The sequence below is a fragment of the Malus domestica genome, chromosome 12, assembly GCF_042453785.1.
Source record: "Malus domestica chromosome 12, GDT2T_hap1".
Taxonomy (NCBI): Eukaryota; Viridiplantae; Streptophyta; class Magnoliopsida; order Rosales; family Rosaceae; genus Malus; species Malus domestica.
Genome location: NC_091672.1, coordinates 26,190,321 through 26,327,949, shown reverse-complemented (window position 1 = coordinate 26,327,949; position 137,629 = coordinate 26,190,321). Strand labels below are relative to the sequence as shown.

General features: G+C 38.4%; 18 protein-coding genes and 2 long non-coding RNA genes across 55 annotated transcripts; 9 read left to right on the top strand and 11 right to left on the bottom strand.

The window, feature by feature from the left end:
- Positions 1–7,756: 7,756 nt before the first annotated feature.
- Positions 7,757–10,758, top strand: LOC103450781 (general transcription and DNA repair factor IIH subunit TFB5). 15 transcript variants are annotated; one of them, XM_029089745.2, is made up of 7 exons: positions 7,757–7,892; positions 8,244–8,309; positions 8,403–8,471; positions 9,064–9,151; positions 9,353–9,393; positions 9,781–9,843; positions 10,361–10,758. In XM_029089745.2, exons 6-7 carry the CDS (start codon positions 9,809–9,811, stop codon positions 10,536–10,538), a joined length of 213 nt encoding a protein of 70 aa, XP_028945578.1. In that variant the 5' UTR covers positions 7,757–7,892; positions 8,244–8,309; positions 8,403–8,471; positions 9,064–9,151; positions 9,353–9,393; positions 9,781–9,808; the 3' UTR covers positions 10,539–10,758. The 15 variants fall into 15 exon arrangements, with proteins under 15 accessions (XP_028945578.1, XP_028945579.1, XP_070665083.1 ...); XM_029089743.2 differs by having other exon boundaries at positions 7,767–8,144; positions 8,264–8,309; XM_008390162.4 differs by having other exon boundaries at positions 7,767–8,144.
- Positions 10,759–12,992: 2,234 nt separating this feature from the next.
- Positions 12,993–15,625, bottom strand: LOC103450782 (probable acetyltransferase TAP2). 2 transcript variants are annotated; one of them, XM_008390166.4, is made up of 8 exons: positions 15,467–15,625; positions 15,102–15,187; positions 14,945–15,005; positions 14,344–14,533; positions 13,977–14,076; positions 13,742–13,842; positions 13,560–13,653; positions 12,993–13,283 (listed from the first exon to the last, which is right to left on the bottom strand). In XM_008390166.4, exons 1-8 carry the CDS (start codon positions 15,499–15,501, stop codon positions 13,204–13,206), a joined length of 747 nt encoding a protein of 248 aa, XP_008388388.2. In that variant the 5' UTR covers positions 15,502–15,625; the 3' UTR covers positions 12,993–13,203. The 2 variants fall into 2 exon arrangements, with proteins under 2 accessions (XP_008388388.2, XP_028945572.1); XM_029089739.2 differs by having other exon boundaries at positions 15,102–15,268; positions 15,467–15,568.
- Positions 15,626–20,176: 4,551 nt separating this feature from the next.
- Positions 20,177–23,481, top strand: LOC103423529 (BTB/POZ domain-containing protein At3g08570-like). The gene is made up of 4 exons (XM_008361615.4): positions 20,177–20,578; positions 21,253–21,319; positions 21,435–22,592; positions 22,701–23,481. The coding sequence occupies exons 1-4, from the start codon at positions 20,499–20,501 to the stop codon at positions 23,223–23,225; spliced, it is 1,830 nt and encodes a 609-aa protein (XP_008359837.1). The 5' UTR covers positions 20,177–20,498; the 3' UTR covers positions 23,226–23,481.
- On the bottom strand, positions 23,415–25,592 carry LOC103423530 (V-type proton ATPase subunit E2). Its single transcript, XM_008361616.4, has 6 exons — positions 25,341–25,592; positions 24,640–24,740; positions 24,353–24,509; positions 24,029–24,225; positions 23,817–23,916; positions 23,415–23,697 (listed from the first exon to the last, which is right to left on the bottom strand). Exons 1-6 carry the CDS (start codon positions 25,440–25,442, stop codon positions 23,674–23,676), a joined length of 681 nt encoding a protein of 226 aa, XP_008359838.2. The 5' UTR covers positions 25,443–25,592; the 3' UTR covers positions 23,415–23,673.
- Positions 25,593–32,641: 7,049 nt separating this feature from the next.
- On the bottom strand, positions 32,642–33,338 carry LOC139189907 (uncharacterized). The gene is made up of 2 exons (XM_070809174.1): positions 33,119–33,338; positions 32,642–33,000 (listed from the first exon to the last, which is right to left on the bottom strand). Exons 1-2 carry the CDS (start codon positions 33,336–33,338, stop codon positions 32,642–32,644), a joined length of 579 nt encoding a protein of 192 aa, XP_070665275.1.
- A 2,669-nt stretch (positions 33,339–36,007) lies between these two features.
- LOC103450780 (acid phosphatase 1) lies at positions 36,008–40,141 on the bottom strand. 3 transcript variants are annotated; one of them, XM_008390157.4, is made up of 4 exons: positions 39,902–40,141; positions 38,497–38,895; positions 37,972–38,184; positions 36,008–36,220 (listed from the first exon to the last, which is right to left on the bottom strand). In XM_008390157.4, the coding sequence occupies exons 2-4, from the start codon at positions 38,877–38,879 to the stop codon at positions 36,043–36,045; spliced, it is 774 nt and encodes a 257-aa protein (XP_008388379.1). In that variant the 5' UTR covers positions 38,880–38,895; positions 39,902–40,141; the 3' UTR covers positions 36,008–36,042. The 3 variants fall into 3 exon arrangements, with proteins under 3 accessions (XP_008388379.1, XP_008388381.1, XP_017191846.1); XM_008390159.4 differs by lacking the exon at positions 39,902–40,141 and adding an exon at positions 39,019–39,477; XM_017336357.3 differs by lacking the exon at positions 39,902–40,141 and adding an exon at positions 39,011–39,215.
- Positions 40,142–59,808: 19,667 nt separating this feature from the next.
- LOC103413923 (flocculation protein FLO11-like) lies at positions 59,809–63,475 on the top strand. Its single transcript, XM_008352355.4, has 5 exons — positions 59,809–60,401; positions 60,730–60,835; positions 61,602–61,722; positions 61,864–62,796; positions 62,905–63,475. Exons 1-5 carry the CDS (start codon positions 60,221–60,223, stop codon positions 63,313–63,315), a joined length of 1,752 nt encoding a protein of 583 aa, XP_008350577.1. The 5' UTR covers positions 59,809–60,220; the 3' UTR covers positions 63,316–63,475.
- Positions 63,476–65,488: 2,013 nt separating this feature from the next.
- On the top strand, positions 65,489–69,591 carry LOC103419413 (probable inactive receptor kinase At5g58300). 3 transcript variants are annotated; one of them, XM_029089734.2, is made up of 3 exons: positions 65,489–65,901; positions 67,156–68,482; positions 68,649–69,591. In XM_029089734.2, the coding sequence occupies exons 2-3, from the start codon at positions 67,228–67,230 to the stop codon at positions 69,302–69,304; spliced, it is 1,911 nt and encodes a 636-aa protein (XP_028945567.1). In that variant the 5' UTR covers positions 65,489–65,901; positions 67,156–67,227; the 3' UTR covers positions 69,305–69,591. The 3 variants fall into 3 exon arrangements, with proteins under 3 accessions (XP_028945567.1, XP_028945568.1, XP_070665975.1); XM_029089735.2 differs by lacking the exon at positions 65,489–65,901 and adding an exon at positions 66,933–67,059; XM_070809874.1 differs by lacking the exon at positions 65,489–65,901 and adding an exon at positions 66,934–67,013.
- A 5,936-nt stretch (positions 69,592–75,527) lies between these two features.
- Positions 75,528–80,040, bottom strand: LOC103423528 (uncharacterized). Of its 10 annotated transcripts, XM_070809873.1 has the most exons (16): positions 79,405–80,005; positions 79,187–79,297; positions 79,009–79,079; positions 78,876–78,920; positions 78,752–78,790; positions 78,500–78,657; positions 78,322–78,401; positions 77,590–77,666; positions 77,387–77,494; positions 77,116–77,205; positions 76,863–76,910; positions 76,724–76,751; positions 76,544–76,636; positions 76,391–76,435; positions 76,240–76,278; positions 75,528–76,121 (listed from the first exon to the last, which is right to left on the bottom strand). In XM_070809873.1, the coding sequence occupies exons 8-14, from the start codon at positions 77,650–77,652 to the stop codon at positions 76,392–76,394; spliced, it is 474 nt and encodes a 157-aa protein (XP_070665974.1). In that variant the 5' UTR covers positions 77,653–77,666; positions 78,322–78,401; positions 78,500–78,657; positions 78,752–78,790; positions 78,876–78,920; positions 79,009–79,079; positions 79,187–79,297; positions 79,405–80,005; the 3' UTR covers positions 75,528–76,121; positions 76,240–76,278; position 76,391. The 10 variants fall into 10 exon arrangements, 7 of the variants coding, with proteins under 7 accessions (XP_070665974.1, XP_070665971.1, XP_070665972.1 ...); XM_070809870.1 differs by having other exon boundaries at positions 75,528–76,278; positions 79,009–79,297; positions 79,405–80,020; XM_070809871.1 differs by lacking the exon at positions 78,752–78,790 and having other exon boundaries at positions 75,528–76,278; positions 78,500–78,575; positions 79,009–79,297; positions 79,405–80,020.
- A 1,312-nt stretch (positions 80,041–81,352) lies between these two features.
- On the bottom strand, positions 81,353–82,186 carry LOC139190107 (uncharacterized). 2 transcript variants are annotated; one of them, XR_011574099.1, is made up of 3 exons: positions 81,956–82,186; positions 81,694–81,778; positions 81,353–81,527 (listed from the first exon to the last, which is right to left on the bottom strand). It is a non-coding gene; the product is annotated as an uncharacterized lncRNA (long non-coding RNA). The 2 variants fall into 2 exon arrangements; XR_011574098.1 differs by having other exon boundaries at positions 81,371–81,560.
- A 1,534-nt stretch (positions 82,187–83,720) lies between these two features.
- Positions 83,721–84,331, bottom strand: LOC108173393 (uncharacterized). Its single transcript, XR_001790015.3, has 2 exons — positions 83,983–84,331; positions 83,721–83,870 (listed from the first exon to the last, which is right to left on the bottom strand). It is a non-coding gene; the product is annotated as an uncharacterized lncRNA (long non-coding RNA).
- A 554-nt stretch (positions 84,332–84,885) lies between these two features.
- On the bottom strand, positions 84,886–88,767 carry LOC139187489 (COP1-interactive protein 1-like). 7 transcript variants are annotated; one of them, XM_070809862.1, is made up of 12 exons: positions 88,146–88,767; positions 87,927–87,968; positions 87,769–87,831; positions 87,593–87,655; positions 87,419–87,481; positions 87,198–87,260; positions 86,958–87,020; positions 86,785–86,847; positions 86,475–86,534; positions 86,072–86,209; positions 85,695–85,790; positions 84,886–85,561 (listed from the first exon to the last, which is right to left on the bottom strand). In XM_070809862.1, the coding sequence occupies exons 1-12, from the start codon at positions 88,458–88,460 to the stop codon at positions 85,112–85,114; spliced, it is 1,479 nt and encodes a 492-aa protein (XP_070665963.1). In that variant the 5' UTR covers positions 88,461–88,767; the 3' UTR covers positions 84,886–85,111. The 7 variants fall into 7 exon arrangements, with proteins under 7 accessions (XP_070665963.1, XP_070665964.1, XP_070665960.1 ...); XM_070809863.1 differs by having other exon boundaries at positions 85,695–85,787; XM_070809859.1 differs by having other exon boundaries at positions 87,769–87,840; positions 88,146–88,660.
- A 5,015-nt stretch (positions 88,768–93,782) lies between these two features.
- LOC103430459 (ubiquitin-conjugating enzyme E2 28) lies at positions 93,783–96,241 on the top strand. Its single transcript, XM_008368594.4, has 5 exons — positions 93,783–94,246; positions 94,391–94,519; positions 94,869–94,996; positions 95,097–95,201; positions 95,781–96,241. Exons 2-5 carry the CDS (start codon positions 94,450–94,452, stop codon positions 95,922–95,924), a joined length of 447 nt encoding a protein of 148 aa, XP_008366816.3. The 5' UTR covers positions 93,783–94,246; positions 94,391–94,449; the 3' UTR covers positions 95,925–96,241.
- A 1,328-nt stretch (positions 96,242–97,569) lies between these two features.
- On the top strand, positions 97,570–100,891 carry LOC103413922 (thioredoxin H9-like). Its single transcript, XM_008352354.4, has 5 exons — positions 97,570–97,868; positions 98,444–98,509; positions 98,925–99,047; positions 100,200–100,322; positions 100,545–100,891. The coding sequence occupies exons 2-5, from the start codon at positions 98,489–98,491 to the stop codon at positions 100,695–100,697; spliced, it is 420 nt and encodes a 139-aa protein (XP_008350576.2). The 5' UTR covers positions 97,570–97,868; positions 98,444–98,488; the 3' UTR covers positions 100,698–100,891.
- Positions 100,892–103,339: 2,448 nt separating this feature from the next.
- Positions 103,340–106,920, bottom strand: LOC114819961 (receptor-like protein kinase FERONIA). The gene has a single exon (XM_029089727.2). It carries the CDS (start codon positions 106,199–106,201, stop codon positions 103,523–103,525), a length of 2,679 nt encoding a protein of 892 aa, XP_028945560.1. The 5' UTR covers positions 106,202–106,920; the 3' UTR covers positions 103,340–103,522.
- Positions 106,921–114,822: 7,902 nt separating this feature from the next.
- On the top strand, positions 114,823–117,033 carry LOC103423521 (mannan endo-1,4-beta-mannosidase 6-like). The gene is made up of 6 exons (XM_008361606.4): positions 114,823–115,228; positions 115,312–115,594; positions 115,677–115,871; positions 115,990–116,112; positions 116,198–116,409; positions 116,499–117,033. The coding sequence occupies exons 1-6, from the start codon at positions 115,056–115,058 to the stop codon at positions 116,932–116,934; spliced, it is 1,422 nt and encodes a 473-aa protein (XP_008359828.2). The 5' UTR covers positions 114,823–115,055; the 3' UTR covers positions 116,935–117,033.
- A 185-nt stretch (positions 117,034–117,218) lies between these two features.
- LOC103423522 (serine/threonine-protein kinase STN8, chloroplastic-like) lies at positions 117,219–119,718 on the bottom strand. The gene is made up of 5 exons (XM_008361607.4): positions 119,086–119,718; positions 118,690–118,863; positions 118,137–118,541; positions 117,621–117,983; positions 117,219–117,507 (listed from the first exon to the last, which is right to left on the bottom strand). The coding sequence occupies exons 1-4, from the start codon at positions 119,662–119,664 to the stop codon at positions 117,636–117,638; spliced, it is 1,506 nt and encodes a 501-aa protein (XP_008359829.3). The 5' UTR covers positions 119,665–119,718; the 3' UTR covers positions 117,219–117,507; positions 117,621–117,635.
- Positions 119,719–119,953: 235 nt separating this feature from the next.
- On the bottom strand, positions 119,954–124,340 carry LOC103423523 (serine/threonine-protein kinase AtPK2/AtPK19-like). Its single transcript, XM_029089726.2, has 7 exons — positions 123,978–124,340; positions 122,138–123,081; positions 121,845–121,927; positions 121,636–121,756; positions 121,376–121,549; positions 120,828–120,932; positions 119,954–120,491 (listed from the first exon to the last, which is right to left on the bottom strand). Exons 2-7 carry the CDS (start codon positions 122,807–122,809, stop codon positions 120,204–120,206), a joined length of 1,443 nt encoding a protein of 480 aa, XP_028945559.1. The 5' UTR covers positions 122,810–123,081; positions 123,978–124,340; the 3' UTR covers positions 119,954–120,203.
- Positions 124,341–128,622: 4,282 nt separating this feature from the next.
- LOC103430457 (uncharacterized) lies at positions 128,623–131,121 on the top strand. The gene is made up of 7 exons (XM_008368593.4): positions 128,623–129,313; positions 129,425–129,505; positions 129,601–129,678; positions 129,958–130,002; positions 130,086–130,175; positions 130,320–130,421; positions 130,847–131,121. The coding sequence occupies exons 1-7, from the start codon at positions 128,681–128,683 to the stop codon at positions 131,030–131,032; spliced, it is 1,215 nt and encodes a 404-aa protein (XP_008366815.2). The 5' UTR covers positions 128,623–128,680; the 3' UTR covers positions 131,033–131,121.
- Positions 131,122–132,540: 1,419 nt separating this feature from the next.
- Positions 132,541–133,603, top strand: LOC103423520 (high mobility group B protein 13-like). Its single transcript, XM_008361605.4, has 3 exons — positions 132,541–133,140; positions 133,213–133,281; positions 133,375–133,603. The coding sequence occupies exons 1-3, from the start codon at positions 132,712–132,714 to the stop codon at positions 133,492–133,494; spliced, it is 618 nt and encodes a 205-aa protein (XP_008359827.2). The 5' UTR covers positions 132,541–132,711; the 3' UTR covers positions 133,495–133,603.
- The last annotated feature ends 4,026 nt before the right edge of the window (positions 133,604–137,629 follow it).

Sequence of the window (137,629 nt, the reverse complement as noted above, 5' to 3'; positions counted from 1 at the left end):
TACCCTACTTGGTCATAGCACGGTAGTGGGAGCTACCAGCTTCACGTGTTTTAACTCTGTCAGAGCACTTTGAAAAAGTGGTCTGTGGTATTTGGAAATCTGATATTATGTGTGAAGATTACAAACAAGCTTTATCCAAGGAGATCTCGCTCTCGAAGTTGAGAAAGCGATGTGAGGATTACAGACAAGCTTTATCTAAGGGGCTCTCGAAGTTGAGAAAGCGGTGCCTCTTCGGTTTTCGAACAAGCAATCCTGTCGGGGATCTGTCTTTCGAGATTCGGAGAACGGTGCCTCTTCGATTTTTGAGAAAGCAATCCTGCTAGGAGTTTGGCTCTCGAGATTTGGAGAGCGGTGTCTCGTCGCTTTTTGAGAAAGTAATCATGTTGGGAGTCTGGCTCTCGAGATTCGGAGGGCAGTGCCTCTTCGATCTTGAAGCAAGTAATCTTGTTGGGAGTGTTTTCTCGAATATGAGTAAGGTTAGGCCTGTTTGCTAGTCTACCTTGCCACGGAGCATAGAGGTTGACACACATGGACTTTCCAATTATCCAGCAGTGGTCCTATTCATTTACCATTGTGGATAATAATATGGTAGCTAGACCTTCAAAATTTATGCGTCTAAACTTTGTTAGTGTTGTTTCTTTGCTATTCTTTTACCCTTCTTAGTCATAGCGATGTAATGGGAGTTGCAAGCTTCATGTGTCTAAACTTTGTCAGAGATTTTTGGCAAAGTTATCTATGGTACCCGTGAGCTGATGTTGCGTGTGGAAAGTGGATGATTGAACAATAACATTCACGTGCTTTCTACTTCACCAGAAATCTTCGACAGAATGCCCGTAATTTCCGCAAAGTTGAGTGTGCATGTGACAGGTGCTGACAAGGCTGAAAAAACAGGTGCCTCTTCGATTTCTGAGATTGGCCCTTGTGGTTTCTGAGCAGCCCAGCTTTTGAGAAAATAAGTGCCTCTTCGATTTCTGCGATCGACCTTCGTGGTCTTTGAGCAGCCCAGCTTTTGAGAAAGCAAACGCCTCTTCGATTCATGAGATCGGCCCTCGTGGTCTCTGAGCAGCCTAGCTTTGGGGAAAGCAAATGCCTTTTTGATTTCTGAGCAGGCGCCTCTTCGATTTCTGAAGCTCCATCGAGTGTAGATTTTTATAGAGGCTGGTATTAAGTTCCAAAGCACACTTGAATTTCCACCAGTAGAAGCTCCCTTCTTGCATTTCTAAGATCTTGATTTGTCCGACCTCTTCTCTTTTCAACACATTTGAAAATGTCTGGCCCCTCCAACCGTCGTTTTGACTTGAACCTTGTTGAAGAGGCAGCCACGCCTTCTTCAAACAACATATGGCGCCCATCCTTCTTATCCCCTACTGGTCCTCTTATATTTGGAGATTCCGTGATGAAGAATGATATGACCGCTGCAGTGGTGGCCAGGAACCTTCTCACTCCCAAAGATAACAGGCTATTTTCCAAACGGTCTGATGAGTTGGCTGTTAAGGATTCTCTGGCTCTCAGTGTTCAGTGTGCAGGTTTTGTGTCTACTATGGCCCAACGCCTATTTGCTCGAACTCGCCAAGTTGAATCATTGGCGGCTGAAGTGATGAGTCTCAAACAAGAGATTAGAGAGCTCAAGCATGAGAATAAACAGTTGCATATGCTCGCACATGACTATGCTACAAACATGAAGAGGAAGCTTGACCAGATGAAGGAATCTGATGGTCAGATTTTACATGATCATCAGAGGTTTGTGGGTTTGTTCCAAAGGCATTTATTGCCTTCGTCTTCTGGGGCTGTACCGCGTAATGAAGCTCCAAATGATCAACCTTGGATGCCTCCTCCTTCTAGGGTGTTGTCCAGTACTGAGGCTCCGAATAATCCCCCTCCGGTGCCTTCTCTTTCTGGGGCTCTACTGACTGCTGGGACTTCTCCTAAGCAACCTTTGTCAAGGCTCCCTCTTGTTTGTTTATTTTAACTCATGTATATGTACATATTTGTAACTTATGGGAGATATCAATAAATAAGCTTTGTTTCATTTCAACGTATTGTGTTAAATACACCAAAGCCTTATTCACTAAGTTCTTTGAATTTTTCTTTTGTTGAAGCTTGTATATTGAAGCTTTGTGAGTAGAGCATGTAGGTTGAGGTAGTGTTCCCTTAATTTCCCGAGTGGGGAAAACTCCTCGATTGGAGACTTGAAAAATCCAAGTCACTGAGTGGGGTCGGCTATATGAATCTTAGAACGCCATTGTGCTCGATCTTGTGTCATGTCCTCCGTTAAATCCAAGTACTCTAAGACTTTTCTTAGAGTCTCTTCCAAAGTTTTCCTAGGTCTTCCTCTACCCCTTCGGCCCTGAACCTCTGTCCCGTAGTCGCATTTTCTAACCGAAGCATCAGTAGGCCTTCTTTGCACATGTCCAAACCACCATAACCGATTTTCTCTCGGCTTTCCTTCAATTTCGGCTACTCCTACTTTACCTCGTATATCCTCATTCCTAATCTTATCCTTTCTCGTGTGCCCACACATCCAACGAAGCATCCTCATCTCCACTACACCCATTTTGTGTACGTGTTGATGCTTCACCGCCCAACATTCTGTGCCATACAGCATCGCCGGCCTTATTGCCGTCTTATAAAATTTTCCCTTAAGCTTCAGTGGCATACGACGATCACACAACACGCCGGATGCACTCTTCCACTTCATCCATCCAGCTTGTATTCTATGGTTGAGGTTTCCATCTAATTCTTCGTTTTTTTTGCAAGATAGATCCTAGGTAGCGAAAACGGTCGCTCTTTGGTATTTCCTGATCTCCGATCCTCACCCCTAACTCATTTTGGCCTCCATTTGCACTGAACTTGCATTCCATATATTCTATCTTTGATCGGCTTAGGCGAAGACCTTTAGATTCCAACACTTCTCTCCAAAGGTTAAGCTTCGCATTTACCCCTTCCTGAGTTTCATCTATCAACACTATATCGTCTGCGAAAAGCATACACCAAGGAATATCATCTTGAATATGTCATGTTAACTCATCCATTACCAACGTAAAAAGGTAAGGACTTAAGGATGAGCCTTGATGTAATCCTACAGTTATGGGGAAGCTTTCGGTTTGTCCTTCATGAGTTCTTACGACAGTCTTTGCTCCTTCATACATATCCTTTATAGCTTGGATATATGCTACTCGTACTCCTATATTCTCTAAAATTCTCCAAAGAATGTCTCTTGGGACCATATCATACGCTTTTTCCAAATATATAAAGACCATGTGTAAATCCTTTTTTCCATCTCTATATCTTTCCATCAATCTTCGTAAGAGATAGATTGCCTTCATGGTTGAGCGCCCTGGCATGAACCCGAATTGGTTGTCTGAAACCCGTGTCTCTTGCCTCAATCTATGCTCAATGACTCTCTCCCAGAGCTTCATTGTATGACTCATTAGCTTAATACCCCTATAGTTAATGCAATTTTGTACGTCGCCCTTATTCTTGTAAATAGGCACCAAAGTGCTCTTTCGCCACTCGTTTGGCATCTTCTTCGTTTTCAAAATCCTATTGAAAAGGTCAGTGAACCATACTATACCTGTCTCTCCCAAGGCTTTCCACACTTCAATCGGAATATCGTCTGGGCCCATTGCTTTTCTATGCTTCATCTTCTTCAAAGCTACAACCACTTCTTCCTTCCTGATTCGACGATAAAATGAGTAGTTTCTACACTCTTCTGAGTTACTCAACTCCCCTAAAGAAGTACTCCTTTCATATCCTTCATTGAAAAGATTATGAAAATAACCTATCCATCTGTCTTTGATTGCGTTCTCTGTAGCAAGAACCTTTCCATCCTCATCCTTGATGCACCTTACTTGGTTTAGGTCTCTTGTCTTCTTTTCCCTTGCTCTAGCTAGTTTATAGATATCCAACTCTCATTCTTTGGTATTTAGTCGCTTATACATATCGTCATAAGCCGCTAACTTAGCTTCTCTCACAGCTTTCTTCGCCTCTTGCTTCGCTCTTCTATACCTTTCACCATTTTCATCGGTCCTATCCTTGTACAAGGCTTTACAACATTCCTTCTTAGCCTTCACCTTTGTTTGTACCTCTTCATTCCACCACCAAGATTCCTTTTGGTGCGGAGCAAAGCCCTTGGACTCTCCTAATACCTCTTTTGCTACTTTTCGGATACAGCTAGCCATGGAATCCCACCTTTGGCTAGCTTCCCCCTCTCTATCCCACACACACTGAGTGATTACTTTCTCTTTGAAAATGACTTGTTTTTCTCCTTTTAGATTCCACCATCTAGTCATTGGACATTTCCAAGTCTTGTTCTTTTTTCTCACTCTTTTGATATGTACATCCATCACCAACAAGCGATGTTGATTAGCCAAGCTCTCCCCCGGTATAACTTTGCAATCCTTACAAGTTATACGATCCCATTTCCTCATTAGAAGAAAATCTATTTGTGTTTTTGACGACCTACTCTTGTAGGTGATCACATGTTCTTCTCTCTTCTTAAAGAAGGTGTTGGCTAAGAAGAGATCATATGCCATTGCAAAATCCAAGATAGCTTCCCCATCCTCGTTTCTCTCCCCAAAACCATGGCCACCATGAAAACCTCCATAGTTGCCTGTCTCCCTGCCCACGTGTCCATTTAAATCTCCTCCTATAAATAACTTCTCCGTCTGAGCAATTCCTTGCACCAAGTCTCCAAGGTCTTCCCAAAATTTCTCCTTCGAACTCGTATCTAACCCTACTTGAGGTGCGTACGCACTAATCACATTGATGAGTTCTTGTCCTATTACAATTTTGATTGCCATGATTCTATCTCATACTCTCTTGACATCTACAACATCTTGTGTCAAGGTCTTGTCCACAATGACGCCAACACCGTTTCTCGTTCTATTTGTGCCCGAATACCAAAGCTTAAACCCTGAGTTTTCTAGATCATTTGCCTTAAGACCAACCCACTTAGTTTCTTGTAGGCACATAATATTTATCCTTCTTCTCACCATAACTTCCACTACTTCCATAGATTTTCCCGTTAAGGTTCCTATATTCCACGTTTCTAAACGCATTCAACTCTCTTGAACTCTACCCTTCTGTCCTAGCTTCTTCACCATCCCCCATCTAATAGGATCAAAGTACTTCTTTTGTGTGTCCTGTGTAAAGTTGATAGGAGCATATGCTCCCAAACAACTTTGAGTGGAGTCGTTCAAAAAGAAGTTTCTATGGCCCCCTTGCTCATTTAACACTGCATCCGGGTGCCGATGAAGATACAGCGACCCTTGCTCACTTATCACTGTGCTCGGGCCACACAGCGCGCCGCTTACGGGTGACGTCCTAGCTTTAGCGCGATTTAGTTCTGGATTCATTGTCATAAGGATTCGACGTAACTGTGGAGTGCCGGCTGTCGACTACCTGACGCCCTCCCCCTCTTCCTTTATCCGAGCTTGGGACAGACAATGTAAGATAAACTTACACAGGCGGAGTTTTCAGACACGTATATACCAAAGAAATTTGTTACAATACATTCACATTCACAAAGCAAATAATCATTTGACTAAACATAACTAACAAATCTGTACCCATGATCTCTATCCAACCACACGGTTCACCTCATCACTTGTTCTCTACTGCCCTGTAACTAACAAAAACTATTTTACCTAACTAATAGAGGATAACTATACACGCATTTAACCAACCAATGATCATTGATTAAAGGGGCACGACGACAGCAAAGTTGCAACAAATTGAGGAAAAATGTTCAATCAAACCATTGGATAACATTTTCTCAGGAACCCAAAAAAACTCACAAACTCAAAACCACAAAAATCCAATCTAAAACATCGAATCACATACTCATATGCAAAAAAGATAAACTAATATATCCAAAACGAAATAAAAAGATTAAGAATAAGCAAGAAAATAAAAAAACTCATCGGAAAAGGTAGGAAGCACCAACGAAAAAATTCCCAACAAAGGCGATACAGAACACTCCATCTTTGATGAGTAAAAAAACCCTCTGTTTTCGCGATAACCCTATCGCACAACAACGATTTCAACCTTTTTTTTCAGCAAAAGTTAAAAACCGCGACCCAAAAATGAAATTTATAGGAATCCAATCCTTTCCAACTATAAAAAAAAACACACTGGCTATTCACTTGGGCAAAAAAAAAGATGGAAAAATCAGAAACGGCAAAAGAGCAAGCTTTGAGACAAAGAAAAGCAAGCCAAAAGTAGGGAAGATAAGCGAGACAACCAAAGAAAACCCTAAAGAAGAACCAACGAAATCAAAGCAGGAGACAATAAACAATAAATTTTAAACAGTGCATTACCAGTTGAATCAGAGGAAAAAACTGAAAACCCATACCGTCCCATACATCCCTCTGTCATTCTCTCCTCACTGACCCGGTGTACTAACCCATTAATTAATCCCAAACCCGAATCCTCCGCCGCCATTGCTCGACAACAAATCATAAATCTCCTCATGGTAAATCTCCAAAACAGTGACCTGCACAAACGACCCAACCGCCGTGCCACCATCGTCTTCTCCGTCCCCAAGAATATCTTTCAGCGACCTGTTACAAAAATGAAGGGAAGGTTTGTGTGGTTTTGGGAAGCAAGAGGCGATGTTATTGTAGAAGTGGGCTCAGTTTTGGGGTTCTGGTTGCTAGGGTTTGAGAAAGGGGAAAATGAAGGTCAAATGGGTGTGTTTCTGTCTCTCTCCCCCATCCCTCTCAATCTCTCAATCAGCGACACCAACCCTTGATTTGAGGAGAAAAAATCAACCCTAACCCCACTTTTTGGCAGCCTCACTCCCTTCTCTCCCTTCTCTTCCCTGCCATCCCACGCCTCTCTCCCTGAAATCCTTCCACAAATCCGTGAGTTCTGTCTGAAGCACAGCCACGCACAATGGTAGAAATGTAAATAATGCAAAATCCATAGCCTATTTTAGAATAGACTGGCAAAATCGTAAATATATCAAAATCTGTTCAGAGTCAAAATTACCCTCCCAGCTTTTGATAATTACCCTCCCAACCAGCGCCATTTGGCTGGTATTGTTGTAAATAGCCTGAAATCGAGTGGCAACCAATTGACTGTAGCTAAGCTACAGTCAATTCATTCCTCAATTTTAGAATAGATAATAGGAAAAAAATGGAATTTAAAAAAAATATGAAATAAATTTTCTGAAATAGAAGTTATAGGAAAAAAATGGAATTTAAAAAATATATATTGAAGGAGATATTGAAGAAGGAAATATTGCAAATGAAGTGAATAATTGAAAGAACTTCACCATATTTATAGAAGAAAAGAAATGTTTAAATAAAAAACAATAAAAAAACCCAACGGCTAGCTGCAATAGCTAGCCGTTATATTCAAAAAAATTTCAAACTATTAGTGTCAGTTATAACCGACACTTATAGTAAATAAAAAACAAATTTGCCTATGAATACCTATTACTGTCGGTTATAACCGACATCAATATGAAACTATAAAAAAAAAACGAGCCCTTTGAAATTCTGTAGGGCCCTCCCAAATTCCCGAGCCCTCTGCCCTGGCCTTCGGTTGGAGATGGTTTTAGGGCTATTTTCGGCCCTCTGGACCTTTCGGTTGGAGATGACCTTACTTCTTTGGTATATATATTATACATATACTAAAACCCAACAGAAAAAATCACTGTTCATTAACAGTGTTTTCCCATTTCCATCCCTGCTTCGTTTTTGTTATTTCAACTTTGCCCTTCCTTCCTATATCTCGACCCAGCTTTTCTCTAGATGCTTCCCACCGTTTCAGACTCTAAACCCACCTTTTCGATTCCTGCTCTCACCGCCTCCCTCCTCGCCTCACTCTTCTCTACACCAAGCCGCTCGATTTAGGAAGGGCTTCACCATTTCTCTTCAATCGAGGTCTCTATTTCTGGATTTTCTTTTGCTTTCGCCTATTCTCTCTCGCATATCTCCATTTGCTTTGTTTCTGGCCGTCCTTTTTTCTCCGCTTTAGCTTCTGTTTTCTTCATCGTGTTGCTTCGTTGTTCAAAACGCGGACCATTTTTCGTAGTTGTTCTTCGATTAGAGGTTACAGTTGTTAATTTCTCTGCCTTTTTGGTTCGATTCCAATAATTTTTTGGGTTTTTGGTTCTTTGAATCCGGGTTTTCCAAGTAAGTTTTACATGTATATTACCGCACGGGGTTTCGATTTCCATGTTTTTTTGGATTTTTTTTTTGTTAATATCTCATGGCTTTGCTTTTTGATTTCAGAAATTTTGTGCCTATCTTAGGTTCGCTTCGAACTTGGTTGCGACCGATCTAATCCGGCGTTTCCAGGTGAGTTTTGCATGTTTATCAGCTTATATGGTTTCGATCTTTTGTTTTTCGTTGGATAGTTGTTGTGTGTGTCTGATGCGTTTTGTTTTCCAGATTCGGGAAACAGTCCCTTTCAGATTTTTGGATTTTCGATTCTGATTCTTGGAACTCTCTATGCTAAAGGTATATAAATGTATTATTTGTTTTTTCCTTTGTTTTCTTTGCGGCTGAATTTTTTTTTTGTTTTTTTGGTTTTGTTTTGGTGATTTGGGACTTTTTTTGTGCGTCTTTGGGTTGTTAATTGGTGATGCATATTTTCTTGCTGATTTTTGTGCTAGCAATTTTATTTAAATCCATAGCTTCTTCTATTTATTTGATTTGCTGTGATGGTTATGCTTGATTCATAAGATTTGAGGTTGTGGTGATAACATTGGAAGAGTGATATCTACGTTATTTTGGATTTGTAAAAGTTTTTTGTTAAAGTGATGGATAAAATTTCATATGTAGTGTAGGGTCAAGTTTAATAATCATTAATGCGACTTGGTATATGTTTGGTAGAAACGCTATCAAATTGTAGATACACAGTTTGTTGGTCCAGGAGGGGGTTGGAAAATTTTTTCAGTATGTTTTTTATGGTACCTGCCTACTCCTTAATTAATTTGATATGAATTGATTTGGAAAATGTAGGAAAATGTCCATTTGCATTCCATTTCCTGTTTAATTTTTACACAATCTGGGATATTATCTCATTCTTTTATTTGGGATTTTGATGCAGGTTTGGATTGAATTAATCAGGTGCCTCCACTTACAAGAAGGCAAATAGGAATTGAATTGAAACAATCAGGGGCCTCCGTTTGATGCAGGTTAGTTTTCTAATAAATTGAATTGTGTTGCTTTGGAATTGAATTTGGTGAATTTTGACTTGGATTGTGAATTGAATTGAATCTGGTGAATTTGGATAGTGAATTGAATGTTGAATTGAGTTGGATTATTGGAATTGGATATGTTGAATTGATTTGGATATGAATTGTGTTGTGATATATTATTGTGCATTGTTAGTATAGACGGAGACGTACAAAATCTCCGACCACCTCTGCAACAAAAGGTATGCCAATCTTCACCTTCAAAATTCGAGCTTGTTTCCTGCTGAATGCTTGCCGATCTTGTTTATCAATCCATTTTTTAGCTTCAATGTGTTTGGGGACTTTGGGGTTCCGCGAAGGATCTTTGAATATTTTTTTCCTTTTTGTGGAATTGGGTTTGCTACTTTGGCTCATAAACTGATGGTTTAATTGCATATTTACGCCTTTTCGGTATGATGTGTTTACAAACAAATTTATATTTTAGATTTGATATTCTATCGTAAAATAATAATTCAGGCAATGTATTGTGGATTTAATCTTTTAATTATGTACTTATGGTAATTATACCATGTTAAGAGTTAGTATAATCCAAGTATTTTCTAATATCTTGGCTTTTGTTTGTGTTGCAGTTAAGAATCTTGAGGCTTCTGATGCAAGATGGTGAACGCTGTTAAAGGACTGTTCATCTCTTGGTAAGATACTTGTACCAATTTTGTATTGCGCTTTTATTAACTTTGCAGAATTTAGCGTGGTTAATAGGTTGTGGTTCCTCCTCTCCTTCATATATTTAGAAATCTACTTCAATGCATATAATGACAAGTTTAAAATCTTGTCTTGCTTAAAAATTATCTTGTCATTGGGTTGGCAGTTCTCTTTCTCTTTTGGGTCTTAGGTTTGACTTGTTTTCTATTGGTAGCTACAACGGAGTGCCCGGTCATCACTGAGTCACAATAGTGTTTTTGATTTGAAAGTGAGCACTTGGATTTAAAGCTCCTGACTTGTGTACATTCTATGATGATACAAAACGCAATCCACAAAAAGATTTTGATTTATCCAGTGAAGTGATTTCTGTGGAGTTTGTATCTTTAGGCTTTTATCACCTGTTAATCCTGCTGTTTGGTTCATCCTAAAAGAATAGTTTTAGTTGCGTATTGACCATGTCATGCTCTCTTCCCTGTTTCTGAAAGCATTTGTGCTTCTCCTGTGCAGTGACATACCTATGGCGCAATTCATCATCAATTACGACAATTCACTGCCAGCTTCACAGAGGTTCATAATACATGTCTTGGATAGCACTCACCTTTTTGTGCAGCCCCATGCTGCCGAGATGATAAGAAGCGCCATTGCAGAATTTAGAGACCAGAATTCATATGAGAAGCCGACTTGAATAATTTGGAGACCAAATGTTTGAATCATATCATGGCTTACAAGCTTTACTCCAGCACTTTGTCGACTGAAGCTCTTAGTTAATAGGAATCCCAGCTCCCTCTAAGAGAAATTATATTACCTTGTAGTCGGCAGACATGGAAGTTTGAATGATACCATGCTTTGTATTAAATGTAGTGAACCGTGTTTCGATTGCGATAATAAAATTTTGGTTGATCCTCTGTTTGCTGATCTTTAGCAATTGCTAGCTGTTGTTCAGCCACATGTAGCATCTAAAATGGGCAGAAATTCTCTTTAACGTATTTTTTTTTGTTCATAAGTGAACGGTTGAGATTTGACTAAATGAGATTTAGTTAAATCTCAACCGCACGTTTTTGCCATTTCAGCTCCTACAATGGGTGGAAGTAAAGCACAATGTGGGTGCGCCTTTACTTAGCAATTGCTTGTTCTGGTTCAGCCATAGAGTATGGGCCATACAACATCTAAAATGATTGGGGAACCTAAAGCTTGTAGCACCAAGGAACTATTACCTAGCTGTTCATTGTCGCAACTCGTTGCAATAGATGACTTTCCTAATTCTTGAATTGAAAAGTGGGCAAACGTTGAATTTAAACTAAAAGGAAGGAAAATAAAACTTAGGTGTTGTGGAACCATGATTTTTCAGAGTCTAAGTAAAGCGGATCAGAATATGTATACCTCAGAAGTCTGACCATGTTGGTCTTTAGTAACGCAATTAATTATTTGCATTTTTAAATGTTAAATGTACCCATATTTAAATATTTAGAAAAAGAAAAAAATCCGATGAGATTTCGCACAACTAAAAATTAAAGTAAAAAAAAATTAAAAGTCCATATTTGGTGTTAATGGTATTGTTCCTTTGAAGAGTCATAATACAAATAGTTTGGTACTTGAAGAAAAAGAATTCAGCTACTTATATTATAGCACTTAATACATCGAAACGTATTCCTAGCACACTAAAAAAGTCTCCTTCCTTACAAGGATAAGACAATTCAAGAGGTCCAAATTGTGGGTTAATACATGTCGTAATACAAATAGTTAAGTACTTGAAAAAAAAAATTCAGCCACTTATATTATGGCACTTGATACATTGAGACGTATTCCCGCACACTGAAAAATTTCTCCTTCCTTACAAGGATAAGACATTTCAAGAGGTCCAAATTGTGGATTGATACATGTCATAATACAAATAGTTAGGTACTTGAAGAAAAAAAAAATCAACTACTTATATTACAACACTTGATACACCGAGACGTAATCCGGCACCCTAAAAAAATATCTTTCCTTACAAGGTAAGACAATTCAAGAGGTTCAAATTGTGGTTAAGAAAATTCAAGAGGTCTAAATTGTGGATTAATACATGGTGACATGAGGACCCATCCGAATTCTGGATTTATGTACGACCTCACATGGAACTTGTAGCTGTACACAGCTCGGATTCTTCATCGAGAGATGCCAACTTGTTTGAGTGACTCGTTTGGTGCTTAGGACTAGATTGAAAAACTCGTTTAATTTTAAGGCATATTGATGGTCGAGGTGATCGAATTTTCATTTTTCAAGGGTTCAAACATGAAGGAAAATTATCACTTTCAATCCCTACAAAAGTGAATTGGATTGGATACCTCAAAATGTTCAAGGCATGTGGCATGTAGCTGTCAATGATTTTTTGTTTTGAAAAGATTAGATGGAATTAGTTGTGAACAAAATTTACCACTTCAAATCCTACCATTTTGAGGAAACTTGCCCTTTCTACAAAATCGAATTGGATTGGATGCCTCATAAGATTCAAGTTGTGTTCAATGTCGATGTGAATGATTTTTCGTTTTGAGAAGATTCGAAGGGATTACATGAAGCAAACTTCTCGCTTCTAATACTGCCACTTTTGTTGGTATTGAAAGCATTGTTCTAAAAATCTCCGCCTAGCGCCGCCTAGACCCCGCCTAGACGCTAGACGGCTGGTCACCGCCCCGATTAATGCCTAGGCGTTTGAAAATTAATAAAAGACGCCTAGACCAGTTGAGGCGCCTGCCTAGCCCGCCCAGACCCGCCTAGATTGCGACTCACTTTGATAGAAAATAGATAACTTTCAATTTGCATTTAATTTTTTTCAATAAATTGTAAGAGACTTGTTGAATACTTAAATGGGCACATACTATATGCTTGTTCCCCATGTTTTCATTATATTCCAATACTTTATAATACATATGTCATTCTATTTTGTAGTTTATGATAAAATTATATATATTTTAAGTATAAATAGACATTTATTTACACGAAATATAATAGATTTACTTAAATCCGCCTAGTCCGCCTAGGCGCCCGCCTAGACCCCGCCTTGGCGTTAGGCCCTAGCCCGCCGCCCGACTAGCGCCTAGCGCCTAACGTCTTTTAGAACCTTGATTGAAAGGCACAAGCTTCTGTAACTTCTATCTTCAAGTTGGACAAAAATTCTTCATTTGTTCTGTCAACAACCTTAAATATATTTACTTATACAATCTCAAGCACCAAACGAAATATAATTCAGTTCAGAATAAAAATACAGAGATACAGCCACAGATTTGGTAATTATATAATTTTCAATCGGATTTACCACTTGCTCTCTAAAACAATAACATACAAGCTACAAGCTTGACCTTTTTTAGTGAGAACTAATACTTTGGGTACCAAAACATGCCTTTGATGCCCTCCGGGTCGGGTTCAAAACCCAAATTTTGATAGAACTCCACAACTGCAACGACAACGAGAAGGTCCACGTTAATAAAAGTTGAAAATGCTAAAGCCGGCAACACCGGAAGTGGAAGTGCAAAGGCAGGACTATTCGTAAGAAGGAAAACACCGATGTAGAGTAGGATTGACTGAAACGGATTTATGACGCAACCGTGCAGATGCACACAAAGGTAATCGTATGGCAGTGGTAGACAAGCTCATCAATCTTGAAAAACTTAAATAGCACATTGGCATGACACTGTAATAGACTAAATGCTACAAATAATTGTCGTTTTACCCTGACTATCAGCAAAGAGTGAAATGTTTCCGATGTCCCTCTGCAAAAGAGCTCGTATAATCTTTTCAACAAGAGCCTTCCCAAGGCCTTGGCCCTGAATGATAAGGAAATCATCAGTAACCATCATGAAAACATATTATGTGATTAGTGCTTTAAGTCCAACAAACAACGTACGAGCATACCTGATAGCCGGGATCAACAAGGACATCCCAAATTGTGGCATTGAAGGCATGATCTGATGTAGCTCGAGCCATGCCAATTAACTTCTTCTGGTAATTCCCTTCTGTCAAATAACTTCTCCAAGTACACTAAGTGTCCATCAAATAGTTTCAGATATAGTAACAAGCGTATTATAGACTGCAATACCATTTGTGTGAAATAGAAGGATACTGCAACAATGCTCTATCCACTATGTACCTGATCCAGGTGATTTCCGAACTGAATGCAATGTTGCAACCAAGTAGCTATTTTTCAAAGCTGCAGCTAGTTTCGACAGCGGCCTCCTTGGCCAACCAACCTATATAAATTACATTAAACTTAAAGTTATTTGACTTCCACTACGGATATAACATAACTTACTATCTCCACATTTATAGCATTGTATTTCATGTATAGCAAAAGAATGACAGATAAAACTTCAGTAAAAGGTAAATCAGGTGAGTGCATCCGCAATGAGTGGATTCCTGACCTATGAAGAGTGAATTGGACACAATTGCGAATTCAAAAACACAAGGCATTAACTTTTAAATGCATGTGCAAAAGAAGTACCAATGGCAGATATTACCTTATCACAAAGGGCTTGAAGATCGTACACATCAATATCTCCACCAGAAGAAAATATTATTTCTTCAACAGTTCCATCTGGTTCAGTCTTCTGAATCAGAACTAATTCTTGGGGCAGAGGTTCTTCTTCTTCCTCTTCCGGGAGCGTGGAGGGTGGTTCTACTACTTGTGTGGTGTTGTTATTTAAAATACTGCAACAAGAAGTGAGTTAAAGACCATCACAACTTTCCTCTGTGTGTGATGATATCTAATTTCTTGCTGTTTTAGACTTCAATTAGTATCAATTTCAAAACTACAGAAGTGGGTACAAGCATACTGCCAAAAGGCAACCTTTAGATGCACCATTTATGCTGTGAAGCCCAACAAAACGTAAACTTTCATTCTACGGAAAAGTATCATTAATCCATAAAGTATCATACTTTCTAAACAAGTTTATTGATTGAGTGCTCAAACCAATCAACGGTTTCCGAATTTGACCAATTCAACAATTGAGCACTTTGTCACATGGCAAATCCAACATTCTGAATCAATTCACCTGACTGAAATTCTTCAACATTCAGTGTGTGAATTGTGTGCATGACTCGCATTTTATTTTTAATTACCCGGATTTAATGGATTCCCAAAAGCCAGCCTTGAGTCGGTATCCCTTATGCATCCTTCTTGCTGCAAAATTACCAAAATTTAACACTCACTAAATAACGAGTAATCACCAAAATTTAACACTCAGACATGGGCAAGTGTACATCAACAAGTACATACCTTTGGCAAGCTGCTCTCTCACATTGCATGGAAACAACAACTTATCCGATGCTTGACGGCACGATTCAAACGAAACAATCCGGCATCTTCCATGAATATAAACGAAAAAGGGACATCAATTTCTTCAATCCACCATCAAGTACTTACATTTCCACCAAATGGGTACTCTAAACAGATTTCATAAAGACATTCTTAATTGAAATTAAACAGTTTTTGAACTAAGATTGCACGTTAGAGTTGTGTATCTTGATAAGTTCAAAGCTACCAAATTTTTCATATTTCCAAAAGATAGTTTGATAAACAGACATGGGTTGAAGTGAAATTACAAAAACGACTGACTGATGGGTGGGAAGGGAAGAACTTACAGAGGGTAGGCGCAGGCAGCACCGAGCGTACGCATCTTCTTCTTCCTTGTTGGTGTTGTTCTCGGGAGCTGTGGCCTGTGCGAGTGACTCTGGCTCTCTTGGTTTTGGATATTTTGCCCTCTGGCTATATTGCCCTAAATATCCTGCCTACATCGAGTATTTCACATAAAATGCCATTTTCTTTCACAAAACATGTCAAATTATATGATTCTTTTTCTTCTTTCCTTCCTTTAATTTTTTTTTTTTCTATAAATTTTAAACAAAGTGCTTTGCAATGGGGAAAGAAATTATATCTCGCGTAGTTAAGAGCGTTGGTCTCTATAGCCCGAGATCCAAAGTTAGAATCGTCCCTCCTCATATCACTTGCTTTGAAAAAATATTTGCTTTAAAACCGAAAAAGGAAAGAAGATTTGAATAAGGTTTATCACTCAAAATTAGAATTCAATTGAAGTCTGCGAGTGAAATCCGAAATGATAAGCCAAGATAAATAGAAAATTTAATAGCTTGAAAGAGCAATGTTTGACTCCTCATGCATAGAAAAATCATTACTTGTTACAAGAACGCGACACATTTTCGCTCTTGTTTTGAATGCCTCCATTAAAAATCATCACTCGTACCCTGACCAACCCTAGTCATTAATGAATCGAAAAGAACAAAAGTATTAGTGTCAAATCATATGTTAAAACTGTCACTTAATATTATAATTTAATGATATTTTTTTTTACTTATAAGAAAAATCTTAAACTCGAATCTCATAAATAACGATGGTAATTTAGTTAGTAAAAATAACACTGTATAAGAAAAATAAAAAATCATTTGTTAAGATCAAGGTCTAAAATATCGATATTATCCCGATATTTCAATCGAAATTTCCGTATTTTTGGACTATCAATATTTCCGATATCATCGATATTTTAGACCTTGATAGGAATTCTATGTGGTACTAAGTCACTCATGTATCTTACCATGCAATGTATAAAGTGTAAAATATTGTACTAATTCATTATATATAAATGATTATGGTATGTTTAAACTTCTTTCATTAATTACTACATATTTTCTACACTCACAATGTTTGTCAGCTCGCTATATAATCAACTTAAATCAGTTAAATCCTTCATGCAATGTATTTCCTTCCAATTTTTTGTGATAAACTAATAGATAATTGACTAAATAAATATCCTGCAAAGTTTTAATAAAAAATTCCAAGTTTTTCTTACAATTTTCGTGGTTTTTATTCAATTTTTATCGATATCGATAATATCCCGATATTTCCATCAAAATTTTCGTATTTTTAAACTACCGATATTTCTGATATCATTGATATTTTAGACCGTGGTTAAGATTAGGGCAAGGGCTTTTAGTGGGTTCGTATCCATGGCCCAGATTGTCTCACAAGGCCTTGGCCTTTAAATTCTAAAAGGCCATTTGGGAAAAGAAAAAGAGAAGAATGCAGTACTTGTAAGTTAACTCCATCTCTCTCTCTCTCTCTCTCTCTCTCTCTCTCTCTCTCTAATAATACCATCTTTATTGAGTTCCGTGCCAATTCTGTCACATCAGTCCACGCTCTATTAGTACACCGGCATTACCCTTTTTTAATCCTTTTTTTATTTTTAATTTTTTTTATTTTATCCAATCAATCTAATTTTATTTTACTTTTCTGATTTAATAATGACATTTCACAAAAGTAATCAGCAAAAAAGAAAATAAAAAACAAGAAAATAAAAGTAGAGAAAGACATTTCCTAAAAGAATCAATGGGATTGTGATATAGTGCAAAAGTGTGGAAACCACACAAAATACTAAGATGGATAATACTTGCATCCTTTTATGTGAAGATGTTGACATTTTTTATTTGCTGATATCGTATTTTGATTGAAAATTCAACGAGCAAAATCGTTTAATTTATTAATCTTTATTCAAAGATTAATTTAACAAAAATGTATTCGAATTGGGGATCGTTTAATCTTCTAAATGTATTAAAAAATAGGTCAAATTATCATGATTATGTTACTTAATACTAATTATAAAATTTGCAGGTAGCAAGTAACATTTTCATGATGTAATACGTTTCAACGGTTAGATGGTCTTCTATTCAAATAAATTTTTTTTCAAGAGTTATGAAGATTAATAAATTGAATGGTTTTAATTGTTGGTTTTATTCAGACCATCTCCAACCCTTGGGCTAAAAGCTAAATTATTTAGCCCGAAAAATTTGGTTTTTAGCCCAGAAACATCTTTTCTGCTCCAACCCTTCTAGCCTAAAATTTTAGCCCGGAATTATTAAAGAATGAACTTAGGCTAATTTTTTTCTTAAATCAATTTTAAAAAAAAATATGTAGATTATTGTAAATTAAATTTATGAACATTTTAATCTAAAAAAATTTAAATTCCCGATAAACATTTAGCATTTAGCCCGGGGGAAAGCTGGGGGGGGTATTTGGCCCAGAAATAACATTTGGCTTTTAGCCCAGGTTTGGAGATGGTCTCAAGGGATACATTATTTCCAAATAGAATAGAGCATTACAGATACATATTATAATAAAATAAAATTCGGGAGGTGATTTACTAATCTTTTATGAAGAGTGATATTATATTTATTAAGAAAAGAGTATTACAGATACATATTTACAAAGAGTTCAATCTAAAAAGGTCATTGCAAACTATAGTAATAGGTCTTAACCGTTAGAATACAAGACTTTTCTCCAACCATCTTTAATATTAATAGAAATTTGTTGAACAATGTCAATAAGTTTAGTTAAGCCAGATCTCATCAACGCTTAGACAAAAAAACCACGAACTCACGCTACAAAGTATAAAATCAGTCTTAAAACTCCCGCTACAAACACAAGATGAGTTGTTGCAATTTATTCTGACTTAAAACAAATTAAACAACTTTATGGAAAGAAAAAAAAAACTGCACATGCTTTTCTTAGGTAATTTACTTTCAAATATCTCTACACTAATTAAAGAATTAATGGTAATTTCAAATTGAAAAAATTAGGATCCAGTCTCTAATTACTAATGTTCATAGATTGAAACCTTATTAGCTTTTAATTTTTATCAAAGTTCTTTGACTTTGTACACCTCAACATTTTACTATTAAAATACTTCCGTGTCATCTTTTTATTTGTTTTACAAATTTTAATTTATAATTTCTACTACATTATCACGTTTGTAATTGAAAATCCCAAAATTCTCTCACTCAAATTTATGTTTATATTCAAATTCAACATTCTTATATTGAATATGTATCTTCAAATTAAATTTTGCCAAAAAAAAATTCAAACTCACTTTTTCTCCATGACTATCATACTGCAAAATCATAACAAATGACCATTATATTGCTATGAACACAATTTTAATTTCATTGGGTACATTCTCTTCTCTTGTTCCTTAATCCATGTACCTAGCTTTTATTCTATAGTACCATTATAACTTTTTTCTTCTAAATTATTTTGTAACCATATATGTATAACTATTTCATATAAGATTTATATAGTATGTACCCTTAAGTAATTAATTTTTTTAATTATGGTTTGCTTCCATTTTTCTATCCTTTAATCATTTTTTACATTAAGAGTTTATATGGGTACATTGTTTTATTTTTATTTTGTCACATATGGGTTTTAATGTTGAAATTTTATATGGATACATTCTTGTGAATTACTATAATTGTACATGGGTACAATCTTATGGGGACATTTATCTTTTATCATGACATTCAATAAAAAAAAACAATTCTTTTCATAACTTATTTTCCACATTTTAATCATCAATTTTTAATTGGTTTAAGGTTTTCTAAGGGTGGAGTTTATCGTTTAATCCCCTAAACGTTAAATTTCAAATCTTATGGGATTTTATATCCCTTAAATGCGGTAATTTATTTTATTTAATTGCTTTAAATGTTCGGACAAAAAATTTGCTTTAAAGGATATTCTATATTACAATATTAGTATAATATTTAATTTAAAATATAAAACAGTTGACATGGAAATTGATTAATGCTAATATACTGATGTGTACAAACTCAAAAGACTTTGATCAAAATTTAAAAACTAATAGGATTTCAATCAAGAGTAAACAGTCGATTTGCCCCTTGAACTATCACCCAACTTTCGATTTCCCCTTGAACTTTTTAATTGAAAAATTAAGGACTTAAACTAATTTTTTTGGCTGATTTGCCCCTTGCTGTTAATTTTTCATTCATTCCATCTAAAACTCTGTTAAATGGAAGCATGTGCACAACATGTGTGGGTAGTTCGGTCGTTTCATTCTTTAAAATAATTGAAAACCTTATATTTCTAAAATATAAACTTATGCAAATATGTGTGATTCTATAGTTTTTATGTCTGAAGGTCTAGTGAAGTGACGCTTTCTTAACAAATGAGAGTTACATGGTTTGCTCATGATAAGAGTTAACCTTAATTTGGATGAAATATATGAAAAACTAACGGTAGGGGCAAATCAACCAAAAAAATTAGATTAAGTCCTTAATTTTCCAATTAAAAAGTTCCGGGGGGGAGGAAATCGAAAGTTGGATGATAGTTTAGGGGTAAATTGGTAGTTTACTCTTTCAATCAATATACACTAATGATTAAGGACTGCATTTAAAGTATTCATTTCAAATTTGTGTACAAATCTACCTTTATGAAATGAAACTATTTATATGAAAATTAAATAACACGTTCAAAATCCAATCAGACAAAGCATTTCTTTTTCTGTTTGTCTTGAAAATAAAAAAATACATAAAAAAAAAAAAGAGAAAAGGAAGAACGCAACACCAGACAAAGGAATGATGAAGAAGCAGAAGCAAAAGCAAAAGGTGGCTGCTGGTGCTGGGGCTGCTGCAGCGCCAGCGAGCATGTCCCCATAAAAAGAAAAGCAGCGGTCCAAGTTCCAACCGTAAATTCCTCAACTCCGTCGGGTTATTTACGTAAAAAGAAGAACAAAGAGAGAAGGAATGGAATGATGAATATGATCCGAAAGCACTGTTTGAGATTCAGCAGTTGGTGGTGGTGAAGAGAGAATTAATGGGGATGGTTTCTGAAAACCCTTTTTCTTTTTCAAACCGCTCTCCAACTCCTAAGCTCTGCAGCTCCTTCACCACTCGGTAGTCCATCTCTATCTACCATTCTTCCAATCTCCTTTGTTCGTCTAACAACGATATTCTAAACTACTCGAATCTACAAAAAAAAAGAGATTCAAATTCGGGTGTAACGTCTGCATTCTTTCTTCTGTTTAGCTCTAATCTTTCAGCTTCATGCTAATTGATGGGATGTTTCATACAGTTTTTGTTAGAGTTCATCACTTGCATAATATATATATATATATATACATTTTTGGTTTTCTCAACTCGTGTTATGTTGATTTTTTGGTTCATTATTTGGCTTGCTTTGTAAGTTTTCTTTGGTAATTATTCTGTTTAAAATTTTAAGTACAATTCCTGAATGTGGGGGCTCACAGATTTGGTTAATATTTAGCATATTAGGCAGAACATAGCATTTTAAAATTAATTAATTAGCATAGTAGACAAAAAAACATATAAACTTTTGGAAAATAACTTCTTTTAATCTTTTGTTTGGAAGAAGAGTTGAATCTAGCTAGGATCAACCCGTTGGCGACGGATAGGATCTGCCCTTTAGTGACGAGTAGGATCTGTTTCTACATCTCATGTTTCAAACTTTAGTGCAGATTCTTGGTTAAAGGTGTATTATCTGCGTACAATCTGTTTATGTTTTGCTTATTGCTTGTAACTGACTTTGGAATTTCAATGTTTTTATGTAGTATCTTTTCAGATGTTGCGGGGGACATTACAATCGTTGTCGATGGAGAGTCTTTCTTGCTGCATAAGGTAAACTCTTCAATTGCCAATCAAAGTTTACACTAGGCCTTGAATTCACTTATAATACTAGCTGTAGCCTTGCGTTTTTCCGTTTCGCCAATCACATTTTTTTATCTTGTTCAAGTTTCCACTGGTGTCGCGAAGTGGAAAGATTCGGAAAATGGTGGCAGATAACAAGGATTCATCTTCAAAATTGGAGCTCCTCAACATACCAGGAGGGGTGCAGGCATTTGAACTCGCAATGAAATTCTGTTATGGCATGAACTTTGAGGTCACAACTGCAAATGTCGCCCATCTGCGGTGTGCTGCAGAGTACTTGGAAATGACTGAAGACTACAGGGACGAAAACCTGATTGCGCGAACGGAAACTTACCTGAACGAGGTTGTAGTTGAGAGTCTTGAAAAGTCAGTAGAAGTCCTCGCCACCTGTGAGACGCTACCTTCTATAGCGGAGGAGGTTGGAATTCCTAGTAGATGTGTGGAAGCTATTGCCATGAATGCTTGCAAGGAACAATTAGCATCAGGGTTGTCAATGTTAAGCTGTGACGGCGAATCTACAGAGCTAAAGAGTGGTCGTCATGAGTGGTGGGTTGAAGATCTGTCGATTCTAAGGATTGATTATTATCAAAGGGTTATATGTGCTATGACAAGACTAGGTGTGCGACCGGATAGCATTTTCACATCTTTGATGCATTTTGCTCAAACATCCTTGAAGGGTATTGGAAAATGTCAAATTTGGAATCCAGGTAGAGTGAGGCCAAATGCTGGCAAGACAGAACATGACCAGAAGACTGTTGTCGAAACCCTAGTAAGCTTAATGCCAACGGAGAAAAGCTCTTCAGTGCCACTGACTTTTATGTTTGGAATGCTGAGAATGGCAATCATGGTGGATGCAACAATAGCCAGCAGGCTTGAGCTTGAGAGGAGGATTGCCTTTCGGTTGGAAATGGTTTCGCTTGATGATCTCCTTATACCCTCGATCCATGCAGGGGGTTCGTTGTATGATGTTGACACCGTTCATCGAATACTGGTGAATTTTTTGCAGCGGATTGAAGAAGAAGATGAAGAAAGTGAAGATTGCGGATATGAGTCTGAAGGACTTGGTTCTCCAAGTCATGGTTCATTGTTGAAAGTTGGAAATCTTATTGACTCATATCTAGCTGAAATTGCTCCTGATCCTTACCTGAGCTTACCAACATTCATTGCTATGATTGAAATACTGCCCGATTATGCACGTGTGATTGATGACGGGATTTACAGGGCCGTTGATATATACTTGAAGGTAGGTTATCAAATTTGACTATATAAAATTACATGATTTTGTATTGCACGTTTTGGATTGAGTTTCCTTTATATTTGAATTGATTATGTTTCGTCATTTTCTGTTTAGGTTCATTCGATGCTGACTGAACAAGAATGCAAGAAGCTGTGCAAATTAATAGATTGCCAAAAGCTCTCTCAAGAAGCCAGCAATCATGCCGCACAAAATGATAGGCTCCCAGTCAAGATGACAGTGCAAGTTCTGTACTTCGAGCAGCTCCGCTTGAAGAATGCATTGTCTGGAAGCTCAGGAGACGGGTTCCCCTCGCAGAGAATAAGCAGTGGCGTCCCAAGCGCAGCCATGTCTCCTCGAGACAACTATGCTTCGTTAAGGAGAGAAAACCGAGAACTGAAGCTGGAGATTTCAAGAATGAGAGTGAGGCTGAGTGAGTTGGAGAAAGAGCAGTTGTTTATGAAACAAGGAATGATGGATAAAACAGGAAATGGGAAAACTTTCCTGACCTCACTCTCTAAAGGGATTGGAAGGATTGGGATTTTTAGTGGCCAAGCGGGAGGGAAACCGAAGAAATCAGGTCGGAAGTCCCGGGGATCTGAGGGGAAAACTGGTAGGAGTAGGAGATATTCCGTTTCCTAGGTAGCTGCTTTGCTAAGAAAAATATTTGTTTTCAGAAGTTGTTCGGAGGTAGCTTAGAAGGTTTTGCAGGGAGCCTGTAGTCTGTACTGCAGATGCAAAGGAGTAATGCTACACGCATCACATTTACTGACCGCATCTTTCACGAAGATGGATTCCACACAAGAGAATACTGCCTCGTGATCAATAATGTGTGGTCTAAATGTTGTACAAGTAGCTTTATTAATCTTCAGAATATAAGTTACGAATTACTTGTTTCTCTCGCTGAATCTCTGTTACTTTTCCAACACGTATGAATTCGAAGTTATGAATTAGCATACCCCTAATAATGATACTGTTAGGGGAAGCTAAACAGTGTTATTTTTTGGAAGCAAAGTTCATCATCTCAGAAGTAAACTGCTAAGCCAACAAAGAACAAGTCTTCTCACTTGTAGGAAACTACTCCTTTGGTTTAACCTAAAAGGCGCTTCCGAATCTGCAGTGGAATGGAGAAAATAAGTGAACTGATCATGCAAAGTAAAGATTTGAGTTTTGTTTTGATTCTGGTGTGCTGAATGAATGTCCAAATGGAGTACAAAGTTTGCTTGGCCTTACCTCAGGCAGTTTCTGTCTGTACACGACATCCAATCGCGCATCAAGGGTGTTTTCGCACACAATCTTCCCGTCTTGGGAGGCCACCACCACTCCGCCAGAACTTCCAAACAATCAAACCAAAACAAATGATCACGTGCATACAGCAGCCTATTGCACATATGTGCAGAAATCAATGTAAGAACTAAACTTAGGTAATGAGTACAACAGAATACCAATAGGGTTCGTGGGAATCTCCGCCCTTCGGAGGAGGTGGGAGAAACACACGACCATCGACGGTGACTTTGGGGCCGGAAACATTGGCTTTATCAGCATAAGCTTTCTTTGCTTCCTCCAACACAGACTCAACAACCTTTTTGTCAACCTCTCTGCACCTCAGCAACACTGCCGGTTCCTTTAGCCGCAGTAAACTCTATATACATATAAATTCAAGGAGATTTTCACTACTATAGAACTGGAGGGACACTAAACAGATTACAAAGGGTACTAAAGTGCTGTTTCATATACGGCTTATTGTGTGTACGATGTTTAATTATTACCTGAACAATTAAGTCTTTGATGAGATTCTTGTATGCCTTCTTGTCATTAGCAACTTTGAGAAGATCCTTGCCAGCAGATTCTTTCATGGAATTTACAATGTCATCTTGTGCTTGAAGAACTTTTATACGCGACGCGTTCAGTTGCATCGAGTATTCGCTGTATGTACGTACACCAAGATCAAATCCTTAAATTAATCACTATTTCCAAAATCTTTTCAAGAAAAATGTTGAAGATTAAGTGATGGATTAGGTTAGTGAGAATAAAATAAATAAATAAATAAAGTCACATTTTCTTCTTGACGTCCATCTGCTTTGCCTTGCGGTCATACTCTTGTCTGATCTTTTTCTTTTCAGCTTCAACCAATTGCAGTTTCTCAATGTTAAATTCCTGCCCAAGAAATTATTAAAAATGAAATAAAATCCCCCATAAATAGCAACTATTTAACCCCCATATGCTAATAAAGGGTGTAATTTGCAATCAAATGTGTAAAAAAAAAAAAAAAAAAAAAAAAAAAAAAAAAAAGCAATGTTCTGATTGCTGGTTGGTTTATTTTCTAGGGACGAATCGAAGTAATGCATATGACTGTGTGCTTGGGTAGGAGTTTTGTAGAAATGTATCATGTTGCTATTAACAACTTAGAATAATGAGTTCTTTCTTTTCAAGAGATGGAATAGAATAACCCGATTGAACCGCAATGATCATACATACCAGATGCGGAAGCAGTTCCAATCCCAGCTGCTGTAATAAATTTTATGTTCCGTAATAGCTAGTTCTTATTCTTCTACCCTTGTTTTTTTGGAGTCTACGGCTATTCATAGCTATTAGTTTGACGGCTTGAAACCGAAGATCATAGTAGCAAGGCCACACCACACCACTTAGAAAGTATACCTAAGTGCTCAAAATTAACAGCCTTATGACGATCAGAGCCATGCATGCAACGAGAATTTCAGTTTTGAGTGCAGAAAAAGTGTTGGCATAGAAAAGTACCTCCTCAGCAGAGACAGAAATCTCATTGGCTTTCTCTTCGGCCTCTTGCCGAATGAATCTGACCATTTGCTGAATCTGCTTCGACACATCTGCATCGTTCATCTTGTCAAGATTCAGATTATACGGATACGGATACTAGTATGATGTACGTATGTGCTTCGAAAGACTCAAAAGAAAACTCTCTCAGAAGGAAGGATCTTGAGTGTAAATTAAGGAATGGGAGAGAAAAGGTGGAGTTGATGTGTGTCAGTCATGTGCGAAGTTTCGTCCGAGCTTTTTGGAGGTTGAATGCTTCCATATTGGGTTCCTCCTTGTTTCCCGAATCTCTGTTCCAATTTAAAAAATGTCATAAAATATGTGTTATGTTGTGGCCAGAGAGGGGGCCGGCGGCACATAGAAAATATAGAGAGAAATCGATGTGTTTGTAAGGTCGTGTAGATGATGTGTTCTTCCTCTACCTTTATTTATAGTAATAAGAGAGAGAAGAAATCATCTCCTCTAAGGAATACAAGTCCTAATAGGAAAGAATAACTAGAATCAAATCTAATATAGAATTTACACAATTACACTTAAATAAGAAGTTAATAACACTCCCCTTGAGTGTGTAAACGCTCAACTAGATTCAGCATCATGTAGAGTTGAGGAAGTCGACTCGTTGGCACTAATTCTGGGAACACACTATTCTCAAATAAGGTTGAAACTTGCATAAGGAAGTAAGTCTCACAAAAAACCATATGGCTATGGGAGTAGGGACAAAATCCATAGTCTAAGTAAAAATGCGTGAGTAATGCAAAGTCAAATAAAACGTCGCATTCGGTAGTGATTTGGGAGTACATTAAGATCAAGCAAGTATACTTCAGGATACTTCTCCTAAGTTTGACACAATTCCAAAGAGAACTAGCAATGTTACAACTCAGAAAGTTTACGCATACCTATTCCTTGAACAAGCTTCTGAAACGTCGCCTTCGGTAGTGATTTGGTGAAGAGGTTGGCCAGATTGTCTTGTGCATGAATTTGCATGACTTCAATCTTCTAATACTCTTGTTGTTGATGTGAGAAAAAGAACTTCGATGCAATGTGCTTGGTGTTGTCTCTTTTGATGTAACCCTTCTTGAGCTGTTCGATGCATGCTACGTTGTCTTCATAGATCGTCGTTTGGACATCAACGACGGGGTAAAGATCGTAAGAGCTTCGAATATAGCCCACAACTGCTCTCAACCAAAAACATTCCCAAGTTGCTTCATGTAAGGCGAAAATTTCAGCATGGTTAGATGAAGTGGCAACTAAGGTCTGTTTAGTTGACCTCTAAGAAATTGCGGTGCCTCCAACGATAAAGACATAATTCATTTGAGAGTGCGCCTTGTGCGGATCAGATAAATATCCTGCGTCTGCATAACTAATAAGGTGATAATCGACTCGAGATAAAGGGTGCAACATCACTTGAGGATCCGTATGGATAGAACAAGCCCAGATCCGTAGTACCATTAAGGTAACGAAAAATATCTTTAACACCAGTCCAGTGTATGCGTGTTGGTGCATTATTGTATCTTGCCAAAAGATTAACAACGAAGGAGATGTCGGGTCTAGTGCATTGGGCTAAGTACAAAAAAGTGCATATCGCACATAAATAAGGAACTTTAGGCTCCAAAATATCTTCATCATCCTCATTCGGACGGAAGGGATCTCGTTTTGCATCTAACGATTGAACGACCATATGAGTACTCGAAGGCTTCGCTTTATCTTTGTTAAAATGGTACAACACCTTCTGGATGTAGTTCAATTGATGTACTAAGATTCCATCCAAACAGTGCTCTATCTCGAGATAGAGACAGTATTGAGTCTTTCCTAGATCTTTCATCTCAAGTTTCAATTTCAGGTGCACGATAGTTCTCATAAGCTCTCCAGGAATTTCGATGAGATTCATGTCATCGTGCAACAATTGCAAAACCAGAATGTGACTTCTTAATAAACACACAAGGGCATAGTTTGTTGTTCACATATCCTTGACTAGTCACTCAGACGGTTATACCACATTCTTCTGGATTGCTTCAAACCGTAGAGTGAATGCCTTAGCTGAATTGAGAGCGTGTTCCGAGGTTTGGAAATATTTGATCCAGTCAATGTAAGTCTTTCGGGAACTTTCATATAAATTTTCGTATCAAGATCCCCATAGAGATACGCAGTTACTACGTCCATCAACTGTGTTTGTACCATACTTGACCAATCCCGAAACTACCGAACACCGGTCAACGTCATACCGTCAAGGACCCAGAAGAGTTTCCCTCCAACCAGGAAGCCAATCACAGCACGACACGTGTCAACATCAGAAGCCAATCACAACACGACACGTGTCAATATCAGAACAAAACTAGAAACTCTCTCTTTTATAAAAGGAGATCATTCTCCCACAATATTTCCTAATGTCATTTGTACTAAATCATTCACTAGTACTCACTAAATGAGAGCTTGAACCTATGTACTTATGTAAACCCTTCACAATTAATGAGAACTCTTCTACTCCGTGGATGTAGCCAATCTGGGTGAACCACGTACATCTTGTGTTTGCTTCCCTGTCCCTATCCATTTACATACTTATTCACACTGGTGACCGGAGCAATATAGCGAAAGTCATAAACTTAACACTTTCTGTTGTACCAAAGTCCTCACTGATTTTGTGCATCAACAAGCTGCATACTCATTTTTTCAGAAACTACCCAACTAATAAGGTAACGAAAAATAATCACATCCATTACGGGTTAATAAGTTTCATCATAGTCAATCCCAGGGCGTTATGAGAAGCCTTGCGGGACAAGACGAGCTTTGTAACGCACAATTTTGTTTTCTCATTACGCTTCCGAATGAAAACCCATTAGTAGCCAACGGGCTTCGCATGTGGAAGAGTATGAGCTACAGGTCCAAACACCTTACGTTTCACAAGCGAATCGAGTTCGTCTTGGATTGTTTGTTTCCAGTTTGACTAATCAGTTCTACGTCGACATTCATTAACGGAACGGGGTTCAATGTCATCACTCAACATGATCTCAGTAGCTACTGCATATGCAATGCATCGTTAACGATCATCTCATTTTTACACCCAACATCATCCAAGCTAACATAATGGATCAAAATCTCACAATTCTCAGAAGGTGGATTTGTTTCTTCAATGACGCTTCCGTAATTTAGAATTTCCTCATAAGTTGGATATAATGAGTAAACGACAGTTGGATTCACGGTAGGCTCTTCAGGTGCCTGTGCCGTGGGTTTTCTCTTCCGGGGGTGTGAATCTTTTGAACCAAGTGGTTTGCCACGCTTATGTGCAGGAGTAGATGATTAGCTAGTCGCTAATGTACGTAGATCGGCCAAAGTGATGTCCCGGGTCTCCAGGAGGGAAGTCCATCGTACATTTGGTACATCCATCTTTGCAGGCACATTTGTAGTTGTAATATGTGATCTTGTCACTGGCGCTAAATCGGTGAAAGGATTTGGCATGCTCTGAGCTATGGTCTGATAATCTTATATGCAATGCACTTCAGTCTCAGACTGAGTGGTGCGGGGATCTAAATAAGACAAAGTGGGAGTCGTCCATGATAATTCGCGTCGTTCTTTAGGAACGTTGACGTTCTTATCTCTTCATAATAATGGGAAGATTGTCTCATAGAAGTGACAATCCGTGAAATGAGAGATAAACATATCTCCTGTCAAAGGTTTTAAGTAACAAATGATTAAAGGCAAATTATATCCGACACAGATTCTCATCATTCGCTAAGGTCTCATTTTTGTACATAAGGGTGGCAAAATCGACACATAGACAACATAACTAAAAACACGCAGATGCGATATGTTGGGTTTGTATCCGGTAACTAACTGAATGTCACTATATGGTTGGGTCGCAACAGGCCTCAGGTAGACCAACATGGCTGGGTGCAATATTGTATGGCCCCAAGCAGCGATCGGGAGTTTGGTACGTATGACCAATGATCGAGCAATCATTTGTAACCGCTTAATGAATGCCTTTGCCAGGTTGTTCTGGGTGTGAACATGGGGTAGTGGATGTTCAACTTCAACCCCAACCGACATGCAATAGTCATCAAAAGTTTTAGATGTGAATTCTTTAGCATTATCCAATCGAATAGATTTGATTGGATAATTAGGGTAATGAGCCCTGAGCTTGATAACTAGAGCCAATTGTTGGAAATGTGCCCTAAAACCAATCATATGATGATACTTTACGGACATTTCACATGTTAAACTAATCTAGTTTAATATCAAGAGCAAAGATTATTGTTTTAAGCCGTCTCATATAAATGTTATATGCTTAAACGATAAGTCCAAGGAATATGTAATTAGGAGAATGTAATTTAAAGAAGTTAGATTCATGAGACCATTCTCTTTCGTATACATATCCTAAACGTTCCTGATCATAGGATTGCCAATTGGGCATTGACAGTCCGTTAAGAACAGTACGTGATGTGTCTTCTCTCAGGGAGAGTGACTGGTCTCGAGTCATTGGTGTGATTAACACCAAGACAAGCATGTAGGTGCTCAATAGAGAATGAGTCCACTGAACACGATCAACGAGGAGTTCTCATACTCATGTCACATGAGAACTCATGGTTGGGATAATACAAAGTAGTCTTTTGACCTGAGGCATCATAGTTGTCTTGTGGTTAAGTCCTTGATCTTTGACTAGGTCAAAGTCACTCTGTCAGAGGTGTCCATGGCATAGTTGGGGTTAAGCCACTTAGCCATGGAGGCAAGTGAATGCGCAACAAGGGATCTCTAACCTTCAAACCGTTTGAGGGAGAATACTCTATGATATGATTAAGAATCTCTGGCCAAAGTATGAATGAGATTTAGGAAGTCGTTCCAAATCACATTCAAAGTAATCATATAAGTAAATGAATCACATTGGATAGTAGACATGAATAAACTATCAAACCAAACAATGTGGTCAAGAGTATTGTATTAGAGAAAGACCGTATTGCATTGTAATCCTAAACTGAATAGGTTCTCCACCTCTTCTGATTAGCTTGGGTAACCATGACATACTGCTAGGTGTCACTCATGGTTTGTGGAAGCCCTAAACGTGTATAAACACTAAAGGGAGAATAGAAAGTAAGTTTCAATTCACAATCGATTTGAAAGAGTTCTAATCGCCCACTGCCTCGCTAAAAGGAACCTAATGGATCGTACACCGTGTAAGGTAGAGATTGAAGAAACAACGGAGATGAGTAAGGATAATTAAATGGTTTAATTATTTATGGCAAGGATTAATTAATATGTTAATTAATCAAACGAATAAAGTTCGTTAAAGACCTCGGGTTAGTTTTTGGCCTCAAAGCCCAATGGGCTTCGAACGTCAAGCCCGTTGACTTAAGTTGTATGACAACTTAATGACTAAATATTCACAAAGGCCCAAACAGCCCAATAACACCCTATGGCGAGCCATATTGATAAAGGAGTGGATTTTGGACTTATTACAAGTTTGCCACTCCAATGAAGGTAGGTATAAATATGACTTTATAGCCTTTTCTTCATTAGGGTTTCTTTTAGAGAAAAGATGAGAACACAAGCTCCTTTTTTCTCTCTAAGAGGCCGGCCACCCTAGAGGATTTTAGCTAGCAATCTTACTTCCTCTAGGTCACTCATCTCTTCTTCAAGTCCTACCTTGGTGTGAAGACTTAGAGGTTCTCAACTTTAGGAACTTGGAGAATCCTTTCAACCATCCTTATCCAAGAAATCCATGGAGCTAAGAAGCAAGAATGAAGGCCCTCTCCTTGGGTGATTAGCCTTTGCTTATGCAAAGAGGAATCAACAAAGGTATAAAATATCTCAACTCACTATGTTCTTGAGTTGAGTCTTGGTTCACCTTTCTACTAGGCTTTGAATTTCATGGGTAATGTTTTGTTTTTGAGTGCATACAAGCATGATTCCGCCTTTAAATGTTAATTGCATGCCATAAATGTTGCTCAAATGAACATGTTTTTCACAAAATTTCCTTCACCAATAGTTTGGAGAATGCAACGTTCCTTGTGGACAACGAGCACACGCGTGACCAACGTGTGGAAGCATCAACTAAAACCATAAAATATCTAAATGGTCTGCATGGAGAGTGAATCGATCCACAAATGTCCTTCTTGAATCCTTTGTAGAAAAATAGGAAGATTCGAACGAATCTTGTCATAAAAAGGTGTAATAATAAGCTTTCCCATGGAGCAGGTTTGACATGTGATTCCTTGAATTGAACCTAAACTTTGGGTTATTGGATGCTCATGTGATGATTTGAGGATACGGCGCATCGTTGTTCGTCCAAGGTGTCCCAAACGATCATGCCAAAGTGTAATTTCATGCGCGGTCCTAAAGGTAGGGCCGGCCACATAGTGGCTTTCTATAGAGCGTATGGTCATAGTATACAGACCACTCGGAATATGCTCCATCTTCTCTAGAATATACTTCTGGCCATATTCGTAGGAAGTGATGCACAAAAATTCAACTCCATTTTCTACATAGGTTTCAGCGTGGCAATTATTATATTTAATGTCCTTGAAACTCAACAACGTTCTTCCGGAACGCAAAGAATAAAGTGCCTCATCAATGGTCAAAATTGTACCATTGGACAACATTATACGTGTCTTACAGTATCTTTCGATCAAGTTGGATGGGTCTGAGAGGGTTGTCAGAAGTGCATTCTTAGGTATGAAGTTAGTGAAATAGATGCGTTCAAGCAAAACGGTGTGCGTGGTTGCACTATTTTCCAGGAAACTAACTTTCCCACTAGTCATACTTAGAAATAAAAATTAATTTCAATCGGTTACATGCATAAAAGTTTTAAAAACAAATATCCATTCAAAATAATTTAAGTATTCAGGAGTGGTATTAATTAAAAACTTAATATCCAAAAACAAATCACCAACAAATAATCCAAACATAAAGGAAAATTGTTCAAAAATTTAACCAAAAAACAAGAAGGGTTCGGCCACTAGGTGGAATTCGGCCTCATTGTCTAAATTTCAACTAGAAAATAGTTTATGTCTAAGATTCTAATCTTCCATAGGGGTGATATCCTCTTGCAAAACAGAAACCTCCATCTTGGTATTTTCCGGTTCATCCACTTGCACAAAGTTTGATTCAAACTTCTTACGACGAGAATGATATTTAGCTACAATCTTCTGGGGAGCTTCGCAAACACGGGACCAATGGTCCTTCGAACCACAGTGATAACACATGTCCGCATCCATGGTTTTAGGTGCTTTGCCCTTATTCTTGAAGTTTGGGGCCTTAGGAGCGGGGTTAAGGCACTTCTAGGCTCGGTTTCCTCCCTTAGATGGGCCTTGACTCTGTTGACCTTGACGGGGTGACTTATGGCCTTCCATACCACGTCTATTTTGGCGTTTTGGGCATTTGTTTGTGCTATAATGTGCTTCAGGCATAACAGTCGCCCTAGTAGGTTGAGCTTGATGATTTTTCATCAACAGCTGGTTTTGCTTTTCAGCGAAAAGTAAAATAGAGATCAAATCCGAAAACTTAGTGAACTTCTGAGCCCTATATTGTTGTTGCAAGACAATATTAGTAGCAGAGAAGGTCGAATAGGTCATCTCCAGGAGATCCTCTTTGGTCAAGGTCTTGTTACAGAACATGAGAAGTGATCGGATTCGACAACCTTCAAAATTATATTCATTCACATACTTAAAGTCTTGGAAGCGCAAATGCTACTAGTCATGTCTTGCTTCAGGCAAGAAGATGTCATTTTGGTGATCAAAGCGATCAGCTATAATGACCTAGAGTGCTCGTGGATCTTCCCCAGTAAGGTACTCGGTTTGCAATGCGCCTCATGGCAGTGACTTTCTCATCTTCGCCAACTGGGTTGCCCATCTCATCTTCAATGGTGGGGCGCAAATTCTTTACAGTGAGGTGGAACTTCACATCTTGGATCCACTTGAGGCAGTTTCTTCCAGATAACTCCAAAGCGGTAAAGTCGAGTTTGTTCAAATTCGACATGTTCCTATCACAAAATAAATGGACAAGATATGGTTAGTGTAATGGAGAAAAATCAATCCATTCACATAAGAGCAGAACATTCAGGTTCTATTAGACATGTATTGGTTTAAATTTGCATGAAAAGCTTTGGGTTTTCATGGGTGATATTTTTAAGGAAATCTTCAGGTTTTCAAACAATGCATGTTTCTAGAAACTTCAGGTTTTGAAATAATTATAAACTTCAGGTTCATATGTTCCTGCAGACAAACACAAATATATATACAGAAATATGCAACAAGAAAATATGCAAATAGAACCTTAGGTCTAAAAATATAATTGAATTAATTATTTGGACTTCGGGCCAAATTTAAAGTGCGGGTGAAAAAAATTATAAAACCCAAATTGTCTAAAAAAAATAAACAATGAAACTCGGGGTCCAAAAACATGGACCAAAGCCCACGGTTGGGCTGGGAAAAATTAAGCCTTGAGGTCCAGACCCAAATTTGGGCTGGAATGGGCTGATTAGGCCAAAAGGTTTGAGGCCTAAGCAGCAAAATGGGTTACCAAGGAAAGCCGAGCCCAAAAATAATGCCAGGCAAGAGCGATGATCGTGTGCGGTAGGGAGCACGAATGCACCAGAGAGGTTAGGAACTGGTGTGTCGCAGCACAGGAAAATCATAACAACCGCGTAAGCTAGGTTCCACTGCAGTGGGGACACGAGGACACCAAAGCCCAATTGGGTTGGTGTCGTGAGTGGGCCGAGAGAAATGAAGGTTTGTAGTGGGTTATGGCATGCAAACCCAAAAACCAAGTCTAGGTTTTAGATTGGGCCGAGAAGAACCAAAGCCCAAGAGGGTTGGGTCTTTGGACCAGAAGAACATCCCAATCGTGTGCTGGGTGTATTAGCCAGGGAAGAACATCGAACCTGTCGCTTCTGGCAGCAGTCTAGGGTTATGGTTCACCGTAGAACCTCTTCCCAAGGGACAGAGAGTGAAAACTCAACGTCGACGAACCAAGAAACCCTCGGGTTCGAGTTAGGGTTTTCGAACTCCGATGAGATTATGAAAATCTCGACCACAATTTTGACGGCGACGACTTCAAGTTATCAAGAAAGCCAACTGTGGGACTAGGCATGGCTGCATGCCATGCTTTTGTCAGAAAATCAGTGGTGACGCTAGTTCTGGGTTTGGAGCTTAGGAGGGCTCCATGGTTTCGGCTTGCTCATGGATTTGGGTTCGAAGAACCCAAATTTTTTTTTAAAATTATTATTATTATTATATATTAGTTAAATTCAATTCAATTGCATGCATATTCATATAATTCAATGCATGAGCAAATATATGATGCAATTTATGGCAATATCAATTGACATAATTCAACAATTATGGATATAATGTATACACAATTTATGTAGAATCTAAAATTTGAAAAACTTAAAGTTGGGTCATGCATTATGGTGAATGTTCATGCTATCTAAGCTGCAAAAATATCGAGATAAAAACCGTTATTTTGAAGGAACCTAATTGCGTGATAATATTGATGAACTGGTTTGATGAAGAAAACTTCCACGTCAGATTCCTAAGAGCAGCGGTATGAGCAAGCTGATAACGTATTGTGGCCTATATTTAATTGACAGGAAGAGGGGGCCAACGACACAGAGAAAATATAGAGAGAGATGTGTTTGTAGGGTTGTGTAGAGGATATGTTATTCCCCTTACGCATTGCCTTTATTTATAATAATAAGATAGAGAAGAAAACCTTCTCCTCCAAGAAATACAAGTCCTAATAGGAAAGAATAACTCGAATCAAATCAAATTTAGGATTTACACAATCACACTTAAATAAGAAGTTTATAACATGCAATTCGTTTGATGGGCCACGACTGATGTAGGCCCAAATTCACTCGTCTCCTTCGTTGGAAGAAAAAAAAGTAGACTAAACGGCGTTAACATGGTCATGCACCAAATGTCGACACGTGTCATACACAAACGTAGAAAGGCGTCTTAATTGAGATGGATTGATCTCTACTATCATGCCATTCCGATCTAACAATATTATAACATCTTATAGCACCTACTTAGAGATATTAATCTATTGTTAAATATAAATCTTATGGTGATGGAAACCATGTTCTGGTCTCCGGAAGCTTAGAGTTTTGCTAAATGATATTATGAACTTTGCTCGTAATTTTGAGTCCATCAGTTTTGTCTATGTCTTCCGATAAGTGAATTTCATCGTTGACAATTCAGCAAATTTAGGCCATTCTTTGTGTTCAGATTTTATTTGGCTTAATTTTGTTCTTGTTGTGCAAGGAATGCCTTGCGCTTTGATAACTCTTGTACCGGAGGCCCTAGATGCTTTTATGTTTAATTTTATTTTTCTTCTAAAAAAGAATAAAGAGCAATTAAAATTTAAAATTACGAACTTGCTTCTCATATTAATAAATCTTGAAATTCAAAATATGAGTAATAAATGAACAGTAAATTCGGTGATAGGTATCCAATTTGAAAGTTATGGAAAAGTAAGCTGAAAATACCAAAATGCAAAAATCTGAGACACTCGGAAGTTTTTTCTTATGCGAGTTTTATTATATCATGATTTAAGGAACAACATACATGAGATTTTACGTGATTTTATTTTTTGCCGATTATCTATATAATAAAAGTAACAAGACCTCCACTAGTAACTCAGATAATTAAGGGTTAGGGTTTTGTAATTAAGTTAATTAAGGAACAAAGTACATGGGGTTTGGAAGCTTATAAGTGCGGTTGCCAACATAGTCTCCTTGAAGATCAGTCCACTGGTCTCCTATATTTCCCCAAATTCTGTAACCTTCTTCTGCCAATTGCTTCCGAATGTTTGATTTGTACACAACTGCGCTCTGCCCCTTGTAAGCTGGAGTCCTGTAGTTAAGCACACCAAACTAAATTAGATTAGGTAGAGAAACTACAATAATACGTACCTATGTCCACTTATTTCCTTTAATTACTTAATCTCCAGCCCATTAGAAGAATATATATATATATATATATATATATATATATATATATATATATATATATATATATATTATAATATATTATAAAACTTCATTTTAATCCCTAAAAAAGATGAGTTTTAGATTATAACCATATGTAAGATTAAAATCCAATTTTAGTCCCTAGCACATTTAATCATATCATTTATTAGTTGTATTTTGATGTTTTATTTTATCTTTTTATTTTTATTTTAATGTATTAATTACATTTACATTTAATTTTTATTTCATTCACCATAATATATTTTAATGTCTACATTTAGGCAACTAAATTTTTTATAATATATATTCCGATAACAATTTTGTATGTTCTTCATTTAGGTACATTAATACATTTGAATATTTTGGTATATCTATCGGTACAAACATGTAGTTACATTGATTCAATATAATGCATTTCGATCAATATAATGCATTTCGTTACGTACACTTTGATACACACATTTGAGTATTGACTTTTAGGTACATTAATTCAATTATTATTTTGGTAAATACATTTAGGTACATACATTTTGGTATTGATATTTAGGTACATACATTTTTGGTATTGACATTTAGGTTCGTACATTTTGGTACATACATTTCGGTATTGACATTTAGGTACACTTGTATTGACATTTTTTTATTTAGGTACATACATTTTCGGTATTGACATTTAGGTTCGTACATTTTGGTACATACATTTCGGTATTGACTTTTAGGTACATTAATTCAATATAATACATTTCAGTACATACATTTAGGTTCATTATAATATATTTCGGTACAATCATGTAGGTACAAATATTTTGGTACAAAAAAAGTCAATTTTATATATTTTGGCACAATCATTTTTGTACACTTATGTATCTATATATTTTTTTATCACAAATTTTTTTTTAATATTTTCTCATTTACATTCATTTCTAATTAAAACAAATTAAATATGTGCATATTAATAAAATTAAAATTTAATATGGAGAGATTAAATAAAAATACACATTAAATAAGAAAAAGTGAATGTAAATTTTGATAAAAGTACACTCAAGGGATTAAATTGAATATTTAATCTAGCATCAGATTTTTTTTTAATTTTAATCTTTTGCAAGGACTAATGTTCAAAAACCCCTATATATATATATATGATCAAGTTATTGAAACCTAGTCAATATTTGGTAGGTTGTGACATGTATGATTAGTTTAGAAGCATGGAATTTTTTTTAGTTGGACGGTCACATTGTCAAACAAGTATCAATTTACTCTGTAATATAGGTGAATGCATAATTAGTACTTTATGGACGTACATATTACCACAGATGTGAATTGATATCACAATGTTGTGTAATACTTGCGTCGGAAGTATTCTCAAAAGTTGACATTCTTTGTTATTTGACTCGGATAATTCCAATGAATCCAATCATTAGGCTAAACTTGGCACATTAAACGCTTTTGACTCGCATTACTTCTAGCACAATTAATCTTAATTTTTTGTCTTTCAAACCCACATGATGGAAGATTTTACATCATGAGATTTCATTTTCTCCACTTCTTTTTCTATGGAGCCAATTAATGAACTCCTCACGACCAATGAGAGAGAGATGCATGGACATATCGTATCACACATCACAATATTCTTACCTCAAAATTAGCCGTTCGTAACCAACAAATCCCTGGTTATGCAAGTTTGCGGCAGTAATTTGGCCTAGGGTTTCTTCATCTCTTCCTGTGAGCATGATCACCTTAAACCCACTATTCACCAGCTTGCTAAAAAGTCCCAGCATACCAGGAACTGCTGGGCACCCTCCAGTCATTGCCCATGCCTTGAACCCGGATGGATCATAAGGATCGCACCTGTATGTTACAAATGTAGTCATGGCGAAGCAAAACGTTCTCTTGACAAACAATATGCAAATATATGTTATACTAATAGACTACTGTGAATTTTGACAACGCATTTTAACGAGAAAACTATAAACAATATGCATAAATGGATCTCTTGTTAGAGTGTAGCCACACAAGAGGCTTATAGTATTATACTGTGAATCTAAACCATTTATGAAGTTAATTTATTTTACTTTGTGACAATCTAACAATATATATCTATCTGACAACATAACTAAACATTACCCTATAAGTTTTGTCATGTTTTAACATATATATTACCCGTATCGCTTGCCCTTGTAGTAGAAGAGATTAGATAAGCAAGTGTCATCCACGTCCAAAATCCAAGCATCCATGCCATCATCAGATAAAGCTATTCCATTCGCATAGCTAAGGATTTGGCCAAGGATGAAATCGATGTCCCGTTCATACTGACCTCCAATCATGTAAGTTTCGAGGTAGCGGAAGCACTGAGTTGGCACCGTGCGCCACCCACGCAGATTGTTGGCCTCCACCGCCAGTCTCCAACTCAAACAAAAGCTGCTGTCGTCCTGCGGCAGGCTTGGCCTAGGGCAAGGCTTGACACTAGTTGCCTTGGAGAGTAAGGCCAGAAACAGAAGTAAAAACGCCTCGTAGGTCCGTTGCATCATTGCCTTAATATTCATGTGTGCTTAGTTTTATCTACAAAGAGAAGCAAATAAAACGGGAAACATATAACAAATTAAATAAATAAGTAGGAAATTTGGTTTAGGTCAGTAAATGGGAAACATATACACACACACGCGCACACACACACACGAAAACCTTCTCCGGAAGACCGCGGCAAGAAAGCGTGTGGTTGCCGGAGGAAATGATAAGTTAGTTTCCCAAATCAACCCAAACGGTTTTGGAGAAATTACAATCAAAAGAGGTTAGGATTGACGAAGTCTTTTGGGTATATTTGGGAAGCAATTGCATGAGCCAAGTCGTGGATATATATAATTAACTTGAAGTCATGACCTAGAGATCGACAGCGACCGAAGACTTATATAAGTTCTGCTGGCTGAACAACTTGGAAATTTCCAGGTAATACAAATTATGTTTATGGAATATATTCATATCCACATTGTTAAGAAACAATGGAGTAAATGTCTTGATCGAATCCCCAAAAATAAGATTTTGGGGGTTGAAGCTAGAGAAGTTATACTTAATAGGGATAAAAATTATTGAAAATTTTTGGAGTAAGAAAGAGATCGTGGGAACTTATTCAGCACAAAAAAATATGACTTTAGATCTCTGCTGTTGTGCTTTCAAAGGAACGAACTTGAACTGTACATACATCATTAAAGGAATAGGAATTGAAATACTTTCTTGCCAACATATATTTAAAAACAGAAAAGGAATGGAAGAAGGAAGGAACCGAAAAACTTACTCTCATACTTTAGTAAACACGGAAAACTCAAGAATCAAAATGGTTCTAATTCATCTTCCCACATGTATTAATTGTTAAGGACAACTACTACATAGATAATATATGAAAACGCTGGATCGATCTCACACACATTAATGATGGACAATTACAAAATTAAAGCTCATAGCATGTGATAGTTAATGAGAAAGAGCGAAACCTGCAGGCATTGACAATAAAAAAATGGACGTATATACATGGTACTCAAATGTATGTCATGTAATTCTAACCAGAAATTACCATGGTTTTAGTAAACACTATCAATGTCGTAAAAATTTCAATTTGGAGCATCTCCTTTAGAAGCTGCTAGCTAGCTAAACTTTATTTTCAACTCTTAATTAACTACTACTGCAATAGCCAATAGCCAATATATATAGCTGATGTTTAGCACCCCACAAACTAGTAGACTACTACTAAGCAGGCAAGACTTGGAAGGTGAGAAATGACATCAAGAATCATGATAGATTTAGACAAAGAATGAAAGAACTGGTAGTCGGTAGATCCTTAAGTAGCAAAAATGTTGGGTGGGATGGCGTCATAAACCATGAACAATTGCGATGGGGAAGAGAGAGTGTAAGAAGAAGGGCATCTATGACCTAATAAACTTAAGCACAAAAGTGGGAATATAGTCACAGCCCACATATCTTAACAGAAGTGGTGGAACTGCCGTCAGATTACTGATGCACGCCCACAAATATACTGCACCATAGTGCACACCTATTGCATTTCTGTGTCGGGACAAATTATATCAGACAGTTTCAATTGGTATGCCACTTCCACAATGCACCAAGCAGCCAAAAGTGGGTGTGTGCAATGTAGAAGAATACATACACACAACGCAAGTTAGAATGAATCATTATTTCATACAAATCACAGTTTTTCGTTTTTAAATGAATCATTATTTCTTACAGACAAATCATAGTTTTATACTTTTAATGTATTGTGTCAGAATGTGAACAGTTTGGCGTTCCATCACAATCTAATATGAGGCAGATGAATATATTTTTTTGTTTTTCATGCTAAGGTTGTACTTAGTGGTTGTGGAAGCTTAACTAACGCGTGCATGCTTTAATTAAGCACATTTCAAAGCACCACTTATGGAGCATAATTAAGAATATTTAACTTACTTCGTGTACAAGGCATCAATAGGCCAGTGGGATGGAGTAGTCTTGGGGACGTACTTTATGAATTTCGATTGTAAAGGCAGGTTAGAAAAGGATATAACAATACCTGTGGAGCACACACAAATAAGAGATTATGGGTGAAAATGATCAAAGGCCATTGGAAATGAATGTCAAAGCGGATCTAAATGAGAGATTGATGGGTGGTTATTGTAACGACCCGTCCCCAAATATTACGGTTTTTATAATTTTAAAACGTGAAATTATGAAAATGCCCTTCGAGGCAAAAATGGTTGACTTGTGTTGACCACCTTGTCGTGTCATGTAAGGTTCATTGCATTGGCGTATCCTTGTAGCACTCGTCAATACAAACATGTAGGCGTGATCGAAATCGAATTTGGAGCTAAAACGAAGCTTCTATGATTTTTGAATAATAGGGGGAATTTGGTAATTTTGCTAGAGATTTTTCCCCACTTTGGGCCTCTACATGGTTGACACATGGTGTGTCCTTCCCCATTTTTGTTGCCCTTTTCTTCTTCTCTCCCGTGAACTCTTTCCCTCTCTAGAACTCTCTTTCTCTATAACTCTCTCTCTTCTTTACTATCTTCTTTCCTCTCCGGCAAACACACATACAGACATACACACAGATAGCTATCACCACAATCGCACCATCACCACCACTCGAACCCTCCCTTCTCTCCCTCACCTCTCCAATCTCACACTCTCTCCTTATCGACACTGTTCACGTGATTTCTGACGAGGTAAGTTTGAAATCACCCCTAAATCTTCCTAGATCGTGTTTAGTACTGTGTTTAGGTAGTTTTTGAGATATTTTGGTAGTGTTTGAATGCAGGGAAGGGATACTTCGGAAACATTTTCTCCATATTTTCTAGTGAGACCCGACGACTTGCGAACCAATTTCTAGCTAACTCCGGCCATTACAAAACTCCAAAACGGTATGAATCTCTTCCTCTCATGTCAAGCTTCATTTTGGCTTTTGAATCATTACAAATGGTGTAGAAATGAGCTTGATTGGAGCTTGGGAAGCTTTAGTTTCCTTCTCCAGTAAATTCGGTCTAAAACCGGGTCGCCTCGACCCGAAAACCAAATAACCCAGCCCAAGATCCAACCCAATGAACCAGGCCCAATCCACGTAGCCCCGAGCCCAACCCACTAAACCTAACTCGGATCAAACCCAAATTCAAATAAAAATCGGCCCAAAACCCTTTGGCCCAATGACCCTAACCCGATCCAACCCATTAGCCTAAATCGGACCTAAACCCAATAGCCCATGCCTAGTCTCACACCCAGCCCAGTCCGGTTATCTAAGCCCAAACCCGAGCCCAGATTCGACCCGACCTGGACTGAGTCCCAGTCGTTGGACCGGCGTGAGTAGTGGGCTGCCATTGCCGGCAAGTGAAGCACCCACGCCTCCGCCGGAGGTATTATGCTTCGCCTCTGTCTTCGACGACGCTAACGAACTTTCCAACGACCCATCTCGGCACGTGGCGGCGCGTGGGGGAACCCAAGGTCCTTCTTTAGGTTTTTCGACGTGCCAAATCCGAATCCGTTGTCCATTTTCCCAAATTCTGTCGTTTTGGTAGAGTTTTACTGAATGGCCTCTATATGTGTTTAGGTGCATCAGTAGGATGTGACTCCATTTATAACGCCCCAACCTGAAATTTTTATTTTAGAAAATAATTACGGTGATAGGCCAAATTAAACTCTTATTTATTTAACTACCATAATTCATAATTATTTATCTAAATTTATGAATCACTCACAAAATCTATAACCAAAATTTAATTACCAAAACATAAGATTTAATTTTACAATTAATCACCAAATTTCTTTTCCTAATTCAAATTCCCAACAAAAGATTTATCTTAATTATTTAAGGTTGCATCTAACCCCTGTTAGAATGCCTATGTACCCTTGATGCGGGATCAAGCCTTTCGTAGTTCACTTTTCATTTTCAATCCATTTAATCGAGATAACCAGCATTGGGTTTAATAATCGAAACACATCAATTGGATACCAAAATTCATATTTAGAATATCAAAATTTGCACAAAATGGCAGCATCGGTACACTGGCCACACGTCGCCGTGGGTGGTGATTTCCGACAAACGGAAACCCCAAATTCTGACCAACACTAAAAATTACCAAATTTTATAGGAAAGTAGAGTTCAATTAGGGGAACAACTTTCCTACCTGGGCTAAAGTCCAATTCGGCCGAGAAACACCTCAAATCGCCCTCAAACTATCGAAAACCCTTGATTTAAGTGTTCTTGATTCAACTCCAAAACAACTCTAATGCCCCAACCAATGCATGGGCTTTGTTCCAGGCCTCAAGGAGAGTCCAAAGGTGGTGGTAATTGAAGGATTTAGCTTCAGGTTTTGATGAATCAAAGCCAAACCCGTCGCACCCATCGTGCGGTTTCTCCTAAAATCAAACAAATTTCTTCAGTTTTTAGGGTGCAAATGGGAAAGAGAATGACTGGGTTTGAAGTGATGAGTACTTTGACACCAGCCCCGTCGTCAACGATGGCCAGAATAGAAAAACGGAGTCAGGTCGGGTCGGGTCGGCATGTCGAAGGGAGGGAACCGGGTCGATCAGTTCTCCCTTTCCTTTTTTCCCTCATTTCCTTCTTTTCCATTGGTCCTCTCCTCTTATTCCCCTCTTCTGATTCGTCCACCCCCTCATTTCTCTCATTTCCTCTCCATCACAACCACACACGTGGCACATCCATTGCTCCAAAAAATCTGGAGCCTTCCAGATGAAGGTTAAAATTACAAAAATATCCCTGACTTTCAACGTTAATAACTTCTTCGTTATATCTCCGTTTCATGAACAGTTTGCGCTTACGCGTTAGTGAGATCGAGCTATATTCAAACATATAAATTGTGACCTCGAGGGGTCTACGGATTTTAGATAATTAATTTCCGAACTTCAAACTTCGTAACTAGTTTAATTTAAAACTCAATTCAAATAAATTAATATAAATTCTCGAAAAATAATATAAAATCTCAATAATACCAATACGTAAATTATAATAATTTTTGGTAACAAAATTTTAAAATTCCTCAATTAAATTTTCATAATCATAAATGAATTTATTTCCGATTTTCTCCACATATTCATAATTATGAATATTCTATTCCATATATTTAAATTTTCAGGGTATTACTGTAACATCCCACATCGCCCAGGGGAGTGATCCTTAAATGTATATTCTTATCCCTACCTAGCACGAGACAATTTGGGAGCTCACTGGCTTCGGGTTCCGTAAGAACTCCGAAGTTAAGCGAGAAGGAGGCCAGAGCATTCCTAGGATGGGTGACCCACTGGGAAATTGCTCGTGAGTTCCTAGAAACAAAACCGTGAGGGAATGGTAAGCCCAAAGCGGACAATATCATGCTACGGTGGTAGAGCGGGCCCGGGATGTGGTGGACCCGGGCCGGGATGTGACAAATGGTATCAGAGCCAATCCCTGGCCGAAAGTGTGCCGACGAGGACGTCGGTCCCCTAAGGGGGGTGGATTGTAACATCCCACATCGCCCAGGGGAGTGATCTTTAAATGTATATTCTCATCGCTCAGATGAGTGCTCTGGCCTCCTTCTCGCTTAACTTCGGAGTTCCTACGGAACCCAAAGCCAGTGAGCTCCCAAAAGGTCTCGTGCTAGGTAGGGATGAGAATATACATTTAAAGATCATTCCTCTGAGCGATGTGGGATGTTACAATCCACAGGATGGGTGACCCACTGGGAAGTTGCTCGTGAGTTCCCAGAAACAAAACCGTGAGAGAATGGTAAGCCCAAAGCGGACAATATCATGATACGGTGGTAGAGCAGGCCCGGGATATGGTGGACCCAGGACGGGATGTGACAAATGGTATCAGAGCCAATCCCTGCCCGGAAGTGTGCCGACGAGGACGTCGGGCCCTTAAGGGGGGTGGATTGTAACATCACACATCGCCCAGATGAGTGATCTTTAAATGTATATTCGCATCCCTACCTAGCACGAGGCCTTTTGGGAGCTCACTAGCTTCGGGTTCCGTAGGAACTCCGAAGTTAAGCGAAAATGAGGCCAGAGCACTCCCAGGATAGGTGACCCACTGGGAAGTAGCTCGTGAGTTCCCAGAAACAAAACCGTGAGGGAATGGTAAGCCCAAAGCGGACAATATCGTTTTACGGTGGTAGAACGGACCCGGGATGTGGTGGACCCGAGCCGGGATGTGACAATTACATTCGACCCCCATTAAAATAAATCTCGTCCTCGAGATTTCAACCATTGAATAACGGAAAGGAAAAATTAGAACTCATTCCACCGTTCCATATATAGTGAATAAAATCATATGATTTTATTCCAGCTCAAAGCAAATGGATCAACGAAGAATCATCATGATTCACACACATTTTCCCATATTTCCAATCACATGCATTGGTAAAAATGCCATAAATTCTAGCCACAATCACTGTATAAAAAAAAATTGAAATTTAAAGCCAATCCACAATATCGTTAATGTTGAACGAAATCAAAACCTCATTCTATGATTTCCTTCATATCCACAAATAAACTAAATTACCCATAGTAAATTTAAAAGTCTTTTAAATCTTTCTTTAAGTTGTTTCTCTTTTAAATTGGTTCTAAGTGCAGCCACAGATCGCATAAATTAGCGACTCACACTTCTAAAGCACCAATCACAATTCATTAACCAAAGAAGATAATATATATGTGTGTGTGTGTGTCACAACTATATTGGCCAACACAACTAAACCTTATTAATCACATAGTCATGAGAATATGTGCTCTTCATTGATTCTGTTCGCAATATCGAATCCAATCAAATTTGTAATTACAAGCCTTCCCCATCAATTATATTCATCAAAACAAAAAATAAACACACAACTGGGAAATCGTTTATATTAAGCGAACTCAAAATCTCATTCCATAATTTTATTCATGTCCACCAATAATAAATGAAGAAATCTTCATGGTCTTTCCACCATTCCAATTATAATGGACAAACCATAACCTCAATTTATAATTTCGTTCTCATTCAATAAATCATCATGACTTTCATAAATATTAAAATTTCCAACCATAATTATCATTGGCCATTATATTTTAAAATTTCTAGCCATGATTATCATTGACAAAACAATGATCACCTTTTTCTTTTACCCCAACCAGTAACTAGTATACTGGAAAAGATCGTAATATACATGGCCAATACACATCACACATTTTTTATCGCTTCAATAATTCATTCTCGCAGACCACACATGGAGCTTCTCCCCAGAACATTGGGTCTTTGTGCCCACTCATCCATTTCTCACATTCCACGAGTCATTTTACCCATTCCAACATTCCTCCACATTCCACGGGCCTTTTCGCCCTAATCAACATCCACGAGCCTTTTTGTTCCACCCAACTCAACATCCACAGGCCTTTTTCGCCCAATTCAACATCCACATGCCTTTTTCTACCCAATTCAACATCCACGGGCCTTTTCCGCCCAAATCAACATCCACGGGCCTTTTTCGCCCAATTTAACAATTTTCATTTGCACAGGTATAATACGACTTTTCCACCTACTTGTCACAATTTCACAATCATCAACATTTTCATAATATCATAATATCAACTCAATTCAAGATTAATTCGAGACTTAATCAAGTGCTCATCTTCAAAGCTATAACATGAATACGATATTTTAAAATTTTCCTACTCCCATTCAATTCAATTCAATTCATTGTAATTCACATTATATACTTTCCATATAAATTCCTCATTATTCATAGAACTTATGTGTCACACCCCGACCCAGAATGTCCACAAGTCCTCCGAATCAAGCTGTGTTGGCCGACACCTGGAATGTGACGAAGCCATAAAGTGTGATGATGTGGAAATATTGTGAATAAATTTAAACCTAAGAGTGCCTAAATACCAGAGTGCACTGGCGAGCAGGAATGAACCCACTTCACACGTGACGTTAGAGCATAAGCAAGTACCGAAGATTGAATTAAGAATCGTACCCTTGAATAATCTTCAATACTAAGAATCGCCACGATTCCTCAACGATAAGAAAGCTCAGCTAAGAAGACCTGGGGGGGTGGAGACAAGACAAGGGTGAGTGGCCCAGTAATTAAAATTTTAATAGAAATCATATAAATTGCTATAACCCCTCGTTACACCACCTGTATAATTTCCAGACTTAGAATATAAAAGTATACATCTTTATATACATATATTGATTCAAGTCATGCTTCACATATTTATAATCATATGTTAACTTATCGCATATGCATCACGTCTACTAGCTCATCACGTATTCACCACATATGTTAGCTCATCACATATATTCATTATATATACTAGCATGTAAGTCGGAGTCACCTCGAGTGACCTATTCATATCACATCACATATCTCATCAGTTATGGCTAGCATATAATAGTCGGAGTCACCTCTAGTGACCCATACGACATATTGATATCTCATCACATATCTCATCAGTTATGGCTAGCATATAATAGTCGGAGTCATCTCTAGTGACCTATACGACATATTCATATCTCATCACATATCTCATCAATTAAACTAATACCGTATACTTACTTGAGTTTACCTAAATTTACCTGAACTTACCTGTGTGTCCTGCATTCACCTTTGCACTTCAGAGTGTTCACAACACCACAATTATATATATATATATATATATATATATATATATATATATATATGCAACCAATTCAACTCATCGTTTATGTATTATTCAATAGGCATGGCATTTTTAAAGCATAAATCATATAATTGCATTTTCTGGGAAAAACATCAAGTGTATACATATATACCTCAAACCAAAAAGCCCACACTTATTGCTCAATTCCTTAAACAAGGCTATGGTCTCGATTATTTAATCTCATTTCTTATATGGCTGCATCTAACATCTCGTTAGACTGCCTATGTACCCTAAACAGGGATCAAGTCATTCGTAGTTCGCATTAATCATTTATAGTAATACACATACGAATATATCACAATGAAATCTAACTCAACCATCTCATAGTATTTTATAACATATAAATATATATATATATATATATATATATATATATATATATATATGTCACGGCATAAGTTCTCAGTTTTATTTAAAAGCTTTTATAGAATTATCAATCATGAAACATAAGATGAGCAAGGAAAGATTCACTCACCTGGAGTCCATGCTACAACTTCCTAGCACTAACATCTAGGCGTCATAAACGATCGGCGCCTGCGGCCAATTATCAAACCATATTTCAGAATTCTCGTTGATACAATACATAACTTACATCGTACATAAGTATACGCATTTCGGTCCAGAAGATCTACAAATTAGATCTTTGATCCGTAACTTCCAAGGATCCACATTATGCTTCTAGAATAACACACTAAAGTTTCGGAACGACCCAACGGTCGGATCTACGCCAATTGCCAAAACCAAGTGGCAGTTAACATTTTATTTTACGAACTTACAAATCCAATTCGAGGAGATCCGTATGTCGGATCCCCAATCCGTAAGTTCCTATATTCCTTAAATATTATAAATAATAACCTATTAAAGTTAGATGACGATCCAACAGTCGGGTCATCGATTCATATAATGGCCTATTAACGTGTCGAAATGAAACTAAGCCCAAATAATGAAATTACTTCATACGGATATCAATTATGAACCCAGGGCATCTAATATCACTTAAATAAAACATCATTGGCCCACAGGCCACGTGCCACCACACACACCGCCGCAGGTGGCGGTCGGCCGCCCCGACTTGCTAGAAAATTAAACTATTTTTAAAAATTCTCAAAAATTACAGAATTGAATATCTCAAAGAGTATAACAACTTTCATACCTATGACCAAAGTTATTTGGCCTGGAAAGGCTCCAATTTCATCAAAACCCGTCGAAACCCTAGTTTTGGGTGTGATTCAATTTGGCCTTCAAACTTGCTCTGACGCCTCCACCACTGCCTGGGCTTTGTTCCTGGGTTCTAAGGGAGTATAATGGCGGTGGTAATTGGAAGGAATCATTTCAAAATTCACCGGAGAAAGGAAAAACCCGTCGAAACCACCGTGGGTGTACGGCTTCAATTCGAATAAATTTGACAAGAAATTTGATAATCTACCACCACAGGGATGTTGGGCTCGTCGAGAAAGTTCCATAGACACCGAAATCACCTCCAACAGACTTCGGACGAATGAGATACAACCGGGTCATGAATCGGGTCGTAGGTCCGGTTAGCTGGTTCTTCTTCTTCTTCCTCATTTCCCTCCTGCTCTCTTCTCTGGTTGGCCAGCCCTTCCTCTCTCCTCTCTTGATTCGCCAACTCTCTCTCTCTCTCTCACTCCCGGAGCTCTTTCTCATCTGTTCGACCTCTCTCTTTCTGATTTTTCTTCTTCCCGATTCCCTCTTCTCAGCCACACCTATGTGGCCCAATCATTTAGTACAAAATAATATAATATTCTTAGGATAAATCATTTCTTCAAAATACATTCGGTTTGTAGCTTCATAAAACTTTAATTGTAACTCCAAATTCATTTCTGCTTGCGTTCACGCATTTGTATCGTCGAATACATTAGGAATACATTACAAGAATATTTAGTACGTTTCACTACGCGTTGGTCAATGAAGGTCAACACCTTCACTTCTAGGGCATTTTTGTAAAATCATGCTTTTAAATTTTATAAAATAATAAAATTTGGGACGGGTTGTTACATTATGAAATAATGCAATATCAATGAAATTCATAATTCACATCCACAAAATCAATAATTTCTAACATTGTAGGGCAGGATCATTTGCTCTGATACCATTTTTAACGCCACAACCCGAAATTTTTTATTTCGGAAAATAATTGCAGTGATAGGCCAAATTAAACTCTTGTTTATTTAACTACCATAATTCATAATTCTTTAGCTAAATTTATGAATCACTCACAAAATCTATAACCAAAAGTTAATTACCAAAACATAAGATTTAATTTTACAATTAATCACCAAATTTGTTTTCTAAATTCAAATTCCCAACAAAAGATTTATCTCAATTATTTAAGGCTGCATCTAACCCCTGTTAGACTGCCTACGTACCCTTGATGCAGGATCAAGCCTTTCGTAGTTCACCTTTCATTTTCAATCCATTTCCAAAGACATTCAAGTAACCGAAATAACCAACATTGGGTTTAATAATCGAAACACATCAATTGGATACCAAATTCATATTTAGAATATCAAAATTTTCATAAAATGGCAGCATCGGTCCACTGGCCACGCTCCGTCGTGGGTGGCAATTTCCGGCGAACGGAAACCTCAAATTCCGACCAACTCTAAAAATTACCAAATTTTACAGGAAAGTAGAGTTAAATGAGATGAAAAACTTTCATACCTTTGAAGTCCAATTCGGCCAGAAAACACCTCAAATCGCCCTCGAACTGTTAGAAACCCTTGATTTGGGTGTTCTTAATTCGACTCCAAAACAACTCTGACGCCCCAACCAATGCTTGGGCTTTGTTTCAGGCCTCAAGGAGAGTCCAAAGGTGGTGGTAATTGAAGGATTTAGCTTCAGATTTTGACGAATCGAAGCCAAACCCATCGCACCCACCGTGCGGTTTCTCGTAAAATCAAACCAATTTCAACGTTAATAACTTTTTCGTTATAACTCTGTTTCATGAATGGTTTGCACCTACGCTTTCATGAGATCAAGCTCTATTCAAACATATAAATAGTGACATCGAAGGGTCTACGATTTTTAGATAATTAATTTCCAAACTTCAAACTTCGTAACTAGTTTAATTTAAAACTCAATTCAAATAAATTAATATAAAAACTCAATAATACCAATATGTAAATTATAATAATTTCCGGTAACAAAATTTTAAAATTCCTCAATTAAATTTTCATACCCATAAATCGATTTATTTCCGATTTTTCTCCACATATTCATAATTAGGAATATTCTATTCCATATATTTATATTTTCAGGGTATTACACCATTCTCGCTAGTTTGAGCGGCTCCCGGGCAATGGAATACTTATGAGTGGATCCCTTCTAAACTTGCATGTTTTTATAAAACATTAGGCTTGCATGCATTGCATATTTCATGAATGGGGCATGATTTATAATATGTTTTATGGATTTCCATACTTATGATTATTTAAATAGCTTTCACAGAATACTTGTGATTTATCGAAATTATAATTCACGAAAGGTTATGAATAATTGAATTTTCTCGTATATGAAATTCTATAGCTTTTGAATATGATTTATTTTACGGATTTACAAATATGATTTATCATGGATTAATGAGATGAGGCTTTGAGCTTTTGAGCTCTGGATTTGATATGAGCTTTTGAGATCTGTTTTCGGTGCTTATCTAGCGGGTTATCATACAACACATCCACATAACACGGGTATGTAGATGTTTATGGCCATAGGATATAGTTGAGGATATCTATGTATATATTTCTTCTCCGGCGTAACCCGGAGTCATACAACTTCACCTTCGGGTGATGAGGCCTACCATGTTTCTTCACTGGCACAACCCAGTGTCGTACAGCTTCACCTTCGGGTGATGGATAGGTACTGCCTTCGGGTGAATGAGGAGTGAGATATTTATGTTATACCCCCAGCTTCAATAGCCATGGCTAGTGTCGGTGTGTGGTGTTATATATTTCTTCTCCGGCGTAACCCGAAGTCGTACAACTTCACCTTCGAGTGATGGGGCTTACTATATGTTTCTTCACTAGCGTAACACATTGTCGTACAACTTCACCTTCGGGTGATGGACAGGTACTGCCTTCGGGAGACTATGATACCTCTAGAGAGTACAATATTGATTAGATTTACGAATTTGCCTTCGGGCGGTGATAGCACCATTATTGAGCATCGTTTTACACATACTTGTTTTACGAACACATTTCATGGCATGCTAGAGTTTTCAGAAAACCTATTATGTAGTATTATATGTGTTTTCAAAACAAGGGGTTAGTATGTTCATAAAGAAAATGGTTTTCTTATATTAGTATTATTATTATAAACTTTGGTCCACTCACCTTTTTGGTTTTGCACCCCCTTAGGAGTTAGGATCGAGGCACACGATCCCGGCGTCAGGACACTTCCACTTAGGCATCTTCGAGTCTCCTCTGTGTTGGACCCAGTCTTCAATTCATACCTTGTTATAATAAATATTTTACCTTATTCTTGAGTAGTTGTATGCTCTGAACATTTTTTTGTATTAGTGTATCTCTTCCTAATTACATAATATGCAAGTTTAAAAATGGCTTCGTCACCCTCGGGTGTCGGCCAACACGTGCCTACCCTGATATTTGGCGATATCGGGGTTGGGGCGTGTCTGTTATGGAAGAAGTTCTTCAGTGATGGAGATTCCAAGAAAGAAGTTTTTAGTATGGACACTATATACAACATCAAACTCACAAAAGGATAATTGACATGATATGCATTACGGTACTAAGGAAAACCTCTTCTGTAACACAACTTTGTGACGGATAATTTTGGCCGTCTCAAAAGAATGGTCTTCTGAAATGGGACTTATGAAACATGACTTATGCTATCTTAAAGTTAAAACAACAGCATCGGGGTAATTCATCGTCGCAACCTTGTTAGCATTTGCGACAGGGGCATGTTGTCTGAAGAGAGGTTTTCCCTAGTAGTGTTGGAGCAAACTATATCTAAATTAAGGCATATCCTAGCTAATTTAGGGTTAGGCCCCAAAACAATGAACTATTATATTAGCATGACACGTGCCTCGGATGTTTGTCCAATCTATCGTTGCTATCTAATTCCTTTTAAGTAAAACTAATGAAAATGACTTGAAAATTTTGAGTTTTAACGATAAGAACAAAATAAATGGTAAAGTGAATAGTACCATGATTGACTTTTTAGTGTAAAAATGTGGTTTTTCGTTAAAGTGAACAGTACCGGAAACTTTTCGTTAAAGTTCCCTTGATTTTACCATATTGTTACAACCTTGGAGTAAGAAACGTTAGAGAGATTCATGCATGTGAAGAAGGTAGGTAGACACAAGTTTTGAAGGTGAAATAGTATATTACACTGTTGTTTACCAATTTATAGTCATATATCCTTTACTTTTGGGGCACGATTCCTACCCAACCTCAAATGCTTCAACTCGAATTCTGCCAACAGTTTTTGTTACGATGATATAGCTTTACTTCAAAGCAAAACTCCGATCTCACCAAATTTTATCCACCAGAAAAACCTTGGCAGTGATAACTATATAACAAGCATCAGGATTAAAATGTAAATCAATTGTAACTTCCTAAGTCCTACGATCCAAATTATGTAACTGCATATATTTGTAGTGACCAACTTCCTGCAATGAACTTTACGTATTAGCACGAAAATGTGTATGTTAAAGCATTTTATGAGTTTATAATTAAACTTGGGTTGGGAACTCGACCCTAATACCATGAGGCCCTGTTTGGCACACCGTATAAGGCACCGGATAATACTAATAATACGGTGTATGGTGTTTGGTGGCCGTTTGGATTAAATAGGCACCGGATTAAATAATCTGGGCCCACTTTTTTTATCCGGTGTTTACCTGCTTGCTTATACTTTCCAAATTCACGGTATAATTTAGTCGGCCTCGCTCTCCGCTTGCGAACTCGACCCCCTCTCTCTCGCCTTCTCTTGGCATCGTCGTCCTCCCCGTCACCTTTTCTCGCCATTGTCGTCCTCACTGTTGCCTTCTCTTGCCGTCTCTCTGTCACCGTTGCTTTCTCTCACCATCTTTGCTCTCCTAGTCCTCGTCGCCATCCTCGTCGTCCTCTCCTAGTGGCCTTCCTCATCGCCTACTTGTCGTCCTCCCCTGCAACTGGGTTTTCTGCAGTCGGGTTTTCTGCCGTCGTTTTCTGCGGCGGATAGATGATTTCAATTTGCTGTTTGAATTTATTTGGGATTCTTCTGCAGTCGGGGAAGAAGAAGAAGAGAGGGAGGGAGTTTGGGGGTGTGACGGAGAGATCTGGGGAAAAATTATTTGGGATTCTTCTGTGGTCGGGGAATAAGAAGAATGGAGAGAGAGGGAGGGAGTTTGGGGGGTGCGGAGAGATCTGGAACAAGATTTCAGTTTTTTTATTTTTTTTTATTTTAAGTTTAATTTTATTTTAAGTGTGATTCCTCATATCCGATATAATACCAAACACAGTATAAATAATACGGTCACTAATCCGATACTGCACCAAACGCCCGATTAATTTAGTCAGTACTATTTGGTGACTATTTATCCTATCCGATAGAAATAGTCAGTACAGTCCGAGCTGTCAAACGAGGCCTGAATGTATCAATTTTAGCGTTAACAATCTGAACTAAAAGAAACTAAAAGTCCACATTTAGGACTAGAGGACTTGGCTTCTCTACCCTTCCACTTCTCATATACTCTCATTTCCTCTTATTTTGTGCGATCACGGTTAAGCCACGTTAACATTTTATATTGATTTTTTTTTTATAGAGATAATAAGACAAAAAACAATAGTAATATAAAATGTTGACGTGACTTAACCGTGACCATACAAATAGAAATGATGGAAATGTATGTGAAGTAGGAGGAAAGAGAAGCCAGACGCTATGACAGTCCCTTTTATATTCAATAGGCACTAATCCATACCAGCATGTGGTGACCCTTTTTCTGGAGGTAACATGCATGAATGGATCATTGAAGTGGTGATATGTGATCTTAGATCGTTCTTTCAGTCTTTCTTGGGATAAGATGGTGACTTGCCATCAAGCCCTGTGACCCATCTTTATTGTGCAGATACATGCACATAAGAAGATTGTTAGCCAACACTTGTCAATGTTGTCATTATCCAACTGCATGCCAAGTCCAATTCCTTTCACTGTTCAGCACTGACTTGCTCATGTGATGTGGATATTTAAAAATAAATTTTAACGAAAAGCTTTCATTATTATTTATTTTAACGAAAAATTATATATTTATATTAAAAAATCAATGAATGTACTATTCATTTTACCTTTTATTTGATCATTATCGTTAAAATTCAAAATTTTCAAACCCTTTTTATCAATTTTTCTTATATAAAATGCACGATTCCTACTTAAACCAAACTCAGGGTTTGTCTCTCTTCGTCCACATGATGCCTTATTTCGGCATTGTGCTTCTCTGAGCCACGCAGCCATTTTATGGGTCGCACATGAACCACGCAGCTAGTTCAAAGACTAACAGAATTATGTGCATGACTTGAATAGATAGTGTACTGACTATCTCCAATAAATTAAGAATATTTATGTAGATATTGTATGGTTATTATATTGTGAATATGGTTAATATACATTGTCAACGCGAACCATGCACACAATTTAGATGCGCATGTGAACATTTCTGAAGACTAACATTGTATGTTGTACTTGCCTATTATTGATGTATAAACTCATTTCATTTAAGTTTATATTGTTCGAGAAATTAACCGATAAGTTTCTTCTAATGTTGAGCACCTACTTAGCTTTGTTTATAACTATAATGATTCTTATACAAAACATGTATGTGCATGAGTGTCCCACAAGACAATGTACATACAAATAATGAAATTTAAAACGAAAAACATTTAAAATTTTATTCAACTTACTAATTCATATGTTACAATCTAACAAATAACAATTTTATATTTTAAACTATGATATTAATAAGTAAATACACTACTACATTAATTTTCTCACTAAAAAGTTAAATAGAAAATTGTTTAAGTAGCAAACCCTAGAGTCAAATGTCAAATTATCAGAAAGACGTGTTCTAACAATATTGATGTTGTCCCAAATTTGTTAATTACTATATGTATAATTGGCAAAATGTGCACTTTTATCACAAAAATAATTTGGTATTAATTGAAGTGTGTTAGAATATTTAAATTTTATTTCCTCAAAATCGATGTGGAATATTTTAACAAAAAGAATATATCAGCTTTTTACTTTATGTCATGTGGTTGGTTTTTGCCGGTATTCGTTTCAAACTTTCGAGTGTTTCTACATGAGGAAGCACACGTGGCTAAGTCATGCTGGGCTTAGTATGTTGGCCCATACAGTCGCACGCATCATTTTCTCAAATGGTCCAGCAGTTTTGAGAGCCTCTGATGACCATGGGCCACACTTGGCCCATTGAGGATTTATGATTGTGATATTTGACAAAAGAAAATTTATGATTATCATATAGTATCATGGTTGGTCTCCTACAAAATATAGTGTCACGTCCCTTTTATAAATTATTAAATTAAATTAAAATAAGGTGTCACGTCATATTTATATTTAACCAGACCGAAAACTTCAGTATGCTCATGTTTATTTTATTCGATAAAATAACATAAAAAAATCATAACAATTTTACTGTTAAATTGTATGGTAATTGATTGAAAAAAATTGCTAAGACATTTTAGGTCTAGATCTTAAAATGTCCTAGCTTTTTTTTTTTTTTTTTTGGGCTACAATGTTAATTCAACGGTATTGATTGAAAACAAAACTTGTCATACGTTTTGTGGAGTATAAGATGCATCAAACGACGCACACTTTTTTAAATAAAATAAATAAAATAACATTTAAAGATAATTGTCAGCTGTTAATGAATGTAAGATCCACAAATAAAGTCCATGTGTAACAATGATTAAGTTGCACACATAGGAAAATAGAAAATGGAAACCCCACATTTCAAGTTAGCAAAATGTCACGTCTTTGTTTATTAATAGGTTACAAAATACAAAAATGGAAAATAGAAAATTATATTGTTATGGTAAAGATAATGAATTTAAAAAAAAAATGATGTTATTTAAACTAAGGGAATGGAGTAGGCTTAGCCTCAGAATGAGCTAGTAATAATGTAGTTTAAATTCGTTTTTTGCGAGAATTGAACCTAAAACATTTCATTTACAAGTGATGTCACATTCCGGCCCGAGCCCCCACCACATCCCGGTCTCAACTCCGCCGTAGCACGATATTGTCCGCTCTGGGCCCCGACCACGCCCTCACGGTTTTGTTTCTGGGAGCTCACACGAGAACTTCCCAGTGGGTCACCAGTCCTGAGATTACTCTAGCGCAAACTCGCTTAACTTCGGAGTTCCGATGGAACTCGAAGCCAGTGAGCTCCCAAAAGACCTTGTGTTAGGTAGAGATGAGAATATACATATAAGGCTTAGATGATTCACTCCCCTGTGTGATGTGGGATGTTACAATCCACCCCCCTTAGGGGCCCGACGTCTTCGTCGACACACTTCCGGCCAAGGATTGGCTCTGATACCAAATTGTCACATCCTAGCTCGGCCCTCACCAAATCTCAGGCTCGACTTCGCCGAAGCACGATATTGTTTTCTTTGGGTCCCGACCACGCACTCACAGTTTTTTTTTTTTTAGAACTCACACGAGAACTTCCCAGTGGGTCACCCATCATGGGATTGCTCTCGCACGAACTCGCTTAACTTCAGAGTTTTGATGGAACTCAAAGCCAGTGAGCTCCCAAAAGGCCTCGTGCTAGGTAAAGATGAGAATATACATATAAGGCTTAGAAGATCCACTCCCCTGAGCGATGTGGGATGTTACAAGTGAAGAGGAATACTATTAGACCTAGTATTAAGTGGCGCAAAGATAATAATTTTTTTTTTAACAAACGATATTATCTATGCCAAGGGGAGGGGGTAAGCTTAGCCTGATAATGGGCTAACAATAATGTGATTCAAATTCGCCTTTGGTGAGAGTCAAATCTAAAACCTCTTACTTATAAGTGAATATGTATATCACTAAATTATAGTATTAAGTGACATCGAACCTAAGACATCTCGATAATGACATTAGAAAGCTAGAAGCTACCAGCTTAAATAAATAATTGTCAAAGTATCCAAGTCATCATTTGGTAGGTTGGGGGTTTAACCCTTGATCTTCCTTGAAGGGTATACAATTACCAAGAAAGTCAATTGAGGTGGATCCAATAATTAGATAAACCAATTCTCAAATCAACAGGATCCTCTCCGGATCATTTTGATAAGGATTCTGAGGATCTGTAAATCGTGTACGTTTATTGTATATCGTGCGGTTAGTTTTTATTAGATACTATTTGTATTTAATTTTAAATAAAAATATTTAAAATAATTTTTAACCGTAAGATGTACGATAAACGAATATGATTCACATATTTCTGAAATCCTCACAAAAAGAATCCGGATTCATTCTCAAAGGCCCTTTAAAGCTTTCCATAAACATCATTTATAGTAAAACTCAAGTAATTAACAAAATAATTAGCAAAAAGACCAATTTTTTTGCCACAAAAATCATGACCAAGTTAGAGGAAGAGGAGAATTTTTCATTGTGCAGGAAAAAAATTCAACTACTTATATTATGACATTTAATATACTAAACTGTGTCTCTGATACTCTAAAAAATTTCTAAGATGAACATGATGATGAGTTGATAACTAATGGAGTAAAATCAAGTGGCTAGTTTTGTTGTTGTTTGGTGTGTCGTGGGAATGACACATGAGGTTTAGGCTTTGCATGATAGCTTTTGCCTTCGGTCCACTCACATGCCCTGAACATTATGTTGGGCCCCAAACCAAGGTGAAAAGTGACTCTCCTGCTTCTAATTTGTTCATCAGTCCCTGACACACACCACCATGAATGGGAATGAGCACCTATTGGCCACACTGTATTATTATTCCACCCGCTCCCCTTGAGAGGATAGATATTATACTCGGACGCCTCTTCATGGATAGACCTTTTAAAGTAAGAAATTTTAACGAAATTTTTTTTGTACTGATCATTTTAACAAAAAATCATATTTTTACATTAAAAAAATAATCTTGTACTATTCATTTTACCCTTTATTTTGTCTTTATCATTAAAACTCAAAGTTTTCAAGTCATTTTCATTAGTTTTCCTTTTAAAGTATTAGGTATTCAAACGGTACTCTATATGTGATATAAGTGAAAAAAATAATATACCTTTTTTTATGTATTTTGACTTATTTTATGACATGTGAACTATCAGCTTGAATATCGAACACTTAAAAAAAAAAAATTTACTGATCACATAGTGTTAGATGTATTAACTTGAAATATCGTATACAAATACAAGTTAAAATTGTACTATGTTTTAATAATTTTTTTTACGCATGTAAGTGACAGGTCTTAGATTCGCATTTGATAGATAACGAGTGCAAAATTAACTTATTTTCTTACCCTTGATGTAAATATAACATTGTATTAAAAATGTAATTAGCTTAAAATGTGCAGTGAAGTTTTACAAATAACCGTTAATTCACTCGTAACAAACTGCAACTTAATATCAAACTTACTACTAAAAGTAAATTGTAGCAATGGTCTTCAACTTTAATCAAATTAGAGCAATGGTCACTCAACTAAAAATCTATTACCATTGGTCCCTCAACTCATCAAAATGTGTAGTTATGGTTATTTTCATCAATTTTGTCAGAATTTTGTTAAAATGAGTTATGTTGGAAGGACCATTGCTACAATTAGAGTTCCTCAACTGATCAAAATGTGTAGCTATGGTCTTTTTCGTCAACTTCGTCAGAATTATGTCAAAATGAATTATGTTGGCAGGACCATTGCTACAATTGGGGGTTCCTCAACTCATCAAAATGTATAGCTATGATCTTTTTTGTCAATTTCGTCTGAATTTTGTTAAAATGAGTTATGTTAGAATGACTATTGCTACTATTGTGTTAAAGTTGATGAACCATTTCTTTGGTTGGATTAAAGTTGAGGGACCAATGATAATGAATTTTTAGTTGAGAGATCATAGCTGCACGTTTTGATGAGTTGAGAGACTAACGATAATGAATTTTTAGTTGAAGAATTATTACTTCAATTGAATTAAAGTTAACCGAACATTGCTACAATTTACTTTACAACTAAATGTTAAGTAAAAACCAAGTGTTGCTTGATCAACTCATCATGTGTAAGCTATACTCTTGAGTTAAAAGAAAATCAAAACCCAAAAAACAAGACACAAAAAAAAAAACAAAAAAAAACAAAAAAAACAAAAAAACAAAAAAAAAAAAGCAGAAGAAGGAGGAGCTTCCCAATACAATGTTCCAATGACCCCCAAAATAAAATATTCAGGGAAAAGCTCGGATCTTTAACTGAAGTATTGCAATTCCAGTTGCAATTCGACAGATCTGAAAAAGCTCCAGCTTCCTCTCTCTCTCTCTCTATCTAACTTTCTCTCACATACGACGTAAAGGTGAAAAAAATAACAGCAGCTCGATGACTCGTTGTCTCTCTTTGCATCTAACACACTCTCTCTCCGCACCATTAGATCTCACACTCTCTCTCCCTTCCACTGCATACAATTTGCTGAAGAATACGAGAGATATGGTGTGAGAGGCATATAGGAATTGGGGAGCGATGATGAACAGGAATGTGAGGGAATCTCTGGCCGGAGGGAGGAATTTTCCAATGGGGTCGCAGCACCGGCGCGGTCAGAGCTTAAACTTGGCGGCCAAGGACTCCGACGACGGCGGCTTGGATCTCTTCTCGAAGAACCGCCACACTCTCTCCGTAACTTCTTCCGACGAGTCTTCCGACGGTACATTTCTCATGCTAGTTAACCGTTTTCCTCCTGGACAGAAATGTCCGTTTCGCTAAGTAGGCCGTATAATCGGTTACGATGCGGAGGGCAGTTCGGTCATTTTAGTGAATCATACGTGCCTGAACCGACAACGAGCCTATAGGATTTGTCGGGATCTTGTCCCTGAGGATGCAGATTCTCGATTTTCTTAACCGCCCAACGGCGCCGTTGCCGTTGGTAGTTAACCGATCAAACGGCACCGTTTTGAGTGGAAGATTTATTTTTGACAATTGAGTTGAATTTTGGATTAATTTGTTTTAATTGATTTGATTTTTTGCAAAAACAGTTTCGGTGAAATTGGGGAGGCTGTCAGTTGGATCGGCCAAGGTCGGAAGAACTGGCATTGATGATCTGTTGTCATCTACAGATGGCGGAAAACACGATTACGACTGGTAAGTCTAAAATCGTTTAGATTAGATTAGTTTAGAATATCGCTCGAATAACTTTATTCGTTTTCTCGTTGAACCATACTTTTTCTTGCATCCTTTATTATTTCTTTCTGTTTTCTGATTTATATGTCTGTGTACATCTTTTCCACTGCATCATGACCCAAATAATATGTTGTTAGATTTAATTTGAGCTCACATTCTATTATTTTTTCGCGGTGGAGATGTCGGATTCAGAATAATTCCTTGCTTGATTAGTTGGTCAGGACAATGTGCCCATCCCCGTGCACCCATGTTCGAATACCCCTCGCGTAAATTAGGATAGTTTAGGATATTATCTTGTCAGAAAAGGGACATAGTTTACATAAGGAAGATGATACCAAGTCTTGTGAATTCTCAGTGCATCTTGTAATGTCAGCATTTCGAAGTTTACCTGAAACCGTCCACATTATAATCCGGTCTGGTTTTTTGCGGCATATACTTCGAGCCAGAACTCCAAACATTTACCATTCTTTTGTTTTGAGTCTTGGCAAATGGATTGAATGAAATGTCTGTCTGTTTAATTCGACTATATCAGTCAGTTGCCGATTTTAACCAATGGGTTTGGATTAGCCCGATTTTTCGGTGAAGTATGCTTTCTAGGCTCTAATCAACAAGCTTTTGGATAAATAGATGCGAAATAGTTCGATTGAAAGTTTTGTATGATGTCAAATATTGTTGGTTTAAATTGTTATACTCGTATCTGATTTTCATTACATTTTTGTGTTATCAGGCTTCTCACTCCTCCTGAAACTCCGCTTTTTCCTTCATCAGATGGAAGTGAATCTCAACAGACCTTAGCTCCTCCAAGAAAAAGTTTAAGTAGACCCAGTTCTGCAGCTAGGCCTTCAAGGGTATGTCTTTGCCAGCTGACTTCATCCGCGTAAATCGTGAATTTCTGTTAAGAGATTAGATAGCTTCGTCCAGATGAGCAAGAAAACTTTATGCTTAGGAAGTTTACTTCATTGTTTTCTTAATTTGTATTTCTGTTGCAGCTTTCAGTTTCGCAATCCGACAGTAACCATTCGTCCAGACCTGCTAGAAGCAGTTCGGTGACTCGCTCTTCGACCTCTGCCTCAGTATACAACAACTATTCCTCCAACAGATCCTCGAATATCCTTAACACGAGCTCAGCTTCAGTCTCGTCTTACACTAGACCCTCCTCCCCCATTACCCGCTCTCCGTCTACAGCAAGACCTTCCACTCCAACCTCTCGCCCATCGCTGTCACGAACCACAACTCCTTCCAGAACCCGTACAGTTTCGACCACTTCTTCCGTTGAGAAACCTCGACCAGTGCAAAGCTCATCAAGGCCCTCAACTCCGAGTAGTTCCAGGCCACAAATTCCTGCAAACTTGATTTCACATGGTTCACGACCAAACTCTCGTCCATCTACTCCCACTCGCCGGAGTTCGTTGCCTTCCTTGTCTCCAGCATCAAGTCCTTCACCTTCAGCTGGTCGCGGTGTTCTGTCAAATGGGCGCAGTTCAGCACCCTCATCCCGACCAAGCTCCCCTAGTCCACGGGTCCGTCCCCCACCACAGCCAATCGTTCCTCCTGATTTTCCTCTTGACACACCACCAAACCTTAGAACAACATTACCAGACAGGCCAATATCTGCTGGTAGGTCCCGTCCAGGCGCTGCTTCCACAATGAAGGGGAAACCAGAACCCCCAGCTGCCACGATTGTGCCAAGAAGACAGCCATCACCCATTGTCTCAAGGGGAAGACTCACAGAGTCCCCTTCCAGGGGACGTGTACATCCTAATGGACGCCTTCCTGATGTTCATGAGCCTCCTCGAAAGTCTACACATATCCCTGATCTGGGTATGCGGAAGCCTGTGAAGACTTCAACACCACCTGCAGACAGCACTGGATTTGGGAGGTCTATCTCAAAGAAATCCCTCGACATGGCAATCCGACATATGGTATAAATCGCTTTCCTTGGCATCATATGATAACTTGTTCAAATTTATTAGAGAATTTTGGAACAAGTTAACAATAAATTCTAATGCTTGATCTACTATCTGATGTAGGATATAAGAAATGGATCAGCAAATGCTCGTCAGCTTTCTGGCAGCACCCTCTTTCCTCAGAGCATTCGATCATCCACTTCCACTCCCAATGCCCAGTCTGTACGCCCATTGAGCACTCCAGTATCTGCCCACATTAACGGAAGCCACCAAACCAACGGTAACGGATTCACCCCAGAGAATGGACACGTTATTAATAGGCATGTAGAAAACGGGAGTGAAGTAGACAGCGGACGGTACTCTGCAAAACTGAGTGAAGTGGACATCTACGAGAGCTCGCGTTATGATGCCATATTGCTGAAAGAGGACTTGAAGAACACGAACTGGCTGCACAGTGTGGATGATAAACTCGATCAAGGACTGATATTTGATAGTGGATTCGAGCATCTGCCTGAACCTTTCGGGCTCTTATAACAACATGTCTTGAGTGAGTGATGTTAATGTATTTTTCTTCTTGTTTTAAGTTATATGGTTTCTTAATATGGGATGAATCCGCTTTAAAACAGAAGAATGAAGAGCCATTTACTTGCTTTTTGCAGTGAAATCAATGCATTTTATTATTGTTGGTCTTAAATGTATTTGCAGTTAGCTTCCTAAATTGAAAGCCTTTATGGCGCCATGGTTAACCGCCCATGCCGTTACTGGTGCAAAGGGACGGACATACTGTATAATACGGCCTAACTAGGAACTTAAGTGGGCCAAAAAGTGAAGACTCAAATTATGGGTTGACTTAAAAGCCCAAAACTGAAAGCTTTTAGAACTGTGGGTTGGTCTACAGGCTCATCTGGGCCAAAACATGTTTTTGGGTTTTTGTGATTTGGGCCAGTAGAATGGGCTAGTAGGGGTGTATGATTGAAATTGAGCGATTCGAATTTCTTGGTTCGCATGCTCCGGACACATAAATATAGAGTGAATCTTGATCCGAGGGAGAGAGAGCATTCAACAGTCCACGGTAGCAAAGAAAGGAGTGGACCTCTTTTCTTTTTCCAGAATTTTATAAATAAATATGAAAGCAACTATTTGTTTTGCAATTTTCCAAAATATGGAATGCATCACAGATCAGGAAATTAAGAGCACAGCAAATAACTTTTCTTTATCTTATTTATTTCTTGAAAGAAAATTCAAGATTCAAAAAATGCATCATGCATGCTGTTAGAATTAATTTTCTTGATAATGCGATACTTTAAAATTATTCTAATTTATAAGTAAAAAAAATCAAACTTGAATACAAGAAGACGTTACAATTTATTAGTGAGCCGCCTATGTGCGAGTGGGTGAGTCTCAACCGTTTATGCAACGTATTTGGAATTGGAACCGCTCACTCATGCGAGAACAGATGTCCAAAACACATCACTTATGACAAGAAACAAGAACAATAACTACCAATTTATCAGCTAAAAACTTTTCGAAAAGTCGAAAATTAAGCTCGGAGGGTTTTGTGAAAAATTTTGTGGGATTTTTAGTGTCATAATTCATAAACAAACGTAATGAACACACATGGCCTTTGGCAAAAGCCGCTGACCAAATTTCATTGCTTTTAATCAAGATTTTAGTGTGTAATTCACTCTTCTCTCCTTTTAAATCTCACTGCTTAATTAATTTCAAGTCCTTTGCTTTTTCATGACAAATGACAGATATAACTTGGGGCATGTGGAAGTATATTTCAAAAGGGAAGTTAATAAACGCACTCTTTGTAACTTCTTACACACTCATGTTAAATCTTGTCCCTTGTTTCCGCATGATTTATTTAGTTTGATAGCCATAAATTAAAAGGGGTATGTGAGAAACTAAAAGGGTATGTGAATCAATTAGGAGTGTTCATAGTTGTAAAAACACTTGAAAGTGTTAGAGATCTTTCACGAAACACTTGGAATTTATTGATGTCCGGTTTTCACTACGTAGCAAATGTTTATACGCATAAACGATTTTGTTAAAAGTACTTTTAGAAATTAGAAACACGATGTAATGTTTATTAAAAATTCAAAATTATTTATGAAAGATCACTTAGAAGTCCTTGCTTCTTATAAAAAAAACTTCTACAGTTCATAATCAACTTTTTAATTTCTTCTGTCAAACGTAACAAAAAACACGAACGCTTTCAGTTATCAGTAAAACGCTTTAAATCCATTGCCAAGAAGAATTCTTAAACACATCTCTAAACCAACAAATAGAGGGTAAAACATAACTAATACCGAAAAAAAAAAAATGTACATTTTTTTGGTGACTCGAGATCTGCATGCCAAAAAACCAATTAATCCTTTCCCTTCACCAACAATTAGGAGTGTTCATAGTTGTAAAAACACTTGGAAGTGTTAGAGATCTTCCATGAAACACTTGGAATTTATTGATGCCCGGCTTGTACTACGTAGCAAATGTTTTTACGCATAAACGATTTTGTTATAAGTACTTTTATTGGAAAGTAGAAGCACGTCGATATGTTTATTAAAAGTTCAAAGTTATTTATGAAATATCACTTGAAAGTCATTGCATCATAATGAAAAACCCTTCTACAATTCATAATCAACTTTTAAATTTTTTTTGTCAAACGTAATAAATTTAAATCCCTTGCCAAGAAGAATTCTTAAACGCACCTCTAAACCAACGAATAGAGGGTAAAACGGAACTATTTCAAAAAAATAAGAAATGTACGTTTTTTTGGTGACTCGAGATCTGCGTGCCAATGAACCAATTAATCCTTTCCCTTCACGAACAAGCATCATCAACCTGCACCTCTCTCTCTCTCTTTCTCTCTCTCTCTCTCTCTAATGAACGTTAGTCTCTGCGTTGGTGGCGAATCTGGGAACCCATCTTCTTACTTTTAACTCCTTTAATCTTTTAATCCTTTTTTTTGCTGCGTGTTCTTGAAGAAATGCCGTTAAAGCACACCCACCAAAATTACTAAACACACTCACTCAGTCACTCTCTCACTTCTCCAAGCCTCCACATTTCCAGCTGGGTTCGAGCTCCGGCTTCGGATCGACTCGTTTTTCTGCTCCAATGGTCAGTCTTCTCTCCTCGTACTTCGATTTTTCTGGGGTTTTTCTTTAAACTTGTTTAGCTCTTTCTGCTGGCATATTGTTGATTATTGTGATGCCTTTATGTTTTTTGAATTTTTGGAGGATTTAGTGGTAAAATTTGGTGTTTTCTGGTCAAGCTGGGGTTTTGGAATCGAGGGGTTCGTCTAGAATCATAGTTGGGTTCTGGGAAGTTGGTATTGTGGAAAATATAGGACAATTTGAGCTCCATTGACGACGAAATTTAGGCGTTAAATTCATGTATTTTACTCTGTTTCTCTGCTAATCTATGGCTAAGTAGTGACTTTGATGCGTTTATGTTGAACTTCACCGTGAAATTAAGCACTGGCTTCCGGGGGAAATAAATCCGATGTGCATTGTTAATCTGAATAGCCAAGCTTAACTACTATACCTTTATTTTTCTTGAGAAATAAACCAACTTCGTAAATGTTTTGTGGAATTTGTACCAGGCTGAAAAAACAAAGGATTAAAAAGCCGATTTGTCATTAGTCCAAAAAATCTGTGTTAGTGTCCAATGCCATGTGAAGTATGATTGGCATTTCAATTTCTAAGTTCGTTCTAGCAGTGTTGTGTGTGTCTTTCAGTTTCGGCACGGTATCTTTTTGTACGTGTTTCTCACCGAGAACTAGTGGATGAACTTGAACTCCTACATTCAAACAACAACAAAGCCTTTTCCCGCTAAGTGGGGTTGGCTATATGAATCCTAGAACGCTACTGTTCTCGGTTCTGTGTTATGTCTTCTGTTAGATCCAAGTAATCTAAGTCTTTTCTTAGAGTCTCTTCCAAAGTCTTCCTAGGTCTTCCTCTACCCTTTCGGCCCTGAACTTCCAAACTCCTACATTCCATGAAGCAAAAAATATAAAAGGTGTTCTTTCAGCATTTTGTGTGGTGTACTTTAAGCCTTTCGCTTTCTTTTTAGCGAATAAAGATTTATGCTTTCGCTTTTTGTTTTCTATTCTTTTGTTAAATGTCTTGGTGGTAAGTTTGTCTTTTAGATGATGTTGTGGTGAATGCTTTCTTGATGATGCTCTGCCAGTCTTGAACTTAACACATTTTGCACAAATATTCGATGGCATGGTAGGCCAAAAACGTGGCCCTCCCGATGTCAACGTTGTATAAACTAGTTGTGTCTATGCTTGCGCTGATCGAAAGATGTGGAAGTTGATTTCTTTGGGAAATCTTTAAGAGCACTGTTCTGAAACCTTTGTTATTTTTTCAGGGGAAGCAGAAAGATTGCTGAGATTACTCTCATAGTCTGACTTGCTAACGGATTTCTCAACGAGCAATACTGATGAAGCCACATCTATTTTGTGGCACGGTAATTCTCTTCCTTTTCCTTTGCCGAACGATAGCTGACATCGATTCAGACAAGAAAGCCCTTCTCGATTTTATTTCTGCTGTTCCTCATGGCCGAAGAGTTAACTGGGATCCTGCTAATCCAGTCTGCAAGTCTTGGGTTGGCATCACTTGTACCTTGGATGGCACCCGTGTGGTTTCTGTCCGACTTCCAGGTGCTGGACTGTTTGGTCCTATACCAGCAAACACTCTTGGCAAGCTAGATGCCCTCATGATCCTTAGCCTTAGGTCTAACGGCCTCGGTGGGAATCTTCCATCTGATATTTTCTCACTTCCTTCCTTACGCTACATATTCCTTCAAAACAATAATCTTACGGGTAATATTCCCTCTTCTCTGAGTCCCAATCTTATCTTTCTTGATTTGTCGTCCAACTCCATCACCGGTAACATTCCAGCCACAATCCAAAACTTTACGCGTCTCATGGGGCTGAACCTCCAGAACAATTCCCTCACTGGATCTATTCCTGATATCAAAACTCCAAAGCTTATGCGTTTGAATTTGAGCTACAACCAACTTAATGGTTCGATTCCTCCTACCCTCCAAAAATTCCCCACTTCCTCCTTTGAAGGAAACTTGAAGTTATGTGGCTCACCACTAAACCATTGTTCTTCGATCACTCCCTCGCCTTCTCCATCCCCCAATCTTCCACCAACAGCCCCCTTGAAATCAAAAAATGGATCAAAGAGGAAGCTTAGTATAAAGGCTATCATCGCCATTGCAAGTGGTGGTTTTGCAGTGTTGTTTCTCTCAGTTCTGGTGATAGTGCTATGCTGTTTGAAGAAAAAAGACAGCGAAGGCAGTGCTGTAGGGAAAACAAAAGGCGAACAGCCAAAAGAGGACTTTGGAAGTGGGGTGCAAGAGGCAGAGAAGAACAAGCTGGTTTTCTTCGAAGGCTCTTCTTATAACTTTGATCTGGAGGATTTGCTAAAAGCTTCGGCTGAAGTCCTAGGAAAGGGGAGTTATGGGACTACTTATAAGGCCATCTTGGAGGAGGGAACGACAGTGGTGGTGAAAAGGATGAAAGAAGTGGTGGTCGGGAAAAGAGAGTTCGAACAGCAAATGGAGAATGCCGGGAGAATTAGTCAGCACTCAAACGTTGTTCCTCTTCGAGCTTTTTACTACTCCAAAGATGAGAAACTCCTGGTTTATGACTACATTCCAGCTGGTAGCTTCTCAGCATTATTGCACGGTATGCCCCTTTTTCATCGTGCTTTTTGATGGTAGACTACAAAGTTTCGTTCACGGGCAAAGTATTGCTCTAATTGTGCTCAAAGCTGTAACAACAATATGCTTCGCAAGGTCAACGTATGAATTTTCCCTCAGAAATGAACCCCTTCGCTTCTCGTGTTTTACAGGAAACAGGGAAAGCGGACAGCATCCACCAGACTGGGAAACCAGATTAAGGATCTCTCTTGGATGTGCCAAGGGCCTTGCCCACATCCATTCTGCCAGTGAAGGGAAATTCATCCATGGCAACGTCAAATCCTCCAATGTCCTCCTCATGCAGGACCTCACTGGCAGCATCTCAGACTTCGGCCTAGCTCCTCTCATGAACTTTACAGCTATCCCTTCCAGAAGCGTGGGCTACCGAGCTCCCGAGGTTATTGAGACCAAGAAGTCGTTTCAAAAATCCGATGTTTATAGTTTTGGTGTTATGCTCCTTGAGATGCTGACTGGCAAAGCACCAGTACAATCACCTGGACGCGACGACATTGTTGATCTTCCAAGATGGGTCCAGTCTGTTGTTCGAGAGGAATGGACAGCCGAGGTGTTTGACGTGGAGCTAATGAGGTATGAAAATATCGAAGAGGAGTTGGTACAAATGCTTCAAATAGCAATGACTTGCGTGGCAACGGTGCCAGACATGAGACCTACCATGGAGGAAGTTGTTAGGATGATCGAGGAAATCCGGCCACCGGATTCTGAGAACCGACCATCGTCAGAAGACAAGTCCAAGGACTCGAGTGTCCAGACCCCACAAGGGCCAGCCTCGCCGTACCAGCCGGAATGAGCAAAGCTATACATGAATCCTTCTCCAACCGTTGTATATCAGCATTTGTATGTTTGTTTGCGGTGTTCCATTGTAAAAGCTTAGCCTTTTTTTAACCAAGTTTTTCCAAACAAATGTGGCTCCGACCGATTAAGTGGTTATTTATCAATTGTAAACGTGATTTATTTGTACTGAAAAATTGTTCCGTCAGGAAGATGAGTCGTATAAACTGTTGGCGTGAGTCGACCATTTAGTTTAGAAATGTAATCCTATAATTTATTTTCCTTGTATAATTGAGATTCTTATTTCCTGTTACGTAGGATATTGTACAATTATATATTTACCTCCTAGAGAGAAGAATAAACATACAATTCAAACCGTAAACACTTTTATCTTGGCATTAGAGCGGGTTTCGGCCTGTCTCTTCCTCTATACCCTAAGTTCACCCATCACCGGCTTGAGATTTAATCGTTGGCTGCCTAACAGCCATCTGCACCCAGCAACCATATTCAAGCCCAAAGGTTTCGAAGCAAGAAACCTTTCCGTCTTAATCCAGAAACCAACCACTAAATTCCTAGGTTTCGAAGCAAGAAACCTTCACGTGTAATCTCAATTCAGGAAAAAAAAATTTAAACATAGCCGCTTCCATGGCTGCGCAACAAGTTTCTTTTCCCATTGGGGGATTACCTATCCCCATCAAGCCTTGCAAATCTTCATGCCAGCGAGATGGGCTGGTTGGGCTTAAAGCCCAAGGTGAAATAGGCCGACAAACAAACAGCGCATGCACATGCGATGGGCCATGCGCTGATGTAAGCAGCTACAACATTCATGTGGGCTTGCCGAGCCCAGCAGCAGACAACTTGGAAAACAGTTTGGACCCAGACAGTATGGGCCAGCAGCTTTCATTATTGAATTTGATTTCGTCCCAAGAACAATCCGATGATCCAAATAAAATTGGCACTGCATTCACAGCATCCGCTGACCGAGATTCTGGCTGGATAATTGACTCTGGGGCTACAGACCATATGATATATGATGAATCCTTGTTTCACTACTTAACTGTGCCACCCAAGGAGAATGTTATCACAGCAAACGGTGAAATTGCTCCAGTTACAAGAGCGGGTTCCATCGCACCTACTCCCTCTCTATCTCTGCATAACACTTTTCTTGTTCCTTCATTGTCGAATCATTTACTTTCTGTTGGTTAAGTTACGGAACAATTAGATTGTGTTGTATTCATGTTTCCCACTTTTTGCCTACTATAGGATATCCAGACACGGGCGATCATTGGACGTGATACTAAGAAGAAACAGTTATATTATGTGGATGATGTGGTACCGAGCTGAGTCAACCCAGTGCGCGGTGGTCACAACAACAAGGTTAAGAGAATCTGGTTATGGCATCGTCGACTAGGACATGTATCTTTTGGTTATTTAAGAAAATTACTTCCGTCTTTATTTAATGGCGTTTCAGACTCTGATAGTGTCAGGATTGCATTCTTGCAAAAAGTCATCGTACTTCTTACCACTTGAGTCTCAATAAAAAATCAATGCCCTTTGAGTTAATTCACTCCGATGTATGGGTCCCTCACCAATAACGAAGCGCCATGATATTCGGTGGTTTGTTACCTTTGTAGATGATTGCACCAGAATGACTTGGCTTTATACCATGAAATAGAATAGTGACGTTGGGAAATTTTTCCCACAGTTTTATTAGATGATTGGAAATCAATTTTCTCTTCCTATCAAAGTCATGCGATCCGATAATGATGGAGAATACCTTAATTATAAACAATCACAATTTTTCGTAGAGCATGACATACTTCACGAGACTATTTGTCCTCAAACTCCTCAACAAAATGGTGTGGCAGAACATACGAACAGACATATCTTGAAAACTACATGGGCTCTTCTAATTGGGCCTCATGCTCCTCATGCCTATAGGGCGGATGCAGTTACGTATTCCGTTTATCTTCTTTATCGAATGCCCTATCGAGTTCACAACTTCCGAACTCCCATGGAAGTCTTGACGAATTATGTCACTCTACCATCTTCTCTTCAATTTATCACCTCGCATATTTGGATGTGTGGCTTATGTGCATCTTCACAAGAATCAAAAGAGTAAACTGGATCTGTGTGATGTTCGTTGTGTATTTATGGGATTTAATAGCCAACAAAAAGGATATCGATGTTATCATCCACCTACTAAGCATTTCTATGTCACCATGGATGTCACGTTTTTCGAAACCAAGATGTTTTTCATCTCTGATCAAACTTATGGTACTCTTCAGGGGAAGTTGAATAGTAAAAATGAAGACTACAATTAGTTTGATGTTCCACTTGAAGACTACAGTTGGCATGGTCCCAGTAGTACAGGCGAGACCGAGACTGAAGACTCAGGTGTTATGAGCAACCCCCCTGATCGTGCTTCACCAGAGGGTCACGACATAGCAGTTTAGAGCCTGGTAGTGGCCAACGACACAACAAGCCAAAGCCCAGTGGATCTTGACCGTGAAACCCCTAACCGAGAAATAGCTCATGTAGCGTCAAATAATAGGCTTACACCATTTATGGATTCAGTAGAAGGTAATGGGTCCACGAGTGATACTGAAACTATGCAAACAAAAAGCAACCCTCATTTTCCTCCACTAGTACACGCTCATGTCCCTGTGGATATCCACGAGGTACGTTCTCATACTCCATATATTATTAATTCATATATTTTACCTCCTAGGCAAAACAGGGGAAACCACCTCACAGGTTTTCTTCGGAAGGAAAAGTGAGATATGCAATTGCACAGTATGTGTCTACTCATCAATTATCACCCAAGTACCAAGCCATGGTGAATCAAATGGCTGGGATTAAAATTCCAACAAAAGTGGAAGAAGCTTTCCGAGATCCCCATTGGGTAGAAGCCATGGGAGTAGAAATGGAAGCCTTACAAAGAAACAGAACGTGGAATGTAGTGTCACTACCACAAGGGAAGAGACCAGTGGGATGTAAATGGGTGTTCACCATAAAGCACAAGGCGGATGGATCCATTGACAGATACAAGGCAAGATTGGTAGCTAAAAGGTACACACAGATATTTGGAGTTGACTACCAAGAAACGTTTGCTCCGGTCGCAAAAATGAATATTATTCGTGTCCTTTTATCTTTAGCAGCTAACCTGGACTGGCCTTTGAAACAGTTCGATGTGAAAAATACTTTCTTACATGGAGATCTGGAAGAAGATGTATAGTATACATGAATCTTCCACCAGGATATGAAACACCGAATGAAGCAGGAAAAATATGTAAACTCCGAAAGGCTCTCTATAGACTCAAACAATTACCTAAAGCATGGTTTGGAAGGTTCACTGAAGCAATGAAAAAGTACGGCTATAGACAGGGAAATGCGGACACACCCTGTTCATCAAACGCATGGAAGGTAAAGTTACTTTGTTGATTATCTATGTGGATGATATGGTAGTTACTGGTGATGACACAAAAGAGATAAAAAGGCTGCAGGGGTATCTTTCATCAGAATTTGAGATGAAGGATCTAGGAGGCTTGAAATACTTCTTGGGCATTGAAGTTGCTCGTTCTTGTGATGGTATTTACTTGTCTCAGCAAAAGTATGTTCTTGATCTTCTCTCTGAAACTGGAATGTTGGCTTGTAAACCAGTTGAAACTCCCATTGTGCAGAATCATCACATGGCGATATACTAGGATCAAGTTCCTACCAACAAAGAAAGATATAAAAGATTGGTAGGATGGTTGATTTACCTATCACTTACACGTCTGGATATTGCGTATGCAGTTAGTGTTGTAAGTCAGTTCATGCATGCTTCTAATGAGGATCACATGGCAGCAGTGATGCGTATATTGAGTTATCTGAAAGGTGCACCAGGTAGAGGACTGATCTTCAGGAAGCATAGACATATGGAGGTAAATGGGTATACTGATGCTCATTAGGCGGGAAACGTTACCAATCGTCGCTCCACATCAAGCTACTTCACATTCGTAGCAGGAAATCTGGTAACTTGGAGAAGTAAGGAGCAAAATGTAGTGGCTAAATCCACGATCGAGGCAGAGTATAGAGGGATGGCACTTGGAATTTGTGAATTGTTATGGCTCAGGATTCTTCTCACTGAGATTGGGTTCAAGCCTCAGGGAGCTATGTTATTATACTGTGACATTCAAGCTGCTAGAGAAATAGCCAATAATCCCGTTCAACATGATCGTACAAAGCATGTGGAGGTAGATAGACACTTCATCAAAGAGAAGTTAGATGTCAAATTGATTGATATTCCATATGTGAGGTCGGAAGAACAATTAGCAGATGTGTTAACCCATGCGGTTTCAGCAAGGGTGTTTCAAGACTCACTTGACAAGTTGGGCTTAGGAGATATCTATGCACCAACTTGAAGGGGAGTGTTGGCGTTAGTCAACCATTTATTTTAGGAATGTAATCCTATAATTTATTTTACTTGTATAATTGAGATTCTTATTTCCTGTTATGTGGGATATTGTACAACTATATATTTACCTTCTAGAGAGAAGAATAAACATACAATTCAAACCCTAAACACTTTTATCTTAAATCTGCTGCGAAAAACAGGGTAAACATTCATAAAAATGAGTGGGGGCATCTGCCCCCCTAGGCCTACACTAGCTCCGTCTAGGGATGGGCAAAATATCCATGGGTATGGGTAACCGCAGTTACCCGCCCATTTAAAGTTGATGGTTATGGGTATGGGTAACCGTTTAAACAAATAAACGGTTATGGGTATAACCGTTTATCCATGAAATTTAAATGGATGGTTATGGGTATTATCCGCGGTTATAACGGGTATTCATCGGTTATGGGTAATATTCATGGTTATAATGGATATCCATTTACCCATTTAATTTAATATATGTAAATTAAAAACCCTCAGAGTTACAACAAAAATGATCAAATAGCAGAAAAAAGAAAGGGGAAGAAATCGAGGAAGGCGGGCCGTTTCGAATTAGAAATTTTACGGAAGCGAAGGTGTTGGACGGAATCAGGAGGAGAAATACTTACCATTGTGGAAGACGACTTTGTGTTGTGTTGTGCTCCTCCTGCTCGGGATGTATTTATATCTGCTCAAGGGGTTGCAGTGTCGGTTTGTACACTTGATTATTCTTAAGCATGATGGGGTTGTACTTTGTCATTAAAATGATTTTTTTTAATAGGCCACTAGTGGCAAACTACAGTTATCTATCATTTCCGGGTCCAAAGAAGCTATGGAGAATTTCATCATGTTCATGGTCACAGTCAAATAGACTCACCAGCTTGGAGTATCGAACCTGAGACCTCCCACATCTTTTGTTTATTGGGGAACTGCAGTCCGTGCTCTTACCACTGGGCCACTTGGTCTTCCTAGCTGGCTTACCACCAATTGTCCTCCTTTTTGAAAAAGAAATAAATAAAAATCCAAATTTTGATAACGGTTGCATCGGTGCTTTACACATTAAAATTGATGATCATTATAATTTTGATTAAAGGTTGGTTTGAGGCAAACATTTGGTTGGTGTTTTAAAGTCGTTGATAATGTGTATCAAAAAAAAAAAACATATCTAGAAAGGCTTTATGGACATACCTGATCAGAATGTCAAGCCACGGTTTAAGTTGCTCTTATTTACTAGGTATAGTCTCGGTAGTAAAATGAAATCGCTAGTGCAAGTGCGGTGACTGATGTTGGCAAAAATCAGACGGACGAAAAAAAAGGATAAATGGGTAAAAAAAGAATAAACGGGCGAAAAAATGGGTAAACGGGTAAATGGTTATGGTTATGGTTAAATGGGTAAATGGTTATGGGTAAATGGGTACACGGTTATGGGTATGGATAACCGTTTATAAACGGTTATGGTTATGGGTATAACCATTTATGTAATTACCCAACGGGTAAACGGTTATGCGGGTATGAACATAAATGGTTATGGGTAAAATAACTGCGGTTACCCGCCCGCATAACCATTGCCCATCCCTAGCTCCGTCCTTGCTGGCGACTCGAGAGACACCTCTAGTTTCCTCTAGATTCCCGACTTCATTCTCATCAACCGGAATTTGCACAATTTCACTAATTTCACCGGATTCTGGAAGCAAAACATGTTCAGAATCAAGTTACCATTACTATGCATTTCCTGTTTGACTGGAACAACCTCTGGCGAATCAAGTTGAAGCGCGTTCAACTGTTGGGGCTCCGTCGGTCAAGTTCACCATACAACTCAATCACCTAGGGTATATCAAATTCTTAATAGTAATAACACGACGGTACATGTTACTCCTATAGAAACTACGGGAGGGAAGCAGCCATTCACCTTCCTCCCAACAAGCTCTCTGCATTTCCACAGACTAATTCTCAACCAATGAACCTGCTTGCTTCAATGGAGCTAGGATCGTTGATTGAGTCTTGCGCAGAGGATGCTTCAAGCTGCAACGACTTGGTTGGAACAATTTTTGAACAGGGTTTTGGCGGGTTTCGATTATCACATACTTGTGCTCTTGGTTTCTTTAAGGATTGCAGCAAAATTAAGAAAGAGATGGTGTTCATGAATTTACTTGAGTGACCTAATATTTGAAAAGAGAGACTGCTTCGCTTCGGTGCATCACACTCAAATGCAGTTACCTCTTTTTTCCCTCAGGCAATACATCACTTCTCTGTACTTTCTTTTTCTGGACTTCTTATTTTCCCTGTGTTCCGTCACACGTGCATGCTCCCTGCCATGAACAATGTAGCCTTCAACCACAGTCCTCGCCATCTCCAACCCGTCATCTCGCCCCAATATACCAACAACATCAGCTCGCCCCAACAGAAGAACAGTGTGACCCTATTATTCATTTACAAAAATAATGAAATGATCAGCAATTCACAATTCTCAGTTCGCCGTTGGGAAAAAGAGTAAACCCAACCCCCTAACAACCCAAATCACAGCTGACAACGCTTACAACGTGACAAACAGTCGTGTCTGTCAAGTCAGAAACATCCTACATCAAAATTATATTGTCAAAGATTAGAGTAACAGCAAGCTGAAAGAGTGTATGTATGTACAAACTTATACATATTTTGCATTAGCATTTATTCTTCTGTTTTATTCACCTTATAAGCGGCCATAAATATCACCAACCGTTGTGTGTACTCGTCCTGCAAACAGTAGATAAAAGCTCAGCATATTAACCACCAGACACTAATCAACTGTAAACCTTATTTCCAAAATCAAACCAAACTAAGGAGAGTTTATAATATACCAACCTCCTTGATCCCAAACCTTGAGCTCAGACCACCTTCTTGATGCCCAATCCTCATGAAGATATGTTGCCTGCGACCGTTCATAATTTCTATAGCCTGAAACCAAAATGTTGTGAGCCCAACAGGAAGTAGCTCACATTAACAGTCAGCTCAGTTCCCACAAAGAAATGACAAGTAGCTCACATTTACACTGCATCTTCTCGGCTATTTCCTGAATCCAAATTATATTGCAAAATATTAGAGAAAAAGCTAGCAGAACGAATTAATAGAACAGGTAGCATAATTTAAAGCCATATATAATTTGCGAGTGGGAAGCATGCACCTTCATGCTGGGGCCCTTCAGCCATTCCTGCCATTTCAAACTTGCCTCCTGCACAAAGTATGTTAGATTAAAACCCACTAAAAAATTAATCTTATAATATCCAAATTAAGGCTCAAAGTCCTCATTGAAAAGCTTTAATTGCCAAATTACAATGCTAATATTGAAAGGCCTGCATCAAAGCTCTCAGTAGCTTAAAAAATTGATTACGGAAGTTTAATAAGATATTACATTGCCATAAATTATATCTACCCACCTCTTCACAACCAAATTTCATGCAAAGACCACCTTTATTCCAAAGCCTAAGGTTAACATGTTGCTGACTTCCATCAATTATCTGTAATATCTGAAATCAAAATGTCACAAACTAAAAAAAATCAGAAAACAGATATAAAATGGTTAAAAACGAATTTTCAAAACTAAAATATCATCTTTTGTTTAAAATCAAAAAGATAAATTGAAATCAGGGTTTACATAAAGCTTGTAAACATGTTCGAATCATCTCAAGAATGAATACAAAATCCTACCACTTCCTGGTCCGCAGTGCTCTTGGCCATGAGTTCAAGAATTTGAGAAGCCTTGTCAATAATACGTTGGTCCCCACCGATTACTGAAACCGTCGTGGATTTGTTGTCCTGACGATAATATGACAGAAAAACCATTTATTGATCAAAAGCAGGTTCCAGAAAGATTAATGATTTGCACTCATATTTCATCGTGACATATATACCACGTCTACTGTCCAGGTTATTCCTTGCTCTTCCAAAGACGATTCCAACTGCGGCCTGTACATATCTAGGCTATTTGCTGCCCAGAAAAAACAACAACAAAGGCTTATAACTGGGTAAGTATCTGTTGTTTCAAATAATTGGAGTTGCATCAAGTAAAAAAAACTAACGCATGCAATAAGTCCTTGCGGAAAATTAAACAAAAGCAACACAAAGAATTGCAGAGCGAGTATCTTGCCGAGTCAAAAGAATCGTTACAGCTGCATTAAAGCACAAAAAAATTGTAATTTTTTTTTCTTACGTTGTAATCCCCAGTAAAACAGCAGGGCATGCCAAAAGTTATAATTCCAAGATGAGGCTTACGAGGAAATGGATTGCAACACAAACACTGATTCACAAAATAGAAACACTTGGCTCTAAGATAGTTTACTTGTAAAATTGGACAAGGCACTTGCAGTCAGTAACTAGAGGTATCTGACAAACCAATATGTAAAGAAGAAAGTTTTTATACGCAGAAAAATGGTTTTGTGTATCATAACTGCGACCCAGCCAGAACACTTAAAAAGGTCGTACCCAGTGCACAAGGCTCCCGCTTCACGGTTAAAAATATCATGTCCACAACTAAAGACTACTTTGGCTTGAGTACGATCTCAGAATCACGCCTAAAATTTGAAAAAGGAAAAAAAAGAAGTAATAATTCATCTTTCCTACATCAGAAAGAAAGAGAAAGGTACCAATATCCTCAGAGATAGGAAGGGACTTAGACCAGGAGATGTCCTACCACTTGTCGGGGTTGTCAAATTTGTTGTTCCATCTGTTATTTGAGTTAAGAAGATTTCAGTTGATGCTACTTACAGTTAAAAGGGAAAGAAAAGGTGATTCTGGTATAGAAAGGGAAGAACAACGGCTTACAGTTTAGTAAGGAAAGGCCCAAACTTATCATTTAAACCGGGTTCAAGGTGCTTAATGATGTAGGCAGGATGGTAACCTGAGTTCAAGCAGAGTGACATAAGTTCATCGACTGCCTTTAAAGGCTGAATATAATCCCCCACGGCAGTGAAAGAGCATTCCTGCGCACTCTCAGATAGACGTGTTAGAAAATGACTAGAAAGGAGAAAGAAGCTAGCAGCTAAACAACATAAAGAAAAAAAAGTGGGGACTTACTGTAACATAAATGGTACAGCGAGACAGCTCGTAAATGTGCTGCAAATATCAGTAGAGTTATAGATACTTTGCATTAAGGATTGTCTAAATTAATCTCGAAAACAGTAAAGCTACAGAGATGTACCTTTTGAGAGGCCACGAGAAGTTGGCGCCGCTTCTCAAATTCCTCCTGTAGAAAGTATAGATATTGGGGATATGTGGTTACCAAAATAGTGATCAGTGAGAGAAAAATGAAAGGAAACTTGCCAAATACTCACATTGTTCACCAAGGAGCCATAAGAGGATCCAAACCCAATCTGGTAATGGATATGTAACCTAAGGCCAGTCACTATTTCGATTGCCCGAAATCAGAACCATGGGTTGACGTATCAGAAAACTATTGAAACAAAAGGCTCGCGGGCTAACAAGTCAGATGAGAAATGGTAATTGAAGTACCAAAGAAGGTGGCAGATTTGTTTTTGTCAAAAGTTAAACAAAATGCGATGCAGAAAATGGGAACTTAGTATGATCATCCCCAATTGCGACGGCTGTTACGCAACTCTTGTCCTGAACGAATAGAATTTGAAATGCAACAAGTTCGTATCAGAAACATGAAAAATATGCATATAATTTATGACACTTGAGCAGAGAGAAAGCGAAAGAGAGCAACTGACCAGATCCATTTTGGCCTGAAAGCCAAAGCGCTCAAAAGCCAATTGAACCCTCGGCCAAGCAGCTTGCAACCATTCCACTGTACAAAACAATGGAGATACAGAATAATACTAATCTTTTTCAAAATAAAAAAATAAATATTAATTACCGTTAGTTTCTGGTGAGAATTTTTCAGTGAATGGGCCTCGTTCGCTTGGAACTAGTGGTTCATGTAGTGGATGATCATGTTCGCCCGTGCCCATGTCAGCATCTGAGCACTCGCTCGTGTCATCTTCGCTTGGATCATCGGCGTTCCAGGCTTCGTCCAAAACTGCCGGTGTTGTTGTTTCGTTCTCCGGGAACGGGAGCAGAATGGCCGCCAGGATGTGGTCCTCGGTCACCTTGTGGTGAGCGGGCTCGGTCCGGGAAGCCCTTAAATAGGACCGGATAGCCTCCATATGGAACCGGACACCCTCTGCATGGGACCGGAGAGCATTACGGCGCCACTGATTGTCTGCCATGGCCGGAGATTTCAGATTTGAATCAATGCCACGCCCTTTACCTCTCGATTGTACTTTTGTTCAGCTTCGAAACCCTACACCCCAGGATTCGATTGAGATTGAGAGGGATGACTCAATGACGGTTTGTTTTCTGCCAACGAAGGCCCATCCAAAAGGAGGTGGACTGTCTGCCCTCCCATTTTCATACTCTTCCAATCCACTCCACGTGGTATCAGTTAAATTACGTCAACATTTTATATTCTTATTATTTTTATAAAATAATCAATGTAAAATATTAACATGACTTAACTGTGATCACACAAACAGAAAGGAATAGAAAGATGATAGAAATGGAAGAGCAGACAATCCACCTCTCTTACAAAACTACTCACATCCCCTCGGGATCAATACTGTGGGATCCTCCCGATGAATTGATCTCATTCGTTGATGCATATCCAACGATCGGATTAGCTGCAAGTCTCTCTGTCCCTTTCCGCATATCTCATTGTTGGTTAGATTTCCTGGATTTGGTGAAATTTCTTATTTTCTTTTTGCAAATTTTGTAGCAATTCTAGAGATTTGAGGGTTCAATTTTGGATTTCAATGCCTCAATTTCCTTGAGGCATTAGGTGTAATTCTAGGTTTTCAATATCATGATTCTTAGTCTGATTATCACCAAACGCTTCACTAATTCAGTCCAGTCCATAAAACTAGTCTAAATTGAGATGCCCGCTGCAGCAAACACATAAACTATCTATCACTTCAGAGTTTAAAGTTAATTCTCGGGCTAATGAGGTATCAAAATATCGAAGAAGAGTTGGCACAAATGCTTCGAATAGCAAATGACTTGCGTGGCAAGGGTGCCGGATAGGAGACATACCATGGAAGAAGTTGTTAGGAATAGGATGATCGAGGAAAAGCAAATTCTATTGCCAAAAACGTACAAACCTGCTGCCAAAAACACACAGCTTACAAGTATTTCTTCAACACAAGTTACACTTTTTGATACTTTAACAATGTAAATGGCCAAAATAAACGCCCGGCTTTAATCTCCAGAAGAATAGTATTTCTTACTTCCACAAAAATCTGAGGAAATCATGCCCCTGCTCATGGCGAGGTAGAAAACTAATAACCAGACCAAGTCAGCACTGCAAACATCTCTAGCAATATATGACATTAACCAAAAAGGAGCACCAATCGGCGGATTTTCTATGAGTTGCACACCAGCATTTTTGTCATTCTCGAGAGACACCTCCAGATTCCCGACTTCATTCTCATCCAACGGTATTTGAACTATTTCACTAATCTCATCAGAGACACGGCATCAATGACACTGGCACTTTCAGGATGCACAACGGTTGTATTCGATTCTGTTGTTGAAGCGAGTTCAACTGTGAGGCTCCGTCGGTCAAGTGCACCATACAACTCATTCACCAAAGATAGAGTAAAAGATATGTCAGACAACTAGTCAGCCCATCAAAATCTTATGGTAGTATATAAAACCTAATCACATGTGTCTCAATGTATAACACGACTGCACACATTACTCCTATAGAAACTACGGGAGGGAATCAGCTTTTCAACTTTTCAACAAGCTCTGCATTTTCTGCAACTAATTTCTCAACCAGTGAATATGCTGCTTCAACCTGAGAGTTCAATTCCTCACATTTCAGAGCATGCTACATTAACACAAAGTCAGATACATTTTTCGTCATTTGACAAGTAATATGTCAAGAAAGCAATAATAGAAAAAGAGACCGTTGTCAGATTTTTTATATTTCAAAAATTTCTCAGCAAAACTGATAGATTTACCAAAAGATTCCTATGATGCAGCTTAATCACCTCCTTCTGAAGCCAATTTTTTGATGCAATTTTTCTCAGATTCAGCTATTAACCTCTACAAATAAAAATTAATTCAAAACAAAACAAAATGAAAAATCCTCTAAAATCACAACATAAATTCACAAACGCAATGCACAATTAGCTGGTGATTGATCCAATTCAAATTCGAAAGTTTTAGAGAAAAACAACAATCACTAATCCTAAATGGTAAATTAAGGAAATTGAAGCTTACACATTCCGTGTCATTGCTCTCGTGCCTAATCACATTCACATCTCCGTCTCGCACGACATCGGAACGAACTTCGCGACAGCGGCCAGAGAAACTTGCCGATCGCCGGTGGCCTGGTTGTCCTCCTTGTTTTTCTTTTCTTCTCCTTATCGCCCTCCATATACGAATCGGAAGTTCAGAGTCTCTCCCGAATTCCAGAGTCTCCGGACCATGACCTGGTAGCACCAGAACATTTCCTTCGTAAAATGACTCAACTCTGCGGGATCACACAATCCGTTTCCACGTGAGATGATCTCAGGCGTTCATATTTGATCAACATCTGATCAATAGCGTTAAAAAGTAGGGCATTTCACTCTCTTACTCATATAGTCATATAGATGAACAGCACTGCCACATCAGTGCACTGCCACATAAGTGTAGCCATGTCAGCAGAATCTGTTAGGGTTGTTAAATGTTGAGAGTTAGTTAGCACTGTAGCCGACTAACTTGAGATATAAAAATGACAAATTGTAATTCATTTGTGTGTGAAATACAAGATCAGATTCTCTATCTCTCTAAGTTTTCATCTCTCTCCTTTCTTACATTTCTGTAGTCTTAGCTTTTCATTTCGATTCTCTAGTTTTGTTAGGGAAAAAGAGAAGAAAAGAAACAGAAAAGAAAAAAGAAAATCCCTAGTCGCCGCCTCCCAAGTGGATCCCGAAGACTGTCCTTTTTATATCTCAAGTTAGTCGGCTACAGTGCTAACTAACTCTCAACAGATATAAAAAAGGCAATTCACCATGGAACCCCTTTCTCTCTCCCCGAGATTTGATGTAACAACTCCATGAGGCTTTTCATGGCTCCCGACTCCAGAAGGCACATGAGGTGTCGGTCTCTGCACGAAGGTCAAAAGATGCTCTACGATATATTCTCGATCCTGTGCTCCCTTCCCAGACATATCCCCAAGAAGTGATACAAGCTGCCCAAGAAGCTGTTAGGGAGGCCAGCAGATCTCGATCCCTGGCGGAGCAGGTGGAGGCCGCTGCACAAAGTTCAGAAAATGCGATCCAACGCATTCTCAATCCTCATCAGCCTCATCCGAGTTCCATTCCGCCTCTTTTAACCAGTCCCACTTCGCCACCGTCTGGTAGCTCTCCGACTTTGGGCCAGTCTTCGGAGAGTGAATTGCGTTTGCAACTACAGATTTTGGAAATGCAGGAAGTTTCGGGCATGCAGCCTTCAGGCCAGCCTCCTTCTGGCCGGCCGCCTTGGGGCTAGCCATCTTCCGGCCAGCTGTTCTATACTGCTGGCCCCAAGGCTGCTGGCCAGAAGATGGTTGGCCCCAAGGCGGCGGACCATAAGGAGGCTGGCCCGATGGCTACAGGCCCGGAACTTCCTGCATTTCCAAAATCTGTAGTTGCAAATGCAATTCACTCTCCGAAGACTGGCCCAAAGTCGGAGAAACTTCATGCATTTCCAAAATCTGTAGTTGCAAACGCAATTCACTCTCCGAAGACTGGCCCAAAGTCGGAGAGCTACCAGACGGTGGCGAAGTGGGACTGGTTAAAAGAGGCGGAATGGAACTCGAAGGAGGCTGATGAGGATTGAGAATGCGTTGGATCACATTCTCTGAACTTTGTGCAGCGGCCTCCACCTGCTCTGCCGGATCGAGATCTGCTGGCCTCCCTAACAGCTTCTTAGGCAGCTTGTGCCAGCCGCCTTCCGGCCGGCCGCCTTGGGGCCAGCCATCTTCCGGCCAGCAGTCTTAGGGCCAGCAGCAGGTTTTAAATTCCCACCTGTTTGATTCTCGACCTTTGGGTCAGATGACACTGCCCTTTGGTCCATCTACTCTCAGCAGTGCTTGTTGCTTCACTAATTTGTTGACACCTGTCCCTCCATTGTTTTGGCCTTCTTCTGGTTTTCCGTCCCATCCATCAACCTCATAATTGTAAATCCAGAAAACAAAAAACTCAGTTTCATTTCTAATCACTATAAAATACAAATTTCGAAAATCACAATCTCAGAAAGAAAAAAAAAACCAACCAACCAACCACAATAATATGAAGAACAACGAGATTGAATCTGGTTTCCGAGTGCTTGATATAAGGTCCAGATCCGGATGCATCAGGGACTGAGAGATTGAATCTGGAGGTCGTTGGCTGCTGATTTTTGCCCACATCTAGATCTGGATGCATCAGGGACTGAGAGAAAGAGAATAGAGACTGCCTGTGAAGGTGCGAGAGAGCGCCGGTGCAATTTTGCCAATTTGCCGTGGCAAAATTCCACCGGAGAGAGCGCCGGATGCATCTAGATCCAGATTTGTATGCGGAGAGAGAGAAGCTAGCCGATAGGGTTGGAGTAAATGGAGATACATGTTTAGTCTATTATATATTTATGGGTAAACTGTCGTTTACCCCATCAACTAGTATGTTTCTCCCAATTTGCCCCTGAATTAGTTATTTGCCAATTTACTCCCTAAATGTTAATAGCATTTGCCAATTTGCAGTTTTGAAACGTCCATCCGATTTTCCGTTAAATATGCATGTGCCAAGTACATGTTCTGATGTTCACCTATTACTGATTTTATTTTTTATATTTTTATTTCTAAACAAACGATATTATTTACAATAAGGGGGTGGAAGAGTATGATAAGCCTCATAATAAGCTAGCGATAATGTAATTCAAATTCACCATTAGCGAAAATTAAACCTAAGACCTCTCACTTAAGTACAAAAGAATACCACTAGACCATAGTACTAAGTGGCAAAAAAAATTGATTTGATTAAGATAAAAGTTTTGGTGAGGAATTCGGCTAATTATAAAAATTAAGGAGACAATCGGCTAAAATGAAAGTGTAGGAGAGAAAAAAGGAAATTGACAAATGTTTTTTTTTTTTTTTTTTTTTTTTTTGGTAATCACGAGTGCTACCCTTCCTAAAAGTAGAATTCAGTATATAAAAGAAGGTGCGGTTGATGAACTAAGTGTTGTCTTGCTGCGAAAAACACACAGCTTACAAGTATTTCTTCAACACAAGTTACAGATTCTGATACTTTAACAATGTAAATGGCCAAAGTAAAGGCCTGTCTTTAATCTCTAAACGAATAGTATTTCTTACTTCGACAAAAATCTCAGGAAATTATGCCCCTGCTCATGGCGAGGTAGAAAGCTAAATAACTAGAGTTAAGCAGATCCCTTGTTAACTAAGTCAGCACTGCTAACATATCTAGCAACATATGACATTAACCGGAAAGGAGCACCAATCAAGGGAGCTTCTACGAGTGGCACACCGGCATTTTTGTCATTCTCGAGAGACACCTCTAGATTTCTGACTTCATTCTCATCCAACGGAATTTGAACAATTTCACTAACTTCATCGGATACTGGCAGTTCTGGAACTAAAGCATCATGTTCAGAATCCATGTTACCATTACTATGCATCTCCTGTTTGATTGGAACAACTTTGGGGGAATCAAGCTTCTCATCTGACGTCGACATATCCTCAGTGGATAGGGACACGGGATCAATGACACTGGCAGTTTCAGGAGGTACAACTGGTGTATTAGATTCTGTTGTTGAAGCAAGTTCAACTGTGAGGCTCCGTCGGTCAAGTTCACCATACAACTCATTCACCTAGGATACAGTAAAAGATATATCAGACAATTAGTCAGCCCATCAAAATCTGATAGTAATAGCTAAAACCTAATCGCAGGTGTCTCAATGTCACACATAGTATAGAAACTACAGGAGGGAAGCAGCCTTTCACCTTCTCAACAAGCTCTGCATTCTCTGCAACTAATTTCTCAACTAGTGAACATGCTGCTTCAACCTGAGAGTTCAATTCCTCATGTTCCGAAGCCTGCTACATTAACACAAAGTCAGATATATGTTTCGTCCTCTGACAAGTAATATGTCAAGAAAGCAATAATAGAAAGAAAAAAAGACCTTTGTCAGATATTTTATTTTTCAAAAATTTCCAGCAAAACTGATAAATTTATTGCTCATGGTAGTTAATAAAATTTTCCAAACACCATTGTAAGAATTCGTTCTCTGAGAAACATAACTCCCGCAAACTTAGTATCCCTTATTATGAATAAGGCTACTGATAAAATTTGGTAATCAGGTAAGCAAATAGGAGCAAACCTTTGCAAGTTTGTCTGATGCTGGAGTAGAGTAGACACTCTCAAGATTCTTAATTTGCAACTGCAAACTAGAAATGTTTTCCATCAGCTGTTGATTTTCTTGTACAAGATTATTCCTGGATTGTTCCAATTCCGACACCTGCCCAACTTTGGTTTTAATTTCCATATCAGAAGAAAATACAAAGATTTTATGTGAAATACTTGTGAACAGAAATTAGAATGAGCATGCAACAAGGAATATGGTCTGCCTCGAATCAAACCTATCCTACAGGATCTAAGAAAGCACAGCAATAGTCAAACTCCTCTGTACTCAAACAAGTAGGTATGCATGTGGACAACCGAGATAAAAAGCAATTTAATTTGAATCCATCAAGTTGATTGGTTGGGTCAATACAGCTACATACCTGTGCTCGTAATCTAGCAATATCGTCATTCAGAGTTGCTAACGTTCCTTTAAACGAATCCTATAAGAGCCAAATGTTAAGTGAAACTAAGTCTCTAATATAAAATGATAAGAGATAGATTAAGTAACAAAAGAGTTTCAGAAGATGAAACCATGCTGGTCTGTATTTCAATTATTTCTTTACTATTGCAGACATGAAAATTATATTCTGACAAATTTTCAGGTGCAAATAGCAATAAACTTGTTGGCCAAATATTCCCCATCTACAATTTACAGTTAAGAGTTATTTGAGTATTTGAGACTTTGAGTACCTCCTTTAGAGTCCAGGTCTCTCTATCTCCCTCTAGATGTTTAAACTTTTCCTGTAAGCTTGTCTGTCGAACCATGTAAATTAAGTTTTAAAGTTGCAAAACAGGAGTGAAGTCAATCAAGGACCAAACTGATTATTAGTTACGGGGCTACAGCAAAGGAGGGCGGCTCTAACCTTTTCCAAATGCAAAGTGCCTTTTTCATCTACTAACCGACCAATTTTGTCCTCTAATCCAACCTGCAACAAACATTACCAACCAATTCCTCTAGTTTGCAATCTTGTTTATAAAATTGTTGTACCAAACACTAGAAAAAGCATAATTATGTGCATTCAGGCGAAGAAAAAACATAGAGGTGCACTTGCACTGAAAGATGAACATAATTCAAAAGATCCCTATGATGCAACTCAAATCACCTCTTTCTGAAGCCACAAAACTTTTTCGCTCTGTAAATGTTCATTTTCCATCTGTAGACCAGCCTGTAAATCATCCGGTTAGGCCCACAGTCTTCAAAATGCATGCAGAACAAGTGTTCGATTGCAATATAAGATGTGATAGAGCACAATCATAAACACAGATATGGACCAACTCTTCGTCAGCTAATCTAATTGTCTCGAGTAAGTTTAGATTACGTTACCTCTTTCTGTGTATGTGAATCCGTTTCATCCCGCATTTGCTTAATTGTATCATGTAATGTTGCCTGAGTAAATCATACACAGGCAAAAGGAGTGGTCATAAAGAACCATACCAGATAAGGCTTTAACCGCTCTCTCTCAGTCCAACATCTTAAATCAAAAGTAAAATGCAGTACCTCTTTCTGTATACGCGAAGCATTCTCATTCCGTAATTGTTTAACAGTATCCTTTAATGTAGCCTGAAAATATGAAATAACATCAAAAAGTTTAGACTTTAAACCCAATGAATGACGATAAATGACCCTAATCTTCGGTCCATAGTTCATAAAGTTCAAATTTTCATTATGTTTACCTCCTTCCGTATATATATGTCCCTTTCGATTTGTAATTGTTTGATTGTTTCTTCTAATGTAGCCTGTAAAAACTGGTTATTTTCTGCTCAAGACGAAAACTTTCGTAACAAAATTGAAATATAAACTCTGTTGTAAGGTAATCCATCTTCACACTAACCTCTCTTTGGAGCCATTTTTTCTCAGATTCAGCTAATAATCTCTGCAAAAGTAAAAATTAATTCAAAAAACAAAATTCAAATCCTTTAAAATCACAACATAAAATTCACAAAACGCAATGCACAATCAGCTGGTGATTGATCCAATTCAAATTCGAAAGGTTTAGTGATACACATCAATCACTAATCCTAATCAGTAGATTAATGAAAAAGAAGCTTACAGATTCCGTGCCATTGCTCTCATGCTTCTTCCCGTTCACATATCCGTCTCCGTCTCGCACAGCATCGGAACGAGCACCCGCACCGGCCTCTGAAACCTGGCCATTGCCGACGGACGAGGCATCGTCGGAATGAACATCTCCGGCTGCCTGAGAAACTTGTCCGTTGCCGGAAACAGAAACATCGTTGGTGGCCTCGTCCTGCTTGTTCTTCTTCTTCTTGTTCCTCTTCTTCTTCTTCTTATCGTCCTCCATTGTTAGGCTCACAAAATGCTCCGCCTCTTTCTCTGCCGCCACCGGAGAATGAAATCGAATCATACGGACAGACCCGAATCCGGATCCGACTTGTTGCTGTTGTATTTTTCCTTCACTGAGATTTTTTGCCGATTGGATTTTGTTTTTGTCTTTAAGAAAGGATGCCGGGAAGAGCCTTCTTTGCGTTCTTTTCTAATTTCTTGTACGTTTTTCGCGTTTTCTTATTATTTTGGAAAGTTCTTCCATGCTAGCATAAAGGTACCGTTTTCTAAGTGGGATGAGACGGAACACAGTGAACGAAATGCGCTCGTTTCATATTTGGTGCGTCAAAGATAGTGGGACGCGCGGTCTCAGGAAACGAATTTTGGTTAAATTTTCCTTCCACCTCCCCACTAGAATGACTTGTTACACTCTCGTGGAACACAAAATTATAAAATTTTAAGACAAAAATGCAGAACCTCTGTTTCGTTCCATTCCATCCTGCGCGTACCAAACATAACATGAAATCTCCGTTCCGTTTCATTTCATTCCGTCCCGACTCATTCCGTTTCATTTCATTCCGTCCCGACTCATTCCGTTTCATCTCGTTTGCATACCAAACGGTATCTAAATGCATGCTATCGAGGTTGGATACTTTGGATTGGCTTGGATTTATTGTTTTTACTTTGGTCTGGGTTATCTAATGCTCACAGTATTGAATGTTACGTAGCACTGTAGGAAAACTCATTATTCTAATGAAATTGCATCAATGGTCCGTTTCGTTTATTGAGAACTTCAATTTGGTGCCTGTTATTGTATTTGTTATTGAGAACTTCAATTTGGTGCCTGTTATTGTATTTGTTACATTTTCCTTGTTTATGTTAGAATCGTTAGTCCAATCAATCACTCAAATGGGGTAAAATTAATTAAATTTTGAAATGAACAATTTAATCATTTGAGATTTATTTCTTTTATATATGGTTTAATATGTTAGTAGATAAAATATTAAGTTTCTGCTCATACGAGTTCAAAACTCTCATCTTCTATAAATTAACCTTGTAGTTTCGAATCTTTTCCATCTACTTAATAATACAAAATCAAACTCATCATCTTTAAAACTCGAACTTGAAATTTCTCACTTTTCATACAACTAAATAATAATATAATGACAACTCAGTTGATGGATTAAATCAAAATAAAAGCAAAATGCAATTACAAGGAAACAATGACACACCCCGACCTGGAAAGGTCGAAGCATGCTGGCCGTCACTGTGAGGTGACATAACCATAAGGGCAAGTGATGTAAAAAGTGAATAAAATTAAAACTAATTAGAACTAAACAGTGAAAGAGTGCGCAATTCGTGGGTTGAACCCACTACAATTATTCAGAGCGTGATAGACAGTGAGACTACGAAAGAGTAGTCAAAGCAACCAAAGTACACTTATTACATAATACTGATAAGTTCGTACATCTAAACAGAAGGAAATGTCAGAATTGCCGTGATTCCTCGAGTGCTACAGATAGTACAGCTATCTAGGTCCTGGAGGGGCGAAAAACAAAGTTGAGTGGGTCAGCAAAACAATGCTTATAAGAAAACATTTATCTTTGAATATATTAACCCCTCGTCGTAAAACAAGTATAGTTTCCTCAAAACATACTACGTAAGTATGAAATCCAATATATCAGCCATATAACCAGAAATATGCTAGGTAAATGATGTATCATATGCCACAATAATAATGATGTGATAATCAATATAACTAAGTGCTCATCCATCTAAGCTGACACACAAGCATGGAATTAAATATCGATAATATCGGCGATATTTCGCCGATATTATCGTTTTTCTGAGGTTCCGATATTTTCTGAGGTATCCGTCTCATTATCGTCAAAATATCGCGATATTATCGATAATATCACGATATTTTCGATATTATCGAAAAAATCGTCGTTGATCCGTCGTCGGAAAGGCAGCCGAGGCTGCGTCGTTCCCCCAGCTGCCCAGATCTCTCTGCAATCCATGTTCAAACCCAAGATCTGCGCCTCAACGACACCGATCTGGCTGATCTCGGTGACGATGGTGACGAAGCCGAAGGAGGAAGAGGAGGAGGGGAGGCGGCGGAGGGAGAATGAGTAGGAGGAAACGAAGAGGGATCTGGCTGATCTTGGGTTGAAGCAGACGCGGAACAGAGACAGAGGCGAGCGCGGCGCCGGCGGGGCAGGCTCCGGGGGGAAGAGGAGAATGGGTGCCGATGTTCGCTTCTCGCTGGCGTTGTGGTGGTGAGGGTGTGGGACGAAGCCGTCGTCGAAGCGGGTGGGGTGGAGGTGGACGGGGCGGATCTGGCTGATCTCGGTGACGATGGTGACGAAGCCGAAGGAGGAAGAGGAGGAGGGGATGCGGCGGAGGGAGAATGAGTAGGAGGAAACGAAGAGGGTTTTGCAGGGCCTTGATGCGGTGGTGGAGATTGTGAAGAGGGAGAGGAGGGCGATGAGGATGAGGGATGTTGACTCGTTGACGCCATGGATTACTAGCACAAAGGAAGACGGGGAGCCTCTCGTTCTCTCTGTCTTCTCTTCTTTCTCGTTTCAATTAGCAATTTAGGGATTTAACCAAGTTTCGGCCCCCAAATCATCTACTTAAATTGCCCTAAAAAACTCCAAGTAATTACAATATTAGAATTGTAATTGATCATTATTAGATTTGGTTTAGAAATTTTATGTAATTTAGTGATTGTTTCATACTAGGTTTAGATTTGAATTTTTTACTCCATTCAGATTTTAAAGGATTATAATAGATTTAAAAATTTATGAATTTTGATGAAGTTTAATAATTTTTAAAACTTTTATGTAAAATTTTAAGTGAATTCCCTCAAAATTTCAGGAAGCGATTTGAGAATGTTTAAAATATTATGTGAAATATTTCTAATTTTTTCGAGTTTCCCAATTTTTTAAAAATCTCTTCGAATCAATTTCTAAATGAATACATTTGGAATGTATGAATTTCTTAAAAATCATGATCGAATACCCCTTAAACTATAAAGAATCACTTAAAATCCTTATTAAATGCCCTTAGATTTTTAAAGAGAATTAAAATGTTTATAAGCCCCAATTGGATGTACCGCTTAATTTAACCAGTTAAGATTACAAATTAACACAAAAGACGACTTAATGCGATGTCATATCTAAAAAACTTGCCGCAATAAGCCCCAATTGGTGTGTTTAAACTTCTTTCATTAATTACTACATATTTTCTACACTCACAATGTTTGCCAGCTCGCTATATAATCAACTTAAATCAGTTAAATCCATCATGCAATGCATTTCCTTCCAATTTTTTGTGATAAACTAATAGATAATTGACTAAATAAACATCCTGCAAAGTTTCAATAAAAATTTCCAAGTTTTTCTTACAATTTCCGTGGTTTCCATGTAATTTTTATCGATATCGATATTATCCCGATATTTCCATCGATATTTCCGTGTTTTCGGACTACCGATATTTCCGATATTACCGATATTTTCTTCCTTGCACACAAGTTCGAACATATGGTTTCTGACACGAACAGGACTGGGTGTAATCAATATGCTCTAGTACTACGATCACATGAAGATTGGTGCAAAAGCACATCACATACAAGTCGGATCGCCTAATGCAATCTACCCGACAAGACTGGCACCTAAACTTGGATCCAAGGTGAGCGAACGGTGCGAATGTGAACATACATGTGAAGGACTGGCCCTGGCCCTGGGGCGAGTACTAACACCGGGTGCAGCAAGATAAGCATGTACACAAGCACGTATGAATGCCATGACAGTAATATCACAACCATATAACAGCAGTTATCACAATTTATATCACAATAATGATACTAGGCAAAATAGGCGTAAAAGTGACATAAATATGCATTTATGGAAACTATAAATATATATATAAAACAACTGTCCACTCACAAGTACGTCGCTGGGTCGTAGCCCTCGAGCCTAGCTTGGCCTCGAAAATCCTCGGAATAAGTTTCCCCTATATGTGAAATAACTAAATAACATTACTTAAAGCACATAATGGAAACCTAAATAAAACCCCCATAGTTTGCTTAAACCTAGGGTATAAATATATGAAATCCATCTACTCGACGACACGAACCCACACGCGTCACCCACGCGCCGGCCGGAGGCTGGACGAGCCACCCAAAGTGGCGGTCCACGCGCGCCCACGCGCCCCCGCGAGTACACTGTACTTGCCTTCTTCGCGAAAATCTGCAGTTTTGCAGATTTTTGGGTCAACTTCCAGAGCCCATAACGAGCTCGATTCTCAACCAAATTCACTTCTACAAAAGCCAAAGTAAAGCTAGGAATGTCATCTACCGATCCCAATTTACAGAAAGTTCGAATATAGTCCGTGTTATTCAGAAATTTTGTCTGGAAGTGGCCAAACAACCACGGCTGAAATTTTCCAGAAAACTAAAATTTTCTTCCCAACTTCCAGAGTTGATTTCTAACTCGTTACTTTACCAAACTCAGTGATTCAAAAGCCATTTTGAAGTTAGGAATGTAGAGAACAAGTTTGTACCTAGAAGAAGTCCAGTTGTGGTCGAGGTTGACCAAAAAAATGGTTTGAAAGTGACTAAATGGCCACGGTTCTTGTACGAAAAACTTCGGGTTCTCCTTCTTCTCGAGTTTCTAGGTAAAACCACACGTTCAAAACACAAACAAATGATCAATAACAACCCATAGAAGTGAAATGAAGGTTCTAAGGGTTTCTTAAGGCTTACCTTAGCCATGCATGGCTTGAAAACTGTAGTTTCGAACTCGCCGAGTCGGACCTTCCGAGTTGGTGAGTTAAAACTCGTCCACACTAGATTTCAAGGACATGGTTGTGATCGTGGGACTGAGATGATCACGATGGTGTAATTTGTTTTTCACGTTTGTGAGTTTTGTGGTTGTTGCAGAGAGGAAGAAGAAGAAGAAATGTGGCGTGGGAGAGGGAGAAGAGAGAGAGAGATGCTTTTCTGATTGAGGGGGGACAGAACATACAGAAAAAAAATGGGATAGCTGAGACTGAATGATGAAGGGAAGTGCACCGGTAGGATTTAAAAGGAATCCAAGGATAGCTTTTCAGATTCCCTACAGTAAAAGGAAATCGAAATCTATCCGAAGTAGATATTTTACACTTTAAAATTTACGCATAACAATTTATATGCGATAGAGAGAAATAAAAAGGAAAGCAATAAGAATAAGTCCACGTCACTTTCCAATAATGCATAATCGTCAATACACATACTCGGGGAGAAATTACATAGGAAAATTAAGTACGAATCGTCACAAACAAAATATAACAAAAAATTATACATATCAAAGTGAAAATCAAGTAAACTAGAAGTAGCTTCAAATAAAAAAGTCATTGCTTATTATTTTCTTCGGCTTTATTCAATCAATTCGACCAACCCAAATTTAATCCAAATAATTATTGGGTCGCCCAAAAATTTCCTAATTGGATAAGTCGATCCAAATTAGGTGAGCCGCGTCCAAACCGCCGACGCCCCTAATTTTCACACCAAAATTAAAAAATTTAAATTAGAAAGCCGCCGTAAATAACGGTTACAAATATAAAAAATTTAAAAAAAAAAAGGAGAAGGAAAAAGTAACGGATAAGAAAGAAGGAGAAGAGTTTTCATAGACGGTGAAAACACGGTGTACCAAAAGCGTTGAAAGGGAAATCCACAGAGTCTCTGAGTTCTTGTTCGGAAAAAAATCAGGGGGTCTCAATCGAAACGGTTGATTGGCGGTAGCGGAAGATTTGGGGGGCGGAGCTCCGGATCGCTGTTTCATACCCGTTTCCCTCTGCTGCCGATATTTCCGTCCGATCTCTCTGGTATTTGATTGATGGAAACTTGGAAATTGTTTTGATTTGATCTGATGATGGTTTGATTTCGAATTGCGAAGTTTTTTTTTTTGGGTTTTGATGATTTGGGTGTGGAAATTATTGGGTTTGGTCTTAAATTGTTTGATTTTACAGATTTTCGGGTACTGGGTTGCGAGTTCTGAGTTGTGATCTGTGAGCGATTGGGATTCATCATGGCGTCGAAACGCATCTTGAAAGAGCTCAAGGATTTGCAGAAGGATCCTCCAACTTCTTGCAGCGCAGGTACTTTTAATTGAGTTTTGAGTTGTGATTTATGAAGTTCTGTTATGATATTGCACTCAAAGTTCAAGCTTTGTTATTTTGTTATGGTAAATTAATGATTTGTATAGAGATGTGGTTGTCGGCGCGAAGTTTATTTTCAAAATTTATAATTAACAGAAATTTTGTTATGATTTAAGACTCAAAAGTTCAAAACTTTGTTACTTTGTTACGATAAATTGATGATTGTGATAGAGATGTGGCTGTCAGTGCGTGTCGATTTCGACGATTTGTGTGAGTGTTGGTATAATTATCGATTATATGATTACCCAAGTGGATATCGACCTAAAATTCATTGTTAATTTTGTATTAGGTCCTGTGGCTGAGGACATGTTTCATTGGCAAGCAACGATTATGGGACCCCCTGATAGCCCATATGCAGGAGGTGTATTCCTGGTCACGATTCATTTCCCTCCAGATTATCCTTTCAAGCCCCCTAAGGTAAATTGTACGATCTTATGTGCAAAATTCGGTCCTGCTTCGTTGTGATGTCGGTTTGGCTTTTGTTTGTTCTAGAAGGTAATGGTATTTCGTGTTTCAGGTTGCATTTAGGACTAAGGTCTTTCACCCGAATATCAATAGCAATGGAAGCATTTGTCTTGATATCCTAAAAGAGCAATGGAGCCCAGCACTTACTATCTCTAAGGTTTGTCTTTTTTCGGACTAAATTTATGTTTGTTTGACTTCATTTACTTGTAATATTTCCTTGAATCCTGCGTAACATTGTTTTTGTCTTTGTACCCAAGTTTAATTTGGAACTACTATACGTAAGCTGCCTCGATGCATCACAGAGTTCTCATTTAACATATATAGATAGATAGATAAAAAAGAAATATCAAAAGGGGATAGTGGGGATGCTTGCCTATGCTTTCTGTGAAGTACCTTTTGGGATTATAACTTCTTGCACATATTACCGGACAATTCAAGCCGGTGGCTGCAGTTGTGTGTTTCCAAATATTATCATGTATTTAATGTATATGTGTCTCCATTCCCTCCGCATTGCTTATGTTCATTATATTTACTCTTACGTCTTGTAAAGAGTTGATAATGTACTAAAATATGTTGCATGCGATGATCGAGGACTAGATGATATATCTCATTCTTGGTTTTTCCAATTCATAGTTTTTGCTATGAGCCACGACTTCTTAGTCTTCCTTTATACTTCTAAAAATTTGCCTGAGATGGTTACGATTGTAGTTACTAAGCCCATTTTGCATGGAACCAGGTATTGCTCTCAATCTGCTCATTGCTGACTGACCCAAATCCTGATGACCCTCTCGTGCCGGAGATTGCCCACATGTACAAAACTGATCGAGCCAAGTACGAATCTACTGCACGTAGCTGGACTCAGAAGTATTCAATGGGTTGAAGATGATTTTTCCAGATTTAGAGTTTGGTTTGGGGAGGGACAGGTATGGGGCGTTTCAATTTAGGAAGAACAGACATCTGTTCTTCCTTTGTTGTTCCTTCCAGATTTCTAGACAGAAACTTAGTTTTCACGTTTTAATTCCATCGACAAAGGGATCGGTGTTGATTTTTCATCTCCATTTCTTGTTGCATCTTAAAAGATTGAGAAATATAGAAATCCAATGAACTGCTATGTTTGCTGTTTGATTCATCCAATAAATTTGATCTTGTAATGCAACTTTGATTTGCTAATTAAATAAAATGTAGATTGTTTCATCATGCATCATGTATTTTGAGAACTTGTTTAGTACGGACTTCGCGGTTGGAGCCGGCTATCATTACCGTCTCCAACCATTCTTCCGACGACGTATTAGAATTCTGCAGCTTTACTCAGTGTTAAGATATTGGTAATTAGGGGAAAATGCTTCCTAATATTTTAATTTGGAGGGTTTGGTAAAATTTAGACATCCAACTAGGCCGGGCTAAAGGATCGTGTTTGTTATGTTCATGTCATATTCGTTATCCTAACAGGTCATGTCGTGTCAGATCTATTATCTTAATGGTTTCTTAATAAGTGATCTGATAACGGATTCGGTTTGTTAACAGGTCGTGTCGTGTGGCGCATATCTTGAGATTCAAGAAATCTCATGTACGATGATACAACACTATTATTTCCAATAAATTAATCAAAATAAATTTACTTTTTGCATATTTATTCAAAACAAATAGCATATGATGAACGCGCAAGATGGAGAGTTGATGAGGTTGACCTACTAAATTTAACTTTTTTGGTTAATTAGGGATTAACCAAGTTTTTTTAATAAGAAAAATAAATTAATGGAATTAATCAAGTTGATGGAGGGAATTGAGGGTAATTAAGAGAACCAATTATGCAAAATGAAGGCATACGATGTCATAATAATAATAAAAGATGTCATAAAATTGGTTTTGTATCAAAATTTTTATAATAATTTTATCATTCCTACGCATTACAAGCGCTTAAGATAAAAATAAAATGACGACTTAAATCAATACGAATAAATAGGACAAAAAGTAGCAAAATATAATAAAAATTACATTTATATATCACACTAGTGTATCAATTAATATGACAAATAATATAAATATAAATATATATATATATATATATATCTCATGTTAATTAATAAATTCATTTCATCAAACATAAATTATATATATTATTTATTACATGCCCTCTCTTTAAACACCATATCGAACTTTAACGACACGAACCGTCTATATTTTAAGTCATACTTTATAAACCATCCTTGTAAAATATTAGCCGAATTGAAAATGTTTAAGACATCTAATTGAGTTTAAGGAAATTGACGAACACTATATTCTAAGAAATTGTGAAAATTTCATCACGACCATCAAACGAGTAAATACTTTTCGATTTCTAACAAAAATTATCTATGATAAAGATTTAAAAAATAGACCACCCGAATTGTTGAATTAGACGTATACTGGCCCCCAAAACTAATCCGTATTTTTATCAAAAAACTGGAGATCCCCAAAATGATGAGAACGGAATTAAATAATTTAAAAACAAATAAATAAGACTCCATAATTAAAGGTGTCAAAACTTATGGGAAAACGGAATTAACTAATTAACTAACCAAGTTAACGACGACGGAAAAGTTGAAAAACACGACGCTCCTCTGTTTACTGTTACCCTCTCAGATTAGCTTCTTCCTCTTCTTCTCCTTCTACAGTTTTTCTCCCTGCAACAACGACGCGGGTTTTGGATTTTCCCCATCCTGAAAACGCAGACGTTTTGCTCTCTCTCTCTCTCTCTCTCTCTCTCTCTCTCTCTCTCTCTCTCTCAAATTACAGGCCGCTCGATTCGTATCACAATTTTCAGTAATTCGATCATATTCTGAAGGTAATTTCTGAGCATATTTTCATATTCATATACATGTATTTGTGTGTATGTATATAAATCAAATTATTATTCGCATTTCTCAATTTAGAACGGTATTAATTCTTGCAAGCCAATGCATAATAAGATGTTTATTAGCGATGAAATTGATTATTTTTTCTTTTATGTGTTGCAAATTTTGTTTTTAATTTGTGTTTTCCCTTTGAATTTCAGAATATTGGATTCTGGGTATGAATTTATGTTGATAAATGTTCCGATTTTGGCTTTTTTTAATTTTTTTTTTTAGGTATTTAAATTTTGATACTTGCCCTTGCTATTGATATCTCAACTGTGATTCAGTGCGGTGGCGTTCTTTACTTGAGCATAATCACTTGGATAATGCTTGTTAAAATGATTAAAACGTATTTGGCGATGCTCTCGGACTAATTGAATGAATGGAAATACTACACCCTTTGTGTTAATGAAATTGATTATTTCCAACAATCTATCTGTCATATGTTATCTTTCGACGTTCTTCTTTGCCAACGAAGATTATGGCATTCATTTTGCACTTGTCCTAATTAAATTGGTGGTTTTAGGCTTATCGGGTGTGCTCTGTAACTAGTTTGGTGTTGGACATCAAGATGGGATCTTGCGCGAGCAAGGTTAGTTTTTCTTTCTATCTTCCGTTTTATTTCTCTTTTTTCTTAAGAATGGCTTGAGATTTGGCCGGTCTATGGTATTGAATGCTGTAATAGAATATCTTCCTAGCCAGATTAGGACAAGTCCGCATCGCCCGTTCAAGCTTATGAAGTTGATAGATAAGCAGTGTGCAATAACTCAATTTCTATGTCTGTGATGCATGCGGTAGAAGTCTATATTCTTCCCTCTACGTTTAGCCTATAATATTTAATATCCGCAGCCTGCCAAGAACAAATTTATCACCGCCTGATTGATCTTCTCGATAGTTGAGTGTTTTGTTGATAACGTTCAAATTTCTTGTAGTCCACTTGCATGTATTTGGCTTGCTTTTTTTTTTTCTTGTAATCTGCCAAGTTATAACTTTCATGATACTTGTAGGGTAAAACTAAAGAAGACGATTATGAAGATAAAATTGAGTTTACTGGTGCGAATGTGCACCTCATCACCACTACCGAAGCTTGGGATCAAAAGATGGAAGAAGCAAAAAAGGATGGCAAAGTTGTAAGTTTAAACACTCGTTTTCTTCTCATTTGTGTTGAATAGATATTACTAAGTTGTCAAATTTTTGATGTATTTCGGTTGAACCTAATTCAGTATGTTGCTATTGGTAACAAGTAACATTTAAAATCTGGTAATCGTTAAGACTTTTGGGCTTAGTGACGAAACAAGATACAAATCCCATTATCTTGGGTGGGATCCTACACAAAGTTGCACGTGTCAAAGAAATAAAATAGGGAAGAACAGTATTCTTATCAAATCTCTATAGATTCTTTAATCTACTGTCAAATTTAAACTTTGTTGACCAAGAAAAGATAGCAAAGAATTTAAATGACACCACGAGCGAAATAGCAAAAGACTAGTTCCAGCCTTCCAATTTATAATAAGCGACCATTTGCTTTAAAGTTTTATTCAGAAAACCCTCTCAAGGATTGGCGTCATTCTCTGATGAAAAGATGCCAGTATACAGGAACTTGTTTCATCTTAATTTGACCGGGGGAGTACAATCGGGGGTGCTGGAATCCCGGTTCCTCTATAGCAGCCTCTAAAAAACTTTAGAAGATTGCTTTGTGTATGAGACTATGTACTCCCAGTTTGTGAAGTATCTCATTCCATTTAACATTGTATTTAAAAAATTTGGCTGATTTACTTCTAAAATAGTGCTGTAGTCTTGTCTATAGTAGTAGTTGATCATTTATTAAGAATGTGTCGATATAAATGCGTCAGTGGACAAGTTCTCTCCGCAGCTTGTCTCCAAGTAGACATTCATCGTAGGTCAATGATATTGAGCTCGTTTGGAAGTGCTTTTAAAATGGCTGACAACACTTTTGTTGAAAATGTTTTTAGGACCAATCGTTGGTAAAAATCAAAGTGAATCCTGGAAAACTGCAAGTGCTTTTCGAACCCAAAAACATTTTCCCCAAAAGCGTTTTTAGTCATTAAAAAAACATTTCCAATGGAGCCCATTGGTATGCAATATATGGTTACATATTGCTCGGAATTCAGGTTACGTTGGATGTTATCTTCGTGTTCATCGTCTTTTGAATCTGGTTTGCGTCCATATTAGTTTATATGCAGTAGGCAAGTTTAGTTTCAATGGCTTTTTTTAGCTTTCTTTATAGCTCCTTATCTAATTGAAATTGTTATGTCCAACAGGTGATTGCAAACTTCAGTGCAACATGGTGTGGTCCTTGCAAAATAATTGCACCGCTATACCGCGAGTTATCCGAGCAATACACTTCTCTAATGTTCCTTGTGGTCGATGTTGATGAATTGACTGTAAGTCGTAATGGGTAATGAGTAATGTTAATGTAATCAGTAATTGTATTAGTGCTATTGCATGCAAGTTAGGGGACAGGAAATTTTACCTTGCATCTGCAACTCTGGCCTGGTAATCAAATTACTCATGAATGTATCCGGGATTCCACCATAAAATTATAATCACGCGAAACAATTTGTGAGGTTTCCAGTCGATTGATGCTTTGGTTTTGTATGGTGCAGGACTTCAGCACTTCATGGGACATCAAAGCCACTCCTACTTTCTTCTTCCTTCGGGATGGGCAGCAAATCGACAAGCTGGTGGGTGCCAACAAGCCAGAGTTGCAGAAGAAGATAGTTTCCGTTGTAGAGTCGATTGAAACGTGTGAAAAATAGTGGTTTCTATGTATTTTGCAAGATTGTTCACTACCTCCCTTTACATGTCGTGGGTTGCTGGATATGCTTGGCGTGATTTTTTTTTTTTTTTTTTGGATTGTAAATACGACCAATCGTAAACATCTTTCGAGATTGAAAATCTAAGGGGATGTGTTTGAGATATTTTAATAGATTTATAAATCTATGAATTTTTACGGAGTTTGACTGATTTGTAGAGATTCTATGTAAAATTTTGATTCAATTCCCTTGAAATCTCATGGGAAGATGTGAGATTTGTGGATGCTTAAAATACACTACAAAATGTCTCCAATTCATTCCTCAACTTTTCCAAATTCTCTAAATTCTAATTCTAATTAAATACACACAGAATGTTATAACTTCTTTAAAATTCTAATTAAATACATCTGGATTTCTAAAGATTTTAATAAATTATCTTAAAATCCTGATTGAATACACATTGAATTTCAGAGAATCATTTAAAATTCTGATTGAATCCTCATAAATTCATTAAAAGAATTAAAATCCCTCAAAATCTCAATTGAATACCCCCTCTAAGATCCTTTTTACATCAGAAAGCAATTTCAAACTTTCTATGTTTCATTTTTTTTAGCCTAATTTTCATGAATCTGCTATGCAACACTAATGAAGCTGCAAAGCAGTTGGAAACCATGTTATCCTTCCTGTCTTAAATCGTCTTTTTCCTCAAAGCAGGTCCAGGTTGTGTCACCTCCCTCTCACAAAGTTTGTGACACAAACTCGTGTGGACCCTCCATACACCGGTCCCGACTCCCGACAACTCGTCGAAGTTAAAAACTTAAATGAAATTATAGTCACATGTTACTGATTTATGTGTCATAATATAGTTAGACCATCTCCAATAGAAGATTGGTCGAAAGACTCGTTTTAATCTTCTGGTCATCCAATAAATTAATATTTTAATAAACAGTATATAGCCATATTTGCTTCCATCTCTAACCGAGGGCCAAAATACCATAGGGCTCGTTTTAGCCCTGTCACAAAAAACATTCTCCAACCGAGGACCAAAGGGTCATAGAGCCAAATATAATTTATTATTTAAATTTAATGTTATTTAATGTTATTTCATATTGTTTAATGTTATTTCATGTTATTTAATTTAATTTAAGTTTGTATAATGACTTAGGAAAGTTATAGGAAAAAAATAAAATTTAAAAAAAAACAATTTAAAAAAAATTGTAAAATAAAATAAAATAAAAAATAACAGCTAGCTAACGTCAGCTAGCCGTTGGATTCAAAAAAAATTTTAAGAATTCATGTCGGATATAACCGACATGATTAATAACAATGCTTTCGGTTATATCCGACAACAATTCTTAAATTTCTGGCCAGCCTGAGGATGGCTAGCTGGTTGGATTGGGCCAGCCCTATGGCCCTTTTAGATTCCATGGGGCCCACGAGCCCTCTGTCCTAACCCTCAGTTGGAGATGGTTTTCAAGCTATTTTCGATCATCTGGCTCTCTGAACTTTTTGGTTGGAGATAACCTTAGAGACGAAGCTAGTGATAATGAATGGAACGCATATCTTGCAATCACACAAACTAACTTCTCGATGCAAAACATCAAACACTAGCATATACCGTCAACCAATTCGTTTACCTACACCTTACATTCTCTCACAAATTCTTTAGTACCTCAAACAGTTTCTCTTAATATACTGATGCAAACTTCGACTTAGATGAAAACTAGATTTATGTGCTATAAAATAAGGCAAAATTAATATTATGGTATAATCATGTGACGGTAGTAGGATCACACCAAAGAATTTTTTGAGACGTAAAGATCAAACAATCGTGATGTTAAATTAAGTCAAGATAGACAGAATTTGGACAAGAAATTTTAATTTCTCTTGATAATTTTCTGCCACGGGGGTCAACATTTCACAAACCCAAAAAGACGTGTGACAAAAGGAGGAGGATTCCCTCCCTCGTAATCTCTTTCCCCTTCCTTTTTTTTTTTATATGAACGGTTACAATTTAATCATATCAACATTTTATATTGATTATTTTATAAAGATAATAAAACAAAAAATAATATATGAGATGAAAAGAAAGAAGGAGATAGGAATACGAGGGAAGAAAATCATCGTCATCCGTGACAAAAAAGTCACAATCCCACTAAGACAGGCAGGCACGTAATGCCAGCTCAGCTTTGCTGTGAGGCTGTGACAGCCAAAATATTCTTCTTCTGTGATTCTGTCCTTTTCATTAACCTAAATAAACAAAATTAAATGTCGTCTGTCTTGCATTTCAGACATTAATACGCGGCATCTAAACATGGTCCCAAATCACATGTCATGGTCCCAACAAGAAGATATTTTTCAAAATGTCAGAAACAACGTTTGGTACATTAATTTTGATAACACAAGTGATTTGATACTTGAAAAAAAAATTCTAGTACTTGTACTATGACATTTGATGTAACAAATCGGTTTATTGGTACACTAAATTTTTTTTCCCTCAATAACAGCAACACACATACATGAATTGGTCTCAATTTATACTATAAAAGCGAAAATGTGAGTTAGATCAGTTGGTTGAGTAGGACAAATGAAATGTGAAAGCGAAATCGGCAATCCTATAGCAAGTATTGTGAAGTAATAAAACATATTCTCAAGCTCTTGGTGTTATATTATAGATACAAAATTACAATTAAACGTGATCAAATCATAAGAAGGTTCAAATAATATTAGAGAATAACGGTAACTTAAACGAATGAAAAGTGGAAAAAAAAACAAACAGCAAACTTCATTGCCTGAATTGATTCGAGGGATGAACTGTGCCTTCGATCCTAACGTCCTTTAGGCTGCATGATTTGCGAGAACACGGCACTTGGTGTCAATCCATCAGAGTCGACGCTAGCTAGGCTCCGGCCGCCTATGCTCATGCTCATTCCGGTGCTCCTTGAGTCTGTTATATTACCATCATAGCCGGGCATTGCTTCGGGGTCCTTCTTCCCTTTACAGTCCACGAGGGGCTCTTCCTCGATGTCCATTCCTCCGCCGATAGCCTTGCCGCTCTCTTCTGCACTCTCCTGTAGCTGCAAAGCGAACTCAAGGTTCCAAAGAACATCTCCCATTGATGGCCTGTTGATGCTTTGGTCTGAAACGCATTTCATTGCTGTCTCAGCGAACTTCTTGAAGCACTCTGGCGTTATCTTCCCCTTGAGATGAGGGTCGAGGATGTGCTCCAGAATGCCTTTCTTGTGGCAATGGGCAGCCCACTCTGCTAAGCTCACTTGCTCCTTTGGAAGCGTTGGGTTCAAGGCCGGGCGAGCACATAAGATCTCGAAAAGGACAACCCCAAATGAGTAGACATCAGACTTTTCGGTCAGTTGTTGCCGCCTGAAGTACTCTGGATCCAAATACCCAAAGCTACCTTTCACGACAGTGCTGACGTGCGTGTTGTCCAATGTAGGACCTGTTTTTGACAGCCCAAAATCTGAAACCTTTGCGACCCACTTCTCGTCTAAGAGAATATTAGTTGTCTTCACATCTCGGTGGATGATGGTGTGCTTGGCACCAGTGTGAAGATAGTGCAAACCGCGAGCAGCTCCAATACAAATCTCAAGCCTTTGCTTCCAGGGTAGAGGGGGCTTTTGGGTCTTGTACAGATGCTCACGCAGGGTTCCGTAAGCCATGTAATCATAAACAAGGATCATTTCACAGTTTTCTTCACAATAGCCAATCAGAGAAACGAGATGACGATGGCGAAGCTTTGAGAGCATTTCAATCTCAGTTTGGAATTCATGCACACCTTGGTCAGACAGTGCGCTTCCACGCTTGATTGCTACTTTGGTTGTTCCACCATCAACTTCACCCTTGTAAACCTTTCCAAAACCTCCCACCCCGAGGATTAGAGCCTCATCAAAGTTGTTGGTGGCAGATTTGATCTCAGCAAACGAGAAATGTCGACAAAGATTTGAAGGAAGGGAGGAAGCATAACTCCCTGTTGTGTTTGTCTTTGCAGAACCTGCAGAGTGTGAGTTTCCATATAAAGAAAGAGGGAGCCAGCCAGATGGCCCATCACTTGAACTTGCGTCCTTCCGTTGTCTACGACGGCGAGACACACAAACAGCCAAGAAACCAAGGACGAGGGCTACGGCAATTCCACCACTAACTCCCCCAGAGATAATTGCTCTTTGACCACTCTTCGGCTTGCCATGACCTGATGATAGTCTAACCATGGCTGGATCAATGATATCCTGCTTAGGAAGAGGAACAGGATTAAGCCCTCCAAGGTTACCGGTTGTATCATTAATCTTGAATATCTCAACTCCGTTTAGGATTGAATCATAGTAATTTGGCTTATCACTAGTGTCTGGATACAGCTCAAGCCATAGATCCACCTGCGGACTCCCATTCGGAACAAACACCACGTAATCCTTATACACCGGAATTCCATTGCCTCCTGCCCAGGCAACAACATCAGCTCCAGACTGAGCAGTTTGATTGTTGAGAAAGATATCGAATACTCGTTGATTAACCTTCGTTATATTTTGGGCAACCTCACAGAAATGTAGCCTAACCAGGTACGAGAATCCAGAGTCGATTGAGAAAATCCAAGTCAGATTGTAATTGAGGTTGATTTGTGCATTTGGCCCCATTGATCTGGCAGTGGAATAGACATCTTGTGGTGCAACATAAGTAGGCATGGTCGTAGGGTAACTAATCGTCATGTTTGGATCAGCAGTTCCAGTAACCCCAAACGCTGCCCCTAAGAGGTACTGGGTGTCATCATACCAGGACCTAAACAGACCCGTATCATCTGGCGGCGAGATATCATTCCCACCCACATTTAACCGATAAACATTCTCAAGTGCAGTGGTATTATCAATGTAGAAAGGAGCCGATTGACCCACAATCATGATAGTACCATCAGTGGCACTGTAAATATCAGGCATTGACACAATCTCAATCCCATTCACAAATGCAAACGCATTCGCAACCCCGGAAGAGGGTGCAAACGAAACATCCAACGTCTCGCCATCGACATTGACAGAAAACTCCTTGGTAATATAAACATAATCCAGAGCCTCAGTTGTCTGAGCAACACTGAAGTTCTTGAGAATAGTGTAGGACTGAGCAGTGACAGTAAAAACAGCATTGGAGGCATTGAGGCCGGCATAGGATGCAGGGTAAAAGTATAGACGGATGAACTTTCGACCGGATGCAACAGGGAATTTGTAGGTGAATTCGGAGCGGAAGACCCTCGCAGTCATGAAGGGAACGTCAGGGACTGAAGGGTCCTGAGTGGCGGCGGCGGAAGTGGTGGAGGAATTTCCACCGGATGCAAACTTAGAGCCCACATCCGATGTCCATTTCAGGCCATCGGAGTCGGTGGTTTCGGGAGGACCACCGCAATTTAGGAAGATTTTATCAGATGGGACATAATTTGCAGACAAAACAACATGGATTGAAAGAAATACTAAGACGAACACAGCTACAAACCCAGCAGTGTTCATTATCATATCCACTTCGGATTTGAGTATACCCAGCAGAAAGAAAAAGCAAAACCCAGCAAAAGAAAACTACCAGAAAAGATCAAGATCTATACTTTTTCGATAACCCAGATCGGAAAATGGACTAAAATTTCAGAAATCAAGCTGAATTAATCAAACTGAAGGAATTTGACTAGAACAGAACATCTTAAGCTTTCTCAAGAAGAAGGTGAGAGTTTTGGTATACCTTATAGGAGAGAAACCGCCGGAGAAAGTATCGGGTTTCGGGAGAGCTCTGTGGAATCGGCAAGTTGGGAAAATAGCAGAAAACAGAAATCAGGGAAGCTGGTTTTAATGGCAAACTTGCTATTTACTATAGCTGTTTAACTTGGTGGTGCTGAGAGTTTCTGGGAAATTGCCATTGGTTGTGTGAGTATTCTCGGCGGATGCCATCCCCAGCTCAGATTCAGTGGAGGTTGATTGGGAAAGGGCGGGTTTGACCTTCCGTGTGGGGTCGGAATTTGGGAGGTGCCGCTTGTAAAACTCGAAAGTGCTTCCCATTGAGTACTGGATGACAGATCAGTGATTGAGTGATGATGACAGGAGGGATACGCGTTAAAAGTGGGGCCCAGGGTTATACCTTAGTGGGTTGCATGTATTGATACGAAACTCATTGTAATGACAATGGAGCCTAAAATTTAGCTACAATGAGAGAGTTTTTTTTTTTTTTTTTTTGAGTTTGTTGGGAAGACGGCATGATATATAACGTGTCATACTATAAGTGGTTGATATTTGAAAAGAAAATTTCAATCACTTGTAATAAAAATATTTGGTGAACCGGTCGTATTTCTAGCACACATAAATTTTTTTTTCCTAATTGGGATACACTTGTGCCTTTCTCATTATGTCGTTGTACTTAAGTCTCTTGGGAACGTCTTGAATGAGACTATTTATTCGGGAACACACTCACATAGGTTGAGACCTAAATGTAATGAATCACTCAAGTCTCCTCGTGCGTTGCATTCAAGTCTTTCTTTCGCTCATGCCTCCTATAAGGTTGCCCAATGCAGAAAACAACACTTACATATGACATTATGGCGATATTCTTAGCCAATGATGCAATAACATGCATTTTAACTTTTTCATACGACTGCATAAAATTAATTTGAGATACGGTCACAATAATATCTACGTTGCAATGAATATATACTTTTTTTGTGATGATCTCACCCCTCATGTGTCGTACTAACGTTTATCTCCCTAAAATTTTGGATGACGATGTTCTATGCAGTAGCAAACACCTCAAATGCTACAAATCTCACTCATCGATACTTCAATGAACAATTTAATGAAACTGTGTAGAAAAGATAACAAACTAATCTGGATTCTTCACCAAAAAAGGGTTGGCCAAGAAGGGATCAACAATGGGAAAGCACGTTTTCTGTGTCGCAAATACTACTTTAAATCACATATTGTTATAAATTCTTGGCGCTGGTGAATCATACAATATGGTTAAAGAGAGGCTGAAATGCATATGTGAATATTTTCGACTCTAAAAATGATAAACTGTCGTGACTTCGCCACCAACGGGTCTCCTTTCTTTAGGGAAAAAAAAACACTACCTTTAAATGGCAGGATTGAAAACGGATTTAAGCTTTTCAATCGAACGTTGTACATGTATATGTGTTCAAACAGCTTTAGATATGTACAGATGTCCACATTACTTTGGTTGGAAATCTTGCACTGTGACCGCGTTTTCCCAGGCATAGCTGTGTTCCCATGCTCCCAGAGAGCCAACACCTGATTTTTTTTTTCGTAACCATTTGGTCGAGGAGAACTATATCCACCGAATGCCATTTGTTTTCGCGTGTTCATCTTTCAACTCCCAATACTAACACCAATATGTTAGTAGTAGTTGGCGGAGCCATAATTTTGGCTCAAAAGAGGTCAAAAGTTTTACCCTAAAACGCTCTTTTGATTTCAGAAAAATATGGAATTAACGTGTCCCTAACTACAAACCACCATCATTTGTATTTGGTATGATGTGCTTCTTGTCATCCTCTTTCTCAACTCAACCCTCACGTCTAGCATCATAACTCATATTCAAAATAAAAGTCCCTTAAGCGAGAGGAGGAAGGAAAGAGGAGGGAAATAGAAAGAAAAAGAAAGAAAAGATAAAGCGTAAAAGTAATAGTACTAAAAAACTTCAAGTAATATATTAAAAAATAAAAATAAAAAACAGTTCACTCGCCCTAAGTTCCTCAAAACTCACAGTGACATTGGTTAATTGCATAAGAACCACCAGTCTTAAATCAAACTCAGCGAAGGAAACAAGGAAAAGATTGTGGTTGGGCTCTAATACCCTAAAAAATCTTTCAAAATCATAATGATAACTCTAGTTTTTGTGTGAAAAACTATCAGGTAGGCCTGGGACCATTCTGATCCTTTCATAGCTCTGTTAATGGTAGTAATAGAGGAAGTACTAGCATTATTATTGGAGTATGGATAAAATCTTTGCCCCCACCAATACAACATCCCATTGTGAGCAACACTGGTGTCATAGAGACTGCATATTAACTCTGCTCGTACACTCACGTAGGAAGAGCAATCCAATATTGCTTTGTGTACGGATTACAGATGTAGTGCTCACGTTGATAGAGCCGAGCTGCGTAGCAACAGATGATATCATTATATGTCCAAACCACAACTGGTTCATCTCCTGTTTCATCTCGATCGACAACGCGGGAGGAAACTCAAAGAGAACCTTTGCTTGGTGATTATTTCACTTGTTTTTTTAATGCTTGACCATTGAAAAAAAAAACTCCGTTTCCCTCTCTGAAGGAGTAGGATTGTCTTCTCTCCAAATTCCATCTCCTTTTCTCTTCTCCTTTCACACTTTCCTCTTTTGTCTATCTTTCTTTATATAAAAGTTAATTGTAGATGTTAACGTAGATTAGTCGTAACCATTCAAATAGGAGAAAAGAGAAGGAGACAGAGAGAGTAGAGGGGAGAAACCCTATTCCCTCTCTCTATCATTTGAAAAGATTAATGTACGTGCATGAGGGATGGAGAATGATAAGGGAGGTGGTGGAAGGGTGGAGTGACTAGGGAGAAATCAATGATATTATAATTTATATAAAACAAAACATAAATTTGTTTTCGATTTTTGGTTTTTAGTCTTTATTTTTGAGGCCATTTTTTCACATTTCTTCCACCATCCTCCTTCACATTCTTCATTCATATTTTCTTCTGCATATTTTTATTTATCTATAGCACAAAAAGATAAGAGCTGACACTACAATTGATGAAATGGTTACCAAGCAGGTGCATAGATTTAAACATTTATAATAAACTCTAGGAGAATAATGCATACGATACACATGGTGAGATATAAGTTAACTTAATACTTGAGGACTAAGAGACAAGTTTTCTAGAGTAGTGTGCTCTGACGTCTATTTTGAGCCCATTTCATGTCTTTTTGAGAGAAAAGCTCACTGATGATCTGTTACATAAGAGCTTTCTTAAGTTCTTCGAAAGTTTTCAAACTTTTGTAATTTGCTATCATGCCCTGATGCATTTTGGTAGCAGATGGATGTGTCACATGCAATGGCTGCAAAAGTCCTCCTAACACAATTTTCACAAATTTAGAATCCTCTCATCATCCTCAATCGTGAATAAGTAAATCAAACACTAGCTTTGTATATGAAAACCATACCAATTTGTGTCTAGTTCACAACATTCACGTGGGTTACGCCTGTGGTCGGGAATGGCAGATCTACCATGGGTCAACGTGGTCAGTTGATTCCGTGGCGGCCGGGAAGGTTACTGATAGTGTCTCCGATGACCCTTTGGTTGTTTGAGTAAGACTCGGCAACACTCGGCATTTTTTTTGGTTGAAAAAAGCGCGGGACAAAACCCAAGCAACCGCAACACAAAAGAAATACTTAATCCCTTTAGCTAGAAGAAACAGCTTTGGCCAAGACAACACAGCACTCGGCAATCCTTGTGGTAATGCATATTGATACGTGTAGTGACAAAGACATGCATTCCTTCGCAATGCAGTGCAACCGACACATAGACATGCATTCCTTTTTTCAGCTTTCCTTCTCCTCCTTTTCTTCTCGTTCTTCATGAGCTGTTGACTAAGTAACCAAGTTTTTGCAGAAAAAAAAGGTAAATAATCCATCTTTCTTGCTTTCTCTCTGGCCTTCGTTTTTTATGCATATATCGAACCAGCCTAGTTCATCCTTTCTAGGAATTCTCTAGATGATCAAATGCACTCTACTCCATCATATGTACATGATGATCATGACATCTGAGCTGAAATTGAAAGCAACACACTATCTAACCATAATCACATATAAACATCGGATTATCGGTTTTACATTATTCTAAAATGTTTTCGGTTTTTCGCTCATCCCATTAATCTTCTCGTCTCAATTTTTTCAGTTTTTATAACTATGTTAGTTTTGCTACTGCTTGTTGTAAACTAAAATAGAAAGAAACTAAGTTACCCGAAAAATGTAGAAACCTTGAGTGGTGAGTGATTCTTGGGATGAGTCGCAGACTAAGTCGCTCTCTTTAAGACGTTTCATGGCTTTGCCCAAAGTGTACAAGTAGTTTTCAAACACCACGTCGTCCCCAAGATAAAACAGCCCAGAACCTTCTTCTTCTGATAGGTTCTTCCTTGCACAATGAAAGAACCTTCGAACTCACACCTTTTCTATATGTTGCTTTCAGAACTCAATTTTTTAAAAAAAAAAAAAGCTGTTGTTTCTTTTTCTGCTATCTTTTTTCTTCAAAACAGGGAACATATATATATGAAAGACAATTAAATATACATTTCAAATTTTTGATATTCAAGGGCTTGAAAATCTTTAATAATAAAAACTGAAGAAACCAAAACTGTCAAATAAAAAACGTACATATTCCAAGGTCAAATAAAAAACGTACGTATTCAAACCTAACAAAAGGAATGTACATGACCTAATCTTCTTCTCTATTCAGAGAAGGAATCCCACCATTTAATATGATAAGCTTTCTTACGTTTCAATAGTAGTGGATGAGATTACTCCTCATCAAAAGGTAGGATTAAATACAATTTAGGTTATATATATATATATATATATATATTTAATGATTGTAATAAGTCCAAATATAAATACCACAACGGACAAAAACATAGCAATTAAAATATTTAAATAAAAACATATTTATTCCAGCAATCCCCCACTTGTTTTTGTTTAAAAATCGTAAATCAAGTAACATATTATAAAGCTATGCATAAGTAAAGGTGTTTCTCAACTTGAACCTGTACATAGTGTTAGTGATCCAGATTATACCAGAGTAACTTATAGTTTTGAACTTTATCTTTGACAACACCACACACACAACTTTATTAAGGTGAAGTTCAAAAAGCCAGCACATTACGGCCATGTGCTTGTATCCCAGTATAGTGAACGCTCTAGAAACTTGCCCAAGATTTCATAGGAAACAGCCTCACTTCCACATTCACATAGGTAAGATTATCAAGGATATTCCTGCAGCTAGATATCCCACTCAACATAGTGTATAGACCTTACTAAGAGAAAAAAAATCTCAACCTAAAAACGCTTCAGGATGTCATGCTTCTTAGGGATGGACATGGAATAATATTCCAAATTAAAATTAGCAAGACTTCACTCATATCACTTGTGACTTGTTATTACCTTTTGAACCTATTTCTTAGGATCTCCAGTCTATAAGTTGGGTTGCTATCACAAATGACTTAATTTTCTACGGGCTTTAGTCCTATCTCTTTCGAGGTTTTTCAAACCTTTTATTGTGTTAGTCCTTTCGTCAAAGGATCAACCAAATTTTCTTCAGACCGTATATGACTGGAATCGGTTTCTCCCATAAAGGGGTATCTGACAGTAGGTTCATAAATTTTAGAAGAATTAGAACCCCCACTATTTCAAAAATTAAAAGGAAATTTATTCTCTTAAAAATTAGCATCAAGTGACTTAATTATGACATTTTATCAACATTCAATTTAAACATTCCATCAGTAGCATATCCATTTCCCACAAAACCCCCATTTTTAGTAAGAGTATACGTATCTGCTCCAATGGTTTGAGCAAATCCAGCCTTATTGAGAAGAAAGCCCGAGACCAAATTCTTCCTTATTGCTGGAGCTTGCATCACATCTTTCAGTATCATGATTTTTCCAGAGGTGAACCTCAGCTCCACCTCTCTAGTACCAGCAACATCAGTTGAGTGCGAATCACCCAACAACACCTTCTTTCCCTCAACCACAGAATAAGTCTTGAAAAGAGAACGATCATAGCAAACATGGCGAGAAGCGCCAGTGTCCACCCACCACCCCTCGGATCCAGCAACAAAGTTAATTTCTGATATCATTGCAATCAGTTGCTCTTCAACAAGATTTGCCTGTGGAGCAGGGCTTTTCTTATTTATGCAATTCCGGGCAAGATTGCCCAGCTTGTGACAGTTATAGCATTCAAATTGTCGCAAATCAGAAGCAGCATATGAGGGGAGTTGGTACCTATTCTGGAGATGAGAGGAATTTTGATTCTGAACCTTGTTTGTGTTGTTGTTGAGGCGTTTGTTGTGATTCTTGTTTTGAATCTTCATGTTCTTCCCATTTGGCTTCAGCACAACTAGAGTCTGGTTTCGGTTGAAGTAGGTAGCCTTCTGGTTGCTTGACACGACCAGAATTTCCTCCTTCAATTCTTGTTTCTTGGCCTCTTCCTCAATGCGAAGTCGAGTGATCAAGCTTTCCAGGAAGAACTCTTTTGTCTTGTGGCGGAGTGAGTTCTTGAAAATTTTCCAGGTTGGTGGCAATTTATCAATGATGACAACAACTTGAAATTGATCATCTAAAACCATACCTTCAGAAATAATTTCATGACCAATTTTCTGTAATTCATGAGATTGTGCTTCAACAGATTTATCATCAACCATCTGATATTTCAAATAACGACTAACAGTAAATTTCTTAGCTCCAGCTTCCTCGGTGTCATATTTTTTCTGAAGTGCCTCTCATAAATTGTTAGCAGTGCCATAATCAGAGTAGTAGTCATAAAGGTCATCAGACAATCCATTAAGAATATAATTCTTAGCAAGAAAATCATTTTCAATCCAAGTTTGTGAAGCTTTGGTCTGTGCAATAGTGAGCTCTTCAGGGAGAGTTGGTATGATAGTGGTGCAAAAAGAAGCCAATTTTTTTTTGTGGTGAGAAAAAATAACATCTTCTGCCTCCAATGCTGAAAGTGGAGACCCTCAAACTTGGAAGGCTTGTTAAGGTCGAGTGTGGTGTTGTTTTTAGATTCCATGGCAGATTGATAGCGTCTTAAAAATTGTTGTAAACTAAAATAGAAAGGAACGAAGTTATCCGAAATATGTAGAAGCCTTGAGTGGTGAGTGATTCTTGGGATGAGTCGTGGACTAAGTCACTCTCTTTAAGACGTTTCGCAGCTCTGCCCAAAGTGTGCAAGCAGTTTTCAAACATCACGTCGTCTCTAGGATAAAACAACCCATAATCTTCTTCTTGTGATAGGTTCTTCCTTGCACAATGAAAGAACCTTCGAACTCACACCTTTTCTATATGTTGCTTTCAGAACTCAATTTATGTAAAAAAAAAAAGTTGTTGTTTTTTTTCTGCTATCATTTTTCTTCGAAACAGGGAACATATATATATGAAAGACAATTAAATATACGTTTCAAATTTTTGATATTCAAGGGCTTGAAAATTTTTAATAATAAAAACTGAAGAAACCAAATCTGTCAAATAAAAAACGTACATATTCAAAGGTCAAATAAAAAACGTACATATTCAAACCTAACAAAAGGAATGTACATGACCTAATCTTCTTCTCTATTCAGAGAAGGAATCCCACCATTTAATAAGAGAAGCTTTCTTACATTTCAAAAGTAGTGGATGAGAAATATCCATAATATCCCGATATTTCCATTGAAATTTCTGTGTTTATGAACTACCGATATTTTTTTGGACTACCGATATTTCTGATATCATCGATATTTTAGACCTTACTAAGTCACTCATGTATCTTACCATGCAATGTATAAAGTGTAAAATATTGTATTAATTCATTATATATAAATGATTATGGTGTGTTTAAACTTCTTTCATTAATTACTACATATTTTATACACTCAAAATGTTTGTCAGCTCGCTATATAATCAACTTAAATCAGTTATATCTATCATGCAATGCATTTCCTTCCAATTTTTTGTGATAAACTAATAGATAATTGACTAAATAAACATCCTGCAAAGTTTCAATAAAAATTTCCAAGTTTTTCTTACAATTTCCGTGATTTTTATGCAATTTTTATTGATATCGATAATATCCCGATATTTCTATCGAAATTTTCGTATTTTTGGACAACCGATATTTCCAATATCATCGATATTTTATACCTTGGATGAGATTACTCCTCATCAAAAGGTAGGATTAAATACAATTTAGGTTATATATATATATATATATATATATATATATATATATATATATATTTAATGATTGTAATAAGTCCAAATATAAATACCACAACGGACAAAAACATAACAATTAAAATATTTAAATAAAAACATATTTACTCCAACACTGCTCAACCCACCTTGTTGTAGGCCCTAACTGAAAGTGCCTTAGGGATTGATACTAGCTGCAACTTTACTCCTACACTTAGAAACGGTACACATTGTGGAGCCAAGAAGCAATTTGTTTTGCCTTCCCTTCAAAGTTGGAAATGTGATCATCTCTTCAATTCCAACACTTTTTCTTGTGTAGACATCATCTGATCCATACGTATAAATACGTATCCCGAAGAAAATGCATTCTCTCAAGTCCAAATCCATGTCATGGATGCCCACAAAAGAAAAATGGTGCCACAGAACATTATTTTGGTGACCATTTTTATGATTTTCATCAACCGTTGTAGTTCTACTTTCTTTGATGCCAGTGGAGTCGAGCAAATGGAAACTGTGGCGGAGGAAGCCGAAGATCATTTGGCGCATCCAAGCCCAAATGATTGGTACCCATAAGAGTGTATTTCTTTTGTTTTTCCATGTCAAGTTTTATTTTATGTGCATAATGTATATGTTCCTATATGTGTAGGGTTGAAGAGGTGAATGGTGGAATGGAAGACGATGAGTGGCACTTAGTGCAGAAGAAAGGGAACCAATTTGTGGTGAATGATCAACCTTTCTATGTGAATGGATTCAACACTTACTGGCTGATGGTATTTGCTGCTGATCAATCCACAAGAGGAAAAGTCACTGATGTGTTTAAACAGGCATCTTCTGTCGGACTAACTGTTTGCAGGACTTGGGCTTTCAACGACGGCCAGTGGCAAGCTCTTCAGAAATCTCCATCAGTTTATGATGAAGAAGTTTTCAAGGCAAAATCCCTAACCACTTGTTTTTTCAATGCTTTTGAACTACTCTCCGAATTCTAAGTGAATTTCGTACGATGAGTTGCAGGCATTGGATTTTGTGATAAGTGAAGCAAGGAAATACAAGATCAGACTCATATTATCTTTAACCAACAACTGGGATGCATATGGTGGAAAAGCACAATATGTAAAATGGGGAAAAGCAGCTGGTGTCAATTTGACTTCTGATGACGACTTCTTCTCTAATCCAACACTCAAAAGCTACTACAAGGCCCATGTTAAGGCAAGTCAAAAACCATTATTTTACAAGCCTTGATCATCTTACGCTCGTCGGTTTTGTGCTTAATTTACCTGTTAATTAAGTTTGTAGTGATTTTCTTCTTGCATATTCGTTGTTGTAGACGGTGCTTAATAGAGTTAATACACTCACAAACATAACTTACAAGGACGATCCCACAATTTTCTCTTGGGAACTGATGAATGAGCCTCGATGCACCTCAGATCCTTCGGGCGATAAACTGCAGGTTTATACTCTTCAACAGATATGACTGTCTGTGTCTGTGTTTTATTGGAATTTATCATTTTTTTTTGTAATGTTCTGTCTTCTAGGATTGGATACAAGAAATGGCAGTTTATGTTAAAAGCGTTGATCCAAAACACTTGGTAGAGATTGGATTGGAAGGATTTTATGGTCCCTCAGCACCTGACCGAGTTCAGTTCAATCCAAATCCATATGCTCAAGAAGTTGGAACTGATTTCATAAGGAACCACCAGGTTTTTGGTGTCGATTTTGCTTCTGTTCACATTTATGCAGACTCTTGGTAACTTTTGAAAATAAATCGTCTTAGTTCCTAACAATGTATTTGAGTGTACAATTTCTGATTGAAGTTTTATAAATTCGTTGACGAAGGATATCATCGTCAATCTCTGATGTGCATCTCCAATTTACCAAGTCATGGATGGAAGCCCACATTGAGGATGCAGAGAAGTATCTTGGAATGCCGGTCTTGTTTTCAGAGTTTGGCGTATCTTCGAAAGACCCCAGCTACAATTCATCATTTAGAGACACCCTTCTCAGCACAGTGTACAAGACCATCCTCAATTCTAGTAAGAAAGGAGGGAGTGGAGGTGGGAGTCTTTTGTGGCAGCTCTTCCCAGAAGGAACGGACTACATGGATGACGGGTATGCAGTTGTTCTCTCAAAATCTCCTTCAACATCAAGCATCATAGCCCTTCACTCCACAAGACTTGCCCTATTCAACTCTCAATGTTCTTGGAAATGCCAGTGGGGTTGTAAGAAGAAGAATCCACTAGATGCATTCTTGTTACATCACGATGATCTGTAAACGCTGTATGCTTTGAATCGTCATTTCTTCATTGATATGTATTATATGTAGTGTGTGATCTTACTCTTCATAGAAAAAATAAGGAGTTCGATTTGTCAATATGGTAGTATAACATGTTTTGAACTCTTCCCCGATCACATGAAAGTCATGCATATCGACTTACAAACTGCTATTCTTGTCGATTCCAATAGTCTGCAAATATGGACTTGCGAGCTGTAATTTTTGCGTGATAAACTAAACGAAACATTGTCAAGAACTATATTACTAGGTTGATCATGAACCGATTGATTTTGCTACTTTCTCATGACATAAATGAACTTTCCGATACACAGAGTACTGGTAAATGTAGAATGAATTACAAAGTGGGGTTGGGGGAGTATATGTGTAAACCTCCTCTGCTATAATATCACCAGTAAAGAAAAACAATTGAAGACCTGTAATCTCTTGTAATTGCATCTGATGGAGTGGCAAATTGGAAGCGAGAACCTTAGGCCTCATCGGATGCAAAATGGCAACCATCACAACCTAAGCGGGCAACGCCTTGTGTCTGTGAGCCTCTCCATTCTTCAGTTTCTGTGACAAAAGAAAAGGTTGCCTTTTATCATACACGACGAATCAGATTTTGACATGTATTTCCGAAGAAATAAAGAAAACAAACGACACCAAATTTACTTGGGCAAACTCACATCATAGGCAGCTCACTATTTGGTAAAACTTAATTTTGAGAGAACTGCAGCTGCCTGGTCACCAGCTAGCAAGAAATAAGGATGCCTTAGAGCAGCAGCGGCAGATAAGCGCCCTCTTCTAAGGGAACCTCTCTCGGAAACAAGCTTTGTGGCCAGATCCCAGCCTCTACCCGAATCAAGATCAAGAAGTGACAAGTCAGGCCTCAACCGAGTGTAGTCCCTCCATTTATTCAAATCGTATTTAACCATTTTTATCTCTGAATTGAAATTCTTTAAGCCTGCTGAAGACCTTAAGGATGGTATTGCCATTTGCAGTAGTATAATTCCCGCAGAATACATATCAAACAGATCAGGACTGTTCAGCTGCAACAATAATCACGTCTGATTCATCTCGCAAAAAGATTTTCTACGCTTTAAAACAAGAATTCGTTCTTTTTTCTGATCCAAATACCTCCTGCAAAGCAACATAGCTTTTATATATTTGGCATCACAAATAAAGGGTTGAAAGCGTAGTACCTGCCAAAGAATCGGAGAAAGTAAGGCGGCAATAGGCTCAGGAGGAGGATTCGGTGTTTCCTCTGGGAGCACATATAGTTCAGGAGGACAATAGCTAGGGTCAAGAAGGGCACGGTCTGGTATATAATTCTTTCCAATCCGGAGGTCAGTGGCTGCCCCGAAATCTATGAGCTTGATCTGTCCCTTTTTTGTTACTACTAAGTTCGCTGGCTTTACATCCCGATGGACAATGCCCGTGTCATGGATTTTCTTGAGCGAAGTAATAATTTGACGCATTATTTGCTTGATGATCAATGCACTGCGTTTGACGGAGTCTACATCTTGCAGGACACGTCCAAACATGACAGACTCCAAGTTAAAAGGGAATTTCCGATCTTTCATGTAATCATCAAGGTTTTGGTTTCCCTGTCATGGATTTAAAATCACATGTAAAACAGCACTGAGTTCGTAATCATCATATAAAGCAGTCTGTCATGGATTGATCTAAACAATCTGAATCTAGAGCAAAATGCTTTAGATTTTCGAACAAGTGATCCACGAATGGCGTAGGTACCTCGAATTTCCAGACGAGCCACTTTCCACCCTTTGTAAACTGTGATGTTGTTTTATCAGCAACAAAACTTCCCAGGAACGCAGCACATGTTTCAGGTGCTGCTCTAGACAATCTGTAATTAAACCACTCCTCGAATTCGCCAAATTCTTCAGCCCCTTGAACTTCAATCTTCACCTGCACTTTCCATACCAAAAAAAAATCAGATCAATCTTTTTACACATCACTGAAAACACTGATAAATAAAGCAAATGATCAAATCTACAAAGCCAATCTTGTAATACCTTAGAAACTATGCACACACAAAAAAGTTTGTAAGCGGTTCTATTTGTACATAGTTTCTCAAAACCGTAAATACTTATATCATTACCATGATAAATCACAGAGTTACCTACTTACCTTCTTGAGGATGACCTTCTCCTTAAACCTCTCATCCAATTGTGGTGCCCTGCCCCTTCCTCTCCTCTGCACCGTCTCCTCCATATTCACATTCTTCGGAACAACTGCCCCGGAATATACCACACCAAAAGACCCCTCTCCCAATTTTTCCCCGATCACAAAGTCCGTCCTCTTCAACCTCCTCCTCCCAATCAAGCTGTCCAACACCAACTGCAGAGGAGCAAGAAGGTACGCATCAATGGCGCCAATGAGAATCCCCGGCCTCGCGGTTAAGTATATCCAAGTAACCCCAGCAAAAACAAGGAACCCCCACTTCTGTGTTTCTGATAGTTCCTCTGTGATCCTCTCAAACTGCATGAAACCATATTGCAGAGGAGGAAATTGGTCCAAATGGAGGGCGGTTTCCAAAATACTATCGGAGATTTCGCCGAAGAATGCATTGCATCTCTGAGGCTGGATTTTGAGTTGGGTTGTGAAGAAGCAGAGATTGTGAAGTGGAGGGGGTTTTGAAGGAGGGAAGCATGCAGGTTTTGGGTTGTGTTTAAGTGTGGTTAGACTTGGAGAGTGCAGATAGGCCATGCTTGTATGGAGGTTATGTTGTGAAGTGTGAACTTTTTGTTCTGTGGGAGAACTACTAGAAGTGTTAGCAAAGGCTGGCACTTTGACACGTGTCCTCTGATTTATCCACATGTGAAATTTGCTTCCCCAAAAAGCACAAAAAATATGGAAAATAAGAGAAAACATGAGAAAATAACATCGTTTTTAAAAAAATTGGTTCTTGATGATGATTGGTAGACGAGGCAAATGATTATTTTGGAGAGCTAATAAGAATTCCCGTGATATTACCAAAACATTAATATGTCGCGAATTTAAATAAAAAGCGGATATAATTATAGTAATTCTGAAAAGGAAATACAACATTCAGATTTCTACAGACGTGTCTGCAGAAATTTCATATGGTCTAATCTCAAGAGAGGACTGCTAAAGAGAAATCTCTCTCCTGGATACTGCTTTCAAGCAACGTACATAAGTTCACAGTTAAGAATATCCTATGAGGGAAAGGATAGGAAATGTCGAAAAACTTGCATCTTGGGATGACACATGCTAGGGAATGAGGTCTATTTCTGGAGAAAAGAGGAGGCCGGCCTAACATAACTGAAGCCGGTGAAGGGGTTTCCAGCAGCATTCGGGCTAGCAGCTGGGGAATCCACAACTGACATGTCAGTCCAGCACTTGTCAAAATTGGCAATGCAATGCTTCCCAGCAACTTCAGGACGAAAGCTTGGTTGGATTTGCCGAGAGTCCAGTTTTTTCCAATTTATTGGCTTGAACCATTTGTGGCGCTTGATGTCCTCACTCCCCAAAGGCCCACTGCCAAGGCGCTTGCTTGGATCCTTATGTAGCAGCTGAAAACGTAACCAGCAAAGTCAGTTCTCTCAGTCATGAATTAGAAAGGTTCAAAAGAAAACTCAGGGATCAGCATTGCCGTTTCCAGCCACCCACTAAACAAAAATAAAAGATGTTGGTCTTTTCATATCTTGAGGACTACTTGAAGTGATAACGCAGTGGTTTGATATTGTTCTAGATTCGGTTCATAGATTAAGATAGAAGAAAACTGTCATATAGTTCCAGAATGTAATCCCATACAAAGGAAGCCCAGTCATATAGTAGCAGTACGTAATCTCGTACAAAAGCAGAAATTATCCAAGAGAAAAGGTTGATTGGAGTAAATGAATATATACCGCTTTCAACAAAGAATGTGCTTCACTTGACAAAAAGGATGGCAACTTGATCTTTTCCTTAACTATCTTCTGCTGAATTTTCTCCCTGTTCCCAGTAAAAGGAGGCTGCAGAATTAAGAGAAGGGAAAAATTAATTTCATGTTAAGATGATATTAGCCATAGAACAAATGTTCCAACATATAAGATCCGGATTGACATAAAAACTACGGACACAATTCCTAAAGTGCATGGGTTACCTATTTGACAAGCAAAATAATTTTTTCAATTTCATTTTTTTGGAAAAAAAAAGTTTATTCATCATGGATGAGAATGTCCAACATAAAAAGTACTTACAAACAATACTACAGTAGCACAAGAAACAAACCCGGATAACCTCCTAACAATAATACATTTAACAAACAATGCCCTTTCAATATAATAAGTTTTGTCATATCTATACGTATATAATGATTGTTGACTTCAAATTTAGACAGGATTTCCACCTGACTATCAAGAAAATTTTCCTATATCATCGTGATATACAAGAAGAAAATGAATAAAATGCAAACCTTTCCGGTAAGCATCTCAAACATTAGGACTCCCACACTCCACCAGTCTGCAGCCTTATCGTGGCCCTTTCCAAGAACTATTTCGGGTGGCATGTATTCCACAGTTCCACACATGGAATTAGATCTTGTATTCTCCTCAAGTTGCTTTGCAAGACCAAAATCAGTCAACATGGCCTGTTAAATAAACCAGTGGTCATGATGTCAGTTACAATTCATAGGCAGCAATTAATCAGAGCAGTAAACAGAGAGGGAGAATGTACATGGCCATCTGAGTCCAATAGGATATTTTCAGGTTTAAGATCCCTATGCATTATTCCATTTGCATGGAGGTGAGCAACTGCAGAAACAATTTCAGCTGCATATATTCGTCCCAGCTCCTCTCTGAAAAAAAAGAAAAACTTAAGTATTAAGTGTCTGCATCTTTGAGCTCATAAATAAACAAAATATCGGAAGTTGAAACCAAGGGTACCTAAAAAGGCCATGGTGATAGAGCTGAAAGAAAAGGTGACCACCATTAACAAAATCCAGCACAAGATATAGTCTATATTTGGTCTGCATAGCAAATTAAACCAAGTTAGTACTCTAGTCATCATCAAGAAAGTCACCAAATCAGCACATTGAGTATATCAATTGAAAGTATCTTTTGAAGATATGGTTCGTAAGACTGTTTCTCCCAACATGGATTCTCTTAAGCCTGATATAGAAGGGCAGAACAGAAAAGGTAAATACGAACAAATACTTCCAGAGCAGGGCAGGAAATACCTGAAATGAGTATCTAAGTTGGATAATGAATGGATGATCGATTTTTGTTAAAATATCCCTCTCAGCTTTCATGTATTCGGCATGATTTTTCTCCATGATCTTGTCCTTCCGCATGACCTTCATTGCATATATTTCTGATGTCCCCTTCTTCCTAACCTGATATACTTTTGCAAATGCACCCTGTCCAACAACCTTCAAAACCTCAAAATCTTCAATGCCTACACTCTCGATCTTCATGGGGTTCTCGTCAATAATTTCAAGAGGCTTTTCGTTGACACCATCAACAATAAAAGGTTCCTGAAATTCTTTGATGGTATCTCCTTTGACACATTCTACCAGTTCCACTGAATCTTCTGTGTCACTTATAGTCAGTTTGCTGAGCTTCAATGATTGGTTTACAAACGATGAGGGACCAACCAACGAATGTGATCGGTTGTGAATAACCACTGGATCGTCATAAATAAGCTCAGTAGCATCTTCAGTCGAGGCAAAATTAGCCGAATTCACTTCTACTGAGATCGGAACCGGTAGAGGGCCAAACACATCATCAAAATCAAGCTCGAGGTGATCTGAAGCTGCAGCATCCACTGTTTCCATGGGGAAAAGCAACTGGGTCTGAATTGGTTTGCACATGGGGGCCTTGGTCAAACCAGGTAGCTGAGAGGAAACCATGTTTTCAAGTAGAGAGCAGGGATGCTAACTTCAGAGAGACCCTTAAATTGATCCCTGCTATCGATTTTACCTATCCAAAAGTCTCAACGGCCAGTGCTCTAGATGGAATCCTGTCAATTGCCAAGTTCACGATTGCAAAAGGGGTTCCTAGGAACTTTGGCAATAGACAGAACAAAATCCAGACAAAGAAGAGGTTATTCTTGTTTTCCGATTTACAGGAAAACACGGATGCTTCAGCAGTTCTTGAATTCATGAAGATCAGGCTGTCAAATCTGAGTTTAACACCAAACACAAAGGAAGAAAAAAGTTCGTTAGTAACTTTGTACCATGAGACCAAAAACAACTCGAAAACAAACAGGCGTCTCTAGCATGATAGCACAATCTTCACAACAAAACTAACTAGAAAAATTTATACAAGAATCCAAAGTCAAACATAACTTTAGTTTGACCTGCTTTATAACATAAATCACATCAAACAAAGCTCTTGTTCCTGTTTCTAGATAAAAAATTTGGTTAATGGCACTTTATTGGTGATGTTTAATTTCAATCCAAAACTTATTGAAAATTCCCATATTATCCCAAGAACATCATTAACTATTTGTTCCCTACAAAATTAATTTCCATCCATAGCCCAAATTTCGACTCAAAAACATATCGAGGAATCCCAAACACCTTACTTGATTTGTCAAAAAGTTCATGGAGAATTCGAATCATTCGATATACAATTTGGTGCATTCAAAAACACAATCAGAACCAATATTAATATGATAAGAATTACATAATACGAACCAAAAATTAATGCATAAAGCAAAATGCATCACAATAAAAACAACCCAGAATTCGAAATCGCAGAAATTCCAAACTGGGAAGTCGAAATCGAATCAAGGAATCCAAAAGTTTTCAGATTTCAGGCTAAGATTGTGTAATCCGCCATGGCAAGAACAAAAGCAAAGCAAATAATCCCAACAATTACCAGATCTCAAAACAGCTCGGCGCAATTACACAGACAAATCCGAAAAAACGAAACTTTAGATCTAAAAACACGTTGTTGTTGTTTCAGGCTAAAAAACTCAAACTTTCTGTTACTTTCCTACCGTTTCTCGGAAACCAAACAGAAAACGGAAATCCAAGTACAACGAAAATCCCAAAAGGGTTTGGATTTGCTTACCTTGGGAAGGGTGCAGACGAAGCACGAGAGAGAGAGAGAGGGGAACAAAAACAATGGAGGTTTTTTGGAAACGTCTGATTTCACGAATCCTGGAGCGTAGGGGGCGCGTTGCCGCTTATATTTTCCAACCTTCCAATTTTTTTCGGTTCTTCGAATTTGGACGATGGAGACGTGGCGGGCGGGGATTGGTCGGCGGACGAGTTGCCAAGTTGCAGCGATTCGGCTTTTTAAAAGGTGAGCTGGAGCTGGATGGGAATATGCTTTTCTCCGATTGGTTGTTGGGTTCGGAGGCGTGCTTTGACCATGCGTCTACGAATTTTTTTTTTTCGTTAAGTAAATAATATATTAAAAGGGCAAAAGCCCAAAGGGAACAACAAATGAAAACTGGGCAATGAAGAAAGCTCAAGGCACCAGCAAACAAAAAGGAGAACCTAAGGCCATCTTTACCTGAGCGCTGATTAGAGGGTTCGTTTTAGCCCTCTGATCTTTCAAGATATTAATATTTTAATGAACAGTACAAGATTATATTTACCTCCGTCTCCAACCGAAGGCCAAAGGGTCAGAGGGCTCGTTTTAGCCCTGTCACAAAAAACCGTCTCCAACCGAAGGCCAAAGGGTCATAGCGTTAAACATAATTTATTATTTAAAAACTACAACTTAAATATTGTTTAAGTTTCTTGTTGTTAAATGTTTTTTTTTATGTTGTATAATTTTTATGTTGGTATGTTGTTTCATGTTACTTAATTTAATTTAATGTTGTATAATGGCTTACGACGTTATAGGAAAAAAACATAATTAAAAATATATATGAAACAAATTTTGTGAAATAGAAGTTATAGGAAAAAATAGAATTTAAAATAAAATAAAACAAATTTTGTGAAATAGAAGTTATAAAAAAATGGAATTTAAAAAAAATGTATGAAACAAATTTTGTAAAATAAAAGTTATATGAGAAAAAATAGAATTTAAAAAATATATATATGAAAAATAGAAGTTATAGGAAAAAATTTTGTAAATAAAAAATAATAATAAAACTGTAAAAAAAATAATAAAATCAAAGCATTTGACACACCTCGACCGAGATCAAGGCATGCTAGCCGTCACGTGAGAGTGACGTAGCCATGTGCACAGTGCGGAAGCAATAGAGATAAGAAATATATGAACAATTAAAAACCAAATTACTAGAGTGCACTACTAAACAGAAAGTGCTAGGAATTAGTTACAACAGTAAACACTCATAATCAGAGCATAAGTCTAGGTGTAGTCCAGTATGACAAGTACTAGTTATACAGTACCAGAAATATCCTACTATTATTTAGATAAGTCAGAACAGCCGACGTCCTTAAGCCACTAACAGCAAGCTTACTTAAAACCTGGAGGAGCGCAAAACAGAAAACGTGAGTGGGCAAAAACAAATGCTTTACAAAACCATTTCATTTATCTATATATCTAACCCCTCGTTGTAAAACATGTATAATTTTTCCCATGATCAATATATAAGCATATACGTAATATATATATATATATATATATATATATATATATATATTCATATCAATTCAATTCATGCTTCACATAATCATATTCATATGCATGCCATGCCAAGATATAACAGAGTAAGCAATTATGGTAAGAATAATTTCATAGAAATATGATATGTTAGCCGGAACTCCTGTGGTAGTCTGTACGGCTGAATTCAAAGCTCAAAAGTCAATCTAGTCAGAGTCACTACAATGACCTATACGACAATATACTGCACATAAGTCGGAACCACTAAAAAGAGGTATGTACGACAAGATTGGGTGTAATATAATTATGATCAATTTTTCTCTCATAATAGCCGGGCGATAAATCGTTAGTCACCTACGAGTCGGAACCATAAATAAGGTATGTACGACAAGACTGTGCACTTAAGTTGGATCCAGTATGAGCATATAGTGTGGAAGGTGACGTAAATAAATAGGTATGTACATCATATCTCTGGCTAAATCACAATCACTCTAGGTGCAGTTTTATGAGCTCAACATTATTCAATCACATATCACATCATCGATGATTCACATAACCAAACATGACTTACCTAAACTTACATGTGCCTCCACAGCACCACATTTAAATATATAAGGTATCACACACCAATTCATACACGAAACATAATTGTATATGCATGGCATTTATGGCATATTATCATTTAAACATATTTTTCTGGGAAAATATCAAGTATATAAATATATATTAAAAACCAAAAGCCCACTCATTGGTATGTCGATGGGTCGTAACTCCCGAGTCACCCTTGGATACGCTCGTCCTCGGGATAAGTCTCACCTATATGCGAATTAACTATAAAAACGTTATTTTAAAGCACATAGGCAAAACTAGCTAATAACTTCTCATACATTGCTTAAAATGGGTATATGAATATACCACAGTGACCTACACAACCTCAGGATCATCCCCAAATTTTTAGAAAATTTTTTGGAAGCCTCACGCGCCCCCACGGGCCGACAATGGCACGGCCAGATGCGCCCCCCCCCCACGCCGTCAAGAATATTCCGTTAACTTCTAACTGTTACCGTTAAATCTAACTAACGGCGTGAGAATATTCCGTCATACTTGACGGAATATTCCTTCATCTCCTACCTCCAGCTCTGGTAATCATCGTTGGCGCCGGAAACTGGGCAATTTTTCAAACTCTTTAATCTCGCTCATTTCTTCACCAAAACTTATGAAATTTGAACCATTGGAAAGCTAGCAACGTGTAGAACCACGTTATACCATTTTTAAGCCTTGAAATCCACTAGAATTTACCTGAGGAAGCTCGATAATCCGGTCAACTTTGAAAAGCTTCGATCTCGGCCCTCCAACGTCCAAACTCTTCCAACAAACTACCCCGAGCTTCCTTAGGGCCTCCTAAAGCTCACTATGAGCTTAGAATTCCCTAAAAACAACATATTTATGTGTGCATGAACAATGCACAAATCGAGGGTTAGGTTTCACGGGGTTTTCGAAGGTTTTAGGTTCTAAAACTTGTACCAATAGATTCCTGAGGTCACAAGGAACACAAAAATGCTTACCTTGGTTTTGATCTACAAGGTTTGGGATGGTTTCTAGGTTGTCCGTACGAAAATGCCGAGAGGGAGAGAGAGAGTGAAGGTATGTGTGTGGTCCAAAAGCCACCCATCAAAACCAACCATTCCCTTACTTCCAATTGGGTCCAAAAACTTAGGGAAAATAATAAATGGATCCAAATCCAACTTAAATCACACAATACACTTTAACGTCCAAGGGTAAAATTATCATTTCACGTCATCAAAAATTAATTATTCGCGACGGGCTGTGACAGCATTCCTGTCGGTTATAATCGACAGGAATGCGTTCATATTATTTAGTATAAATGCATTACTGTCGGTTATAATCGACAGGATTTCCATTTGTTATGGCCAGACCCGGGCTGGCTAGCTGGCTACATGCAACCAGCCCTCTAGCCCTTTCCTATTCTGTGGGGCCCTCTCAGATTCCATAGCCCTCTGGCCTAGCTCTCGGTTAGAGACGGTTTTCAGGCTAGTTTCGGCCCTCTGGACCCTTCGGTTGGAGATGGCCTAAACACCAAAGCCTAAACCACACAGGGAAAGACAACAAACAACTCAGACACAAAAGAGCAACAACATTCTAGTTATGGAAGACCCCTATGTTAATGGTGGAAGGCTTAACTTTCAAAGTACACAATCGACATCGAATCATATTGGTGATTAATTGAAGAAGTATAGCAAGAGGTTTCCTGCAGTTGTTGAAGATTGGTTTTGGTTGTTTCGGATAAATTAATGGGTGTGATATCCATCCACTTTTTTTTACTTCTCACATATTTTTCTAATTTTCGACCATTCAGATTGGATGTATTGAAGAATATCAAAAGGGAAATTGAGATAATTATTAAGGAAAAATAATTTTGTTAAAAATGAGAAATAAATAGAGATTTTATGTTATATTTGTGTTGACACATTAATAGAATAGAATCCTTTTTATTAAAAAAAATTATAAAAGTATTATCATATCCTTTTATGCATAAATGAGAGAGTATTAGAAAAGAAAAAATATATCTGAGCATTAAAATAATTTCACACTGAAAAGTTTTTGCTTTTTTTTTCTTCATTTAGAAAATTTAGGTTTTAACTGGAAACAGATTTTCTGCTTCAACATTTTTTTAGTTAAATTTTTAGCATGAGACTGTTAAATAATGAATTTAAGATAATTTTTTCTAAGAGTAACTTTAAAGAAAAAGAATTATGTAGGCTAATTTGATTTTATGAATATTCTAACCTAAAAATATTTAGATTCTGATAAATATTGGAATATCATTAAATCGACACTATAAAACTCATAGAATACTAGAAAGAATATGAAACACCTGAAAGAAATTTTTTAATTATTTTACCCATTGGATTTGAATTTGGACCATAGGATTTTTTTTTTGTTTTTTTTTTATATAGATAGATGTAATTATATTAGATCTTAATGGTTGGATCGAAGTGTTTTAGTCTATAAATAAGTTAAGAAAAAAAAGGAAGTGAACTGTGAAGAACACAAAAACGACTTGGCGTTTCCTTACACCAACAAAAGCGACATCGTAATCACTCACACACGACACACACCTCAATACCAACTACTTCCATTGCAGACTTGCAGTGGAGTGTTTTGAGTTAACCATGTGTGACCGTCTTCCCTCCCTCCCCCTATCTTTTCCTCTCACAAAATCTCCAAAATTAGGGTTTACCAGAACGTATTGGAGCTCCCGTATCCAACCGCATCCCTACTTTTACCCGCCAAATTGCTCGAAACCATCCAATTTCACGAATTCAGAGCTCACAAACTCCAGAAATGGGAGGTCTTTGTTCCTCAGCAGAAGGGCCAGCGAGAATCCGATAGCTGATTTTGGGATTCCGGCCGATTTAGGGTTTAAGGAGAAAGGGGAAAACCTCTTCAACCTCGAAAGTGAGGCAATTGAGTCAGTAGCGCGACATGGGATTGATCCCAGTGAGGAATCCAATGCTTCATTGGGTTCAGAAAATTTTCTGGAATCGGAGGGCGGTTCGGGGGAGGAGAACCGAAATCGGAAGAGTAATGAGAGCGTAAAAGACGAGAATCAGGTCCGAATGGCGGGTGCGGACGGTGATGGGTTGGAGAAGGAGGATAATTTGAAGCGCATTGATGAAAAAGTTGGACTAAGAAAAGGGCGGCAGGTAATCAGGAGGTCCAATATTCTTGCAAAGCAAGTTATCTGTATTCAAAGTGCTCTCAGCTTGGGATTTGTCTCTCAGCTTTGGGTGAATACCAATTCAGTAAGTAACAAACTTTCGGTTTTCATATGCCATGATAAAAAGTTCCTATCCTTTGATAATTTTGTTTCCAGTTTGTAAGTTGAACCTATAACTCTTTTCTTCTTTTCGCAGTGGATGGTAAAGTTTGTAGAAGTGAGGCGAAACTTGCTTTCGGGAGAGTTTGAACGTTTTCTTCTCGACGATATTACCCAGGTACATTTTGCTTGGGACAGGTATATATTTCATGCTTGTACTCTATGAACATTCTTCTCTTATGGAAAAGGTATTCAATATATTGTTCTTTACAGGTTGGTGATGTTGTGCTTGTCGAGGACGAGAGTGTGATTGATGATGATGAATTTAAGATTGTTGGACTGGAAACGTTGGTATGTTCTGTCTCCCGTGACATATATGTATATGATTGATAAGAGCGTCCACTCTTGTTCCTTTCTTTTCAAATGGAGTTTATTTCTGTGTTTGTTTCCTGCATGGTTAGATTAGTTTTCTGCATCGGTAAAGCTCAAGTAAATGTGTTCAGTGATAACTTATCTTATCAAATGCTATTTTGATCATTATATGTAGGTGTTGGGTGTATCGTGTACCTTGTTCAATATCTTTTAGTATCAATGTTTTACAATTTGAGTTCTTAAGTTGTGATTTGCTAGGTAGGATACCAAGTAGTAACACCAGGTCGACGAACAATTGGAAAGGTGGTACTCTATATTGCACTAATGTCTTCATACTTATTTCCTGATTCCTCAACCATCTAACTCGTTTAATGCGGCATTTCTAGGTGCGGGGATACAGTTTTAACATCAATTCAGGGGCTGTCGAGTCTCTTGAACTTGATTCATTTGGGATTTCCTATATTCCATCAAGTTTGGTAAGTGAAATGAAATTTTATGGATTAATGAAACAAAGGCTAAATATTTGAAAAGTTCCTACCATTTGAACTCGATTGGCTTGCATGTCTAGGGGTTTTTTATGAACTGTTCGACTTGCAAAGCTTAATTCCAGCTAATTTTAGGTGAGTACCTATGCGCTGTTTGTTGAGGATGTGCTGGAAGTTGTGTCTGATGCTGTCATTGTGCATGAAGCTGCAGCTTCGCGCATACACAGGCTGACCAAGGTACTTCTTTTCTGTACAATAAAACTCTAGTCTTGATTTGTAGTTTGCTTTATTTGCGACCAAGTTTTATGCCTGCATATGACAGTTTACTTACCACCATAATATACTTGCGACTAACTTTTGAGATCACTCGTTGTCGTTTCAAGTATGGTAAACTGAAAAGGAATTGTGGCCGTTCATGTTAGATGTTTTAACTCATTTTCTTGGGCATAGACATGTTCAACCATAGAAATTTATTTCTTACTGCACTCTGGTTTCCATTTACTTTTGTTCTATAATTGTGCCGTTTGGCCCATTCGACGGCCCTATGTCAGTAATTGAGGCTTCTGAGCAAATCATGAACGGATCTAGTCCAGTGAGTTTGTTTGCATGTAAATTAACAGAGACTGACATTGGGATTTATGTGACCATATGTTAAAAAACAGGGTCTCTTGGACAGCCAAAATGTTGCAAGCTCTATAGATGATCTCGACGAGTATTCCGACATTGAAAGACCTGTAAGATCGGATAAGTATACAAGAAGAAGAAATTTTGGTGACCAGAAGTTCAATTCCAGGAAAAGCAAGACCAATGGCAATGATGATTGGGACCTCCCAATGGATTACTTCTGATCCTCATAGCTTTTTATTGACTTCTTGTAGATATCAACCTAAATAACATTGTGAGTAGATTTCAACATAAAATTTTGGAGTGCTGAAAATCATAGTCTGACACGTATATATATCTTATTAGAAACATAAAAAGAGGAGCATACATATATCAAACAATGATTTGTCTACAAGTAGAAATAGCTCACTTAACGGAGAAACATGCTTCGTCCTTTGGCTCTCCACTCTCTTACACACATAACCTCCCTGTATTTTGGTTAATTCAGCTCCACTCGTGACAACTTTCTTTTGTTTTGGTCAAAGGGAATTTTTATAACAAAGTCCAGAAGGACAAATTACAAAGACTCCGCAGGTAAAAACGAGATATAAAACAGCCAAAAAAAAAGAATCAGTATAGACAGGACGTCACATATGCACAAAATGCATGAGTAAAGGTTCATATCTATATCAAAAGCAAAAAATTACATAGGAGTTCAAAAGCTAAGGCCCAATTGTAGAGGCTCAAAAGTGATCACACAAAAAAACCTAAAAATCCTAAACAAATCTTCGCCCATCGCGTAAGCAAGCCGAAATGGTGAAGACACCACCGCAAGATGCACAGCTCGAACCCATCGTAGTCACTATGTCGGGAAAAAAGTGTCAAATCTTCAGATCTAATGAAACCAAACCAATACCGAACGCCTAGTATCTAGCCCTCAGCGATACCAAGCACACAAAAGGCATCTAAACGAACGGTCCTACAGTCCCGACCGCTTTGTTATTGGACGGCCCTGCAAAACCAAGCATGTATCTTCCTTGTGATCAACTGATTAGTAGAAATTCAAACTGATCATTTTTTTTTTTTGAACAATTGATATTATCTAAAGAGTATATGTTTAGTCTCATAATTAGCTATCAATAATATAATTCAAATTCTCTTTTGACAAAAATCGAATCTAAGACTTCTCATTTACCAGTAAAGATGAATACCACTATACCGTAGTACTAAATGACTAAACTAATCATTTAAAATCATTCAACTTTAGCAATTTACAGATTGAACAATTTGAGAGATTTTTTCAGTGTACTCGAAACATGAAACAGTACACCACATATTATTATACAATTGAAATGATACTTAAAAATAAAAAAAATTAACTCTAATTGTATAATGACATGTGATGTACTGTTTATTTCGGACGCAGCGAAAATTTCTCAGACCAGTCAAACTGTGATTATTACTCTTGAAATCCGCGACATGGTTGCAGAAAATCCTTAATGAGGGCTGTGATTATTACTCTGCAAACTCCTCTATTTCTTCTGATGACAAAATTACCCTCCGTATGGGCCATATCCATATTACTGTTGAAACAGTTAATTTTACCGCCTTCTATATAATTACGCGTCGTTACGTGGTAGGACCTAATGAGCGTGCGGGTCCCGCCATAAGCGTGTCTTTCGTAATTGATTGCCACGCAATCATATCCTGATAAAATAATAAATTAATCAGCGTTGGAATCTGGAGCTTATTTATATTTAAACATTCTGAACGCAAATTAAAAATGTAGCCGTTAGCACCTAACGCCTTCCCACTTTCAAATTCAAACAAACTCTCTCTCTCTCTCTCTACAATACCCTTTTTTCTCTCTCTCAAATATAACAACCTCAACCGCCATAGCATCTTTCACACATCCACCAAAGCAATGCAGGCGCTTCAATCTTCCGTCGCCGGAATCGCCGGGAACCAGATTGTTCGGCCTAAAAGTGGCCGGACGCCGCTCCAGCCAAAGAAAGCTCCGGTGACTTCGACAAACTCCGATCTCAAAATCAAGCCGGTTCACCAATGGATTGGCGTTGGCGATGATTCAAATAAGGAGAACCGTCCAATGTATGCGACTCCGGTGAAGATTGAGGCGATGGACGCGTCTCTGGCAGAGGAGCTGAGCTCGATCAGGAAGAAGATGGAGAGGATGAAATCGGACAGAGAGAAGACCGAGAAGATGCTTAAGGAGAGGGATATGGTGATGGAAATACAGATGAAGGAGCTCGAAAACAGAGGGCAGATCCAGAAGATGCTCGAGACCGAGCTCGATCGGATTTACCGATTGAACCAGCTCCATGTTCAATCAATTGTAAGCTCCGATTGAACTCATTCCCTTTTATGTTCCTTCAATTTGTATTTAATTTTGAGTGTTTTGAAGCAGAAAGTATCGCCGATTCGATCGCTCAGGGAGAAGGAGGAAGAAAAGAAGGCCGATGAATCGCCATCTCAGGTGAATCACAATCTCGATTTTCCTTAATCTTCGATCAGATGTGAAATTAATTGTGTTTTATGTTAAACTTACTTTGATTATTTTGTTGATCAGGAAGTGGAGGTGGAAGCGGAGGAGGATATGGAGGAATCTGTGGATGAAAACTCACCGCAGAAGCCGGAGAGTTGTGCTGCTTCCAATTCCGAAATTGTTACAGAGGAAAATAAGAAGTGATATTTTTCAAGATTTTTGCTCTGCGAAGTTTATATGATTTTCCTCAAATTGTAGTGGCATTTGAAAATATTTTGAGAAAGAGAATAATATAATACCTCATTATGTTTCATGTTCTCATTTAGTAGTTACAATACGAGTTTTCATTGAAAACGAAATAGTTATCCAACTGCTTCTAAATAATTTGTTTAAATTTTTCAAACGAAATACATGTGTTTGGGCCCAAAATAGCAGTTTGGGCCGAGGGAGGTATCACTTTCGGCCCGGGAAGACTACGGCGAGAAAGTCATGGGGGCTTCAGCTCATGGGCTTCTAGGCCTAGATCGGTTAAATCAGAGTGCAAGTCGAGTCCTAATACAATAGGGACCCTCGACGAGATCAGTAAAACTAGAAGGCGAATCCGGCTCAGTTAAGGACTAGATTCGTAGTCCTAGCAGAGGTAGGACTGATTGAGGTAACGTTAATCCGGAGAAGGAAACCTAGTTCGAATAGGATTAGAACTCGGGCTCGGTGTTCTGCTACTATAAATACAAGACATTCAGCAATGGAAAAGCCCCACAAAAATCAATACAAAATTGCCCTGCGCAAACTCTCACAACTTGAGATCTTTTTCTTTTCCTTTTTCGCTGACACATCTTCCGTTGGCATCAACAGCACTGTGGAAGCAACCGGTGATATCTTAAGTCGGCATAGATAGCTCTGTCACCGTAGAGTCGGTCGGTCTCGCAGTATCTTTCGTTGGCATCAACAGCACTGCGGCGAGAACGGTCGACTGCCTATCCAAGTCTCGGTCGAGAAGGGTTTTCGAATCCTTGTTGGTCGAGGTCATCTCATTAGCCTTCTCGGCGAGGTGAGGTGTTACAGTTATTACATTCGGCACATTGTAAGCCGAATTCGGTTCGTGAACTTCGCAAATTAGCAGCCTTGTCTTCAGGCTCGAGAGCCCAAGAGGCCGAGAATTGTTCCTTCCTCGGCCGCAATCGCAAGACACAGAAGTCAGCAGCGCGCTCAACGCAACATCAACAAATTTACTCCTCGGCCGACGAGTTGGCACGCCCCGCAATCACCGAAGGACGTAGTTAGCTTAGAATATATTCGGCCTGCGCGCCACGTAGGCTTTGTAATTTCTAGGGTCAACATTTTGGCACGCCCAGTGGGACCCAGTGCTAAACTACGAAGTTCATGCCAATTGAAACACGATCGGTAAAAAAAAAAACAGCTATGGGAAAGTCGACAGCCGATTTACCGAGTCAGAGCATAGGACAGAGTGTGCCACAGGCGCAGAATCCCCTTAGCGTTGGTACACCTGAGTCCACGAGCGCGACTCGCCGAGAGAGAGAACTTAATCTCGGCGGTCAACTCCGTGGTTTAGAGATCCCAAACAGAAACACATGCGTTCTCAATGAAGGGATAATAGAGGAATGTGATGAGGATGGTGGTGAAGGAACAGACCCACCAACGAGGTCGTTCCTCCGAAAGCGACTGGACGAGCAGTCTCGGTCAGTCGAGCAGACGTTCAGTCGAGGCATTGACAAGCTGCAGGACGCGATACTCAGTGCCAATGATCGGCAAACCAAACTGCTCGAAATGCTGGTTAGCCAAGTTGGTGGCAGCAGGCCTTTCGATCTTCGCCAAACTTGCTTACCAGAAAACAACCCGGCACCGATTGTACCGGCCGGGCCTATTCTTGCCCCGCTCAAAACAATTAACTTAGAGAAGGGAGGAGGGTCGAACAGTAGGTCAGACGGGACCGACCAAAGGGTCGAAGCAGCATCTGTTGATATGACCGAAGTTCAGCGGATGATCGACTCCGCTATGAAGAAAGGGCCGAAGTTTCCCAAGTTTATTCATCCATACCCAGCTTACGTGGAGACGTTTGGATACCCGAAGGGCTTCAAGATCCCAGATTTTAGTCTTTTTGCTGGTGAATCGTCCCTGTCTTCGTTGGAGCACGTGGCTCGTTTCACCGCGCAATGTGGAGATGTGAATAGTGATTTCCACAAGTTACGGCTGTTCAATTTTTCATTGACCGGCTCGGCATTTGCCTGGTACATCAATCTCCCGCCTAATTCCGTCCAAAACTGGGAGGAGTTGGTCGAGAAGTTCCACGAGCAATTTTATCGGCCGGGGATGGAGATGTCAGTTTCTTCATTAGCACGGATGGCTCAAGCGTCTGATGAGTCACCAATGGATTATCTTACTAGGTTTAAATCGGCTAGGAATTGGTGCCGAGTGCCCTTACCCGAAGTCGAATTTGTCAGGCTTGCTTTGAATGGTCTTGACGTCGAATACAAAAAGAAATTCTTGGGGGCAAATTTTCGGGACATGTACGAATTGGCCCAGCATGTCGAGCAGTACGATTATTTGCTCCGCGAGGAAAAGACTTCGAAGACTCCAACTCGGGGAACGATTTACAAGAACCCTACTGTCAATTATGCATCAACCGAGGATGAATGTGTTAGTGTGGATGCGGCTGAGATAGTAATAGATAAACCATACATTTGCAAGGCATTAACTCAGGTTGATTCTAGAGAAGCCAAAAGTCGCTCGGCCACTGAAGGAACATCGAAACCGTCAAAGGTTTATACTTTTGATATTACCAAGGCTGACGCAATTTTTGACCAACTGTTATCAGCAAGAATCATTAAGCTTCGGCCTGGTCATAACATTCATAAGGCCGAGGAGCTTAAAGGAAATGTGTATTGCAAATACCACAATTCGAGCAAACACACGACAAACAATTGCGTCGTATTTCGTGATAACGTCCAAAGCTGGATTGATAATGGCAAACTGAAGTTCCCCGAGAAGAGGATGAGTGTTGATACTGATCCGTTCCCCACGACAACAGTAAATATGGTCGACGCGTACCTACCCAAGGACAAAGGGAAAGGCAAGGCTGAAGTGGTTGAGACACAACGCCCGCGGAATCAGGATGTTCGGCCACGGTTCATGGCCGATTCGCGTTCAAATAAACTATCTGCGGCCTTAACGGGGCCCGCTATTGTCAAATCTTTGACGGAGTATAGCGCCGATGAAAATAGTGGGACAGCGGTTCTGTGCAGGAAATGTAAAGCGAAGGTCGACAGTGAACCAGAAGAGAAACCTTCTTCGCAACCCGTGGCCGTAACTCGGCAAAAGATAGCCAATGAAGACCAACATCATGGGGTTTTTGGGAGGCTCGGTCCTAAAGTACGGATGGAAGAGACACCCCCGGTCAGGCGGCGCCTCGATTTTGATGCTTCATTTTATGACGATGATTACTATAAGCGTAATTCTAGCAGTTCAGGATCATCACGGAGTCAAAAGACCTTCAAGCCTCCTGAGCCTAGAGATCAACGTTGGTATACGTACCATTCTTCGAAGGGCGTCTATACCGCGTTGTCCAAATCTCAGAAACGCCGGCATCAACGGATGGATTGCATGGCTCGCCGACAAGCAGCCCAAGAAACTTCGGCCCCTAAGTGGCGACCGAAGGATACAGTTGCCACTAATGAAAAGCGACCACCTCCACCAATTATGACAGAGTTGGCTCAGGGGAAACGGCTGGTCGGTCAAGACGTCGAGACCATGTTTGAAGAAGCTGATAAGCGGATCAAACTTCTCATTCGACCAGGGGAAATGAAGGCACGTGTTGAACATTTCAGGCAAAAGGCCGAAAGCAAACTATCCCCGATAGCTATACAAGAGCCTTTGGTCAAAATTCGACGGAATTTGCACCCCCCGTTCCTTGGGGAGTCTTTGGAATATATGCGAGAATTTCATAAGGAACATTCGGCCAACGATTTGTATGGTTTGCCGAAGGCATGTCAGGACACCATTGATCTTGTCTTGGCTTGTCCGGATGCTGAGCGGATCATCCAGAAGACCTCAGATCCAGGATTGAAAGCAAGGTTCTAGCACATACGAGAAGCTCGTGTCTTTGGATTTGAAGTTGACCCGTATACCGATATCGATGTCGCTGACCTTCCTTTCTCGCTAGAGGACCTTCAGTATTTACGGTATCACTTTGAAGTATTTTCGGCAGTTTCTCTCTTCGGCCTTACGACCGATGAAATCGCCCGTATTGCCCGTCTTGATGCTTATCTCGACACTAGGGATGCTCGGCTACACTACCAGGAGCAGGTTCAGGACTTGACCC

Excerpts from the sequence above, each read along its gene's own strand:
- LOC103450781 (XM_070808982.1), top strand. The coding sequence starts at position 9,809 with ATGGTGAACGCTGTTAAAGGACTGTTCATCTCTTG. Across the intron at positions 9,844-10,360 it reads AAAGGACTGTTCATCTCTTG|TGACATACCTATGGCGCAAT; the intron begins GTAAGATACTTG and ends TCTCCTGTGCAG.
- LOC103450782 (XM_008390166.4), bottom strand. The coding sequence starts at position 15,501 with ATGCGTACGCTCGGTGCTGCCTGCGCCTACCCTCT. Across the intron at positions 13,843-13,976 it reads TCGGAAATCACCTGGATCAG|AAGGGAATTACCAGAAGAAG; the intron begins GTACATAGTGGA and ends GTTATTTGACAG. Across the intron at positions 13,654-13,741 it reads TTGTTGATCCCGGCTATCAG|GGCCAAGGCCTTGGGAAGGC; the intron begins GTATGCTCGTAC and ends CTTATCATTCAG.
- LOC103423529 (XM_008361615.4), top strand. The coding sequence starts at position 20,499 with ATGGGGATGGTTTCTGAAAACCCTTTTTCTTTTTCAAACCGCTCTCCA. Across the intron at positions 21,320-21,434 it reads AGTCTTTCTTGCTGCATAAG|TTTCCACTGGTGTCGCGAAG; the intron begins GTAAACTCTTCA and ends ATCTTGTTCAAG. Across the intron at positions 22,593-22,700 it reads CCGTTGATATATACTTGAAG|GTTCATTCGATGCTGACTGA; the intron begins GTAGGTTATCAA and ends TTTTCTGTTTAG.
- LOC103423530 (XM_008361616.4), bottom strand. The coding sequence starts at position 25,442 with ATGAACGATGCAGATGTGTCGAAGCAGATTCAGCAAATGGTCAGATTC. Across the intron at positions 24,741-25,340 it reads TTTCTGTCTCTGCTGAGGAG|GAATTTAACATTGAGAAACT; the intron begins GTACTTTTCTAT and ends TTTCTTGGGCAG. Across the intron at positions 24,226-24,352 it reads TCAAAGACTTAATTGTTCAG|AGTTTACTGCGGCTAAAGGA; the intron begins GTAATAATTAAA and ends ATATGTATATAG.
- LOC139189907 (XM_070809174.1), bottom strand. The coding sequence starts at position 33,338 with ATGTCGAATTTGAACAAACTCGACTTTACCGCTTTGGAGTTATCTGGA. Across the intron at positions 33,001-33,118 it reads AAGATCCACGAGCACTCTAG|GTTGTCGAATCCGATCACTT; the intron begins GTCATTATAGCT and ends ATAATTTTGAAG.
- LOC103450780 (XM_008390157.4), bottom strand. The coding sequence starts at position 38,879 with ATGAATATTAAGGCAATGATGCAACGGACCTACGAGGCGTTTTTACTT. Across the intron at positions 38,185-38,496 it reads TACAAGGGCAAGCGATACGG|GTGCGATCCTTATGATCCAT; the intron begins GTAATATATATG and ends TGTAACATACAG. Across the intron at positions 36,221-37,971 it reads TACGAACGGCTAATTTTGAG|GACTCCAGCTTACAAGGGGC; the intron begins GTAAGAATATTG and ends GCTTAACTACAG.
- LOC103413923 (XM_008352355.4), top strand. The coding sequence starts at position 60,221 with ATGATGAACAGGAATGTGAGGGAATCTCTGGCCGGAGGGAGGAATTTT. Across the intron at positions 60,402-60,729 it reads TTCCGACGAGTCTTCCGACG|TTTCGGTGAAATTGGGGAGG; the intron begins GTACATTTCTCA and ends TTGCAAAAACAG. Across the intron at positions 61,723-61,863 it reads CTGCAGCTAGGCCTTCAAGG|CTTTCAGTTTCGCAATCCGA; the intron begins GTATGTCTTTGC and ends TTTCTGTTGCAG.
- LOC103419413 (XM_029089734.2), top strand. The coding sequence starts at position 67,228 with ATGAAGCCACATCTATTTTGTGGCACGGTAATTCTCTTCCTTTTCCTT. Across the intron at positions 68,483-68,648 it reads CTTCTCAGCATTATTGCACG|GAAACAGGGAAAGCGGACAG; the intron begins GTATGCCCCTTT and ends CGTGTTTTACAG.
- LOC103423528 (XM_070809866.1), bottom strand. The coding sequence starts at position 77,739 with ATGCAACTCCAATTATTTGAAACAACAGATACTTACCCAGTTATAAGC. Across the intron at positions 76,911-77,115 it reads TGAAATTTGGTTGTGAAGAG|GAGGCAAGTTTGAAATGGCA; the intron begins GTGGGTAGATAT and ends TACTTTGTGCAG. Across the intron at positions 76,752-76,862 it reads TGAAGGGCCCCAGCATGAAG|GAAATAGCCGAGAAGATGCA; the intron begins GTGCATGCTTCC and ends ATTTGGATTCAG.
- LOC139187489 (XM_070809859.1), bottom strand. The coding sequence starts at position 88,460 with ATGATTCGATTTCATTCTCCGGTGGCGGCAGAGAAAGAGGCGGAGCAT. Across the intron at positions 86,210-86,474 it reads TTGCTAGATTACGAGCACAG|GTGTCGGAATTGGAACAATC; the intron begins GTATGTAGCTGT and ends AAAGTTGGGCAG. Across the intron at positions 85,562-85,694 it reads ATGCAGAGCTTGTTGAGAAG|GTGAATGAGTTGTATGGTGA; the intron begins GTGAAAGGCTGC and ends ACTGTATCCTAG.
- LOC103430459 (XM_008368594.4), top strand. The coding sequence starts at position 94,450 with ATGGCGTCGAAACGCATCTTGAAAGAGCTCAAGGATTTGCAGAAGGAT. Across the intron at positions 94,520-94,868 it reads TCCAACTTCTTGCAGCGCAG|GTCCTGTGGCTGAGGACATG; the intron begins GTACTTTTAATT and ends ATTTTGTATTAG. Across the intron at positions 95,202-95,780 it reads CAGCACTTACTATCTCTAAG|GTATTGCTCTCAATCTGCTC; the intron begins GTTTGTCTTTTT and ends GCATGGAACCAG.
- LOC103413922 (XM_008352354.4), top strand. The coding sequence starts at position 98,489 with ATGGGATCTTGCGCGAGCAAG. Across the intron at positions 98,510-98,924 it reads TGGGATCTTGCGCGAGCAAG|GGTAAAACTAAAGAAGACGA; the intron begins GTTAGTTTTTCT and ends TGATACTTGTAG. Across the intron at positions 100,323-100,544 it reads TCGATGTTGATGAATTGACT|GACTTCAGCACTTCATGGGA; the intron begins GTAAGTCGTAAT and ends TGTATGGTGCAG.
- LOC114819961 (XM_029089727.2), bottom strand. The coding sequence starts at position 106,201 with ATGATAATGAACACTGCTGGGTTTGTAGCTGTGTTCGTCTTAGTATTT.
- LOC103423521 (XM_008361606.4), top strand. The coding sequence starts at position 115,056 with ATGGATGCCCACAAAAGAAAAATGGTGCCACAGAACATTATTTTGGTG. Across the intron at positions 115,595-115,676 it reads ATGATGAAGAAGTTTTCAAG|GCATTGGATTTTGTGATAAG; the intron begins GCAAAATCCCTA and ends GATGAGTTGCAG. Across the intron at positions 116,113-116,197 it reads CTTCGGGCGATAAACTGCAG|GATTGGATACAAGAAATGGC; the intron begins GTTTATACTCTT and ends TCTGTCTTCTAG.
- LOC103423522 (XM_008361607.4), bottom strand. The coding sequence starts at position 119,664 with ATGGCCTATCTGCACTCTCCAAGTCTAACCACACTTAAACACAACCCA. Across the intron at positions 118,864-119,085 it reads AGAAGGTCATCCTCAAGAAG|GTGAAGATTGAAGTTCAAGG; the intron begins GTAAGTAGGTAA and ends TGGAAAGTGCAG. Across the intron at positions 118,542-118,689 it reads GGCTCGTCTGGAAATTCGAG|GGAAACCAAAACCTTGATGA; the intron begins GTACCTACGCCA and ends AATCCATGACAG.
- LOC103423523 (XM_029089726.2), bottom strand. The coding sequence starts at position 122,809 with ATGGTTTCCTCTCAGCTACCTGGTTTGACCAAGGCCCCCATGTGCAAA. Across the intron at positions 121,757-121,844 it reads TATCACCATGGCCTTTTTAG|AGAGGAGCTGGGACGAATAT; the intron begins GTACCCTTGGTT and ends CTTTTTTTTCAG. Across the intron at positions 120,492-120,827 it reads CACATTCTTTGTTGAAAGCG|CTGCTACATAAGGATCCAAG; the intron begins GTATATATTCAT and ends TTACGTTTTCAG.
- LOC103430457 (XM_008368593.4), top strand. The coding sequence starts at position 128,681 with ATGTGTGACCGTCTTCCCTCCCTCCCCCTATCTTTTCCTCTCACAAAA. Across the intron at positions 129,314-129,424 it reads TTTGGGTGAATACCAATTCA|TGGATGGTAAAGTTTGTAGA; the intron begins GTAAGTAACAAA and ends TTCTTTTCGCAG. Across the intron at positions 130,422-130,846 it reads GCATACACAGGCTGACCAAG|GGTCTCTTGGACAGCCAAAA; the intron begins GTACTTCTTTTC and ends GTTAAAAAACAG.
- LOC103423520 (XM_008361605.4), top strand. The coding sequence starts at position 132,712 with ATGCAGGCGCTTCAATCTTCCGTCGCCGGAATCGCCGGGAACCAGATT. Across the intron at positions 133,141-133,212 it reads AGCTCCATGTTCAATCAATT|AAAGTATCGCCGATTCGATC; the intron begins GTAAGCTCCGAT and ends GTTTTGAAGCAG. Across the intron at positions 133,282-133,374 it reads CCGATGAATCGCCATCTCAG|GAAGTGGAGGTGGAAGCGGA; the intron begins GTGAATCACAAT and ends TTTGTTGATCAG.